Source organism: Henckelia pumila, chromosome 4 (genome assembly GCF_033568475.1).
Source record: "Henckelia pumila isolate YLH828 chromosome 4, ASM3356847v2, whole genome shotgun sequence".
In the NCBI taxonomy this organism is placed as follows: domain Eukaryota; kingdom Viridiplantae; phylum Streptophyta; class Magnoliopsida; order Lamiales; family Gesneriaceae; genus Henckelia; species Henckelia pumila.
This window is the reverse complement of record NC_133123.1, coordinates 61,436,237-61,558,132: the sequence shown is the minus strand read 5'-3', so window position 1 is coordinate 61,558,132 and position 121,896 is coordinate 61,436,237. Positions and strand designations below refer to the sequence as shown.

General features: G+C 38.1%; 4 protein-coding genes, 1 long non-coding RNA gene, 21 other non-coding genes and 5 pseudogenes across 27 annotated transcripts; 26 read left to right on the top strand and 5 right to left on the bottom strand.

Annotated features, from left to right (window-relative positions):
• Window positions 1-10,951: 10,951 nt before the first annotated feature.
• Window positions 10,952-11,070, bottom strand: LOC140869275 (5S ribosomal RNA). The gene has a single exon (XR_012146657.1). It is a non-coding gene; the product is annotated as a 5S ribosomal RNA (ribosomal RNA).
• Window positions 11,071-19,236: 8,166 nt separating this feature from the next.
• LOC140868940 (5S ribosomal RNA) lies at window positions 19,237-19,355 on the top strand. Its single transcript, XR_012146336.1, has one exon. It is a non-coding gene; the product is annotated as a 5S ribosomal RNA (ribosomal RNA).
• A 401-nt stretch (window positions 19,356-19,756) lies between these two features.
• Window positions 19,757-19,875, top strand: LOC140869585 (5S ribosomal RNA; annotated as a pseudogene).
• Window positions 19,876-20,272: 397 nt separating this feature from the next.
• LOC140868072 (5S ribosomal RNA) lies at window positions 20,273-20,391 on the top strand. Its single transcript, XR_012145507.1, has one exon. It is a non-coding gene; the product is annotated as a 5S ribosomal RNA (ribosomal RNA).
• Window positions 20,392-20,791: 400 nt separating this feature from the next.
• LOC140869771 (5S ribosomal RNA) lies at window positions 20,792-20,910 on the top strand. The gene has a single exon (XR_012146808.1). It is a non-coding gene; the product is annotated as a 5S ribosomal RNA (ribosomal RNA).
• Window positions 20,911-21,309: 399 nt separating this feature from the next.
• Window positions 21,310-21,428, top strand: LOC140869067 (5S ribosomal RNA). Its single transcript, XR_012146459.1, has one exon. It is a non-coding gene; the product is annotated as a 5S ribosomal RNA (ribosomal RNA).
• A 400-nt stretch (window positions 21,429-21,828) lies between these two features.
• Window positions 21,829-21,947, top strand: LOC140868658 (5S ribosomal RNA). The gene has a single exon (XR_012146065.1). It is a non-coding gene; the product is annotated as a 5S ribosomal RNA (ribosomal RNA).
• Window positions 21,948-22,348: 401 nt separating this feature from the next.
• On the top strand, window positions 22,349-22,467 carry LOC140868694 (5S ribosomal RNA). Its single transcript, XR_012146099.1, has one exon. It is a non-coding gene; the product is annotated as a 5S ribosomal RNA (ribosomal RNA).
• Window positions 22,468-22,867: 400 nt separating this feature from the next.
• LOC140869688 (5S ribosomal RNA) lies at window positions 22,868-22,986 on the top strand (annotated as a pseudogene).
• Window positions 22,987-23,387: 401 nt separating this feature from the next.
• On the top strand, window positions 23,388-23,506 carry LOC140869708 (5S ribosomal RNA; annotated as a pseudogene).
• A 400-nt stretch (window positions 23,507-23,906) lies between these two features.
• LOC140869684 (5S ribosomal RNA) lies at window positions 23,907-24,025 on the top strand (annotated as a pseudogene).
• A 399-nt stretch (window positions 24,026-24,424) lies between these two features.
• LOC140869082 (5S ribosomal RNA) lies at window positions 24,425-24,542 on the top strand. The gene has a single exon (XR_012146474.1). It is a non-coding gene; the product is annotated as a 5S ribosomal RNA (ribosomal RNA).
• A 401-nt stretch (window positions 24,543-24,943) lies between these two features.
• Window positions 24,944-25,062, top strand: LOC140868798 (5S ribosomal RNA). Its single transcript, XR_012146199.1, has one exon. It is a non-coding gene; the product is annotated as a 5S ribosomal RNA (ribosomal RNA).
• A 399-nt stretch (window positions 25,063-25,461) lies between these two features.
• Window positions 25,462-25,580, top strand: LOC140868495 (5S ribosomal RNA). Its single transcript, XR_012145910.1, has one exon. It is a non-coding gene; the product is annotated as a 5S ribosomal RNA (ribosomal RNA).
• Window positions 25,581-25,981: 401 nt separating this feature from the next.
• Window positions 25,982-26,100, top strand: LOC140869561 (5S ribosomal RNA). Its single transcript, XR_012146788.1, has one exon. It is a non-coding gene; the product is annotated as a 5S ribosomal RNA (ribosomal RNA).
• A 400-nt stretch (window positions 26,101-26,500) lies between these two features.
• Window positions 26,501-26,619, top strand: LOC140870281 (5S ribosomal RNA). The gene has a single exon (XR_012147250.1). It is a non-coding gene; the product is annotated as a 5S ribosomal RNA (ribosomal RNA).
• A 20,454-nt stretch (window positions 26,620-47,073) lies between these two features.
• Window positions 47,074-47,192, top strand: LOC140869620 (5S ribosomal RNA; annotated as a pseudogene).
• A 398-nt stretch (window positions 47,193-47,590) lies between these two features.
• On the top strand, window positions 47,591-47,709 carry LOC140869311 (5S ribosomal RNA). Its single transcript, XR_012146690.1, has one exon. It is a non-coding gene; the product is annotated as a 5S ribosomal RNA (ribosomal RNA).
• Window positions 47,710-48,094: 385 nt separating this feature from the next.
• On the top strand, window positions 48,095-48,213 carry LOC140868340 (5S ribosomal RNA). The gene has a single exon (XR_012145763.1). It is a non-coding gene; the product is annotated as a 5S ribosomal RNA (ribosomal RNA).
• A 398-nt stretch (window positions 48,214-48,611) lies between these two features.
• Window positions 48,612-48,730, top strand: LOC140868077 (5S ribosomal RNA). Its single transcript, XR_012145511.1, has one exon. It is a non-coding gene; the product is annotated as a 5S ribosomal RNA (ribosomal RNA).
• Window positions 48,731-49,131: 401 nt separating this feature from the next.
• On the top strand, window positions 49,132-49,250 carry LOC140869110 (5S ribosomal RNA). Its single transcript, XR_012146500.1, has one exon. It is a non-coding gene; the product is annotated as a 5S ribosomal RNA (ribosomal RNA).
• A 390-nt stretch (window positions 49,251-49,640) lies between these two features.
• On the top strand, window positions 49,641-49,759 carry LOC140869342 (5S ribosomal RNA). The gene has a single exon (XR_012146721.1). It is a non-coding gene; the product is annotated as a 5S ribosomal RNA (ribosomal RNA).
• Window positions 49,760-50,161: 402 nt separating this feature from the next.
• LOC140869223 (5S ribosomal RNA) lies at window positions 50,162-50,280 on the top strand. The gene has a single exon (XR_012146608.1). It is a non-coding gene; the product is annotated as a 5S ribosomal RNA (ribosomal RNA).
• Window positions 50,281-50,681: 401 nt separating this feature from the next.
• LOC140868269 (5S ribosomal RNA) lies at window positions 50,682-50,800 on the top strand. Its single transcript, XR_012145694.1, has one exon. It is a non-coding gene; the product is annotated as a 5S ribosomal RNA (ribosomal RNA).
• A 401-nt stretch (window positions 50,801-51,201) lies between these two features.
• LOC140869111 (5S ribosomal RNA) lies at window positions 51,202-51,320 on the top strand. Its single transcript, XR_012146501.1, has one exon. It is a non-coding gene; the product is annotated as a 5S ribosomal RNA (ribosomal RNA).
• A 401-nt stretch (window positions 51,321-51,721) lies between these two features.
• On the top strand, window positions 51,722-51,840 carry LOC140869048 (5S ribosomal RNA). Its single transcript, XR_012146441.1, has one exon. It is a non-coding gene; the product is annotated as a 5S ribosomal RNA (ribosomal RNA).
• A 4,222-nt stretch (window positions 51,841-56,062) lies between these two features.
• LOC140864253 (squalene epoxidase 3-like) lies at window positions 56,063-58,909 on the bottom strand. Its single transcript, XM_073268305.1, has 8 exons — window positions 58,596-58,909; window positions 58,226-58,337; window positions 57,941-58,115; window positions 57,678-57,846; window positions 57,374-57,598; window positions 56,986-57,261; window positions 56,627-56,905; window positions 56,063-56,484 (listed from the first exon to the last, which is right to left on the bottom strand). Exons 1-8 carry the CDS (start codon window positions 58,854-58,856, stop codon window positions 56,350-56,352), a joined length of 1,632 nt encoding a protein of 543 aa, XP_073124406.1. The 5' UTR covers window positions 58,857-58,909; the 3' UTR covers window positions 56,063-56,349.
• Window positions 58,910-59,904: 995 nt separating this feature from the next.
• Window positions 59,905-63,333, top strand: LOC140860345 (WD-40 repeat-containing protein MSI2-like). Of its 2 annotated transcripts, none has more exons than XM_073263318.1 (6): window positions 59,905-60,258; window positions 60,776-61,099; window positions 61,209-61,352; window positions 61,450-61,574; window positions 62,189-62,284; window positions 62,378-63,333. In XM_073263318.1, the coding sequence occupies exons 1-6, from the start codon at window positions 59,977-59,979 to the stop codon at window positions 62,589-62,591; spliced, it is 1,185 nt and encodes a 394-aa protein (XP_073119419.1). In that variant the 5' UTR covers window positions 59,905-59,976; the 3' UTR covers window positions 62,592-63,333. The 2 variants fall into 2 exon arrangements, with proteins under 2 accessions (XP_073119419.1, XP_073119420.1); XM_073263319.1 differs by having other exon boundaries at window positions 59,905-60,262; window positions 60,780-61,099.
• On the bottom strand, window positions 63,016-65,141 carry LOC140860346 (basic leucine zipper 23-like). The gene is made up of 3 exons (XM_073263320.1): window positions 65,004-65,141; window positions 63,605-64,456; window positions 63,016-63,338 (listed from the first exon to the last, which is right to left on the bottom strand). The coding sequence occupies exons 2-3, from the start codon at window positions 64,428-64,430 to the stop codon at window positions 63,313-63,315; spliced, it is 852 nt and encodes a 283-aa protein (XP_073119421.1). The 5' UTR covers window positions 64,431-64,456; window positions 65,004-65,141; the 3' UTR covers window positions 63,016-63,312.
• Window positions 65,142-70,346: 5,205 nt separating this feature from the next.
• On the bottom strand, window positions 70,347-72,756 carry LOC140865833 (uncharacterized). The gene is made up of 2 exons (XR_012144727.1): window positions 72,432-72,756; window positions 70,347-70,589 (listed from the first exon to the last, which is right to left on the bottom strand). It is a non-coding gene; the product is annotated as an uncharacterized lncRNA (long non-coding RNA).
• A 6,266-nt stretch (window positions 72,757-79,022) lies between these two features.
• On the bottom strand, window positions 79,023-82,602 carry LOC140864911 (protein kinase STUNTED-like). The gene is made up of 10 exons (XM_073269324.1): window positions 81,903-82,602; window positions 81,749-81,822; window positions 81,506-81,624; window positions 81,273-81,388; window positions 80,746-81,192; window positions 80,399-80,650; window positions 80,155-80,321; window positions 79,837-80,064; window positions 79,594-79,743; window positions 79,023-79,460 (listed from the first exon to the last, which is right to left on the bottom strand). The coding sequence occupies exons 1-10, from the start codon at window positions 82,042-82,044 to the stop codon at window positions 79,221-79,223; spliced, it is 1,935 nt and encodes a 644-aa protein (XP_073125425.1). The 5' UTR covers window positions 82,045-82,602; the 3' UTR covers window positions 79,023-79,220.
• Window positions 82,603-121,896: the final 39,294 nt, after the last annotated feature.

Sequence of the window (121,896 nt, the reverse complement as noted above, 5' to 3'; positions counted from 1 at the left end):
TTGACTTCTGCGCCAGTTTTGGCATTACCGTCAGGATCTGGAGGGTATGTGGTGTACACTGATGCTTTTCTTCAGGGGTTAGGTTGTGTCCTGACTCAGAATGGTCATGTGATCGCATACGCTTCTAGACAGCTGAAGCTTCACGAGGACAACTACCCATGTAGTAGCCCGTACCCTAATTGAGTAATTCAAGGATTAATGCTAATTAATTGAATTGGGTATTGGACGGATCGGAAGCTCCGAAGGCACGATCGGAAGCTCCGAACAGGATCGGAAGCTCCGATGAGCGATCGGAGGCATCGATGTTATTACGTCAGGCATGACGTGTGGTTGGATCGGAAGCTCCGATCAGGACCGGAGGCTCCGATCACCCCTATCCGGAGTCAACAAGTGATATTTTGACACGTGGCAGATCAGGATCTTCAGAAGCTTCGATGGCAGGATCAGACGTTCCGATCGAGGTTCGGACGTTCCGATCAAGGATCGGATGTTCCGATCGTTGTCTATAAATAGAAGGCCGAGACTTCACTTTCATTTGCCAATTCCGAGTTCTCCTTTCCCTTCTAGTCCTTTTGGAGCTATTCTAGTCTTCTTAGGCTTGGTCCGGAGGTCGGCGAGGCATTCGGTAGTCGTAGCGGAGTTGTGCCCAAGTTCTGGAGGCATCGACATCAAAGGGCTAACGACGGACGAAGGTATAGCTTTTGCTTCCTATAAATATTTAGGAGTATGCAATAGCTTAGTTAAGGCTTTTAGAGCACTTTAATGATAGTAGTATCATTTGGCAGTGTAGAGCAGACTATAGGCATGGACCTAGAGTTGGTAGAGCTTGCACTGTATTGAGGTACGAAAGTACTGTTCGAGATATCCTGACTGAGTATGCATGTATTATGTGACTGCATGATTTATATGCCATGATATTATGCTGCATTCATTTGTATCTTGCTGTATCTCTTTCGAGATGTCTGTTAGTAAGGTTGTACCCTATCCTATTAATGGATGGACTTCCATCGATTTGGGTCCGGCATATCCACAGTTATCTCGGTATGGGAGCCACCTCCTGAAGCGACGGCACAGCGTGCTACATACCAGGGCCCGGTCTGTCTCTGTTATCTAATCCTTGACCTCGAGTCTATAGGGAGTTCACTTTGCATGCATGTATACTCATACTCTCGCACTGAGCGTTTTATGCTCACGTCTCGTACTCTGTATTTTCTGGACACCCTATTCCATGGGGCAGTTTTGCGATTGGACGAGGAGGGTGGATCCAGGAGGGGCTAGTCAGTGGTTGGCCAGCTGGAGTTTCGCTTAGGTTTTATTACTGTTATTTGGGTTATACAGCTATTCGATTTGGTTGTATATTATTGGATAAATTACAGATTCCTTTACTTGGGATTGTATAATTTTTATGGTTTCCGCAGTTTTATTCTGATATCTGTTTAATTAAGTTAATTGCATGCCTAAGTTCTGTTTAGTAGGTGATCCGAGTAAGGGTCACTACAAGTCCATGATTTGGAGTTAGCAGCCATTTTGTTCCCTTTGAAGATCTGGCGTCATTATCTGTATGGCAAAAAATTTGAGATCTTCACCGACCATAAGAGTCTCAAGTATTTGTTCACTCAGGCGGAGTTGAACATGAGGCAGAGACGTTGGATAGACTTGCTTAAGGACTATGATTGCGAGATTAAGTACCATCCGGGAGCTGCTAATCTCACTGCTGATGCTTTGAGTCGCAAGGTGCGACTATCTGCACTTCAAACTTGTTCGATGTCTAGTGCGATCAGTGACTGTTGTACTTCAGGATATACCTTCAAGCATAAGAAAGGTATGCAGAGTATCCAGATGTTTGCGATATTATCTGAGCCAGCTTTGTATTCATGGATTCGAGATGCTCAGATGTCTGATTCAAAGACCCAGCATTTAGCCCGTCTAGTTAACGAGGGTAGCTCATCTGGATTTCATTATCAGTTAGATGGCTTTCTGTGTTTGTCTGGTAGGCTTGTGATTCCGCAGGATGAAGAGTTGCTAGAGGAGATTTTGTCTCAGACGCATCGCACTAAGTTGAGTATTCATCCTGGGAGCAACAAGATGTACAAGGATCTACGTACTAGTTTCTGGTGGAAGGGAATGAAACGTAGTGTTTATCAGTTTGTTTCGAGATGTTTGGTGTGTCAACAGGTCAAGGCAGAGCACCGACGACCTGGAGGATTGCTTCACAGTCTGCCTATTCTTGAATGGAAATGGGAGTTTATCACAATGGACTTTGTGACCCATTTTCCGGTATCCCCGAGGAACTGTGATGCTATCTGGGTTGTGGTGGACCGACTCACCAAGTCAGCGCATTTCATTGCAAATATCCGGGAGTACAATGTGGATCGTATGGTTTGGTTGTACATTCAGGAGATCGTTCGAGTTCATGGAGTGTCTGTGAGCATTGTCAGCGATCGAGACCCCAGGTTTACTTCTAGATTATGGGGGAGTGTTTAGCGTGCGATGGGTACTACTCTCAGTTTGAGTACTGCCTATCATCCGGAGACTAATGGTCAGTCAGAGCGCACTATCCGTACTTTGGAGGATATGCTTAGATTGTGCGTCATGGATTTTGGTTCAGCCTGGCAGGATCATTTGCCATTGATTGAGTTCGCGTACAAAAACAACTATCATACTAGTATTGGGATGCTACCTTTTGAGGCATTGTACGGGCAACGTTGTCGTACTCCACTCTTCTGGAAAGAAGTGGGGGAGAGACAGGCTGAGGGACCGGAGTTTATCCAACAGGCGATAGACATTGTTGATCAGATCAAGAAACGGATTAAGACTGCATAGGATCGTCAGGCCAGCTATGCTAGCATTAAGCATAGGCCTTTGCAGTTCGATGTCGGGGAGAAAGTGTTTTTGAGAGTGTCACCTTTCCGCAAGATTCTCAGATTTGGCCTTAAGGGCAAGTTGTCTCCCAAGTTTATCGGTCCGTTTGAGATCTTTGAGAGCATTGGCGATTTGGCTTATCGACTAGCTTTGCCACCGCATCTTTCCAGTATTCGCGACGTGTTCCACGTATCTCTATTGCGACGGTATGTGGCGGATGAGTCTCATATTTTGCAGCGGTCTGAGGTTCAGGTAAGCAAGGATTTGACTTATGTTGAGAAACCTATTCGTATCCTGGATTATAAGGATAAGGTTTTGCGGAACAAAGTCATTCCTCTGGTTTTAGTTCAGTGGCAACGCCGAGGCACAGAGGAAGCTACTTGGAAGCTTGAGGATAGGATGCGTGAAGACCATCCTGAGTTTTTTTGATTTCATTCTTAAGTTGTATTCAGTTGTAAACTCTGTAAGCATTTAACTAGAATAAAGAATGTATCTGATTTCTGTATTACATTCAGTACTTAAGATCTGATTTCGATGGCAAAATATCTTAAGTGGGGGAGAATGTAGTAGCCCGTAACCAAAATCAATAATTAAGGAATTAATCATTATTCTTGGGAAGAGTTCAAAAGCTCCGAAGGTGAGTTCGGAAGCTCCGAACAGGATCGGAAGCTCCAATCACCCCTATCCGAAGTCAACAAGTCATTATATGTATGGAAAAAAATTTGAGATCTTCACCGACCATAAGAGTCTCAAGTGTTTGTTCACTCAGGCGGAGTTGAACATGAGGCAGAGACGTTGGATGGACTTGCTTAAGGACTATGATTGCGAGATTAAGTACCATCCGGGAGCTGCTAATATCACTGCTGATGCTTTGAGTCGCAAGGTGCGACTATCCGCACTTCAGACTTGTTCGATGTCTAGTGCGATCAGTGACTGTTGTACTTCAGGATATACCTTCAAGCATAAGAAAGGTATGCAGAGTATCGAGATGTTTGCGATATTATCTGAGCCAGCTTTGTATTCACTGATTCGAGATGCTCAGATGTCTGATTCAAAGACCCAGCGTTTAGCTCATCTAGCTAACGAGGGTAGCTCGTTTGGATTTCATTATCAGTTAGATGGCTTTCTGTGTTTGTCTGGTAGGCTTGTGATTCCGCAGGATGAAGAGTTGCGAGAGGAGATTTTGTCTCAGGCGCATCGCACTAAGTTGAGTATTCATCCTGGGAGCAACAAGATGTACAAGGATCTACGTACTCGTTTCTGGTGGAAGGGAATGAAACGTAGTGTTTATCAGTTTGTTTCGAGATGTTTGGTCTGTCAACAGGTCAAGGAAGAGCACCGAAGACCTGTAGGATTGCTTCACAGTCTGCCTATTCCTGAATGGAAATGGGAGTTTATCACAATGGACTTTGTGACCCATTTGCCGGTATCCCCGAGGAACTGTGATGCTATCTGGGTTGTGGTGGACCAACTCACCAAGTCAGTGCATTTCATTGCCTATAGCCGGGAGTACAATGTGGATCGTATGGCTCGATTGTACATTCAGGAGATCGTTCGACTTCATGGAGTGCTTGTGAGCATTGTCAGCGATCGAAACCCCAGGTTTACTTCTAGATTATGGGGGAGTGTTCAGCGTGCGATGGGTACTACTCTCAGTTTGAGTACTGCCTATCATCCGGAGACTGATGGTCAGTCAGAGCGCACTATCCGTACTTTGGAGGATATGCTTAGAGTGTGCGTCATGGATTTTGGTTCATCCTGGCAGGATCATTTGTCATTGATTGAGTTCGCGTACAACAACAGCTATCGTACTAGTATTGGGATGGAACCTTTTGAGGCATTGTACGGGCGACGTTGTCTTACTCCACTCTTCTGGGAAGAAGTGGGGGAGAGACAGGCTGAGGGACCGGAGTTTATCCAACAGGCTATAGACATTGTTGATCAGATCAAGAAACGGATTAAGACTGCACAGGATCGTCAGGCTAGCTATGCTAACACTAAGCATAGGCCTTTGCAGTTCGATGTCGGGGAGAAAGTGTTTTTGAGAGTGTCACCTTTTCGCAAGATTCTCAGATTTGGCCTTAAGGGCAAGTTGTCTCCCTGGTTTATCGGTCCGTTTGAGATCTTTGAGAGTATTGGCGATTTGGCTTATCGACTAGCTTTGCCACCGCATCTTTCCAGTATTCACGACGTGTTCCACGTATCTCTGTTGCGACGGTATGTGGCGAATGAGTCTCATATTCTACAGCGGTTTGAGGTTCAGGTAAGCAAGGATTTGACTTATGTTGAGAAACCTAATTGTATCCTGGATTATAAGGATAAGGTTTTGCGGAACAAAGTCATTTCTCTGGTTTTAGTTCAGTGGCAACGCCGAGGCACTGAGGAAGCTACTTGGGAGCTTGAGGACAGGATGCGTGAAGACCATCCTGAGTTGTTTTGATTTCATTCTTAAGTTGTATTCAGTTGTAAACTCTGTAAGCGTTTAACTGGAATAAAGAATGTATCTGATTTTTGTATTACATTCAGTACTTAAGATCTGATTTCGAGGGAAAAATATCTTAAGTGGGGGAGAATGTAGTAGCCCGTAAACAAAATCAGTAATTAAGGAATTAATCATTATTCTTGGGAAGAGTTCAAAAACTCCGAAGGTGAGTTCGGAAGCTCCGAACAGGATCGGAAGCTCCGATCAGGATCGGAAGCTCCAATCACCCCTATCCGAAGTCAACAAGTCATTATCTGTATGGCAAAAAATTTGAGATCTTCACCGACCATAAGAGTCTCAAGTATTTGTTCACTCAGGCGGAGTTGAACATGAGGCAGAGACGTTGGATGGACTTGCTTAAGGACTATGATTGCGAGATTAAGTACCATCCGGGAGCTGCTAATCTCACTGCTGATGCTTTGAGTTGCAAGGTGCGACTATCCGCACTTCAGACTTGTTCGATGTCTAGTGCGATCAGTTACTATTGTACTTTAGGATATACCTTCAAGCATAAGAAAGGTATGCAGAGTATCCAGATGTTTGCGATATTATCTGAGCCAGCTTTGTATTCACGGATTCGAGATGCTCAGATGTCTGATTCAAAGACCCAGCATTTAGCTCATCTAGCTAACAAGGGTAGCTCGTCTGGATTTCATTATCAGTTAGATGGCTTTCTGTGTTTGTCTGGTAGGCTTGTGATTTCGCAGGATGAAGCGTTGCGAGAGGAGATTTTGTCTCAGGCGCATCGCACTAATTTGAGTATTCATCCTGGGAGCAACAAGATGTACAAGGATCTACGTACTCATTTCTGGTGGAAGGAAATGAAACGTAGTGTTTATCAATTTGTTTCGAGATGTTTGGTGTGTCAACAGGTCAAGGCATAGCACCGACGACCTGGAGGATTGCTTCACAGTCTGCCTATTCCTGAATGGAAATGGGAGTTTATCACAATAGACTTTGTGACCCATTTGCCGGTATCCCCAATGAACTGTGATGCTATCTGGGTTGTGGTGGACCGACTCACCAAGTCAGCGCATTTCATTGCCTATAGCCGGGAGTACAATGTGGATCGTATGGCTCGGTTGTACATTCAGGAGATCGTTCGACTTCATGGAGTGCCTGTGAGCATTGTCAGCGATCGAGACCCCAGGTTTACTTCTAGATTATGGGGGAGTGTTCAGCGTGCGATGGGTACTACTCTCAGTTTGAGTACTGCCTATCATCGGGAGACTGATGGTCAGTCAGAGCGCACTATCCGTACTTTGGAGGATATTCTTAGAGCGTGCGTCATGGATTTTGGTTCAGCCTGGCCGGATCATTTTCCATTGATTGAGTTCGCGTACAACAACAGCTATCATACTAGTATTGGGATGGCACCTTTTGAGGCGTTGTACGGGCGATGTTGTCGTACTCCACTCTTCTGGGAAGAAGTGGGGGAGATACAGGCTGAGGGACCGGAGTTTATCCAACAGGCGATAGACATTGTTGATTAGATCAAGAAACGGATTAATACTGCACAGGATCGTCAGGCCAGCTATGCTAACACTAAGCGTAGGCCTTTGCAGTTCGATGTCGGGGAGAAAGTGTTTTTGAGAGTGTCACCTTTCCGCAAGATTCTCAGATTTGGCCTTAAGGGCAAGTTGTCTTCCAGGTTTATCGGTCCGTTTGAGATCTTTGAGAGCATTGGCGATTTGGCTTATCGACTAGCTTTGCCACCGCATCTTTCCAGTATTCACGACGTGTTCCACGTATCTCTGTTGCGACGGTATGTGGCGGATGAGTCTCATATTCTGCAGCGGTCTGAGGTTCAGGTAAGCAAGGATTTGACTTATGTTGAGAAACCTATTCATATCCTGGATTATAAGGATAAGGTTTTGCGGAACAAAGTCATTCCTCTGGTTTTAGTTCAGTGGCAACGCCGAGGCACTGAGGAAGCTACTTGGGATCTTGAGGACAGGATGCGTGAAGACCATCCTGAGTTGTTTCGATTTTATTCTTAAGTTGTATTCAGTTGTAAACTCTGTAAGCATTTAACTGGAATAAAGAATGTATCTAATTTCTGTATTACATTCAGTACTTAAGATCTGATTTCGAGGGCAAAATATCTTAAGTGGGGGAGAATTTAGTAGCTCATAAACAAAATCAGTAATTAAGGAATTAATCATTATTCTTGGGAAGAGTTCAAAAGCTCCGAAGGTGAGTTCGGAATCTCCGAACAGGATCGGAAGCTCCGATGCAGGATCGTAAGCTCTGATCAGGATCAGAAGCTCCAATCACCCCTATCCAAATTCAACAAGTCATTATCTGTATGGCAAAAAATTTGAGATCTTCACCGACCATAAGAGTCTCAAGTATTTGTTCACTCAGGCGGAGTTGAACATGAGGCAGAGACGTTGAATGGACTTGCTTAAGGACTATGATTGCGAGATTAAGTACCATCCGGGAGCTGCTAATCTCACTGCTGATGCTTTTAGTCGCAAGGTGCGACTATCCGCACTTCAGACTTGTTCGATGTCTAGTGCGATCAGTGACTGTTGTACTTCAGGATATACCTTTAAGCATAAGAAAGGTATGCAGAGTATCCAGATGTTTGCGATATTATCTGAGCCAGCTTTGTATTCACGGATTCGAGATGCTCAGATGTCTGATTCAAAGACCCAGCATTTAGCTCATCTAGCTAACGAGGGTAGCTCGTCTGGATTTCATTATCAGTTAGATGGCTTTCTATGTTTGTCTGGTAGGCTTGTGATTCCGCAGGATGAAGAGTTGCGAGAGGAGATTTTGTCTCAGGCGCATTGCACTAAGTTGAGTATTCATCCTGGGAGCAACAAGATGTACAAGGATCTACGTACTCGTTTTTGGTAGAAGGAAATGAAACGTAGTGTTTATCAATTTGTTTCGAGATGTTTGGTGTGTCAACAGGTCAAGGCATAGCACCGACGACCTGGAGGATTGCTTCACAGTCTGCCTATTCTTGAATGGAAATGGGAGTTTATCACAATGGACTTTGTGACCCATTTGCCGGTATCCCCGAGGAACTGTGATGCTATCTGGGTTGTGGTGGACCGACTCACCAAGTCAGCGCATTTCATTGCCTATAGCCGGGAGTACAATGTGGATCGTATGGCTCGTTTGTATATTTAGGAGATCCTTCGACTTCATGGAGTGCCTGTGAGCATTGTCAGCGATCGAGACCCCAGGTTTACTTCTAGATTATGGGGGAGTGTTCAGTGTGCGATGGGTACTACTCTCAGTTTGAGTACTGCCTATCATCTGGAGATTGATGGTCAGTCAGAGCGCACTATCCGTACTTTGGAGGATATGCTTAGAGCGTGCGTCATGGATTTTGGTTCAGCCTGGCAGGATCATTTGCCATTGATTGAGTTCGCGTACAACAACAGCTATCATACTAGTATTGGGATGACACCTTTTGAGGCGTTGTACGGGCAACGTTTTCGTACTCCACTCTTCTGGAAAGAAGTGGGGGAGAGACAGGCTGAGGGACCGGAGTTTATCCAACAGGCGATAGACATTGTTGATCAGATCAAGAAACGGATTAAGACTGCATAGGATCGTCAGGCCAGCTATGCTAACACTAAGCGTAGGCCTTTGCAGTTCGATGTCGGGGAGAAAGTGTTTTTGAGAGTGTCACCTTTCCGCAAGATTCTCAGATTTGGCCTTAAGGGCAAGTTGTCTCCCAGGTTTATCGGTCCGTTTGAGATCTTTGAGAGCATTGGCGATTTGGCTTATCGACTAGCTTTGCCACCGCATCTTTCCAGTATTCACGACGTGTTCCACGTATCTCTGTTGAGACGGTATGTGGCGGATGAGTCTCATATTCTGCAGCGGTCTGAGGTTCAGGTAAGCAAGGATTTGACTTATGTTGAGAAACCTATTCGTATCCTGGATTATAAGGATAAGGTTTTGCGTAACAAAGTCATTCCTCTGGTTTTAGTTCAGTGGCAACGCCGAGGCACTGAGGAAGCTACTTGGGAGCTTGAGGACAGGATGCGTGAAGACCATCCTGAGTTGTTTTGATTTCATTCTTAAGTTGTATTCAGTTGTAAACTCTGTAAGCATTTAACTGGAATAAAGAATGTATCTGATTTCTTTATTACATTCAGTACTTAAGATCTGATTTCGAGGGTGAAATATCTTAAGTGGGGGAGAATGTAGTAGCCCGTAACCAAAATCAGTAATTAAGGAATTAATCATTATTCTTGGGAAGAGTTCAGAAGCTCCGAACAGGATCGGAAGCTCCGATCACCCCTATCCGAAGTCAACAAGTGATATTTTGACGCGTGGCAAATTAGGATCTTCGGAAGCCTCGATGGCAGGATCGGATGGTCCGATCGATGTTCGAACGTTCCGATCGTTGTCTATAAATAGAAGGCCAAGAATTCACTTTCAATTGCCAATTCCGGATTTCCTCTCTACTCTAGTCGTATTCGAGTTGTTCTAGCCTTCCTAGGCTTGACACGGGAGTCGTCGAGGCGTTTGATAGTCGTAGCGGAGTTGTGCCCAAGTTTTGGAGGCATCGACATCAAAGGGCTAACGACGGACGAAGGTATAGCTTTTTCTTCCTATAAATATTTAGGAGTATGCAATAGCTTAGTTAAGGCTTTTAGAGCGCTATAATGATAGTAATATCATTTGGCAGTGTAGAGCAGACTATAGGCGTGGACCTAGAGTTGGTAGAGCTTGCACCGATTTGAGGTACGGAAGTACTGTTCGAGATATCTTGACTGAGTATGCATGTATTATGTGACTGCATGGTTTATATATCATTGATTTATGCTGCATTCATTTGCATACTGAGCTATCTCCTTCGAGATGTCTGTTAGTAGGGTTTTTCCCTATCCTGTTAGTGGTTGGACTTCCATCGATTTGGGTCCGGTATATCCACTGGTATTATGGTATGGGAGCCACCTCCTGAAGCGACGGCACAGCGTGCTACATACCAGGGCCCGGTCTGTCTCTGTTATCTGATCCTTGACCTCGAGTTTATAGGGAGTTCACTTTGCATGCATGTATACTCATACTCTCGTGCTGAGCATTTTATGCTCACGTCTCGTACTCTGTGTTTTTGGACACCCTATTTCATGGGTCAGGTTTGCGATTGGATGAGGCGGGTGGATACAAGAGGGGCTAGGCAGTGGTTAGTCAGCTGGAGCTTCGCCTAGGTTTATTTCTGTTGTAATTTGGATTGATACAGCTGTTCGATATGGTTGTATAATATTTGGGTATTTACAGATTCCTTTACTTGGGATTGTATTTTGTATTTGGTTTCCGCATTTTTATTCTGATATCCGTTTAATTAAGTTAATTGCATGCCTAAGTTCTGTTTAGTAGGTGATCCAGGTAAGGGTCACCACACGAAGATGCACAAATTTCAACCCATAGATTGTCTTTCGGGTCATTTTTCCCGTAGGGCGCGCTGGGACCCACCGAAGCGGCCCGCGTCACCCACATCGCACGTTCACATCGTATGATTCAGTCTATTGCATATTTTCTATCCGCGGATTGGACTGAAAGAGTCGGGAATAGGACGGCGAGGAATCGGAGGAACAATAAGTATGAGTAATAAAAAAAGAAATTAATGAAAAAGGGGTGCAACACGAGGACTTCCCAGGGGGTCACCCATCCTAGTACTGCTCTCTCCCAATCACGCTTAAATTCGGAGTTCTGATGGGATCCGATGCATTAGTGCTGGTATGAACGCACCTAACGGTGAATGAATTCTCTTTTGTTTTGTCTCTCGAATTGCGGATAGGGGGAACAGGCGCTGCCCTTTCAAACACGAAGCTCGTCTTGATACCTACAATGCGCATCTCAGTCTAAGAGACGGAGAAGCTTAAATTCCAACCCGAAGATGGTTTTTTGGGTCGTTTTTCCCGTAGGGCACGCTGGGAACCACCGAAGCGGTCCGCGTCACCCAGATCGCACGTCCACGTCGTGTGATTCAGTCTATTGCATCTTTTCTATCCGTGGATTGGACAGAAAGAGTCAGAATAAGACGGCGAGGAATCGTAGGAACAAGAAGTACGAGTAATAAAAAAAGAAATTAATGAAAAAGGGGTGCAACACGAGGACTTTGTTAGAGTAGGTTCCCGTCGAGCCAATGTGTCGGCCGATGGTCCTTGAGAGAACTCTTATATGACAATCTTTATTTTAATAATATTTGACATTATTTAATTTGGCAAATCTTTATCTGTATACCCATGCAAGCTGCATAGATAAAGCCCTTGAATATACAAATAGTAGAAAGAATATGAGATGGTCATGTGATGACTATCATGAAACTCATATTTGGAATACTGTATATTCTAAAATGTTCCTAGTCGATTCAGCCACCATAAAGAAGGATAAAGGCCGCTCGAGCTTGAGACTAGTATTTGCGATGTGAGTACCATGTTTCATTGGTAGGGGACATGGAGATGTCCAAGCATGCAAATAGGTGCTCCTTGTAGAGTGCACTGAACAACCCTTCCTAAAGGATTTTCCAAGTGGTTCTCAGTTATCGAGTGGAGAAGTCCTAGTTTATGGTTGTACACCATTAGTCCTTATGACCCGGGACAACATGGAGACTCTATATGCTAGTTCTTCACTTTGACTTGTTTACCGACTCATCTGGGGTCATCAGGTGGCACTGTTGGGTGTTGTGACGAGACATATAGGATTCAATGCATTGTAGTCGGGGATTCAGAGCTTACCTACGAATATGGATATCCTATGTAATCTCATGCATACGTAGCTTGAAATCTCTGATCAGAGTAGGTGGTAATTAAGAAAGGGGTTTCTTGAATTACACCTTCGATGCAACTACGGCATGACACATAGTTATCGATTCAATGACAACTCTCGATAAACCAATGGTTGTCGAATTGGTCGTGATATATGAGTTGAAAGGACCGTACTGTACGCTAACCATAATTGATTGGTTCTTGCAGGCACTATCATTTGATACTGTAAGGCCCGAAAATATTAAGTTCTTAATTACGGGATTTAAGATTTAAATTTCGAATAAAAGTGAAAAGATGAATTTAAGAATATGGAAATTAGAGATTTCAATTTCGGGTCAGAAATATTTAATTTGAGAATTTTCGGATTTTAAGATCTTAAAGTAAAAGATTAAAAATATTTGAATTGATATTTATGGAATTTAAGATGTGAATTCCAAGATGATAAATATCAAATATTGAATTTGAGGATGAAATCCGAGCAAGGACCCATTTGCAAATATTGAATTTCAAGGACTAAAATGCGATAAGTTCCGAAATGATTTAATTTTAATTCAAGAATATTTAATTTGAGAATATTTAGAGTTTAGAATTAAATTCTATTATTCTTAAATTATTTAGGAATGAAATTGAATTAAATTTCTTGTCCGGGGACTAATTTGCAATTATGCCAAAGTTCAGGGACCAAAATGCAATTCTCCTTGCAACTTGATATTGAAAACGTGTAAAGACAAGAAAGTGATCAGAAACCCAGCAATAAACCGAGAGAGGAAGAGAAAAGGGTTCCAAGCCAATTTTGAGATTTCCAACTCCGATATCTTTTGATCCGCCCAGTAGAATTTCCGATTGAACATATATTTGCGATCACAGCTCCGAGTGCTAAGTTTTGACATTTGAAGTGAAGATTATCGAAGTTTAATCGACGAGTTCAAGTTCGAATGACTTGAAGTGTTTGAAGTTGAATCAAGAATACCTTCAAGTAGCACTGATTGAAATGAGCAGCATTGTATGACTGATTTGGCTAGCTTTGAGATACTCAGCATTGGCAAAATATTCAAGATGTTTGAATCGCGATGAAAGGTATGATTCGACATTATCCTCGCCAGGTAGAACAACTCAAGAACGTGGTGGTTTTTGAGTTTTCCTAAAATCACATACTTATTTGTCTAAGTGTGTTAAGTGATATATTTCTTATTATTGCCTTGCATGATGTTTGAATTGTGTGTTCAAGATATGTTAGCTTATTTAATGCATACAGATTATGTTTCATTCATCTTGAACCCTACCTTGAATAGCACAGAGGGCAGAATGTCCTAGAGTGCATATGACGTTTGGAGAACTGTAGTTGAGTGGCATGGAATGTAGATTTACTTCCAGAGTCAGATGACTCATGGCACGGAATATAGATTTATATCCAGAGCTAGATGACTCACTATAGTTGCACCAAAGTCAGGGGAATTGAGATATTTAACACCACCTCGATTGGGAGAGTCGGTGGTTAGTTAAAGATTTTATTCCCCGGGATCCCAAGAACTAAGCTTATTGGTATCAGATTTGATAGCCTATTCTTTGGCACATGCATTGCATTTATGCATTAACCTAGAGTTTTCTATGGTTTAGAATATGAAGTTATCAATGCTAGCATGTTGTGATATGCCATTCTAGATATGAATGTTTTATTATGCTTTATATGCTATTGCTTTAGATGAATCGTTATGTGTAAGAATTTAAGAGTCGATGATGATTCTATGATCTACATGTTATTACATGTTTTATGATTTTAGAGTTTTATGGCATATAGATTCCATATGCTTTAATGATGTATATGCATGTCTTTCATACTGAGATTTATTCTCACCGGAGTTATCCGGCTGTTGCTTTGTTTGTATGTGTGCATTGCATCAGGTTGGGGCATGAGCCAGTTAGAGTGGACTTGGATTGCACGAAAATGAAAGATTAGAAGTGGAGATTCGGGTTTTAAGCAGATGACATGTATTTATGATTTGATAAACATGTTAGAAAGCAAGAACCTTTGTATATGTTGTTTTTGCCAAGTATTGATTTATACTTGAGAATTCATGTATTCTAGATCACTTGATATTAGTTTGAATGCATGTAAATTATCTAGAATCATGTTGAGAAGTTTATATGAAGTTGGTATGAGATTTGGAATCAAATTGTACAGCAAAGTTACATTGTTATTTTCTGAATAGGGTGCCCGCTCGATCGGGTGAACTTCACCGATCGAGCGAGGCCTGTATTTTGCAAGCAGAGAAATCCATTTTTCTTGGCCGCTCGATCGGTAGAAGTTCACCGATCGAGCGAGACCAATATGGATTCAGACCCGAGAGCTGGACTTTCTTGCCCGCTCGATCGGGTGAATTTACCCGATCGAGCGAGGTGCTCAGTTTTTTTAAAAAATAATAATAAAAAAAATTTAGCTCTTGGTTTGAATATTCTTTTATTGTTCGATTAATTGTTTATTAATCGTTAATTGCCCTAAGATGAGATTAGCAACCCAGGTCCCCACAGATACCTAGGGAGTCATGTAAGTGATGCTGCTAGATGCTTAAAATGACTGGTTGGGTACTATCAGACTTGAGTTTTCTGACGTTCTTATTATAAAGGAGTTGATCAATAAGAATGGAGCTATATGGGGTATGCTCACATAGGGGACTTGTTGATCCCGAATCACATGGAGATGTGAACCCACTGCTAGTTGTATCAGTGAACCATTGAGTGTCACACAAGTACTAGCTTTCTAGATCCCGTTGAGATTAAAATTAGTTCAATGTGTTGAACAACTTATAAAGGAGTTTATAAGTAAAATAAATTAGAAGTTTGACTTCTAAATTGGAGATTAAATGAAAAGTAAATTTTAATTTGTGAATGTGTTCCAAGATTAAAAGTTGACTTAAAATAATTAGTTTGTGAAAATGTTGATTTTCTAATCTATTATTTTGAACTTAATTAATTAATTCTAGAGTTGAATTAATTTAACACTAGTAGACTTTGTAATGTACAAATAATTAAATTAATTCAAGTGTTGAATTAATTAAACACTATTGAGTCTAGTAGAGCTCAAATTAATATAGTGTTGAATAATTATATACTAGTGGACTTGAATGAGTTCAAGTTAGATTTAATTAATTATTTAAACTTAATTGGGATTAAGTTAAATGTTTAATTAAATTAAATAAGTTCAAAATCATGTTTATATATTATATATATATATTCGAAATATATATATATATTCATGTTATATATATGTATGATGGAATTTGAAGGGTTGGAAGAAGGGTTGCAATTTTTCATGCAAGTCTTGCACTTTTCTTATGCATGGTTTAATTGTATCCATTTAATCCTTTACCTTTAATATATTATTATGAATAATATACACACATTATTCATTCCAATTTGGAGGAGAAGTGGCCGAACACTTCTTGACAATATTCTCCAAGTTTTCTTTCAATTTTTGAGGAAGAAGAAAAGGAAAATCTCAATGCAAAATTCTCTAAATATTCTAGTGCATATTTAGAGCGGATCTAGATCGTCTAGTCTTGGACCCAATTCGAAGGCTTGAAGTGTTGAATCCATTTTGAGCAAGGTGTGCTTTGGAAGCTTGTAGATAGTATCTACCACTTCAAGAGCCTAGTTGTTTATCAACTTGGTTGGAGCCATAAATCAATCTTTGAGATTGATAGGTAAAACTTCTAAACACCTTATGGTTATTTTATTTTGAATGCTACACAAGTGCTCGGATCTCTTTTGTTAAAAATTTTAATATTTCCACTGCGTTTCCGGGCACGAGTTAACTGATCACCTACAGTGGTATCAAAGCCTAAGTTACTCTTTTGTGTAGCATTTGTTTGATATTATGTTGAGGTCAATTTCTAACCGCATGAGAAAATCAAGATCTATCAATTTGGGGCTGTTTTTTGGAAAAATCTTTTTATAAAATGTTGCTGCCCATTTCGGGCAGCAGGGGCAGCTCACTTTTAATAAAAAAAATATTTTTTTTGGGTTGGCCGGAATCCGGCGACGGTGCTCCGGCAACGACTATGACGAATTTGGTTTCCAAAAGGTGTTTTGTGATATCCAAGTGTCATAAGCCCTAAGTTGTTGAGATTGTAAAAGTTGATATTTTTATGAAAAATTGAAATTTTAAAAATTGTGTATTTTCTCATAAAATAAATAATTAAAGTGGGACTTTGATTATTTATAGTAAATGGTGATTTACAAAAAATTCGATTATAAATAAATTAATTAGAAAGTAAATAAAGGTGTTTGTTTATTTTGTTAATTTAATTTATAATTGTGGTGGTTAGTGATTGAACCAAGAAATATAATATTTAATCAATTGATTATTTTGATAATTAATTGATGGTGTATGATATGTGATATTATGCATGAAGGATGATCAAAAGCCCAAGACCAATTTGCTAGGTGTATGCTAAGATATTTTGTGTTGAATGGTTGTAATAATTATCAAATTATAAAGTGGGCTTGGTTTATGGCTCGTTCCCACCCCATGAGATGTATCCCTATTTGCCATGGATATTTTAATGTAAAATATTTGATAGTGGAAGCTCAGGATTGGAAGATGGTGGGCCATGATGAATTATGAAGATCCAAGACATGTAAATATTGGAAGCTTATGTAATTGTTGCATTTGCATCCCATTCATTCCCTAAGAATTGGACCTAGACCCGGGTTTGGCTCACACGGGCCGAATATTTTTGGGGCGATTGATCATCCTTGTTAATTTACTGTTTATAATATATGCATGATATATTATAAATAATGAGTATGTGCGTTATTATTTTATAATAACAAAGTAGCATGAATCCGGCAAACATACGATCAAACATGGCGAGTTTTTAAAATTAACAATGAGACCATTTCAAAATTAAAAACCCTCATTTTGAATTAGATTCAAAATTTATATCAAGCCCGAAAAGGGGAATTATAAATTTGTTTATAATTTTCATGTCTTCCATCGACAATGGATGCATGATGAACGCTATCCGTATTCAATGCTCGGCTCATATTATTGGGGGCGCTTGGATGTTGGAAAGCTGTGACATCTATTGACATGGTGATGTGAACTACGTGGAACTCCCATGACTTCGTCTCATATTATTGGGGGAACTCATGGCGACCGTCCATTAAGGTTCGATATCGATGGGTAAGGCTTGACACGTAAAGATGAACGACGTTATATTATTGGGTCCTAATCAAGCGTGAGACAAAAGTTTACGTAAGGGTTGCATGGAGATGCAATTGGAAACTACTTTTTAAAAATTATGATTGGCTGATATTATTTGGGATCATGATTGGCTAATTGGACCTTATGTACCTAATGAGGAAAGGAGTTTCCCGTTTTCACTAGAGGGTAGTGAAAATATCAAAAACAGTGGGAGTAAAAATTTATAAAGTTAAAGTCCATACTTTATATCTTATTAAATATTTTAAAATAGTCATTGACATTTATCTGTTATTATTTTTCAGTACAAAGTTTTTGACAATGTCATCAATTCGCAATCCGTTATCTGCAATACTCGACAAACATATACTGACTGGTCCAAATTACCTCGATTGGCTAAGAAATCTGAAAATTGTCTTAAACTCGGAAAAGATTTCATATGCACTTGAAAAGTCGCCCCCTGCTAAGGCTCCGACTGGATGTAGCCCTGTTGAGCTACAGATTTACAAGGATTGGTGTGACCATGACTTGAAAACTAAGTGTTATATGTTGGGTTCTATGTCCAATAAACTGCAGAGGCGTTTTGAGGATGCTAAGAATGCTGCTGACATTCATTTGCATCTCAAAGAGCTCTTTGATGAGCAAGCACTCCTGCTTCGGCATGTACATTATATGTGTAGCTGCAAGAAATATCTCGACCAGAATGGTTCTGGAAATGATACGTTCTACATTGAAGTGAACATTTCACTTAACTCTTCTTCTTGGGTATTGGATACCGGCTGTGGCTCACATCTTTGTAATGATTTATAGTTGATGGCAAGAAGTAGGAGACTCAGGGATGGTGAGACCTTCTTGAGGATGGGCAATGGGGCAAGAGTTGCTGCCAAAGCTATTGGAGATGTTTACTTATTGTTGGACAATGATTTTAAGTTAATTTTGAGAGATGTTTGGTTTGTACCAGATTTGGTGAAAAACATTGTTTCCATTTCTATGCTTGATAAAGATGGATATTCTTGTTTATTTGGCAAAGGTGTTTGCAATATTTACAAGAATGAATGTTTAATTGGTACAGGACAATTGGAAAACGATCTCTATAATTTAAAATTGAAAGATATTCCTATGTATAATGTCCAAGAGATATCAACAACATCCAAAAGAAAACAAGATACTCTAAATCCGGCACACTTATGGCATGCTCGATTAGGTCATATATCTTTAAGAATGATGAACAAGCTAGTGGGAGAAGGCATGTTTGATATGTCTGATATTAATTCTCTTACTACTTGTGAACCCTTTCTAAAAGGAAAGATGACCAAAATTCCCCTTAAGGGCCATGTGGAGCGGGCCAAAGGACTGTTAGATTTGATCCATACAGATGTGTGTGGTCCACTTAGCATCACCACTAAGCACGGACATTCCAACTTCATCATCTTTACCAATGATTTCTCTAGGTATGGATATGTGTATTTAATGAAATACAAATCTGAAGCTTTTGAAAGGTTCAAAGAATTCAGAAATTAAGTGGAGAAACAATTGGGACGAAGCATCAAGGCACTTCGATCGGATCGAGGAGGTGAGTACGTGAGTGCTTAATTCCAAGAGTATCTTAGGGAGAATGAGATTCTCTCACAGTGGACTCCTCCTGGTACACCTCAGTTGAATGGTGTTTCAGAACGTCGTAACCGGACTTTGATGGACATGGTTCGGTCTATGATGGGGTTCACGGAGTTGCCGCCATCCTTTTGGGGATATGCGATTGAATTTGAGCTTCTCCATCTCTTAGACCGAGATACGCGCTGTAGGTATCGAGAAGAGCTTCGCGTGAGCAGGCTGAAGCTTCCGTAACTCTAAGCAGATCGAAAGTTATGTCCGTTTGAAACTGCAGCTCCTGTTCCTCCGATCCGCAATTCAAAAGACAAAAAAAAATAAAGAATTCCTTCACTATTGGGTGCGATCATACAAGCACTAATGCACCGGATCTCATCAGAACTCCAAAGTTAAGCGTGCTGGGGCGAGAGCAGTATTAGGATGGGTGAACCCCTGGGAAGTCCTCGTGTTGCACCCCTTTTTCATTAATTTCTTTTTTTCTTACTCGTACTTCTTGTTTTTCCAATTCCTCGCCGTCCTATTTCTGACTCTTTTAGTCCAATCCGCGGATAGAAAAGATGCAATTAGACTTAATCACACGACGTGAACATGCGATCTGGGTGACGCAGGCCGCTTCGGTGGGTCCCAGCGTGCCCTAAGGGAAAAACGCCCCAAAAGACCATCTCCGGGTTGTAATTTGAGCGTCTCCGTCTCTTAGACCGAGATACTTGCTGTTGGTATCGAGAGGAGCTTCGCGTGAGCAGGCTGAAGCTCCCGTAACTCTTAGCCGATCGAAAGTTATGTCTGTTTGAAATTGAAGCTCCTGTTCCTCCGATCCGCAATTCGAGAGACAAAACAATAAAGAATTCATTCACTATTAGGTGCGATCATACCAGCACTAATGCACCGGATCCGATCATAACTCCGAAGTTAAGCGCGCTTGGGTGAGAGCAGTATTAGGATGGCTGGCCCCCTGGGAAGTCCTCGTGTTGCACCCCTTTTTTTATTAATTTCTTTTTTTCTTACTAGTACTTCTTGTTCTTTCGATTCCTCGCCGTCCTATTTCCGACTCTTTCAGTCCAATCCACGGATAGAAAAGATGCAATAGACTGAATCATACGATGTGAACGTGCGATCTGGGTGACGCGGGCCGCTTCGGTGGGTCCCAGCACGACATACGGCAAAAATGCCCCAAAAGACCATCTCCATTTTGGAATTTGAGCGTTTATGTCTCTTTAAACGAGATATGATAGGTATCGAGTGGAGCTTCGCGTGAGCAGGCTGAAACTCCAGTAACTCTCAGCCGATCGAAAGTTATGTCCGTTTGAAACTGCAGCTCCTGTTCCTTCGATCCGCAATTCGAGAGACAAAAAAATAAAGAATTCATTCACTGTTGGGTGCGATCATACCAGCACTAATGCACCGGATCCCATCAAAACTCCGAAGTTATGCGTGCTTGGGCAAGAGCAGTACTAAGATGGGTGACCCCCTGGGAAGTTCTCGTGTTGCACCCCTTTTTTTATTAGTTTTTTTTTTCTTATTCGTACATCTTGTTCTTCCGATTCCTCTTCGTCCTATTTCCGACTCTTTCAGTCCAATCCGCGGATAGAAAAGATGCAATAGACTAAATCAAACGACGTGAACGTGCGATCTGGGTGACGCGGGCCACTTCGATGGGTCCCAGCGTGCTCTACGGGAAAAATGCCCCCAAAGACTATCTCCGGTTTTGAATTTGAGCTTCTCTGTCTCTTTGACCGAGATACGCGCGGTAGGTATTGAGAATAGCTTCGCGTGAGTAGGCTGAAGCTCCCGTAACTCTCAGCAGATCGAAAGTTATGTCTGTTTGAAACTACAGCTCCTGTTCCTCCGATCCGCAATTCGAGAGACAAAACAATAAAGAATTCATTTACTGTTGGGTGCGATCATACCAGCACTTATGCACCGGATCCCATCAGATCTCCGAAGTTAAGCGTGCTTGGGCGAGAGCAGTACTAGGATGGTTGACCCCCTGGGAAGTCCTCGTGTTGCAACCCTTTTTCATTAATTTCTTTTTTTCTTACTCGTACTTCTTGTTTTTCCGATTCCTCGCAGTCCTATTTCCGACTCTTTCAGTCAAATCCGCGGATAGAAAATATGCAATAGACTTAATCACACGACGTGAACGTGCGATCTAGGTGACGCGGGCCGCTTCGGTGGGTCCCTGCGCGCCCTACGAGAAAAACGCCCCGGAAGACCATCTTCGGGTTGTAATTTGAGCGTCTCCGTCTCTTAGACTGAGATACATGCTGTAGGTATCGAGAGAAGCTTCGCGTGAGCAGGCTGAAGCTCTCATAACTCTTAGCCGATCGAAAGTTATATCCGTTTGAAACTGCAGCTCCTGTTCCTCCGATCCGCAATTCGAGAGAAAAATAATAAAAAATTCATTCACTTTTGGTTGCGATCATACCAGCACTAATGCACCAGATCCCATCAGAACTCCGAAGTTAAGCGTGCTCGGGCGAGAGCAGTACAAGGATGGAAAACCAACTGGGAAGTCCTCGTGGTGCACCCATTTTTTCATTAATTTCTTTTTTTCTTACTCGTACTTCTAGTTCTTTCGATTCCTTACCGTCCTATTTCTGAATCTATCAGTCCAATCCGCGGATAGAAAAGATGCAATAGACTGAATCATACGATGGAACATGCGATCTGGGTGACGCGGGCCGCTTCGGTGGGTCCCAGCGCGACATACGAGAAAAATGCCCCGAAAGACCATCTCCGTTTTGGAATTTGAGCATCTCCGTCTCTTTAACCGAGATACGCACTATAGCTATCGAGTGGAGCTTCGCGTGAGCAGGCTGAAGCCCCAGTAACTCTCAGCCGATCGATAGTTATGTCTGTTTGAAACTGCAGCTTCTGTTCCTCCGATGCGCAATTCGAGAGACAAAAAAATAAAGAATTCATTCACTGTTGGATGCGATCATACCATCACTAATGCACCGGATCCCATCTGAACTCCGAAGTTATGCGTGCTAGGGCAAGAGCAGTACTAGGATGGGTGACCCCCCGGGAAGTCCTCGTGTTGCACCCCTTTTTTTATTAGTTTCTTTTTTTCTTACTCGTACATCTTGTTCTTCCGATTCCTCTCCGTCATATTTCCGACTCTTTCAGTCCAATCCGCAGATAGAAAAGATGCAATAGACTAAATCACACGATGTGAACGTGCGATCTGGGTGACGCGGGCCACTTCGGTGGGTCCCAGCGCAACCTACGGGAAAAATGCCCCCAAAGACAATCTCCGGGTTTTAATTTGAGCTACTCCATCTCTTAGACCGAGATACGCACTGTAGGTATCGAGAAGAGCTTCGCGTGAGCAGGCTGAAGCTCCCGTAACTCTCAGCAGATCGAAAGTTATGTCCGTTTGAAACTGCAGCTCCTGTTCCTCCGATCCGCAATTCGAGAGACAAAACAATAAAGAATTCATTCGCTGTTGGGTGCGATCATACCAGCACTAATGCACCGGATCCCATCAGAACTCCGAAGTTAAGCGTGCTTGGGAGAGAGCAGTTCTAGGATGGTTGACCCTTTGGGAAGTCCTCGTATTACACCCCTTTTTCATTAATTTCTTTTTTTTTTACTCGTACTTCTTGTTTTTCCGATTCCTCGCTGTCCTATTTCCGACTCTTTCAGTCCAATCCGCGGATAGAAAAGATGCAATAGACTTAAACACATGACGTGAACGTGCGATCTGGGTGACGTGGGCCGCTTCGATGGGTCCCAGCGCACCCTACGGGAAAAATGCCCCGAAAGACCATCTCCGGGTTGTACTTTGAGCGTCTCCGTCTCTTAGATCGAGATACATTCTGTAGGTATCGAGAGGAGCTTCGTGTGAGCAAGCTAAAGCTCCCGTAACTCTTAGCCGATCAAAAGTTATGTCCGTTTGAAACTGCAGCTCCTATTCCTCCGATCCGCAATTCGAGAGACAAAACAATAAAGAATTTATTCACTGTTGGGTGCGATCATACCATCACTAATGCACCAGATCCCATCAGAACTCCGAATTTAAGCGTGCCTGGGCGAGAGCAGTACTAGGAGGGCTGACCCCCTGGGAAGTCCTCTTGTTACACACCTTTTTTCATTAATTTCTTTTTTTTCTTACTCGTACTTCTTGTTCTTTCGATTCCTCGCCGTCCTATTTCCGATTCTTGCAGTCCAATCCGCGGATAGAAAAGATGCAATAAACAGAATCATACGATGTGAACATGCGATCTGGGTGACACGGGCCGCTTCAGTGGGTCCCAGCGCGACATACGGGAAAATTCCCCGAAAGACCATCTCCATTTTGGAATTTGAGCGTCTTCATCTCTTTAACCGAGACACGCAATATAGGTATCGAGTGGAGCTTCGCGTGAGCAGGCTGAAGCTCCAGTAACTCTCAGCCGATCGAAAGTTATGTCCGTTTGAAACTGCAGCTCCTGTTCTTGCGATCCGCAATTCGAGAGACAAAACAATAAAGAATTCATTCATTGTTGGGTGCGATCATAGCAACACTAATGCACCGGATCCCTTGACAACTCCGAAGTTATGCGTGCTTGGGTAAGAGCAGTACTAGGATGGGTGACCCCCTGGGAAGTCCTCGTGTTGCACCCCTTTTTTTATTAGTTTCTTTTTTTCTTACACGTACATCTTGTTCTTCCGATTCCTCTCCGTTCTATTTTCGACTATTTCAGTCCAATCCACGGATAGAAAAGATGCAATAGACTGAATCACACGACGTGAACGTGCGATCTGGGTGACGCGGGCCACTTTGCTGAGTCCCAGCGCGCCCTACGGGAAAAATTCCCCCAAAGACCATCTTCGGGTTTGAATTTGAGCTTCTCCGTCTCTTAGACTGAGATACGCGCTGTGGGTATCGAGACGAGCTTCACGTGAGCAGGATGAAGCTTCCGTAACTCTCAGCAGATCGAAAGTTATGTCCGTTTGAAACTGCAGCTCTTGTTCCTCCGATCTGCAATTCGAGAGACAAAACAATAAAGTATTCATTCACTAATTGTGCGATCATACCATCACTAATGCACCGGATCACATCAGAACTCCGAAGTTAAGCGTGCTTGGGCGAGAGTAGAATTAGAATGGGTGACCCCCTGGGAAGTCCTTGTCTTGAACCCCTTTTTCATTAATTTTTTTTTTCTTACTCGTACTTCTTGTTTTTCCGAATCCTCGCCGTCCTATTTCCGACTCTTTCAGTCCAATCCGCGGATAGAAAAGATGCAATTAGACTTAATCACACGACGTGAACGTGCGATCTGGGTGACGCGGGCCGCTTCGGTGGGTCCCAGCGCGCCATACGAGAACAACGCCCCGAAAGACCATCTCCGGGTAGTAATTTGATCATCTCCGTCTCTTAGACCGAGATACTTGCTGTAGGTTTTGAGAGGAGCTTCGCGTGAGCAGGCTGAAGCTCCCATAACTCTTAGCCGATCGAAAGTTATGTCCGTTTGAACTGCAGCTCCTGTTCCACCGATCCGCAATTTGAGAGACAAAACAATAAAGAATTCATTTACTGTTGGGTGGATCATACCAGCACTAATGCACCGGATCCCGTCAGAACTCCGAAGTTAAGCATGCTTGGGCTAGAGCAGTACTAGGATGGGTGATCCCCTGGGAAGTCCTCGTGTTGCACCCCTTTTTTTATTAATTTATTTTTTTCTTACTCGTACTTCTTGTTCTTTCGATTCCTCGCCGTCCTATTTCCGACTCTTTCAGTCCAATCCGCAGATAGAAAAGATGCAATAGACTGAATCATACGATGTGAACGTGCGATCTGGGTGACGCAGGCCGCTTCGGTGGGTCCCAGCGTGACATACGGGAAAATTGCCCCGAAAGAACATCTCCATTTTGTAATTTGAGTGTCTCTGTCTCTTTAACCGAGATACGCACTATAGGTATCGAGTGGAATTTCGCATGAGAAGGATGAAGCTCCAGTAACTCTCAGCCGCTCGAAAGTTATGTCCGTTTGAAATTGCAACTCCTGTTCCTCCGATCCGCAATTCGAGAGACAAAAAAATAAAGAATTCATTTATTGTTGGATGCGATCATACCAGCACTAATGCACCAGATCCCATTAGAACTCCGAAGTTATGCGTGCTTGGGCAAGAGCAATACTAGGATGGGTGACCCCCTGGGAAGTCCTCGTGTTGCACCCTTTTTTTTATAGTTTCTTTTTTTCTTACTCGTACATCTTGTTCTTCCGATTCCTCTCCGTCCTATTTTCGAATGTTTCAGTTCAATCCGCGGATAGAAAAGATGCAATAGACTGAATCACACGACGTGAACGTGCGATCTGGGTGACGCGGGCCGCTTCGGTGGGTCCCAGCGCGACATACGGGAAAAATGCCCCGAAAGACCATATCCATTTTGGAATTTGAGCGTCTCCATCTCTTTAACCAAGATACGCACTATAGGTATCGAGTGGAGCTTCGCGTGAGCAGGCTGAAGCTCCAGTAACTCTGAGCCGATCGAAAGTTAAGTCCATTTGAAACTGCAGCTCCTGTTCCTCCGATCCACAATTTGAGAGAAAAAAAATAAAGAATTCATTCACTGTTGGGTGCGATCATACCAGCACTAATGCACCGAATCCCATCAGAACTCCGAAGTTATGCGTGCTTGGGCAAGAGCAGTACTAGGATGGGTGACCCCCTGGGAAGTCCTCGTCTTGCACCCCTTTTTTTATTAGTTTCTTTTTCTCTTACTCGTACATCTTGTTCTTCCGATTCCTCTTCATCCTATTTCCGACTCTTTCAGTCCAATCCACGGATAGAAAAGATGCAATAGAATAAATCGCACGACGTGAACGTGTGATCTGGGTGACGCGGGCCATTTCGGTGGGTCCCAGCACGCCCTACGGGAAAAATGCTCCCAAAGACCATATCCGGCTTTGAATTTGATCTTCTCCATCTCTTAGACCGAGATACGCGCTGTAGGTATCGAGAGGAGCTTCGCGTGAGCAGGCTGAAGCTCCTGTGACTCTCAGCAGATCGAAAGTTATGTCCGTTTGAAACTGCAGCTCCTGTTCCTCCGATCCGCAATTCGAGAGACAAAACAATAAAGAATTCATTCACTGTTGGGTGCGATCATACCAGTACTAATGCACCGGATCCCAACAGAACTCCGAAGTTAAGCGTGCTTGGGCGAGAGCAGTACTAGGATGGGTGTCCCCCTGGGAAGTCCTCGTGTTGCACCCCTTTTTCATTAATTTCTTTTTTTCTTACTCGTACTTCTTGTTTTTCCGATTCCTCGCCGTCCTATTTCCGACTCTTTCAGTCCAATCCGCGGATAGAAACGATGCAATAGACTTAATCACACTACGTGAACGTGCGATCTGGGTGACGCGGGCCGCTTTGGGGGGTCCCAGTGCGCCCTATCGGAAAAACACCCCAAAAGTCCATCTCTGGGTTGTAATTTGAGCGTCTCCGTCTCTTAGACCGAGATACTTGTTGTAGGTATCGAGAGGAGCTTTGTGTGAGTAGGCTGAAGCTCCCGTAACTCTTAGCCGATCGAAAGTTATGTCCGTTTAAAACTGAAGCTCATGTTCCTCCAATCCACAATTCGAGAGACAAAACAATAAAGAATTCATTCACTATTGGGTGCGATCATACCAGCACTAATGCACCGGATCCCTTCAGAACTCCGAAGTGAAGCGTGCTTGGGCGAGAGCAGTACTAGGATGGGTGACTCTCTGGGAAGTCCTCGTGTTGCACCCCTTTTTTTATTAATTTCTTTTTTTCTTACTCGTACTTCTTGTTCTTTCGATTCCTCGCCGTCCTATTTCCGACTCTTGCAGTCCAATCCGCGGATAGAAAAGATGCAATAAACTGAATCATACGATGTGAACGTGCGATCTGGGTGACACGGGCCGCCTCGGTGGTTCCCAGCGCGACATACGGGAAAAATGCCCCGAACGACCATCTCCATTGGAATTTGAGCGTCTCCATCTCTATAACTGAGATACGCACTATAGGTATCGAGTGGAGCTTCGCGTGAGCAGGCTGAAGCTCCAGTTACTCTCAGCCGATCAAAAGTTATGTCCGTTTGAAACTGCAGCTCCTGTTCCTCTGATCCGCAATTCGAGAGACAAAAAAATAAAGAATTCATTCACTGTTGGGTGCGATCATAGCAGCACTAATACACCTGTAACGCCCCAAAATTAGCATAACCGAGATTTTAAGAAATAAATATTGATAATTGGAAATTAAGAAATTTGAGGACTTAATTGATACTTGATTAGGGTTTGAATTGCAATTATTGGAGAAGTTTGGGGACCAAAGTGCAAAATGGAATATATATATATATATATATATATATATATATATAATGTTGGAGTTAGTGGGTTGACTAATCAACACCCATTCATTTTCTTCCTCTCCCTCTCCCAACAAGAACCGAGAACCCCAACCTCCATAGCCGCCCATCTCCAAGCTTTCTCCATCGATTTTGTGCTCGATCCGACCGGTAGATTTTTATTTCGAAGGTGGTTTCGCGATCCCGGCAACAAGGGCTTCATTTTAACGTAAGTATTTCTTTGATTGGACATACTTTATTTTTCGGATGTTGTTGGAATCGAATGATTTTTGGATATGTTGTTCTTGGGCTAGCATAGATCGTGTATTCGAAGTCGGTTTGGAAAAAGAACGAAGTTTGGATTTATTATGAATTTTTGAAGGTTAATTCGAAAATGGGTATTTTGAGATTGGTTGGGATTGAGTTTAATTGGAGGAATGATTGTTTTTATGAGTTGTTTGGATGGATATATTGATTATTGTATTTCCGGATATTCGAATTTATAGCCGTTATGCCGCCGGTTCGAGTTTTGAATATTGTCTCATTTGAATTGATCGATTTGGGTTTTGTTTGAATAGAGAAGTTGATAACGGGCCTATATTAATCTTCATTTCAGATTTGGTTGAAGTTAGTTGGGCTTGAACAAGAATTGAAGGTTGATTCATTGGAAGTTGAAGAACGGTTTGTATTGAATTTTATTTCGAAGATTGATTGACTTGAATAGTTGAATGAATATTGATTGAGAAATTATTATTGGTGTTGAATTCAAGATTTGGAGCACCAATCGGATCGAAGAAAAGGTAAATGACGACATCGAGTTCAAAGGGATGATGTAGTGACCCTTACCCAGATCACCTACTAAACAGAACTTAGGCATGCAATTAACTTAAGAAAACAGATATCAGAATAAAACTGCGGAAACCAATAACATTATACAATCCCAAGAAAAGGAATCTGTAATTATCCAATAATATACAACCAAATCGAATAGCTGTATAAACCCAAACAACAGTAATAAAGCCTAGACGAAGCTCCAGCTGGCCAACCACTGACTAGCCCCTCCTGGATCCACCCTCCTCGTCCAATCGCAAACCTGCCCCATGGAATAGGGTGTCCAGAAAATACAGAGTACGAGACGTGAGCATAAAACGCTCAGTGCGAGAGTATGAGTATACATGCATGCAAAGTGAACTCCCTATAGACTCGAGGTCAAGGATCAGATAACAGAGACAGACCGGGCCCTGGTATGTAGCACGCTGTGCCGTCGCTTCAGGAGGTGGCTCCCATACCGAGATAACTGTGGATACGCCGGACCCAAATCGATGGAAGTCCATCCACTAACAGGATAGGGTACAACCCTACTACAGACATCTCGAAGGAGATACAGCAAGATGCAAATGAATGCAGCATAATATCATGGCATATAAATCATGCGGTCACATAATACATGCATACTCAGTCAGGATATCTCGAACAGTACTTTCGTACCTCAAATACCAGGTAGGCACTACCAGCTCTAAGTCCAAGCCTAAAGTCCGCCTACACAGCGAAATGATACTACTATCATCAAAGTGCTCTAAAAGCCTTAACTAAGCTATTGCATACTCCTAAATATTTATAGGAAGCAAAAGCTATACCTTCGTCCGTCGTTAGCCCTTTGATGTCGATGCCTCCAGAACTTGGGCACAACTCCGCTACGACTATCGAACGCCTCTCCGACCTCCGGACCAAGCCTAAGAAGACTAGAACAGCTCAAATATGACTAGAAATAGAGAGGAAATCCGGAATTGGCAAGGAGAAATGAAGTCTCGGCCTTTTATTTATAGACAACGATCGGAGCCTCCGATCCTCGATCGGAACGTCCGAACCTGGATCGGAACATCCGATCCTGCCATCGGAGCTTCCGAAGATCCTGATCTGCCACGTGTCAAAATATCACTTGATGACTCCGGATAGGGGTGATCGGAGCCTCCGGTCCTGATCGGAGCTTCCGATCCAGCCACACGTCATGGATGACGTAATATCATCGGTGCCTCCAATCCTCATCGGAGCTTCTGATCCCGATCGGAGCTTCCGATCCGTCCAATCCCCAATTTATTTAATTAGCATTAATCCTTTAATTACTCAATTAGGGTTCGGGCTACTACAGATGAATACTCGAGTTTTTGATTAACTCTCGAGTCCCTAAAATCACATACATGCATGTTTAATTGTTTTGATTGATTGCGTACTTGAATTGAATGGTATGAATGTATTCCGATTTCCATATGCATTCATATTGAGCCTCTTTTGATTCGAGAATTGAATGGCTAAGTTGCCAGTTTTTGATTAGATGATTTGGGGGCTATAATTGAGTGGCATTGGTCGAGTTATCCAATGGCTGCGATTTTAAAATAACTCTTTATAGTGCTCCAAAGTCTAGAGGCACAAGATGTACTACATTCACCTCGAAAGGGAGGGTCGGTGAGTTGTGGTGATATCTTGGCCTCAGGATCCCAATCGACGATTCGAAAACGAAATTCCTTTGAGTATCCGATTTAAACAATCTTAAACCCCGATGACATGCATTGCATTTTAATGCATTTTGAATTGTATGGTTATTATATTCATGTTGTTGAATTACTACATGAATTGCATGTCTAGTTGATTTCATTTCATATTTGAGTTATTAGTTGCTGCTGCCTGTTTGTCTCTTTTACTAGGAATATTATTCTCACCGGAGTTATCCGGCTGTTGTCTTGTTTGTATGTGTGCTTGATAACAGGTTATGAAGGTTCGAGTCACAGGAAGCATGACTAGATCGAGTTGGGGAATGATAGAGTGAGGGCTTGGTTTAGAATGTCTAAATTTGATTTCAATCTCGTTGTACTTGTTGTATTTTGGTTTGTAGAACTTAGGTTGATGTATGTTCTACTAGATTGGTTTTTGTACAACCTTAGAACTATCATGTACTGAATTTATGCATGTTTTATGTTGATATTTATGATTTGAGGTGGAGTTGGATTGCATGTTCTGCTGTTGAAGTTTTATTTTTCTGGAAAATAGCAGGGCACGGACCCCGTGCTTAGGTCCTGGTAAGGGTCCGTATACCTTCGCATTTTTTTAGTGTTCCGGAATTGTTCATGCACAGACCCCGTGCCTAGATCCGTGTATGGGTCCGTGTGGGTTCGTTCCAAGACAGAAAATTATTGATTTGTTATGTTGGGTACGGACCCGGGCACGGAGGCTGCACAGAGTCCGTGCATTATTTATGCAGAAGTTGGTTTTGTGCAGTTTAATGCACGGACCCAGGCACAGAAGGTGTCCGGGGTCCGTGCATGCCCTTTTAAAAAAAAATAATTTTTTTTTTTTTTTTGGCTTTAAGCCTTAGTTTGTTGTGGATGATTGATAGCTTCATTTTGATTAGATGATTAGAATCCGGGTCCTCACATTAAGTAGTATCAGAGAGATAAGATCTTGAATTGAATTAGAGTGAGCGGGGTAGATCGAGTCCGCATGAATTGAATTCTCGCATGTGATTGACTTATTGAATTGATTAATTGAATTCTATGCGAGCATGATTTTTCAATTCTCGAGTTAATTTAATTACACGAGTTGTGATTTAATTTTCGAAGCATGATTATTTGATTTAATTGAAAGCATGCTTTATTATTTATGAGTTACTTGAATTACATGATTATGTGATTTTAATTGAAAAGAATGAATTGCTTGAGATATGAACTGTAATTAAATTCCGATTGAATCCGAGTTCTCTTGAGCTGGAATGAGTTAATCGAACAGAGATTGATGGACACCGAACTGTGAATTGAGTTTATGAGATATTATGTGTCCTAATTCTCATGAATATGAGATATGACTTTCGTTGATTATTGAATAAAAATGTACCAGCCCGAATCCCGATTGAATAGAATAGTACTGCGACTGATTTGATGGATATTACTCTGACACCGATGGAATCTTACTGATAAGGTTTCAATTATTTAATATGCCGACTCTGAAGAGTGCTGAGAATTTCTTAGAATGTGAAAGCTGGTTAGAAGAGATCAATCAGATGTTTGATTCCTTGGATGACACCAATGACCACCGAATTCGACTAGTGATGTATCAGATTTGAAAGTCCGATCCAGCAATCGACCAGATATCGAAGTAACATCACAAGAGATCATCTACAACCGAAGGGAAAACAATTCAAGGAACCGGGGAATGGTTCTTCTAGTTCCAGTGATTAGAAAACAGATCGGCTTAGGACAGAATTCAGGATATTCAGATGTGACTTGCAGTAGTTTTGGAGGTCGACAACCCAGTGAACAGTTCCATGGTATTCGAGGAAGCTGGCATACCTGTCATCATCCCAGAAACTATGTTAGGATTGTCCTCAACGTGGTTTCGAGCGACCTCAAAATGTTCATTCTCTTAAACCACCACAACAGAACCCATTGGAATTATTCAGAATTTGAATCAATGTCCGAGGAAACATTACGTAGTCCTCTCTCTTTTCAAAAAACAGACTCAGGCTGCAATTGATGATGACATAGCATGTAACCGTCGATTATGAGTTTTTCTTTTCTTTCGAATTGATAAATATTGATGAGCTCCTCACCTTCTTATTGAGGAATTTATTATGATGCAACTATGTCTTCCAAGCTTTTGATTATTGTTGTTGCTATCATTTGTTTTTGAGATGATGAATGGTTTTCTTCGAGGTTAGTCCAAAAATTTTGAACTTCGATTTGATGAGAACTTGATTGAACTGAGCAGTATTGTATTAAGTTATCATAATTTGATTATATTTCCTGTATAGATGTTTAACTGAGTATAGGGCAATCGAGGAGTTGATTTCAGATAACAATCAAGATCCGATTCGAACTAGTATCTGAATGGAAACCTTTCGGTAAGGATTCTCGATTCAAAGTTTCCTTTGATATTTGTTCTATTGATGACCGTTTGTTATAGAAATTGCGAAGGAGTTATCGATAATGGCAGTTGATGTTCTAAAAATTCAGCCCGAATTGGTTGTTATACCAGAGGAGTTTGCTGATGTTATTCCGAATGAGATTCTCGAAATGCCTCTGAATTATTCCGATTGAATTCAGCTCTGATTAGAGACAAGGATATCATCAGCTGAGAAATTGAAAAGAAAGATGTCCAGAGACCGAATTCAGAACAAGGTATGACCACTTTGAATTTTGCCACGCTGTTTGAATTGATAGGTGTTACTGCAGCATTTATGAATCTTACGAACCGAATCCTCCAGATGTGACTAGCTGAGTTCATGATTATTTCGACCGATGATTTTCTTATTTATTCAAAGAGTAGCACCGATATTTCAGAGTATTTGAGAATTGTTTACATATTTTGCGAGCCGAGCAGTATTTGATATTTTGTCGAAGTACGAATCTTGACAGGATCGAGATGTCCTGACGATTATTTTATCTCTGGAGACGAGATTTCTGCTGATCACCGAAAAATCGAAGCTGTTATGATTTGGGCCGAGATCTAGATCAATGAATGATATTTGAATATTTACGAGTCTATCGAGTTCCAATAGCAGATTTATCGAGGAATTCTTATCGTTTGTGAAGCCGATTGCTTAGTTAACCGAATGAAGCGTCTTTTTTTCGTCTGAACCGAATCTTATGAGATAAGTATTATTTGTTCTTTCTATATTGATGATCTTCAGTACATCATATTTCTTATCGAGATTTGGAATCTATTCCTATTTAGAGGAAGCATGTGATGGCTTATACTTTGAGGCAACCAAAGACGTTTGAGACTCAATGTCTGATTCTGGAATTTGAACTCGTAGCGATCTTATTGATTGAAATATTGTGACGACCCGAGTTCTAATCTCTCATTAATCAAATCATTGTAATTAATAGACAAAGAATCAAAGTCTAAACAAAGTTAAAAAAAAAAAAAATTTAAAATGAGCACCTCGCTCGATCGGTGAAAAGCTACCGATCGAGCGAGCCCTGCAGCTCAATCTCTCGGTTGTGTTCTAGTTTTGGCCTTGCTCGATCCGTGACATTTCACCGATCGAGCGAGCCAAATATGCTCAACTTTCTATTTCCAAATCCAGAGCCTCGCTCGATCCGTGACATTGCACCGATCGAGCGAGCTCATTTCCAAGAAAATAACAGGAGAAACTTTTGCTGTCAAGAATGAGTTCCTTCATGCATTTACATCTAGCTTCAGTTCACACATGATCTAATCAATATCAACAACTAACATGCATTCCAACATGTTATACAATTGATGGAACTAGATCATAACAAGGCCTTACAATCATAATAATAAAGGCTCACAAACATGCAAGAAGCATTGTTATACAATAAAGATTAAGCTACATCATGTTGTCTTAAGGATTTACAACATCATTTCCAATCCTATATACATCAGCAAGACAACAACTTGATAACCAACAAGTCCTGGTACAAGTAGCTATAACATACTCATGTTTTTGGACTCAACTCTAACATTGACAGCTCACACAAATATCTAAACTCGGATCATCACGCTATTCTCTCATCCCTTGTTCTTCAAGATCTCCTTTGCCCTGTTCCACTCCCGCCTATTGCCATGACACATACAACATAACAATAGCCAGATAACTCCGGTGAGAAATATATTTCCCAGTAAAAGCAACTAAACATGCATATAAACATATATCAAGCTCATGATATAAATAAAAACAATGCATATTTTAAAACAAGGTTCATCTCTTATCTCGTCGGTTGGGATCCCGAGAAGAAGATATCATAGCTAACCACCGACTCTCCCAATCGAGGTGGGGCTACTTATCTTACTTCTCTAGACTTTGAAGCCACTACATATGCATTTCAGACGCTAGGCTACGTCAACCACCCAGGTCATACATATATAATCCCTCAAATCGTCTATTCGAACGTTTTCGTTCATTTCAAAATCAAAGAATAAGTCTTTCAAGATGAATGCAATATATATCATCACAAGAGCATTCATTAACATCTAATACTCATTCAATAAATCATAGAAGAGCATAGAAAAGCAATTAAGCAAATAAGTATGTGATTTAGGGAACTCGATATAAACCATCTCGAGTTATAATCTCATTCAAGTAGTAGTCCACTTTTACCTTCGTATTCTTCTGTTCTGAATTCTTCAAATCTGAACTGCAACCTCAAAACATTCACATCAAGCTTCGTTCAATTCATTCATTTCAGAATCGAGTCAAAATCATCAACACAGATTCAATCAAATTCATTTCAAACCTCAAGCGAACTTTCTCGGTTCACAATCCGACCTCTTGAGTTGATTGAGCTCGTATCACGTCTGAAATGTAAAGATTACCATGTAACAAAATCAGTATACAATCCCAAGATCATTGGCTCAATCGTAGACTATCAGTATGGTTTCAAAACATAACCGAGCATCGTAGATATTGACAATCGGGAATCGTTACGATATTGAATTCATTTCTAATTTCAACTCCATTAATACAGATTTTCATATCCGTTCATTATCATTCAACTCTTCATACCAACATCTATAATCATCAACATATCAAAGAACATCTCATCTCGATAATCAGCTATCAAACTAGTCTCAAAACACGAATCGACAGCGTAGCGATTAAAAATCGATAACCGACAAAATATCGAAACCATTTTCAACTTCAATTATGGCTTCTAATCAACATATCAGCAACATAACATCATATTCGCAGCATATCAGAAGTATACATTCGAGATACATGCTGTAAAAACTCATTGGAATTCATACAACATCAAATAACCGATTCGACATCGATACGGAACTACATAAACCATTGAAAACCAATATTCATGCTCAACATCTGATCTTTCCAATATAATGATTTAAAAATCTATCAAAAACCTCACAATACTTACATCAAATCGAAGTCCTCGTCGCAAGGATTCCAGAACATCTTTCGGAATCGAAATCGGACGATCGGATCAATAGTTACGGGGTTTTGAAAATTGGAAAGAAAAAGGAATCGAAGGTCTCGGCTTTCTCAACTCTCAATTCTGAATTCATTTTAACATATGCACGTGTACATGCTGAGAAATCTGATTAAATCGGATAGATATTGAATAAATTTCAAGTTAGTCCCTCAAGTCTTCAGTAATTTCAATTCAGTCCTCGACCTTCTTTTTAATTCAATTTCAATCCTAAATAATTTAAGAATATTAGAATTTAAATCAAAACTCTAAATATTCCCAAATTAAATATTCTCGAATTAAAATTAAATAAATTCGGATTAATTAAATAATTCCGGCCTTTTGCATTCGAGCCCTTCAACTTTGATATTTGCAAATCAGTCCTTGATCGAGTTGTATTGTCAAAATTAATCTTCTTTAATTCCCGAAACATGGAATTTAATCTTAAATTCCATAAATATTCAAATCGAATATTTATTCTCTTAATTTAAGAATTCTCGGAATTTAATTCTCAAAATCCGTAAATTCTCAAATTAAATATTTTCGGCTCCGAAATTAAATTTATCATTTTCATAACTTCTCAAATCAATATTATCCCATAATATGGAATTTAATTCTCAAATCCCATAATTAATAATTTAATATTTTTGGGCCTTACAATTCCTCCCTTTTAAGAAATTATTTCGTCCTCGAAATCGTAGTCGAACCAAATATCAAGTCTGAGAGACTAAATGATTATCTGAAGTTATTCTCACTTCAATAATCTAACTCTAATCTGTTCAGTTGTATTCTAAGTATTGAAAAGAATTCTCTCTGAGTTGTTTCTATTCTAAATCAAGAATCTGTCGAATATTCGACTTACCTCAGAATCTTTTCATTATTCCTCTTGTCTGATTCAAGTACACATAAAGAATCTATCAATACTTCCTTACTTTAGATACGTGAAACAATTCAGATTCATTGTATCAAGCTGAAAAGAATAAATATTTCCCATCTTCAATTCCATCTGACATCTTATTCAATGAAGTTCAGTATTTGTGTCGACTTGTTTCTTTCTGAATATCATTCAATGTTCTGTATAGAACATATCAAGTCTACGCTATCATTCATTTCGTTGCTTCAATATCCGTATTCAACTTCATATTCTAAATTTGTAAAACAACTCTGTTCTTTCTCAATTCTGAATTGAATGATGTTTCAAAAATAACTCTTTCGCTTAACGAATCAGTTTCAGCTTCAAAATTATAACTATCATTCAATTATTTACTCTGACTCGTCTTCATTATTCTCGTTTCATACAGATTCCTATTTATCATCTTTGTGTTCCCAAATCAAATCTGATTGGATATCGACAAATCATATCTGATCTGATGTCATATACTTCAGTAGTATCATTTCAACATAACGAAATCAGATTTCTTTCCATCATATCAGCATAGCATTATTTCAAAATCGGCTCAATAGCTGTTACAGGAATTATAATCATTAAGTGGCAACACATCAAGTCCAGTAATATTGAATCAGGTATTAAAGTTCTGAGAATATTCTCAATATCTGGAAAATCGACTCAGATAATCCATCAATTGAAGAATGGTATAATGCAATCACATATAACCAATTCTCAGAACATCAATCAATCAATCGATGCCACATTCTATCGAATAAATCTGAAGTCTTAATTCTGACAATAGATTTTAATCATTCCTGTACTTTCATCATATCTCTATCTTCTTCACAGATCTGAATAGATAGCTGTTATGCACATCTCATACAATGTATCTGCAAAATCTGATTAGTCTATTCGGACTATCTATAAATTAAAGTATAATATGCTATAGTCACAGATGTCAAAGTATCCAGAGCTGTTGATAATCGGTATTATATCAAATAAAAAAAAATTCATTCTCCAAAATTCAATTCATCTTCTTCGACTATTCTTCCAATTCAAGGATAATATACTGTACCTTTACCTCAACAAGTACTCAAAGTCTTCGGATCATCTGTATTACAATTTAATAGTAAATCCAATGTTTCAATCTGAAACATTATTTCTTGGCTTACTGTTCATCTTGCAACGAATCTAATCACAATTAAGTGATTTGATCATACAGACAGATCATCGTATACAGTACTGTCAAACAATTTGTTCATAATTACCACCTGTTTACCCCATCTATACTGTTTCATCATGGTAGTTTCACAAAATATTCTTTCAAATTATAATCTCGTTTCAAGTTTTGGAGTTTCCAAACTATCACTGAACTCATCTGGTGAACGATCTTCAAATTCATCGGAAACTCTCGGTACATTTAACTTCAAAAATGTACTAATTCTGTTACTTCTATTTGCTTTATCTTCTGATAAAACAATTATCGAATGAATATTGAATTCATTGTTATGCAATTCTTTAAGTTCTGATATATTTTTTCGGAAATATCAGACACAATCAAATAATCAATCATAATAGAATTCATTCATTCGGATCTGAGGCTTCAATTCATATCTCAATCTGGCATTCTTTACTGAATTCTCATCACTTCAGTTTACTTTCTGTGTTTCTTTCATCTTCTGAACAGTTTTGGCTTACTTCTAATCAAAATCATTCTGATTGGTGATATATTCGCCTGAATATACTCAAACCAAAATACACAGAAATCTAAAATCAATCGATCAATGACTATTTCATTTCTCACTTCTTTTCCAAATACCGAAAATTCATATCATCTAACCAAAAAAATCATGGATCATATTCAAATTCTTCTATCAGTTACGAGCTAACAATCTTAAAATACGCTGAAATATCATCAAAGGATCAATAATTCTCAAAATCAAAAGAAATAAATCAAGATTGGGAAAATCCCTCAATCAAGGTCATCCAAAAATCAAATCTTCTGGATAACAAACTCTGCAAAGTGAAAACAACTCACTTGCATCACATAACTCAGAATGAGTAAATCACTCAGGCTCTATGAACAAAACAAGGAGAGCCACTCGAAATCAAATATTTCAAGAATTATATGTCCAATTGATGTATTCGATTCAGCATAATCAAAGAAAAGACTCATCTGTAACTGATTTCATATCATCATTTATCTTCTAAACCTCAAGATTAATATTCAGTTCATAATCTCATCAAGTCGGTAATTCATAAATTCATCAATTCATCAATTCACTATTGAATTCCAGTTCACAACTTAAACTAAAGTCAAAAATCTTACTGGAACATATATGTTATCTCTATGCATTGCATACCTAACAGTGCTGATTTAGATCTTGAACATATCTCGTGCATCGAATCTACTGATTCCGGAATATTTTTGTAATCATATATCATATATCAAACCGAAATCACGGAATCTTAATTCGAGATTCTATATCAGATTATCATATTCATATGCACTTTATGTTCTTGCTGATCTAATTTTATCGCTTCTTATCATCAATTCTTTTGCTAATCTGTATTCGATTATCGTATCATAATCTCCCATGCAACATAAACAGATATTTCAATATGAACAAAATCATGTTCAGTTTCAGTTCATCGAAACAATAGTTCCATTCTTCAGTTCAATTCACAAAATCTCTTTTCTGATACAGAGGTAATCATATAATAAGACTTCAGTTATCATATATTTATTGCACCTACAACATAAACATGTTACCTATAAGTCTGTCAGGTGCAATGTTATTCTGATCCTCTGTATACTTCTGCTATTTGTTCTTCATTCGAATCTTCTTAGAATCTATATTTCTTCGAACAGATTCTAACACATATACCTAAATCTTCTTTATACTGCTTGATCGTATATCTTCCTCCACAATTATTGTAATAATTTCTAATATACTCTGCATTCAGAATCAGACTAATCCATCTCGATTCGCTAGAGTTAAAGATTTATTTTCATATTATGCACTTCATATCTGTTCTAGAATAAAAAATTGTAGATAAAGTTGTGAGTATCTCATATACTCTTGCATGTCTACAATTTCATTCTCTTAAATCATTATTCAGCTTCAACAGGGTATATTTTTCTTTCTCATCCTTTCTATATGTTGTGGCAAAGAACTATAAACAAAATTCTGTTCTAGGCACTTACCAACAATCAACATACCTCTGCCTTTTCATCATTTCTTTATCACAATCCACCAGCTGATTGCTAGGTTTCGAAGTTGGTATTCAATTAATCTGATCCGATATTCATCTGAATCTTTCAGATATTTGAACAACTAGCCAAGTTCTTCAAGCCAACCGTTACCTACAACATCATCTATTCATTTGCTGATATTATGTTCTTTTCAATCAGAGATACTTCATTCAGCTGAGCAATACCATTCTGTTCTGTTCAGTCTAACCATACCATTCTGTTCAATCTAGGGTGCTTACATCACCCAAAGAACACTGTTCTATTCAATTATGGGTGCTTACATCACCCGATAAAAATCGTATAATCAAAACGGTAAAAAAAAATTCCAAAAATTTACAAATCAGTAATTCAGGCAGTTGAATTTCGAATATAGATCATGCTCACATGCAATTTATCAAATCATCATCTCATAAAATCGTGTAAGGCATAATCATGCTATACTATAAATGCATGTGACTCAATCTACCCCGCTCAGCTTCTATCTCAGTCCAAGAACTTACGCTCTGATACCACCTGTTGTGACGACCCGAGTTCTAATCTCTCATTAATCAAATCATTGTAATTAATAGACAAAGAATCAAAGTCTAAACAAAGTAAAAAAAAAAAATTTAAAATGAGCACCTCGCTCGATCGGTGAAAAGCTACCGATCGAACGAGCCCTACAGCTCAATCTCTCGGGTGTGTTCTAGTTTTGGCCTCGCTCGATCCGTGACATTTCACCGATCGAGCGAGCCAAATATGCTCAACTTTCTGTTTCCAAATCCAGAGCCTCGCTCGATCCGTGACATTGCACCAATCGAGCGAGCTCATTTCCAGGAAAATAACAGGAGAAACTTTTGCTGTCAAGAATGAGTTCCTTCATGCATTTACATCTAGCTTCAGTTCACACATGATCTAATCAATATCAACAACTAACATGCATTCCAACATGCTATACAATTGATGGAACTAGATCATAACAAGGCCTTAAAATCATAATAATAAAGGCTCACAAACATGCAAGAAGCATTGCTACATCATGTTGTCTTAAGGATTTACAACATCATTTCCAATCCTATATACATCAGCAAGACAACAACTTGATAAACAACAAGTCTTGGTACAAGTAGCTATAACATACTCATGTTTTTGGACTCAACTCTAACATTGACAGCTCACACAAACATCTAAACTCAGATCATCACGCTATTCTCTCATCCCTTGTTCTTCAAGATCTCCTTTGCCCTATTCCACTCCCGCCTATTGCCTCATCCCTTGTTCTTCAAGATCTCCTTTGCCCTGTTCCACTCCCGCCTATTGCCATGACACATACAACATAACAATAGCCGGATAACTCCGGTGAGAAATATATTTCCCAGTAAAAGCAACTAAACATGCATATAAACATATATCAAGCTCATGATATAAATAAAAACAATGCATGTTTTAAAACAAGGTTTATCTCTTATCTCGTCGGTTGGGATCCCGAGAAGAAGATATCATAGCTAACCATCGACTCTCCCAATCGAGGTGGGGCTACTTATCTTACTTCTCTAGACTTTGAAGCCACTACATATGCATTTCAGACGCTAGGCTACGTCAACCACCCAGTCCATACATATATAATCCCTCAAATCGTCTATTCGAACGTTTTCGTTCATTTCAAAATCAAAGAATAAGTCTTTCAAGATGAATGCAATATATATCATCACAAGAGCATTCATTTACATCTAATACTCATTCAATAAATCATAGAAGAGCATAGAAAAGCAATTAAGCAAATAAGTATGTGATTTAGGGAACTCGATACAAACCATCTCGAGTTATAATCCCATTCAAGTAGTAGTCCACTTTTACCTTCGTATTCTTCTGTTCTGAATTCTTCAAATCTGAACTGCAACCTCAAAACATTCACATCAAGCTTCGTTCAATTCATTCATTTCAGAATCGAGTCAAAATCATCAACACAGCTTCAATCAAATTCATTTCAAACCTCAAGCAAACTTCCTCGGTTCACAATCCGACCTCTTGAGTTGATTGAGCTCGTAGCACGTCTGAAATGTAAAGATTACCATGTAACAAAATCCGTATACAATCCCAAGATCATTGGCTCAATCGTAGACTATCAGTATGGTTTCAAAACATAACCGAGCATCATAGAGATTGACAATCGGGAATCGTTACGATATTGAATTCATTTCTAATTTCAACTCCATTAATACAGATTTTCATATCCGTTCATTATCATTCAACTCTTCATACCAACATCTATAATCATCAACATATCAAAGAACATCTCATCTTGATAATCAGCTATCAAACTAGTCTCTAAACATGAATCGACGGCGTAGCGATTAAAAATCGGCAACCGACAAAATATCGAAACCATTTTCAACTTCAATTATGGCTTCTAATAAACATATCAGCAACATAACATCATATTCGCAGCATATCAGAAGTATACATTCGAGATACATGCTTTAAAAACTCATTGGAATTCATACGACATCAAATAACCGATTCGACATCGATACGGAACTACATAAACCATTGAAAACCAATATTCATGCTCAACATCTGATCTGTCAAATGTAATGATTTAAAAATCTATCAGAAACCTCACAATACTTGCATCAAATTGAAGTCCTCGTCTCAAGGATTCCAGAACATCTTTCGGAATCGAAATCGGACGATCGGATCAATAGTTACGGGATTTTGAAAATTGGAAAGAAAAAGGAATCGAAGGTCTCGGCTTTCTCAACTCTCAATTCTGAATTCATTTTAACATATGAACGTGTACATGTTGAGAAATCTGATTAAATCGGATAGATATTGAATAAATTGCAAGTTAGTCCCTCAAGTCTTCAGTAATTGCAATTTAGTCCTCGGCCTTCTTTTTAATTCAATTTCAATCCTAAATAATTTAAGAATATTAGAATTTAAATCAAAACTCTAAATATTCTCAAATTAAATATTCTCGGATTAAAATTAAATAAATTCGGATTAATCAAATAATCCCGGCCTTTTGCATTCGAGCCCTTCAACTTTGATATTTACAAATCAGTCCTTGATCGAGTTGTATTGTCAAAATTAATCTTCTTTAATTCCCGAAACATGGAATTTAATCTTAAATTCCATAAATATTCAAATCTAATATTTATTCTCTTAATTTAAGAATTCTCGGAATTTAATTCTCAAAATCCGTAAATTCTCAAATTAAATATTTTCGGCTCGGAAATTAAATTTATCATTTTCATAACTTCTCAAATCAATATTAGCCCATAATATGGAATTTAATTCTCAAATTCCATAATTAATAATTTAATATTTTTGGGCCTTACAAATATCTAGTGTCATTTTCTTATGAGGATATTTCCATAATCCTTTCTGATATTAGAATTGAAGTATTGGTTTAGCGATGTGAACTGATTATGTGATAGAAGAGATGATTTATTCTGTTGAATGATTTTGACTATGAAAGCCGATTCGATCCGGGATAAATTGAATGCAGCAACAAATGTGTTGAGCCAAAAGATCTGTTCGTATTTTATCTACTATCAGTAATTCTATTTTGATCGATGATTTCTGAACTTTTAATTTAAAAGTCGAAGCCAATAGGAGGTCTATCAGAATCTTTGTTCCGAACAGAATCCGAATTGATTGAGAAAGACCTAGGACGTATAGAATCTGATTCGATTTTTTTTGGAGTTCGATGAAGAAAGTCAGATCTGGGCACCGTTTGAGTTTCAATTCAGTGTTGATGCCTTATTCGAGAGTAATCATTTTGGTTCTGCCACATATTTTTGATTGAGACAACAATTCTTGAGATTGGCATGTTGAAGTCTATACAGTATTCAGTCAGATGACCGAAAGATGCTGAGGATTTGAAGAATCGGATTCAGGAACACAGATCAGGAATGACGTTCGAAGTATATGTTTCGATGTTCTTAACTTTCAGCAGTCGAAAGTAGATAGAATGACCCGATGGGCTATTGTACAATTTATTCTGATTCAGAATGGAATATGATTACGTTTCGACACATTTTGTTTCGAAGCTACCGATAAGTCTGAGTTTGAGATTCGAGTTGATTATCGTTTGATCGAGTGATGAAAACTGCTATTGTATCCGCACAGAATTACTCCCAGACAGAATCAGATTATAGATACTCCGTCAGATATTTTGTCAGATTGTTTGGATATCCGAATTTGGTCATTTCAGACCAAGATCCTTGATAAATTGCTTATATTGGGCATAGATTTTGAAGAAGTTTTCGTTATTGAATGCATCCAAGTACATCTATTATCCTCAGAACGACTGATAATCAGAATAGATGATTCTGATTTTAGAGATTATGATGCGAGCCGTAGTGCTTGACTTAGCACTAGTTGGCAGAATCCTTGAATTTTGTGAAGAATTAGTACGACAATTAACTATTAAACGAATATTTTGATAGTATCATTCGACGAATTATTCTATAGGAAATGAAAATCTCACTTGAATTGAGATGATTTTCTGAGTCACCTGAGTTGGGACCAGATTTGATTCGAATTTTGAATGAGCAGACGAAGTTTATTCTGACAAGAATGAAGGTGACTTTTGTTAGTCAAATGAGAATAACGACAACTCAGAATAGATATGCGAAGCATTTGGAATTCATATGCAGATATTTATATTTGGATCAGAGGAACCGGCTAATTCAGTAGAATTCTTCTTTCAGAACCTTGTCTAAAATGAGAAAATAGAGGAGTTGACTCCGAGATCGATTTATCCTTAAGAAATTATGAAGAGATATTTGTTATGTTCTTCGACTTACGAGATTGAATATTATGAGACGTCGAGTTGCTTTGGCCGATTCTGATTTACGACCAAACTGTGAAGCCAATCCGAAACAAACCGATTCAGTTGTGACAGTGTGGTTGAGCCGATATGAATTTGAAGAAGAGATTTGGGAAACAGAGTCCGATTGAAAGCATCAACTACCGGAATTAATTTCGCGATGAGAATTATTTACAGTTTTGGAATTATCTTTTGAGATTGAATCGTGTTCGATTTCGAGGACGAAATCAATTCTTAGAGAGGGAGAATTGTAACGCCCTAGCATAACCGAGATTTTAAGAAATAAATATTGATAATTGGAAATTAAGAAATTTGAGGACTTAATTGATACTTGATTAGGGTTTGAATTGCAATTATTGGAGAAGTTTGGGGACCAAAGTGCAAAATGGAATATATATATATATATATATATATATATATAATGTTGGAGTTAGTGGGTTGACTAGTCAACACCCATTCATTTTCTTCCTCTCCCTCTCCCAACAAGAACCGAGAACCCCAACCTCCATAGCCGCCCATCTCCAAGCTTTCTCCATCGATTTTGTGCTCGATCCGACCGGTAGATTTTTATTTCGAAGGTGGTTTCGCGATCCCGACAACAAGGGCTTCATTTTAACGTAAGTATTTCTTCGATCGGACATAATTTATTTTTCGGATGTTGTTGGAATCGAATGATTTTTGGATATGTTGTTCTTGGGCTAGCATAGATCGTGTATTCGAAGTCGGTTTGGAAAAAGAACGAAGTTTGGATTTATTATGAATTTTTTAAGGTTAATTCAAAAATTGGTGTTTTGAGATTGGTTGGGATTGAGTTTAATTGGAGGAATGATTGTTTTTATGAGTTGTTTTGATGGATATATTGATTATTGTATTTCCGGATATTCGAATTTATAGCCGTTATGCCGCCAGTTTGAGTTTTGAATATCGTCTCATTTGAATTGATCGATTTGGGTTTTGTTTGAATAGAGAAGTTGATAACGGGCCTATATTAATATTCATTTCAGATTTGGTTGAAGTTAGTTGGGCTTGAACAAGAATTGAAGGTTGATTCATTGGAAGTTGAAGAACGGTTTGTAATGAAATTTATTTCGAAGATTGATTGACTTGAATAGTTGAATGAATATTGATTGAGAAATTATTATTGGTGTTGAATTCCAGATTTGGAGCACCAATCGAATCGAAGAAAAGGTAAATGACGACATCGAGTTCAAAGGGATGAATACTCGAGTTTTTGATTAACTCTCGAGTCCCTAAAATCACATACATGCATGTTTAATTGTTTTGATTGACTGCGTACTTGAATTGAATGGTGTAAATGTATTCCGATTTCCATATGCATTCATATTGAGCCTCTTTTGATTCGAGAATTGAATGACTAAGTTGCCAGTTTTTGATTAGACGATTTGGGGGCTATAATTGAGTAGCATTGGTCGAGTTATCCAATGGCTGCGATTTTAAAATAACTCTTTATAGTGCTCCAAAGTCTAGAGGCACAAGATGTACTACATTCACCTCGAAAGGGAGAGTCGGTGAGTTGTGGTGATATCTTGGCCTCGGGATCCCAATCGACGATTCGAAAACGAAATTCCTTTGAGTATCCGATTTAAACAATCTTAAACCCCGATGACATGCATTGCATTTTAATGCATTTTGAATTGTATGGTTATTATATTCATGTTGTTGAATTACTACATGAATTGCATGTCTAGTTGATTTCATTTCATATTTGAGTTATTAGTTGCTGCTGCCTGTTTGTCTCTTTTACTGGGAATATTATTCTCACCGGAGTTATCCGGCTTTTGTCTTGTTTTTATGTGTGCTTGATAACAGGTTATGAAGGTTCGAGTCACAGGAAGCATGACTAGATCGAGTTGGGGAATGATAGAGTGAGGGCTTGGTTTAGAATGTCTAAATTTGATTTCAATCTCGTTGTACTTGTATTTTGGTTTGTAGAACTTAGGTTGATGTATGTTCTACTAGATTGGTTTTTGTACAACCTTAGAACTATCATGTATATGCATGTTTTATGTTGATATTTATGATTTGAGGTGGAGTTGGATTGCATGTTCTGCTGTTGAAGTTTTATTTTTCTGGAAAATAGCAGGGCACGAACCCCGTGCTTAGGTCCGGGTAAGGGTCCGTATACCTTCGCATTTTTTTAGTGTTCCGGAATTGTTCATGCACGGACCCCGTGCCTAGATTCGTGGGTTCGTTCCAAGAAAGAAAATTGTTGATTTTGTTATGTTGGGCACGAATTCGGGCACGGAGGCTGCACGGAGTCCGTGCATTATTTATGCAGAAGTTGGTTTTGTGCAGTTTAATGCACGGACCCAGACACAGAAGGTGTCCGGGGTCCGTGCATGCCCTTTTAAAAAAAAGATAAAATAATTTTATTTTATTTTTTTTTGGCTTTAAGCCTTGGCTTGTTGTGGATGATTGATAGCTTCATTTTGATTAGATGATTAGAATCCGGGTCCTCACAGCACCGGATCCCATCAGAACTCCAAATTTATGCATGCTTGGGTAAGAGCAGTACTAGGATGGGTGACCCCCTTGAAGTCCTCGTGTTGCACCCTTTTTTTATTTGTTTCTTTTTTTCTTACTCGTACATCTTGTTCTTCCGATTCCTCTCCGTCCTATTTCTGACTCTTTCAGTCCAATAAGCGGATAGAAAATATGCAATAGACTGAATCACACGACGTAAACATGCGATCTGGGTGATGCGGGCCACTTCGGTGGGTCCTAGCATGCCCTACGGGAAAAATGCCCCCAAAGACCATCTCCGGGTTTGAATTTGAGCTTCCCTGTCTCTTAGACCGAGATACGCGATGTGGGTATCGAGAAGAGCTTCACATGAGCAGGCTGAAGCTCCCGTAACTCTCAGCAAATCGAAAGTTATGTCCGTTTGAAACTGCAGCTCCTGTTCCTCCGATCCGCAATTCGAGAGACAAAACAATAAAGAATTCATTTATTGTTGGGTGCGATCATATAAACACTAATGCACTGGATCCCATCAGAACTACGAATTTAAGCGTGCTTGGGCGAGAGCAGTACTAGGATGGGTGACCCCCTGGTAAGACCTCGTGTTGCACCCCTTTTTCATTAATTTTTTTTTCTTACTCGTACTTCTTGTTTTTCCGATTCCTCGCCGTCCTATTTCCGGCTCTTTCAGCCCAATCCGCGTATAGAAAAGATGCAATTAGACTTAATCACACGACGTGAACGTGCGATTTGGGTGACGCGGGCCACTTCGGTGGGTCCCAGCGCGCCCTACGGGAAAAACGACCCAAAATACCATCTCCGGGTTGTAATTTGAGCGTCTCCATCTCTTAGATCGAGATACTTGCTGTAGGTATCGAGAGAAGCTTCGGGTGAGCAGGCTGAAGCTCCCGTAACTCTTAGCCGATCGAAAGTTATGTCCGTTTGAACTGTAGCTCCTGTTCCTCCGATCCGCAATTCGAGAGACAAAACAGTAAAGAATTCATTCACTGTTAGGTGCGATCATACCATCACTAATGCACCGGATGCCATCCGAACTCCGAAGTCAAGCGTGCTTGGGTTAGAGAAGTACTAGGATGGGTGACCCCCTGGGAAGTCCTCTTGTTGCACCCCTTTTTTCATTAATTTTTTTTTCTTACTCGTACTTCTTGTTCTTTCGATTCCTCTCCGTCCTATTTCCGACTCTTTCAGTCCAATCCGTGGATAGAAAAGATGCAATAGACTGAACGTGCGATCTGGGTGACGCGGGCCGCTTCGGTGGGTCCCAGCGCAACATACGGGAAAAATTCCCCGAAAGACCATCTTTGTTTTGGAATTTGACCGTCTCCGTCTCTTTAACCGAGATACGCACTATAGGTATCGAGTGGAGTTTCGCGTGAGCAGGCTGAAACTCCAGTAACTCTCAGCCGATCGAAAGTTAAGTCCGTTTGAAACTGCAGCTCCTGTTCCTCCGATCCACAATTCGAGAGACAAAAAAATAAAGAATTCATTCACTGTTGGGTGCGATCATACCAGCACTAATGCACCGGATCCCATCAAAACTCCGAAGTTATGCGTGCTTGGGCAAGAGCAGTACTAGGATGGGTGACCCCCTGGGAAGTTCTCGTGTTGTACCCCTTTTTTTATTAGTTTATTTTTGTATTACTCGTACATCTTGTTCTTACGATTCCTCTCCGTCCTATTTCCGACTCTTTCAGTCCAATCCACGGATAGAAAAGATGCAATAAACTGAATCACACGACGTGAATGTGCGATCTGGCGCGGGCCACTTCGGTGGGGTTCCAGCGCGCCCTACGGAAAAAATGCCCCCAAAGACCATATCCGGGTTTGAATTTGAGCTTCTCCATCTCTTAGGCCGAGATACGCGCTGTAGGTATCGAGAAGAGCTTCGTGTGAGCAGGCTGAAGCTCCCGTGACTCTCAGAAGATCGAAAGTTATGTCCGTTTGAAACTGCAGCTCCTTTTCCTTCGATCCGCAATTCGAGAGACAAAAAAATAAAGAATTCATTCACTCTTGGGTGCGATCATACCAGTACTAATGCACCGGATCCCATCAAAACTCTGAAGTGAAGAGTGCTTGGGCGAGAGCAGTACTAGGATGGGTGATCCCCTGGGAAGTCCTCGTGTTGCACCCCTTTTTTTCATTAATTTCTTTTTTTCTTAGTCGTACTTCTTGTTCTTTCGATTCCTCGCCGTCCTATTTCCGACTCTTGCAGTCCAATCCACGGATAGAAAAGATGCAATAAACTGAATCATACGATGTGAACGTGCGATCTGGGTGACACGGGCCGCCTCAGTGGGTCCCAGCGCGACATACGGGAAAAATGCCCCGAACGACCATCTCCATTTGGAATTTCAGCGTCTCCATCTCTTTAACCGAGATACGCACTATAGGTATTGAGTGGAGCTTCGCGTGAGCAGGCTGAAAATCCAGTAATTCTCAGCCGATCGAAAGTTATGTCCATTTGAAACTGCAGCTCCTGTTCCTCCGATCCGCAATTCGAGAGACAAAAAAATAAAGAATTCATTCAATGTTGGGTGCGATCATAGCAGCACTAATGCACCGGATCCCATCAGAACTCCGAAGTTATGCGTGCTTGGGTAAGAGCAGTACTAGGATGGGTGAACCCCTGGGAAGTCCTCGTGTTGCACCCTTTTTTTATTAATTTCTTTTTTTCTTACACATCTTGTTCTTCCGATTCCTATTATTTCCGACTCTTTCAGTCCAATACGCGGATAGAAAATATGCAATAAACTGAATCACATGACGTGAACGTGCGATCTGGGTGACGCGGGCCACTTTGGTGGGTCCCATCGCGCCCTACGGTAAAAATGCCCCCAAAGACCATCTCCGGGTTTGAATTTGAGCTTCTCCGTCTCTTAAACCGAGATACGCGCTGTGGGTATCGAGAAGAGCTTCACGTGAGCAGGCTGAAGCTCCCGTAACTCTCAGCAGATCGAAAGTTATGTCCGTTTGAATTTGCAGCACCTATTTCTCCGATCCGCAATTCAAGAGACAAAACAATAAAGAATTCATTCATTGTTGGGTGCGATCATAGCAACACTAATGCACCAGATTCCATCAGAACTCCGAATTTAAGCGTGCTTGGGCGAGAGCAGTACTAGGATGGGTGACCCCCTGGGATGTCCTCGTGTTGCACCCCTTTTTTCATTAATTTCTTTTTTTCTTACTCGTACTTCTTGTTCTTTCGATTCCTCGCCGTCCTATTTTCGACTCTTTCAGTCCAATCCGCGGATAGAAAAGATGCAATAGACTGAATCATACGATGTGAACGTGCGATCTGGGTGACGCGGGCCGCTTCGATGGGTCCCTGCGCGACATATGGGAAAAATGCCCCGAAAGACCATCTCCGTTTTGAAATTTGAGTGTCTCCGTCTCTTTAACCAAGATACACACTATAGGTATCGAGTGAAGCTTCGCGTGAGCAGGCTGAAGCTCCAGTAACTCTCAACCGATCGAAAGTTATGTCCGTTTGAAACTGCAGCTCCTGTTCCTCCGATCCGCAATTCGAGAGACAAAAAAAATAAAGAATTCATATACTGTTGGGTGCGATCATACTAGCACTAATGCACCAGATCCCATCAGAACTCTGAATTTATGCGTGCTTGGGCAAGAGCAGCACTAGGATGGGTGACCCCCCGGGAAGTCCTCGTGTTGCACCCCTTTTATTATTAGTTTCTTTTTTTCTTACTCGTACATCTTGTTCTTCCGATTCCTCTCCGTCCTATTTTCAACTTTTTCAATCCAATCCGTGGATAGAAAAGATGCAATAGACTGAATCACATGACGTGAACGTGCGATCTGGGTGACGCGGGCCACTTCGGTGGGTCCCAGCGCGCCCTACGGGAAAAATGCCCCCAAAGACAATCTTCGGGTTTGAATTTGAGTTTCTCCATCTCTTAGACCGAGATATGGGCTGTAGGTATCGAGAAGAGCTTCGCGTGAGCAGGCTGAAGCTCCCGTAAATCTCAGCAGATCGAAAGTTATGTCCGTTTGAAACTACAGCTCCTGTTCCTCCGATCCGCAATTCGAGAGACAAAACAATAAAGAATTCATTCATTGTTTGGTGCGATCATACCAGCACTAATGCACCGGATCCCTTCAGAACTCCAAAATTAAGCGTGCTTGGACGAGAGCAGTACTAGGATGGGTGACCCCCTGGGAAGTCCTCGTGTTGCACCCTTTTTTTCATTAATTACTTTTTTTCTTACTCGTACTTCTAGTTATTTCGATTCCTCTCCGTCCTATTTCCGACTCTTTCAGTCCAATCCGCGGATAGAAAAGATGGAATATACTGAATCATACGATGTGAACGTGCGATCTGGGTGATGCGGGCTGCTTCGGTGGGTTCCAGTGCGACATACGAGAAAAATACCCCGAAAGACCATCTCCATTTTGGAATTTGAGCGTCTCCATCTCTTTAACCGAGATACACACTATAGGTATCGAGTGGAGCTTCGCGTGAGCAGGCTAAAGCTCCAGTAACTCTCAGCCGATCGAAAGTTATGTCCGTTTGAAACTGCAGCTCCTGTTCCTCCGATCCGCAATTCGAGAGACAAAAAAATAAAAAATTCATTCACTATTGTGTGCGATCATACCAGCACTAATGCACCGGATCCCATCATAACTCCGAAGTTATGCGTGCTTGGGCAATAGCAGTACTAGGATGGGTGACCCCCTGGGAAGTCCTCGTGTTGCACCCCTTTTTTTATTAGTTTCTTTTTTTCTTACTCGTACATCTTGTTCTTCCGATTCCTCTCCATCCTATTTCCGACTCTTTCAGTCCAATCCGCGGATAGAAAAGATGCAATAGACTTAATCACACGACGTGAACGTACAATCTGGGTGATGCGGGCCGCTTCGGTAGGTCCCAGCGCGCCCTACGGGAAAAACTTCCCAAAAGACCATCTCCGGGTTGTAATTTTAGCGTCTCCGTCTCTTAGACCGAGATACTTTCTGTAGGTATCAAGAGGAGCTTCATGTGAGCAGGCTGAAGCTCTCGTATCTCTTAGCCGCTCGAAAGTTATGTCCGTTTGAAACTGCAGCTCCTGTTCCTCCGATCCGCAATTCGAGAGACAAAACAATAAAGAATTCATTCACTGTTGGTTGCGATCATACCAGCACTAATGTACCAGATTCCATTAGAACTCTGAAGTTAAGCGTGCTTGGACGAGAGCAGTACTAGGATGTGTGACCCCCTGGGAAGTATTCGTGTTGCACCCCTTTTTCATTAATTTCTTTTTCTCTTTCTCGTACTTCATGTTTTTCCGATTCCTCGCCGTCCTATTTCCGACTCTTTCAGTCCAATCCGCGGATATAAAAGATGCAATAGACTTAATCACATGACGTGAGCATGCGATCTGGGTGACGCGGGCCGCTTCAGTAGGTCCCAGCGCGCCCTATGGGATAAACGCCCCAAAAGACCATATCCGAGTTGTAATTTGAGTGTCTCTGTCTTTTAGACCGAGATACTTGTTGTAGGTATCGAGAGAAGCTTCGTGTGAGCAGGCTGAAGCTCCCGTATGTAGCGACCCTACCCGGATCCGCTACCTAATCAGAGTTAGGAGCATAATTAAACATGCATTAAATAAATCGCTGCGGAAAACTTAAATAAAAATAGACCGGAAGAATACAACCGTTTAAACCAATTCGATTTATACAACCAAATCGAATAAATAGCCTAAAGGCAAAACCTACAGCTAATCCTGCTGTTTTTACTGGTCACTGGCTACTCCAAGCTCCTGGTGCTCAATCCTGCACCTACACCTGCCCCGTAAAATGGGGGGTCCAGATACACAGAAAAGACTGGACATGAGCTCTAAGCTCAATACGAAAGCACTGGGTAAAACATACAAATATGATGCATGCAAATGATAGGGTATCCATATCTGGGATAACTGTATACAACTGCTCAGTAAAGGCGCCTTGGACATGAGTGTACAACCCGGGGATCAAATCCTATGTACACTGCTCATTCCTATAGGACGTGGACCGTGTCCCCAGATGCTAATCACCCATGACCCGTCAGTCACTGGTCACTAGACATCACCCATCCAGACAGGGCTGAGCGGCCCTACATGGCTCATCTCACAAGATGGACAGGCACAATATTATATGCACATGCTGCATAATAATATGACACACAAATGCAACATATAAGCATGCAAAACCCGCTGGCTATCTCAGTCAGTACTTACGTACCTTACTACAGGCAGTCCTAGCAGTCTCACTCTAGGTTCCAAGCCTATATCAGCTCTACGATGCAAATACCCATGCATCAATAATTAAGCTCTAAAAGCCTTAATTAAACTATTGTATACTCCTAAATAATTTAAGGAGACCATAGCTATACCTGCGTCCGTTGTCAGCCCGCTGATGACAATTGCCTCAAAACTAGGCCACAGCTCCGCTACGACGCCTGGATCGCTATGCCACTTCTGGATTCCCAATAGGATGCCTAGAACTCCCTAGATCTGAGTTAGAAGGCCTAGGAATTGAGAGAGGAAAAGGAGAGGTGCGAGTTGAAAATGAAATCTCGGCCCCCTATTTATAGACGAAGTTCGGAGCCTCCGAACCCGAAACGTCCGAACACGATCGGAACCTCCGATCCCATCTTCAGAGCGTCCGATTGCCCAATATTACGTCAGCCATGATGTCACTTTGCTAACGTCAGCAATGACACGTGCCCTGGTCCCGATCGGAACGTCCGATCTCACCGACGGAGCTTCCGATCCACTTCGGAGCCTCCGATCCTAAGTTCTGATCCTCCGATCCAGTTCGGAGCCTCCTGACTTGGTTCGGAGCTTCCGAACCATCCGAACCCTCGGAACCTTCTTGGCTATTTTAAGTGTCCTGAATCCATTTCTGGACTCCGTTAACCCATTTGGAATTTCCTTATTCATGTTTTACTTAATCTTAAACATGATTACATGATTAATTACTCATTGCTTCTCCCACATTTTTGGGTAATCATAGCTTTTCGAATTATAAGCATTAAAATTTAGAAATCCAAACTCAAAATTTTATATCTTGTCAAATTTGGATTTAAGCATGATTGCGTAAAGAATTCAAAGATCATACATTGTCACCAAATTTGATAATATTGTATTCTCCAATTTATCACTTTACTTGTTATAGAATTGGTTTCAAACTTTCAAGTTTTCCAAATTTGACAATATGTATTCTCCAATTTATCACTTCACTAGTTATAGGATTGGTTTCAAACTTTCATATTTTCCAAATTTAAGCGCTATAGCTTAAAACTCTAAATTCAAGATTTTATGTCTTGTAAATTTAGATTAAGAGGGTGTTTGGCTAAGCTTATTTAAAAAATCTTATAAGCTCCTAGAGCTTAAAAGTTGTTTTACAAGCTTATAAGCTATTAGGATTTATTTTAAAAATAAGTTGTTAAAATGTTTGTGTAAAATTATTTTAAACAACTTAAAGATATTGATATGTTTGGTATTATAAGATTTTTTTATTATCAAAATTATCAAAATGAGTATAATTCTATGAAAATAATGCTTCGAGTTATACATATACGAAAATAGTTTTAGAATAAACCTATATTAAAAAATAATACTATTTTAATATTTTAATTTAGAAAATTTATGTGATTTGGAATTTTTTTAAAAAATAATATCCAATATTTAATGAGTGGAGGATATGATGGAGATTTATGAAAATATTCAAGGATATTTTAGAGAGATAGAATCTTAAAATAAGATCTTTTGAAAAAAGTACATTCCCCCTTAATTTTTTAAAAACAGCTTATAAGCTGTCATACAGCTTATTTTGACAGTTTATAAGCTATTTTTGAGAGCTTATAAGCTCAGCCAAATACTCTCTAAGCATGATGACATCATATCGAACATGGCACAACCAGATCATATACCTTGATCAGATTTAATCTCATGCGTCCATTTCAAATTGGACGATCCAGATTGCCCCTCTTTGGATTAATCACACCCTTTGGATGTAACCCTTGATGCATCAAATCACAATCGTCCAATCCAATGGCTCAGATTCAATCTCCTTGATCTAGATTAATCTAGCCATCCAACGGTCTGGATTTTTTCTAACCACCAAACCATCACAACCCTTCATCTTGTCCCTTCGATCTAACGGCCATAAACCGTCGCCATGTCACTAGTGGTGCACACTCGATCGCCACATCATCAAATCAGTGCCACGTGTACACTGACTGTACCACATGCCACGTCATCGAGACCATTTCCAAGTAGCATAAATAAAAGCTCTCGCAGCGATGGGTGCGTGTTGGTTGGCTTGACTTGTTTGACTTGAATTTAATTAATCTATTGGCATACACAATATTATATATTTTTTCAATGTGGAACAACTCTCATTTTCTCTACTACACAATTAATTAGACTTTATACATCAATATTAAATAATTAATTTCTCATTCACCCCAAATTAGTTTTGAGCAAATTAATATTCCAAAAACATCTATTCGAAATGTAGATTTCAATTATCAAGTCAATTTTGAATTTCATAAGACGAATCATCCTCGATTAATTATCGAAGTCTAATGGTCCTCAAAATTCAAAACTCATTTCTCCAACAATTTGGACCTTAGAAGGTAGCTTCACCCTTGACCACCGAGCTAAGATAGGAATTAGCCCAATAACAAACACAAACAGCCTTTTGTCTCAAATCATTATGACCCCAAGAAGCAACTTATCAGACACCAATTTAACAATATATATCACACTTAAACTTCACAAGTCTTTTGAGCTGATATATTATGTTGAGATATTACAAGTCTCTTAATTAATCAACAAAATTATACTATTTTAAAAAATATCAGAAGACCACTACCTAATAATTATATTAAAAACTCAATTTATTACATCATCATCTTTATCTTCTCATATTATAATCTTTTATTTTGAAAAAAAAAATGTTTATCTTAATTATGATATGATATATTAAACTTTGGTGGGTTTTCTGTGATATGATATAATGTGTTTATTTATGAGACGGTTCGACCCGATCGATATACAAACCGAAAGTAATATTGTTTGACAAAAGTGGTATTTTAATGTGGAGTAACACTCTTGTGAAACGGTCTCATTCGTGAGACGGGTCAACCTATCCATATTTATAATAATAAATAATATTTTTGACATAAAATGTAATACTTTTTAATGGATAACCCATATAAAAGATCCGTCACACGAATACGACCTGTGCAACGGTTGCATACAAGTGTTTGCCTTTAATGTGTATAGTCAAAAAAAATATCATTATCATAAAATTAACCTTTTGAACTAGCTCACAATACGTTTTGTGATTAAACTTTCATGTTTTAAGAGTACCAATAATTTATTGGAGCCGTCTTGGGCCGTAGCTCAAAGCATTTACATTATCTAACATCTCTTATTTGGGCCTAGTTTGTATTTAAGAGAGAGAGAGACTCATATAATATAATGAATTCCTTGTGCAATTATATAATATAATGAATTCCTGTGCAATTAATATACTTTTTTTTTTTGACAACTACTTTTTTATTATTACAAACTATTCTCAACTTTGTACTATCTAGAATTGAATATTCTATACTAAGAAAACGAAATTTTGTCTCGGAAAAACAAAAGATTTTATATGTTTAAAAAATAGAAGTGTAGAGTAAAAATAAAGAATGCCTCTTCATGTTTGGTCTTGCTTCATCCCCAACACTAAGATTTCTTATGCAAAAATCTCATATTATCATGCCATCATATCGAACATGGCACTCTTCATTACAACTGAGGCGCCTCTGTTATATGCCGGAATGGTGATAGGGAAGAACATTTGCCTTACTCCTTCAGATTTCACTATAGGAAATATGATCCCGTATGCACTCTGCGCAAAGAAACATAAACAACCTTGGTCAAACATGACGAATTCGGATTTCAGGGGTGTCATGGGGATGCAAACTTAGATATGATGAAATACTACTAGTCAAATTTTAAACTGTTTTCTAGGTGAAGTAAAGAAAACTCACAGAAAGTAATCTGACTCCAAGCATAAGGCGTTTAGGCGAAGGAAACGGTAGCAACAATCGTCCCACGCCGTATAAGGCCACAGCAAAGAAGTGCGCAACCAAGCTCATAGGCTTTGGATTCAAACCAGACAGCAGTGCTATTGGCCCTTGTGAATACATCCCTCCCAGACTCAAATAATCGAAGCAAGCCTCACGCATTTCCTTGCTGGCTTGATCTGGTGCAGGGCAGAATACCTTGTAAAGGGCTCCTGCTAATGTGTTTATTGTGGATGCCACTGGCTGCAAAACAAAAGGAACAAACTTATGTTGGTGCCTGAAGTTCACTCGTTTTGTTTTAGACAACGCTGCGATATTTTTACCTTTCTGAGGGTGTAAAAGGATTCAAGATGTTTGGTGAGGGCAGCTGCATCGCTGAAATCTTCGACAGGTCGTAGGAGATCTCGGAGGACAGCCACATCCGAAAGGGCGACCGTCATTCCTCCACCGGTCAACGGATGGCGCATGTTGAATGCATCACCTAGCAAGATTGCACCAGGAGTGGGCAGAGGAGAGGCTGGCATGCTTCTGTTTGGCATTGATCTTATGTCTCCTGTCTCGATTCTTTCGACGAATGCATCACGAAGCTCGGTTGGAAGCTGCAAAATTAATCCAACAGAGTCCAAGAAAATTTCATCAGACTTTATAAGAACTCAAAGGATGAGGAACTAGCTAGCAATAATTCTGAATATTTGTGATTAATTAGTATACCTGAGGAGCCACTTTGGTTTTCAAGTACTTGGCCATATCTCCATTGGAGATTGAAGGCAACTTTTGCCCCGGAACATCCACTAAGCATCTGACCTCGGTGCTGCTAACCGGATAGAACAAGATCGGTGACGGATTCGCCAAGATAACATGTCCATGGTTTGGTTGAGGAAGGTTGCTGTTCTCTAAGTTCAGTACCATACCAACAAAGTGTGACACAATATCTACCTGCAAAATGATGATAAAAAATGTTAAAATCTGGAATCTTTTCTTGTAAAAGAAGCTAGTTTTGATACTCAGACTTTACCTTGGGTACGCAGAGATTTTTCCTCAAGTTGGAAAAACATCCATCACAGACAATAGTCAGAGGAGCATATGCCTTGACATCTTGCCCATCTTTGTTCTTGTACTTGACTCCTTTAACGGTCCCCTTCTCTTCGATTAAAGACGTGACAGTTCCTTGTTCCATTCTCACACTATAAAGATACAAAATGATCATGTTATAAGAATTAAATTTACAGAGAATTAATATTGACATTGAAAGTGTTTGTAGCCAAAAACAAGCCATACTTGGGAAGGGATGCAGCCTTGTGGCGCAGCCTTTGGATGAACCGGCCGTGGTGAAAACTTCGTCCCGAGACATCTGAACTGAATTCTTGCAACGGGTAGGTTAATTTGGCATATTTTCCTTCTTTGTAAAGCACATAGCCATATACTTGCTGAGAGTCGATCCCGCTCACACATTCTATATATAATCAAAAGGACACATTAATTAATTAAAACAATTGTGTGTTTGTTCAAGAAAAGATGAATGTATTTCAAAGTTATGAGGATATCAGATCATATATATCTTACCCTCCATTCCCAGTTCCACTAATTTGAGATAGCCTCCTGGTTGCAATAGCTCGCCTACTATTCTGTCAGGTTGGCTTAGATCCCTCTCGATCACTTGAACCTTTCGCCCATCCTGTGAATCGATCACCACAAAAACGACACGTTAAAATGTATCTAACTCCACAAAAGTGTATGTTTAGTAAGCATGAAAATCAGATCATATCTTAAATCCAACTTCAGATTCTTGAAGTAGCTAGCAGATTTGAAAAATGTGGCCACTAACTATATATATATATAGACCTCGCATTCACTAGAACTTGCATGCATGAATTGTATTATATCATATATATATAAAAATAGAATGAAATTAGTATTAATTCCTTGTACGTACCTTAGCCAAACTATAAGCAAGTGCAGAACCAGCGACACCGGCGCCAACTATGACAACATCTGGTGGGCCGTCAGTCCGGCACTTGGCAATGTTTTCCGATCTTTTCTTGAACCCCGCGGAATCTTCACGCTTGTCCATCTTAGTAATTTTACCCTTATCAGCTTCATGCAACGAGTAGAACCAAATCAACCCCAAAACTAATGCAATGAACCCTCCAACTCTGTATAATTCCATTGAATTTTGCATGAGATCAATTTCCATTGTATATATATATTCACTTGTTAAATGTGATGACTTATTTTGTCACAGGATGCTACTTGATGTCTGGTTTGAGATTAATATTGAACCTCCCTTTATATATAGATCAATGATCATGGTAAAGTGAAGGCACTTAGTGAGTTCTCCAAGTTGGACTTAATTTGTTGGTCAAACAAAGTCGGTTAATTTTACATACAAATTGGTAAAGCCACGTTTCTTGAGCAAAACCGTGGGAAATTAACAAACCAAGGGGTGGAATTATAATTATATTTTGATTCACACGACTTTTATTTGTTTAAGTTTACCTAAGTGTTGGCATAGAGATAATCAGACAGCACGAGTAGGGTCCAAATCTTAGAATAATTTTCCGGACCGGAGAATTGTTCCCATCGTTGTAAAGCTAATGAACAAATGTTGGAATACTTGTGAAATTCAATACTCACTCAACATGGTCATATCATATATATATATATTTGTTTGACCAAGATTTTGAGATATAATATAGTCATAATAAAGATATCAAAGATATATCGATAATATAGAGATATACATATTAAAATAATTAGAAAAAAAAATAATTTCAAGGCACTACCATTTATCACTAATTGACTAGTTGAAATAAATAAATTAGATCGATCTAATTACTGAGTTGAAAATTGAAATAAAAATAAAATTAAAATTAAAATGCCACATTGTAAAAGTAGGTGGGCATTTTGACTTCAATGGACGATTAAAGTAGAAAATTGACTCACGAGTATTAACTGTCAAAAAACTAATAAAATTCCTTCTACTTGTGTTAGTAGTGATTTGGTCAAAACATTTCAATATAGAAATAGTAAATACTAAGCATGTAACACGGTTGCATTTTATTCTATTCTAATCTTAAAAAAAAAAACACGTTGCATTTCATTAAAATAATATAACTCCACTAATTAACTTTTAGGCCCAAATACAAAAACCCATATATTAGTACCGATAGAAAATTCGGCCCAGCCCATATTCTACCCTTCTTCTTCTTGATATTCCCGCGTATCCGATCATTTTGGCGGGAACAAGGGAGTGGATCCCTACCCTTTCCGCTTCTTCTGTGCGTGTGAAAACACCGCTACTGCGTGGATTTGAGATGGAGGAGGTGGTGGAGGAGGAGTTCTCGGTGTGGAAGAAGAACACGCCGCTGTTGTACGACCTAGTTATCTGCCACTCCCTCGAGTGGCCGTCGCTCACGGTTCAGTGGTTGCCGTCGCCGCCGCAGTCCGGAGGCGGTGATCTGTCCGTTCATAAGTTTATCCTGGGGACGCACACTTCAGATGACGTCCCCAACTTCCTCATGGTCGCTCATGCTTACCTTCCCCGGGAACCCACCTCTGCGATCGAAGTCGACCCCCATAATTCCATTATTCCGAAGGCCGGTGATGTTTGAATGATAGATCTATTATTGCAATTGAGTACATTGCATGCACGGAAGCTTTTTCTGCACGTGTATTTGTTTGTTTCTCTGGTTCTACTTGTATATTTGTGTTTTTATAAGCGCCAACTGTTTGATTGAATGCGTGGCTGATTTATTTAGTCTGGTAATGACAAGGGCTTATTTGAGTTTACATTCTTCACTGGACAAGATGAAATTTGATTTATGACAGTTTAGTTTTCAATATTAGTACGTGCATTTGTTGTATGCATTTTCTGTTCAATTTGTTGTTTTATCGCTTGAAATATTTTTTCATTGTCTTTGTTTTCATTTATCGAACCTTTTCAGTGGCAGATTTTGGGTTTATGGTACCATCTGTCTGAGTTACCAAATTTTCTTCTTGGTGGTAAAGCACAGTCCATAACGTTCCAAATGTTGTGCTTTTAATCTACCCAAAGTGTTGAAGTAGATGATCTAGTTGCAAGTTACTGACTCCAAAATATATTTCTAACTGTAGGTAGAGATAGTTCAAAAGATACAAGTTGATGGAGAAGTGAACAAGGCTCGCTGTATGCCTCAAAATGATGCTATAGTTGCCTCAAAGACAAATGGTACTGAAGTATATGTGTTCGACTGTACTAAGCAATTGTTGAATACCAGAAATGCCTGTAGTGATCCTGACTTGAGATTGACGGGACATGAAAAAGAAGGATATGGTTTATCATTTAGCCCTTCTAAAGAAGGGTATCTTTTGAGTGGTTCAAATGATTGCAAAATCTGTTTGTGGGATATTTCTGCAATGCCTCAAGATAAAGTACTTGAAGCTAAATATATCTACGAGGTAACTGTTGTCTTACTATCTTTGAGAAGTATATTTCTCTCTCTCAAACTTTCAGTCTCACGCTGTAAAATTGGCTTTCAACTCCTACTTTTTATTATCATTGATCTAGGGCCACGATAATGTGGTTGACGATGTGTCATGGCATCCCAAGAATGAAAATTTATTTGGGTCTGTGGGAGATGATTGCAAGCTAATGATTTGGGACTTGCGCACAAACAAGTTCCAACACTCTGTTGTTGTACACGAGAAAGAGGTGAAAGATTCTTTGCTGCATTTTTCTTATGCAATTTGAGCTTATTCCTAATTTATCTACCTTCTAACACGCCTCCTTATACCCATCAAATTTTCAGGTGAACTATTTATCTTTCAATCCATTTAACGAGTGGGTTTTGGCCACTGCTTCCTCTGACACTACTGTTGGTCTGTTCGACATCCGGAACTTGAGTTCTCCATTGCATGCTCTCAGCAGTCATACGTATGTTCTTTTCTTCCGATTCTTTCGATTGTTACAGAAATAAATCATGCTCCAGCTTCTCCCACATGGTAATTTTTTTCAAGTTTAGTGCTTCTCTTCAATTTTAATATCTTGATTTAAAGATGTCTCGAAAGTATCAGTACATACTTCGGTTCCTCCTAATGTAAAGGCAATTTCTAATGATGAGGTTATTTTGCATACTGCATGTGGTTTCTATTTTGTTGGCCACGAAAGACAATTCTTGCTTGAAATCAACAATATTTACAGTCATTGTCTAGTGAAAAAATAGGATCAACTGAGTAAGAGAGGAAAAAAAAGTTAATTAGTTCACACCCTTCACGAACACAGACTAGACCTATTTAATAACAACACGCTAACGGGTAAAAAAAAAACACACTAATATACGATTGTTACAGGAGTTATGAGTAGTATACAATCATTACAGTTGTTGGTCCTATAGAACTACTGTCTGGTTCCAATCTCCCTCCCCTAAGTTGATTGCATTCAACCAGTTATGATATTTTACCCGTGAAAATAAACCCACTCTGTTACTTCCCTAGGGTAGAAAGACTTGTAGTTAATGGCTGACCGTATATTTTACATTTCATGCACAGGGAGGAGGTATTTCAGGTAGAATGGGATCCTAACCATGAAACTGTTCTTGCATCTTCTGCTGATGACAGGAGATTGATGGTTTGGGACATTAACAGGTACACTTTATTAAGCATTTTACATCATCAACTCTGTTGTTTATGTCTCTCATACTTCTTATTACTCACTTTTCTGGGGTCTTGTGTGTTCAGAGTGGGAGATGAGCAATTGGAAGGTGAAGCGGAAGATGGTCCTCCTGAGCTCCTCTTTTCTCATGGCGGTCACAAAGCGAAGATTTCCGACTTTTCGTGGAACAAGAACCAGGCATGGGTCATTTCGAGTGTAGCAGAGGACAATACTGCTCAGGTGTGGCAAATGGCAGAGAGCATCTACCGAGATGAGGACGACATACAAACTGCCGATTGATCGCCTCGCCCACATTTAGTTTGGGAGAAAAAGTTTGTTGTAATATTTGTATAATCGAAACCCATGATCCAGATCACATGACGATAGAAAATAGAAGAGCGGGCAGATTTGTTCTTCTCTTGGATAAAAAAGAGAGTTTTAAAACTTTTGGCAGATTACCTTTGAAACTGAAAGAGACGTGGTGATAAACCTCCAGAGGATGAGTATGCCTTGTAGGATTTCATTAATTTTAATGCATAAATAAGACCTTGTCTGATGTCTCGTGAAATGTATTTTTCGAAGTCAAGTATCTTCGTACCCAAATTTACACAAGGGCAAATACAAAACAATGATCACCATTTTATGAACTCTAAATTAATCTTGTACATAGCTGGACGAGATTATAAAAAATATGATGTAAAAGAAATATGTGAGAAGGAAACAATGATAAAATTACTGTCTTGAAATACCAAGAGAAAAACAGAGCTTTCAAAAACCCAAAATCTTGGTATCATCTTCTTATGTCCCCAATCTACAATCTGATCAACCAACTTCACAATGAAATGCAAGTAAGACACGAATATATAGACAGGAAATGCCTCGGACCCCTAATTAGGACTCTAAATAAAGCTCGTTGTGTAGCTTAATATAAGAGAATCAAGCTAAGGGCTGATTTCAAAAATTGAAGTGATGAAATTAAAACTTATTCTCAGCAATAAAATGCATCCATCCACTTGAATCTTCAACTAGCCTTCGCACTGCGTCCCCCTGACGAATAAACAAGTGAAAAGAGATTAATTCACAAGCACACAAGAGTGTCTTAGAGATCGAAACCACAAGTGCAACACCAGTAAATATATGATAATGATAGCGACACAACTGGTGGTTTGCTTGTAAGAGTTGTTAAAGCTCGATTACTCTACCATTTTTTATTAAGTAATGACGACGACTGCTCAAGCAACATGACACAGGATAATTGCCATGGCATGCCTCAATACAATAAAAATGAAATGAAGAATAAAAATAAAAATCACCTCTTCTCCTTTTGTTGGTGGATGCATTACCAATAGAAACACCATTAACATTCCCGAATGCGAACTCGGAGACCATGTTCTGACCAGAATTGTGAGTGCCCGAAGACTGAAGGCTGTCAGATACACAACCATCAAGATCATTACTATTTAAAACATCCAATTTGGGTCCGGGGCCAGGACAATAGATCTGATCATTACACTGCATTTTACAAGGAGCCATCATATTCGTACTCAAAAGATTAGAATTAGAAATGTTTTGATAGATGTCTTGACTCTTGGTGGTCTTCTTGTAAGGGAAAGATCCAATTTCTCCTTCGATCCTCCCTCGAATATCCACAAGCAAACACTTGAGCCTCGCAATCTCAGCCTCCAATGAATCTTGAACCTGCAGCCTCTTCATTAGCTGTTGATTCAAATCCCTCAATGTAACAACTTCATCCTCCAAAAACGCTATCCGAGCCTTCTTCTTTTCCCGATACTTTCGTACAGCTTCACGATTACCTGAAGGGCATTTTTGAGCCTTGTCCACCCACTCTGCATTGTCACTGCTAGGCGCCTGAACATCACTAGCGGTTGGCATGATTTGAGTATGGACATGAATACAAGTGTGCGTGTGGGATTTATCAGGGCCAGATGGGTGGCACGCGTGAGCATGTGTGCAGGCTTGTGTTCGACCAAAAACATCAGTGCAGGCCTCTGTCCATCCAAGAGCCTCATCGCAAGACGGTGTCGGACCAAGAAACTCGTCTATATCAAATGAGCAACCGCTCATGTCCAAGCACGGCGAAAATTGTTCGCTTGGGAACTCAAACTTCTCATCATCCATTTCTTTCCACAAAATTCTTCTTTAAGCTAAAACAACAATAGAAATATTACAACAAATTTCACTGTGGCTTGAGTCAAAATGTGGAATCTTATATCTCATTGGCTTTGGTACCCATTACTCGTTATATAAACTCAACAAAACCCTAATAAAGCACAATCAGCCATAATCATCTAGTGAAATAGCAGCAATGAAATAATCAACTCCAAGTCAAAAACAATGGATTTCAAGTTTTTAAAAAAAAAAAATGCAAAACATTGAGAAATGATAAATTTTGAGGCAAAGCCCGAGTAATAAATTCTTGATTCAGGGGAAAAAAAAAAAGGATTAAACGTACATACTTCAATTCAAACAACATTTAACCTCGCTCAGACCATATAAAAATCCTAATAACCCTGAAACACATAAATTAATAACCCAAAAAACAAATTCGTTCCACGGAAGTAGTTTTCATTTTGATCACACATCTGCAAACATGCGTAGACAAAATAATTACATCTGAATTTCAAAATTGGCACGAACAAAAAGGTTATCGAGAATAACTGGAAAAAATTCAAGAAAGAAAGAGAAACTCACCTTCAAATGATTAGTAGTAGCTGATTGAGCAATAGAATTTCCAATGATTGAATCTTGAAACCGCAAAATAAGGCGGCGGGCATTTGGAGATTGAATTCTTCGACAGCGCTGTTGAGTTTTTTCATGGAAGATTATTCCAAGCATTCTTTATAGTAAATTTATTTAAAATGTTTCTCAGCGAAAATTAATGGAATTTCTTTTACACTTTTATCCTTATATATAAAAATCAAATTTTTTTTTTGGAACTATCAATTTTATCCTTAAAAGACAATTTTACACTCATTAAATTTTTGGATTTGAGAGATGATTTTAAATTAATGGATTTGAAAACCATTGATTTGAATTTTTTTTTCCCATAGGAGTATAGACGAATTGGTAAGGCATGAGGTAACGTGGAAAGAGATTTTCCAGCGTTGCGGGTTCGATCCTCGTGTGAAGCATATTCCATGCTGAAATATTGTGCGGTATGCTCTGGGGATTGGTCATGTTTGCTCCCTCCTTCAGGTCTCTGCCGCTCGTGCACATCCCTCGATTTAACTTCCGCATGAACCAATGGGCTTCTGACTCATGTGGAATGAGGTCCCTTCGGGTCAACCATTTTTTTAGAAATTTAAGGGTTGAGATTTATCAATACATGTGGGTCTGCTATTTTTTCAATTGACCTTATAAATATTGATAAATCTACACCCTTAAATACATCATTGGGGTAATGCCCGTAAAGGTAAAATAATATTATCCGAATTTGCTAATTAAACTTTCTAAACATTATCACTCAATATATTATAGTTATACTTTACTACTTATATATGTCAATATTTTTTTAATACATAATAAAAAAATAATAAAAATTATTGATTAAAACAACCATTAATTGTTATGTTATGTTTTTTATTCGAAACAATAATATTTCATTCTTATGTTTTTCATAATTTATTTCATACTTAATATATGTTAATTTTCATTATAACTTTAAAAGTCAAACTTTTAATTTAATTATAATGTCTTATGAAAATTCGAAGTTAATATATATTTGTATAATAAACATGCTTCTAAACAAAAAATAAAATATTTTCAAAAAAAAACAAAAAATAAAATAAGTAACGATAATTTGATTTTAGAACTTAGCATAAAATTATATATTAAATTATAGAATTTATAGTTCAACTATATCTTTATATCCTTGTAACTTTTCCCTTAATCAATTATTATATGTTTTCCAAAATTATTGTAAAAGAATAAAATATCTTCTTATTTTTAATCGTAATTTTTAATATATTTAAATTTAAATCTTTTCGTAAACAATTTAACATAATTTTGGTAAATCAAAATTTTGTAACTCATCAGTTTTATGTATTTTATATAAAAAAAAAATTGAATTTTTCAATAATAGGAATATTATTAAGATTTAAGATTAAGAGAATATTTTTTTTTTTTTGGTTATTTTGTAATTTATTTGCATACGAAAAAACAATAACACGTTATGAGTTTTTTTATAATTAATTTAAAAATTAAAAAAATTAAAAATAGTTTTGAAACCGAGGATGCCGCAATTAATTGCAGCCGAGCCTTCAGTGGACCTTGCAGCATTTTTTTTTTTAATTTTTGTTTTTTATTTGTTATTTTTTAATTTAAACATTTTTCATCAGTTGCATCGGATAAGAGATCCGTCTATCAGATCATTAGAGTTTTTGTGATTTAAAAATAATTGTTAACAGGAAATATTTTTTAAAAAAAAATATTTAAAAATATTAGTTGATTTATCATGTATTAGTTGATTTTAAAAAAATTAATATTTTTCATGAGTTGGATCGAATAAGAGATCCGTCTATCAAATGTATGAGATAGTATCTGGATTTTTTGTGATTTTGAAAATAATCTTTAACGGGAACCATTTGTTTTAAAAAATTTCTTTATTTTAAAAATATTAGTTGATTTATCAGATATTAATTGATTTAAAAAATAACTAATATTTTTCATAGGTTGGGTAGAATAGGAGATCCGCATATCAGATAAATGAGATCATATCTGGATTTTTTGTGATTTTGAAAATAATCGTTAATCAGATAACCATTTGTTTTAAAAAATTACTTTATTTTAAAAATATTAGTTGATTTTGAAAAAAAATTTAAAGATAAATCAACTAATATTTTTTTTTTAAAAATGGTTATCCGAATAAGAATCATTTTTAAAATCACAAAAACTCCAATGATATTGTCTCACATATTTGATAGATGAATCTTTTAATTAATATTATTACTAAAATAATATTTATTTATTATTATTCTTTTAATATAAAATTTATTTAAATGAATATAATTATGATTGCGACTAATATTTCTATTTTAATAACAGTAACTAATAATTATCGTAATACATGATTATCGAAATCATTGTTATTATATTATAAATATTTGCGTTACTAAATAATATATTAAATATTAATTATTATACTGATTATAACTATAATTATATAAATAATAACTATTATTGTATTTCATAGTGAAGACACGACCCTTACCAAACCAGACTGGAGTTGTATTTCATCTCTTGTTACGGAGGAGGAGAATGGTCTTTTGATGAGAGATGTTACGGAACAGGAGCTTTTCGATTGTATTAAATTTTTGAATGCAGACAGTGTGGCTGGTCCTGATGGGTTTTCAGCGGGATTTTTTCAATATTGTTGGGATATTATTAAGGTGGATTTGTTGGAGGCTATTCAAGAATTCATGCATGGAGCGCCAATGCTGAGGGCGTTCACGGCCACGACTATTATTCTAATTCGAAGGTGGCTCACGCACAAACTTGGTCTGATTTCAGACCAATTAGTTTGCGATGTGATAAATAAAATTATCACAAAGCTTCTGGCTATTCGTATGAGAAAGATTTTAGCCAAAATTATCTCTCTTTCTCAGAGTGGTTTTTTTTCTGGTAAACTCATTTTTGACAACATCATTTGGCTAAAGAATTGGTTAACCATATTAATGTCAAAGCAAGGGGTGGGAACATCATTCTAAAGCTAGATATGATTAAGGCTTATGACAGAGTTCGATGGGATTTTCTGGAAGAGATATTGAGAGCATTTGGTTTCTCACCTGGTGTTTGTGATATGTTTATGTGTTGTGTTTCTAATTGTTGGTTCTCGGTTTGTATAAATGGTTCCCTCTCTGGTTTCTTTCAATCTCATCGAGGACTTTGTCAAGGAGATCCGCTATCCCCTCTTTTGTTTGTTATTGCAGCAGATTCTAGGGGTTTGGATAGCATGTTTGTTAGATACCCTTTGATGAAATATCATACAGGTCGTGTCTTCGGTGTTTCACATCTTGCTTATGCGGATGACATCATGATATTCTCTAATGGTGCTATTCAGAATATTCAAAGATTGCGGAAGTTTTTATATCATTATGAAGAATGTTCTGGACAGCTGATCAGCAATGGTAAAAGTGTGGTGATTTCTTCTAAGTCTTGTAGTGAGACTAAGAAAGGGAAATTTTATTCTATCATAGGGTTTGGTGAGGGGAGTTTCCACGTTCGTTATCTAGGTGCTCCGGGTCAGAAAGAGTATTTATTTTCAGAGCATCATCGCCAATGCTAACAGGAAATTACAGGGGTGGAATTTGGCCTTGTTATCTTTTGGGAGCCGTCTCCTTCTGATTAAGAGTGTTTTATGCTCCTTACCTGTTTATTTATTTCATGTCTTACAAACCCCAGGCACGGTGATTCATCGGTTTGAAATGTTGTGTGCCAAATTCTTATGGGGATCGAAACAAGATGCTCTGAAAACTCATTGGATAGCATGGGACAAGGCGTGTTTACCAGTGTCAGAAGGGGGTCGTGGCATTAGAAGACTCAAAGATTCTGTCACAGATTTCTCTATTAAATTGTGGTATCGGTTTAGGACAATGGATACCATTTGGAGCAGATACCTTCATGCAAGATATTGTGGAACAGCTTTGCCGATGGCGGTGAATTTGAAGCAATTTGTTTCTTTTACTTGGCGGCGTATGTTGAAAGTTAGGGCGATTGCGGAAAGTGGTATTGGTTGGAGAGTGGGATCTGGTGAGTTGAGTTTTTGGTTTGATTCTTGGATCCCGAAAGGACCTCTAGCTTCCATTGTTGATCCTCGTGGTACTCCAAATGCATCTGTCAGGTGCTTTATCAAGAATGGAAGCTGGAATGAGGCTCGTTTATTATCTGTGGTTCCTCCGAATGTTGTTGATAAAATTTTGAATATTGGCATTCATCATTTGGCTCGAGATAGAACAGTTTTGAAGCACACCACTAACTGTATTTTCACATCTAAATCGGCCTGGGAGTTGGTTCCTCTTTCTGCAGTTCCTCATATTCGGCCACCTTAGCTGTCATTTCATAGAAATCACGAAACTCAATTCCTTGAAAATTCTTCCTTAATTCGAAATACAAACCCCTCTAGGCCAGCTTAACAAACTTCGATTCTGGTAAAAACACTTTGCACTTGCTCTTCAATCTCTTGAATCTGTCAACAAAGCCACATGTTGTTTCCCCAGTTTTTTGAATCAAATGTGGCAAATCTGCAATGGACGTTCTGGCTCAGTTCGATATAATTGCGTGTGGAACAATTTCTCCATCTCTTGCCAAGAATAAATAGAATTTCTTGGCAATTGAGCATACCAAGTAAAAGCAGTACCTGTCAAGGTATTCGTGAACAATCTCAACTTGAAACAAAGGAAATTCTCATAATTAGCCAATTGACCATGACGAATGGTAAACCGTGCAACGTGTTCAGTAGTTGATTGATTGTCATCTCCCAAAAACAAAGCAAAGTCCGGCACCTTAAATCCTTTGGGATACGGGTTATTAATATCAATAATTTCAGGGTATGGCTTAACAAACTCCGGTCTTGTCATGGGTCGAATACCCGGGCCATACAAATCCTGGACCATCTCCCGCAACACCTCTTGATCCACTGCATGAGACCCAGAGACTGGAAACTGATAACCAAGTGCCCCCGAGCATTTGCACCAAGAAATGGTCGAGAGTCTTGTTCGTCATACCAACCTGGTTGAGTTCCCGGATTAGTTACAGCGAATTGAGGCCATACTGGAGCCTTCCCACTCGCTCTGTGAATTGGATGAACTCTTCCACCTAACTCTTATTCCTGGCGATGAGGAGGAGTACAACTGAAACGACCCGTCTCAACATAAGCAATAATTAAATAAAATGCGGATTTTTCAGAAAATTTTATAAAAATTTCGGCATGACCTATTTGTTTAAGTGAGAACCCGCCTATCTCAAACAGCAAACAAAATGAAATGAAAGAAATAAACAACCGACGACGCAAGTAAACTAAACCGAGAAAAGAACGAGAACCCAAGGAAGAGAGTCGACATAACAAATATCCAAAGATGTTTAAAAATCTAATGTTTACATGCTCAAAACAATTCTAACTAAACATTACATACATTTGACAAATAAGCAAAATAAATGCTTCATAACATATAAATTCTAGTAACTATGCGAAAGACGAGCATAGGTCGGAGAGATGTGTTGTGTCCGCGTCGCAGTCCACTCGATAGTCTTGCCCCTCGATCTAAATGAAATACTCCTCACCTGAAGACAATAAGTGTAGTGAGTCTAAAAGACTCATCAAGAATATGGGGGAGATAACGAGTACTACGTAGATACAAGCACACGCAGATTAAAAATAACATGATAATAAAAATATTTTGTGCCCTTAACTTAAATGAATGAATTTTAAATGAAAGGAGTGAACATGAATGAAACATATGCATGGCTAAGTCGAACATAAATAACTGAATAACTGAACTGAAACATAGTCATAAATATTTGAACTGTAACTGTGAACTTAGATCCTTGAATTGTGACTCTGTGATTTCGATCATGATCATGGCTGCAGTGCACTATGCCGCAAGGAAGTCAGGATAACACCCAACTCGTCTTGCCCATACTTGGTAAGGGAAGCCAGGATTTCTCCCAACTCGTCCAAACCCATAAATTTTGTAAGGGAAGTCAGAACGTCTCCCAACTCGTCCAAACTCATACTTTCTATAGTCACAATCATCTCACTTTGTTCCTAAAAATATTTTTCTTTCGTTCTTGAATATGGGACTTAACATGCATATGTAAATATCTTTGTTCCTAAAAATATTTTTCTTTCGTTCTTGAATATGGGACTTAACATGCATATGTAAATATGATGTACATGTAAATGTTGAGCGATAATCATGCATATGACTCACACAAAAATGACCGGGATGGTGATTTAGGAACTAAACCAAAGGATGAAAGATTTAACCCATAAATTGCACTTACGACTATTTTAAGCGGTTAGCCCGTAAAATTTATAACTTGCTCGTTTCTTAACCAAAAAGGATTCCGCTTAAAACCACGACTCCACGACACTTAGAACTAAGTAGAAAAGTCATCCTCGGAATTTATTTCCTAAGCGATCATTTTTCAAAAGGACGATTTCCGGGCAGCAGCCTCTTTGTTCAACACAATTCTGCACCTTAACATTTAAAAATTTAAAACTCGCCCCAAACTTAACCGAATTGATTCCCGCTTCGACCAACATATTCCCAACATCCTAGACTAATTCCAGACCCGAGCCCTTGGCCAAAACCCGAGTTTAACCCCTGTTTAAAAATCGATTTCTGGACAGTAGTCCCTTAGCTTCAAAAATCTGCACATGATCTTCCCTCTAGGATCCTCTTCAAGGCCTTCAACCCAAGCTCCTACAAATTTCCAGCCTACAAGCTAACCTCACGACCACTCCATAGACCTACTCGAACCACGAAACGGCTCCTCAAACCAGGTCCTATCTCGATCCCAACAGTAACTTCACTCCCAAACTCGATCCCATATGTAACCGATTGAGCAGCCCCCTTCTATCCAATCAAACCTACAAGCCAACTACAAGCCAACCTAGAAACTACCATGTGAAATCCATATCACCCATGGTAGTCCCTCAATCACCATCCAAATCAACACAATTAAAAACACCACATTATTCGAACCCATGCTTCATATAAGTTTCTGAAAAATTTCGACATTCACAAGGCATATCAAATCTGAAAATTCCGGATAAATATAAAGCAGGGCACCTACGTATATCTATATATGTTTGAAAGCTCCTAAAATGCAACACACAATATTTCAAACCATAAGCTAGGAAAAATCTGAAATTTTCGAACTCAACATGGTAATTATTTTCTGAAAATTTCGAATGCTCATGGGATACATATTTCTGGAAATTTCGAAGCCACAATCACCAACATCCCAAGTCCAATATTCATTCCAAAACATTATAACTCAAGCTTGAATCATGGAAGAAAAAAAAAAGAAACATCTCGGCCAATCACTAAAACCGAACAGGGCATGTATATGTTATGTATTTCAAAAGCTTCATGAGATGTAATGCACACAACATACACGTATACATGATGAAGGGAAGAAGAAGAAGCCATAATCTTTCATATCTACCCAAAACCGAAGGCAAGAGCTCAAAAAGAGCTAAAAATCGCAGCAAGGAGAATGGGCTGCTCGATCTGGAAACCGAGCTCAAGGAAGAAGAAGGAGCTCCGACCAGCTCGCCCAGGAGGTGTCTAGCCGGAGAAGAAGCTGCGGCGGCGACGAGAAGAGCTGGAGAAGGTGAAAATGCCGATGGATTGTGTTGGAGAAGAAGAGAAGATGTCGTGAGTTTGTGTGTGTGTGAGGCGTGAGAAATGAGTGGGTAATTTGGGGGCTAGGGTTATGTATTAAGTTTGAGTGTGTAGGTGTGTGTAAGTATAGATGTATGCATATAAATTTGAGTGTGTGAGTGAAATGGAAAAAAAATGCTACTCACCTTTAAAAAGTGCTACTCAAACTTGCAACTTTGGGTCTGAATATTTAATTGCACTAATAAAATACACAAGGTAGAAAATCGAGGAATTAAACACTATAAATATTCTGATGTCACGGCAATAAGTAAAATATTTAAATAACAAGCTGAGCGATTTAAAATAATTTAAACAAATAAGCTACATAGTTAAAATCATTTACAAGAATAAACTAAACAATTAAAATCATTTTAAAAAATAAACTAAAAAATTAATTAAAATCATTTAAATATGCAAGCTTAAACCTTTAAACTATTAAAACAATTAAATTGCATAATAAAAATCATTTTAACAAATAAACTTAAACAATAAAAAAAACATTAATTAAATAGTTAATACAATAAAACCATTGAATAAATAATAAAAATATTTTATTAGCACATAATTCAAATAAAAAATTTAAATCAATTAAACCTAAAAGTAATAATCCTAATATTTATTAAATTTAATACATGTGATTTAGTAATTTGGATTTTAGGTGCTACAATAACGATCAAAGTTGTTTCCGATTCCCTTGTTCCCCAAGCGGCAGAGATCGCCAGCGTGAGAATTTTCAAGAGAACTACTACCTTCCTCAAAAACTTTCTTCGGAGTAAGAACACAATCCTTGGGTTTATCAGGAGGTTTACTAACATGGACCCCACTGTTAGCAAGCTTACATATCTCACTCTGCATATACCCCATAGCGGTTATCAACAACTTGTGGGCTTCTTCCATTCGTCACATCGTATTTGCCATCATGAGATCCATTTCGGCAAACTTTTTCGATAGCAAATAATCAATATGATCATGAGGAAACATTTCCACCTCCAAAATGTGGAGGAGATCCTCCAATTGGTTGTTCTCCCACTGCCGGTTCATTCAAGTCATGTTCAACAGTAGGATCTTGAGATTCCTTCAGTAAGTTTGTCATCATGTGAAGGATGTCTTCCATCACCTTTTTCAACATTATTTCGATGTTTAGGTGGCATAGCTCATACCACCGAGCGTGTCAAAATATATTTATTAACAAATAATGACAAGCTAATAACTTAAGGGCGTGCCAATCACTAAAAATGCTATTGAGGAATTCTGACATCTTCCAGGCAATTGTATGTTACGAATTCACCTTTGGTAGCAGCTTCAAATGACTATACCATTAAAGAGGAATAATAAAGTAATTAAATTGAACAAAGGAACTAGAACTCGACTCAAAGTAGCAACTAATTCATATATGATCGTTGATTTGAGAATTTCAATACATAAACATTACTAAGAACATATTTGCAAGTGGAAATACAATGAAATACGAAGAACATTAATTATGAAAATAAGCTTTTTCACAGGACGATTTTTGCTGTAATTTTTTTAGAGAGACTCAACTTTTGCATCTTGTCCCTTATTCATACTTCCCTCGTTGCAATTCCTTAGCCACGATCTCCCATTCTTTAGCCCATGTTCTTTTCCACTCTTTTGCCATTACTTTTTATTTGTGCTTCCCTCTGCAGCCTCTTTGTTTTTAATTCTTTCCACGGTATTGGACTCACTATATGGGCTTTGACAATGGGCCAAACAATGAATAAAACCTATAATGAGCTCTCCATATGTACCTTCCACTTAAAAAAAGAGAACAAAAAAGGAGAGAAAAATGAGAAATTTGCTCATCCTTTTATTTTTATAACAAATGTGCTCATTTTCTTATCTATTATATATATAAAAGTGGCACTTTAGTTGTGAATTTACATTTTTATCCTCATTACAATTCATTTAATGATTAATTTTTTTGTATTTTTCCAAGACTTTTTGAAGTTTTTTATGTCATTCTATAGATTTATTCAATGCATATTTAATTTGTCACTATTTATTTATTCTAGGTAAAATTAATTGTTAATATTTAATTCATGTCCTAAAATTAAAGTTTAGTTGTTAATTTACATTTTTATCATCATTTTAATTCATTAAATAGTTAATTTTTTGTCATTTCCAAAACTTTTTGAGGTTTTTGAGGTCATTCTATAAATTTATTCAATGCGTATTTAATTTGCATGTCACTATTTATTTATTCTAATTCATGTCCTAAAATTAAAGTTTTATTTTTATTCTCAATTTATTTCATTTAATGGTTAATTTTTTTTGTCATTCCAAATACTTTTTGAATTTTTTTATGTCATTTTGTAGTTTTATTCAATGAGTATTTAAATATGACTATTTATTTATTATAGGTAAAATTTAATTTCTAATATTTAATTCACATCCTAAAATTATTTTTTATTTATATCCTCAATTTTATTTCATTTAATTCTCAAGGTGTTTTGAGGTTTTTTTTGTCATTTTGTAGTTTTATTTAGTGAGTATTTAATTTGTATCTATTTATTTATTCTAAGTAAACATAATTGCTAATATTTAACCTATGTCCTAAAATTAAAGTTTTATTAATTGAAAGCTATATTAAATTTTTTTTTCTCTACATCAAAGAAATTTATTAATTTTGTGAAATTATTTTCAACATTTATCTTCAACGCTATGCTTTTAGTCTTCATTCTTCTAACATAATATTTTGATTATTAAACTTTTAAACAAATAACAAATTAAATCAAATCATTAATTTTAATCATCTGATTCAAAACAACTAGAATCATATCATAATCATAAATCGATATTCTATTCTACTTATATAGGAAACGTATCTCATACTTTATTCAATCAATTCGTTTATTTTTTTGGAATTTCGTAATTTAACTAAAATTTCTTGTATTCCTATTTTTAGGAAGAATAACTATAAAATTAACAATGATTCCTAACTAAGTAATATCTTAGAAAACTTTAAGGACAAAAAATATTTCAGTGATAAACTAAAAATGTAATCAACAACATTTATACTTTTTACCGAATCGAAGGTAAAAGTAACACTTTATTTATGAATTTAATAATTAGTTTTGTCATTTTTAAGGTTTTTGAAGTTTTTTATTCATTATATAGTTTTAATCATTGAGTATTTAATTTGTATATATCTATGTATTTATTGTAGATAAAATTAATTTCTAATATTTAATTCATGTTCGAAAAAAAAAGTTTTATCAATTGAAAGCAATATTTTTAATTTGTCTATAAATCTAAAAAATTTATTAATTTTTTTACCTTACTTTCAAGTTTTATCTTCATCGCTATGTTTTTAGTCTTTTCAATTTTTAACATAATTTAGTATTAAACTTTTAGAAAACAAAAAATTTCAATCGAGTTATTAACTTTTATCGACTTGTTAAAAATAAATAAAATTATATCATAAATTGAGATTTTATTTCACTTGTATTAGAAATGTATTACCCTCTTTTATTCAATCAATTAGTTTATTTTTTGCATTTGGTAAGCTAACAAAAATATTTGAAATTCCATTTTTTAATAAGGGGGACTACAAAAATAATGATGATAACTAACTATGTAATCCTTTAAAAAAAATTTGGGATTAAAAATATTTTAGTGTTGAACTAAAAGTGTAATCAACACTGATATTTTTTTGTCTAAATTAAAAAATATATAATTATAACCAACTTTCATGTTGATGTTTGAACTACATTATAATATAATATTTATTTATATAAAAGTGGTTATTTAGTTATGAATTTACAGTTTTGTATTTATTTTATTTCATTTAATGAATAACTTTTTGTCATTTTCAAGGTTATTTTATGTCATTTTGTAGCTTTTTCAATGAGTATTTAATTTATGTCTATTTATTTATTTATGTGAATTAATTATTAATATTTAATTCATGTTCTAAAGTTAAAGTTTTATTAATTAAAAAATATTTTAATCTAAAATATATATATTAATTTTACAACTTACTTTCAACCTTTATCATCATCGCTATGTTTTAGTCTTCTAAACTTTTTAACATAATATTTCGGTCATTAATATATTTTCGCGAAAAAAAATGAATAGAATCATTAATTTAGTCATCTGGTTCAAGACAAATAAATCAGATTATAAATAATTGAGACTATATTTCACATATAAATGAAAGATATTCTCATATTTTATCCAATCAATTCGTTTTAATTCGTTTATTTTTTTTTAATTTAGTAATCTAACTAAAATTTTTGGTATTCTAGATTGTAAAAATAATATTATAAAACTAATGGTGATGACTATGTAATCTAACTATGATAGTTCACTGAAAAAAAATATTACAAGATTTGAAGAAATAAAAAAAGTTTACCTTGATTATTGCATATTATATGTATATGCTTTTTCAGAAAAAGGAAAAAAAAAAGACATTTACATATTAATATTTTTGATTTTAAAATAAGATTATGACAAAATTATGAAACAATTATGTTTATCATTAATTAAATAAATAATTGTTCGACTAAATTAATTTTTTGGCATAAATTTGTTAATACTTTAACATAAGAGTTTATGTTAGAAAAATTTATTTTGTATTGTATTTTTGTTAGGACATTAATTATTTTATATGCTAAATATTATTCAATGTATATTAAATTTGATTTTCAAAGCTAACGAAACAAAGTTATTCAATACGCTAGAAAATATACACAAAATTATGAATGTATTATGCATGAGCAAAAAACTTGAAAATCAAAGCAAGTCATATAGACATCATGTTTTATCAGACGTAAAAAATATATATGATTTATATACACTTTATTCATAGAAGATCAAATTTTATCTTCAACTAAAACTTTTAAATTAAAAAATTATTATTATTTTTCACCAACTTCTTAAATTTTAGGTTTTGGTCACTAAGTTTTCAAAATTTATTTTTTGTATACTAAATTTTATTTTAATCTATTTATACCTAATTGTTGTGGTGACATTGGAAAATGCTTTATTTTGCATCGAAAAATACTGACATGTGCATTATAATAATGATGCAACTTAAAATTTTTTTGACTTATTAGATGTCACATCAACAATTGGATTAAAAATAGTCAAAATTAAAAGTTAGTGTATTAAAACTTAAATTTGACAAATCATATTTCTTTGCTTCTTTCACCAAAATTTTCCTGATTGAATTACCTTTAACTACCTCATAACACAGAGAAACCTGATACATAATCAAAAGGAACATAAAAAGCACCGAATCAGTGTCGGCCCTTTTGCTCAATCCTCCCAAAAGAGTCGCCAGTATCCAATAAATGTGCTGCAAACACTAAAAAACAGAAACTAACCTGCCTTCTGTCGCACAGACCTCGATAGTCTTCCAAATAACCATCCACCACAGCTTTCTGCTTCGAAATGCAATCTGAAACCAAGAATTTGGTTTTAGTTATCCTATACTGTACTGAAACACAAAAAAATGCTATTTAGCTCCACTGTTATTACCAGAATTTCTGCAAACATGAACTGTTACATATATTAAAATATTTGAATTGCACAATTATATATCAACTATATATAGCTTTTAATAAAATGCAAACGCTCAGTCTTACGGTTTATAAAAAATCAATGTATTTTTTTACATTTCTCGACAAATATATAACATATGTTATTGTTTTACAGTCATTAATTAAAAAAATAAATTAAATCCAAGTTGTAAAACATAAAAGCATCGATTAGATACCACAAATCGATCGTAAAGAGAAAAAATTAAAGACATAATGTTTCCACTTTAATAACTAATTAAAAATCAAATCATTATAACCAAAGTTTAAAATTGATAGTAAAATATATAACACTTAGTTAAAAAAGCTAAGCAATCAATTAATAAAATTATTATAACGTGTCACGTGCGTTGCACGTGTAATTTTCTAGTTAATATAAAATTGAAAAAAATAATAATAATCAAATTGAAATATATATATATATATATATATATATATATATATATATATATATATATATATATATATTATCTAACGTTGCACTTGGTTTGATGGTTAGTAATATTGTTTATAATGAAATGATATATTAAATTTTAAATTTATATTTTAATTTTTTATATATTCGAGCATATATAAAATAAAATGCATTTCAAAATTAAAAAATGACATTATTATCGGGTAAACTTGAAATCAATTTTAATTAACGTGAAATAATATAAAACATGTAAGAGATAAATTTGAAGTTCATAGACTTATTTCTTTGAACAAAAAAAATAATTTGAATATATTTGAAATCAATGGAAAATAAATTCATGGTTTTCGAATGCTACATTCTTACTAGAAAATGCAAACCTTAAATAGTCCTTACATATATAGGGACTCTTCCTAAAACATTGCCGTAAAAATCCCCTTGTGATTGATTACAGATGAAACCACCTCATTCTTGGGTGCAATCTTATTTATATTTTCACTCATATATACAAATAAATACCAAAAAAATAATTGAAAAAAAGTAAAGGCTACTCTAAACTTGATGATCTACTCCATCTTTTCTTCAAATATTCACCAAGTGAATGAGGACTGCTTTGATCCAGACTGCTGAATGAAGTTGAGTAGTCATTTACATCAAGAAATGCAAGGCTTAAATGGGATTCTGCACTTGAATCTGGATAAACTTCATCATCTTCGTGATTTTCTGAATCATCGTGCGGTTTTAGTCCATTCATACATTCTTCTTCTCCTTTGAGGATCTTTAGTATCTGAAACATTCAACAAAGAATAAGGGCAATAATCTAAAAACTGAGATGACGAATAATACACGGTAACCAACAGCGGCTGCCCTCCGATGGATCTGGACGTGGTGGTAGAGATACCAAAGAGAACCATATATACCTGGCTCATTTTGGGACGCAGGCGTGCTGCTTGAATTAGGCATAAGGTTGCTGCTAGAGCCATTCTTTTCATTTGAGTCTCATCAATATTGCCATCCAAATTTGGGTCCAATATGCTCTTAAAATCACCAGTTTCTAGTTTGGGTTTCGCCTAAAACCGAAAAGCAATTCAGTGAAATGATCAGGAAAACTTAAAAACAGAGCAAATTTCATTAACATATGCATGCATATTCTTGGTTCTTACCCAGATCACTAAGCTTTCTTGATCCTTTGTCAACTCAAGTCCAATAGGTTTCCTTCCTGATAACAATTCTAGTAGAACGACACCGAAAGCATACACATCAATCTTGTCGCTTACTTTACCGTACATAAAATACTCCGGAGCAAGATATCCAAATGTTCCGACTACATCACTATCTGTCAAGAAAGATGCCTTTGTAGGTCCCCAGATGGCCAATCCAAAGTCACTCAACTATTGGAAGAAAACAAAATACAGGCACTAATTAACTTTTGTATTACTTGTGAAAACGAAAAGTTTTCGCACCAAGTTATGATGGAGTACCTGTGGTTCTAATACATCGTTGAGAAGAATATTTGATGATTTAACATCTCTGTGGATAACGGGCCTTCGACATTCGTTGTGCAAGTAATTTAGTGCTTCAGCAATCCCAAAAGCTATTTTAAATCTCACTGTCCATGAGAGTACTGAACCTGTTGTTCTATCACTACCTGATCCGAATCTTAGATATTAGTTGGAGTTCATGCAAATTTTTAAGAATTAAGTTAGCCATGCACGTTTAACTTACCATGTAGATTCTCTTCCAAATTCCCTTTGGACAAAAGATCATAAACAGATACGAGATTGCTACTGCTTTCTACGCATATACCAAGCAAAGGTGTGATTCTATCGTGCTTCACCGTGGTCATTATGTCAAACTCCAGTGTAAAATCCTTCCACGCCGCTTCCGAAGATTGCAATGCCTTTATTGCAACAGGTTTCCCTTCAGGAAGAACCCCTTTATAGACACTGTTACTTCCTCCTTTACCAATCAAATTTTCTGCATTTATCCATGCAAACAGAGAAAAAGTTAGCCCAAAATGCAAAAGACATTAAAAGAAGAAAAAGAACTACTTGCTTTAAAAAAGAAACTACCTAAGGCGAATCCAGAAGTGGATTTCTTGATAAAATCATAACTGAAAACTTTGCAGGACGCTGAATTTTCGTCGAGTATAAGTTCTAAATCTTTCGGCAGCTCTTGCTGATGGGTTAATTGGTCCAGAGATCGGTGCGGTAAGTTCATTACCCATTGCACTACTGACATTTCTCTTGCTTCAAGTGCAGGTTGAGTTACTGAACTAGCTGTTTGGAGCAGAGGCCAACCAGGCCTTTGTTTCGTAAAATCCTCCACTGGCAAAGAAATTAAACTCAAAGAGCTTCTGCTTAGTTTTGAAACAGAGCTAACAACATCATCCTCTCTTCCATCAAAACTAAGCCTGCTCGTTTCCGACATCTCGGATTCTCCAAACTCAGACAGGTAATCTTGGAATGTATGGGAGCTTTTCTTTAAATAAAAACTCGGCTTTGGATCGTCGCCAAGACCTGGAAAACAATTACAATATGTTCAGATTCCTGTTTAAATCCAAACTGAATTCCATTCTATTCTGAAGAAAACTACAGACCTTCAAGGTGACTCCTCGAACACCTGCTGAACATAACTTTACCATTGTGTATTGCCATAACCTCTGTGCTTTGAGGCAGCCGTTTTGCACAGTATTTAGCAATCGAATTCCATCCCCTTTCAAAAAGACAAAAAGGGGAAAAAAGAAACAGATATACATCAACACAGAATTCACATGGAAAATACAAAAAAATAAACAAGAAAGAAACATAACAAAAACCCAAAACTGCTCACCCCAAACCATTGTGCTTAGTTATCCCCACTATTACAGCAGTCGCATCATATTTCTTTGCTTCTTTCACCAAAATTTTCCTGATTGAATTACCTTTAACTACCTCAGAACACAGAGAAACCTGATACAGAATCAAAAGGAACATAAAAAACACCGAATCAGTGTCGGCCCTTTTGCTCAATCCTCCCAAAAGAAGTCGCAGTATCCAATAAATGTGCTGCAAACACTAAAAAACAGAAACTAACCTGCCTTCTGTCGCACAGACCTCGATAGTCTTCCAAATAACCATCCACCACAGCTTTCTGCTTCGAAATGCAATCTGAAACCAAGAATTTGGTTTTAGTTATCCTATACTGTACTGAAACACAAAAAAATGCTATTTAGCTCCACTGTTATTACCAGAATTTCTGCAAACATGAACAGCTACAACGTTATCCCCCGAATCAGCCACTTTCACAACTGCCCAATCCAGCAATTCTTGAGTATGTTCATCGAATCGAATCCCCACAACCACATTCTTCCTCCCCAAATTCAACCTCATTTCTCCCTCAGTTTCTTGATCAAATAATACTACTAAAAAGACATCCCCAAGCACGTTCCCTCATTCAAACATAAACAAACATTGAATACTTTAGGCCTTCTTTGAATGGCACACACTCCAGCCGACAGAGTACAGAAAAGGTATTGCTTTTCAAGTTAATATAGCTCTAATATCTTGAATTGAAGCCTACCCGTCATTTTAAATCACCCCCAAGAAAACAAATAACATAATCCAAAACTCCACTTCTAAAGCTAAACTAAAAAACCCAGCAAAGAAACCCACCCGCCCTTTTAAAATACGAGTTGAATTTTCGCAAAAACCAAGAAAAACCCGACAAGAGAAGCTTACCTAAAAACTTGAAACATATCATTCAAAGCCATCATCAAATCACATTTAAAATCAAGAAAATACCGCCAAGTATCAAAGGGTAGACCTACTTTTAACTAACAAACAATTTAAAATTCAACGGTGGCCGATTAGGTAGTAAGAAAATATTAAATAATCTTCCTAAACACGTAAAAAATTAACGTATGATGATCGCTGAAAATTTATTAAGTAAAAAAAATGAAGGCCATTTGAAATGAGATACGAAGGATCCTGCGGGGTTTATGTCCGTATAATATTAAATTCGTTTCGATTTGCGGGAAACCCATGATATCCGGTCACATGTAACCACCGACAACTGAAGCGGAGAACTATGAACCGGCTATTGCGGGTCGACGGTTGCTTCACATCAACGACCAACGACGCTTTTTTAATTTCATTTCATTCATCATCAAAAAAAAGCGTGAAAAAAAGCGTGAAAAATGAGATTTGTTTTGTGTTTGTGAAAAGACGGAATTGCCACCACTTATTCCTTATATTGACATAACAGCCCTTGGTGCAAAGTCCATTACGCAAAGTGGTACTATTTTGGGGTAAAAATATATGGGCGACTTTTAACTAGTTAAAAATAAATAAATTCTTTGGTCTTTGGTCAAAATTGTCAATAATACTACACAATTTGACGCCCTCCATGATAGTTCTCGCACTATTTATGAAAACTATATAAAAATTTTTCGCTAATTGAATGAATTTAAAGAATAATTTTGGATTAAATAAAAAAATATTGAGAATAATCACTTTTTTAATGATTATAAACACTCTCCTGTATTTAGGTTCTGTCAATGTTAGCACATGAGCAGGTTCTGTCGATGCTATCACATACTCAGTTGCTAGATCCGACCGCTCTTCTTTTAGCAAAAAAATTGAACCGTTGGATTCCTATTTAAGTGAATAGGGTAGGATCGACAGATCTATTATTTTGATAAATCTTCTGCAATCACTGCTGAAAGATGGAATTGCTGCTGAAAGAAGGATCAGGATATATCGCTAAAACACGAGATTTTCGTAGTTGTTCCCTTTATTTTGAATTTTTAAATTTGATGTAAATCAAATGGAATTTGAATTGTGGATCCGTTATCAATTGTAGTATATTTTTTAAATATGGGGAAAAAAATTAAATTTCACGTGTAATTTTATATTTATATAGATGTTGTGGAAGTAATTACTAACACCACTTGTACATGTCATGGAACGAATAAATAGTATTTTGTTTCTTAAAGCAATTTTAAGCCGCCTCGATGGAGAAAAGTCTATATAGAATTCTTCATTCGACGGAAATTAAAATAACTTTCCTTTTGTTTTCGAAATACCATGCACAAAAGGATATTTTAATATGAGGACTCGAAGTTGACACAACAATTGACCAAATTTTAAACGATACGATCATTGATTGCATGCACGTAATATATAATTCCGTAATCATAAAACTTATGTGACGGTCGTCTCGTGGGTCATGGATTTTATGAAAATAATATCTCGTTCATTCGATTCAACGCATGAAAAATTATTATTTTTATGCGAAAAAACTTTAAACGATATGATAATTGATTTGCATGCACATAATAATTCCGTAATCATAAAAAATTTATGAGAAAGTCTCGGGAGTCATTAATTTTATGAAACAAATCTATTAATTATTCGATCCAACACATGAAAAAATATTACTATTTTTTATAAAAAAAAATTATTATTCATTGATACGAGTCTTATCGACCCGCTTGCACCTATAGATATGAGATCGAGATTCTCCCACAAAAGACTTACCTATTTGGTGACGAGGCTTGTTTAATTTTTGCTTTATATTTAATTCTTATTTGGCTCTGAATTGATTGTTTACGGAAGTTTGGCCCGCAGAAACAGTGACTGATGCTTCTTTTTTGCCACATATTTCTTCATCAATCACCCTTTCAATCTTCATCCACCACCGACGGTTTGGAGGGATATGGTTTCGCGACAAACTTCATGCCATTTTGGAATCTTGTGGTCTTCTTCAGTAAAATCATGAAAAATGAACTGTATATATATATATGTTTGAAACAATATCTAGCTACCAAGTTCGATAAATAACTTACATTTAATTATGAAGAATCACTTCATATAAATTAAATGATATTAGCTAGGTAAACAAGCTTCATTTCTTTGTGGCTAATCCGTAGACCACACTGCATATATATATATGGTAAAATTATCATTAGCTAGTCCACATATATAGTCGATTAAGAACCAACTGTGCACATAATTGTGATCAAAATATGACGCGCGGCTATTTTCACAATAATGAAACCAAGAGAACGAATTTTTTTTTACAAGAAGATATCTTATTTTTGTCACTCTCTATATCTCTGTATATAAATATTAATTTAATGATGCTAATTAGAGTAATGTTACATGTACACTTTAGTTTACATCTTTACTTATTAATTATAAAAATTTTCTTCACCAACGAAATATTTATTTTTTACCATGAGTAGTTTTGTATTTAATGAGGGAAATTATAAATTGATTAATTTAAGTCAATGTGCACAATACAAAATATACATATATAGTATTTTGCATATTATTATAGGCATCGCATATTATTATAGCTACTACTACATATAGCCACAACTTGGAAGAATTAATAATTATGGTGGATTTGATAATATTTGTGTTTTGGAGCCATATATGCAAATAGACATATATTCTCTGTATAGATTATAGAATATCTGATATCAGCTGGCCACCACCACACCATTTAACCATAAAAATCCAATTTCTCATAATAGATTTGTCTCGAAAGATATTTGTAGCAAATATGAAATTTTTATAGAAAAAAAATTGATTATTTAGTCACAAATGAGAATAAAATTTAACCCATTTATATTTTTTCACATGCTGCACTTTACAAACTTTTTTTTCTGCACTTTACATTTTAAGACTAATTAAGCGTCTGATCATAACATGACACTAAATTCATATATATTTGTCATTTATATATGCATATTAGTAGGATGGACGCATTGTTTTCTTTGTATAATATATTTTAATGAAAAACAAAAAAATTAAATGATGAAATAAAAAATACAAAAATAAAGTTCCGTATATAAATATCCAATTATCCACCAAATGGCAAAAAACAAAAAAAAAAGAGACATTTTTGTAATTAAAAAGCTATCAAAGAACAAAAAGTATAGGACATGATACCAATGTACCAAAAGTCTAATTCATGCTTAATATGGTATGTTAAATTAAATTATGGTAACTTTGACATTACGAATATGACAGACCACGAAACTAAAATGTATCGAGTTGAATGATATAGTATGACATAGATAGTATAGATGGTATAGATAGATTGTGTGCAGGTTTCCCTAATTTAATTGGCCGGTTTATTATCAGGTTTTTGGTTGTCCTTTATTGGATATTATTGTGATGTTTTATGTATATATAATATTTTAAAGAGTAGGTATTGTGTGAAACGGCCTCACAAATAGGATATCCGTCTTATAAAATTGACTTGTGAGACCGTCTCACAAGAATTTTTGTCTATTTTAAATATATCATAATAAAAAAAAATTAGATACATAATACACATAATATAACCAAATATTCTCTCAGTGGTGGTCCTTGAAGAATCACTAATTAATTTCAAAAGTTTAAAGTGCTCACCTACGACCGCAAAAGGTACAAAACATTGTTTGTGAGATTTGTTGAAGAGACTTATTTGTAGATCGAGCTAGAAATCCAACAAGTATGTATCTTATTTTCGGTCTTGTCTATGCTATATACCTCATTCGAATAGTGCTCGAATGGGGATCCAACGGCCAAATTTTTTTTGCATTTGAGATGTTCACGCAAACATCTCAAATGCAAAAAAAATTGACCGTTGGATGCAGCACATGTGCTAGCATAAACAAACCCCTTATTTCCCTTGAAAAGATACACACATACACAAATCACAATGTATTGCTTTTAGACATTAAATAAATTTTGCTTTTGGACATTAAATAAATTCCAACACGGTTAAATTTACAAACCTTTAGGTATTGTTTGGTTTGATGTATTATTAATCTATGTATAACTTATCCCAATTAATTTCGCCTTATTTTCGTCATATTATTTATCTATTTATTAATTAATAATTTTACATCAATTAAATCAAATAAATTATAATCTATCAATCAAATCAAATAATGTATTAATTATTTTTTCTTATTTATTTTTAATTTACATTATATTACTTATCTATGAATTACTTATCCTATCACTCAAACCAAAAATGTCTAAAAGAATTAATGAGGATATTACATATATATCAGCACTCAATTAATGTAGTCCTGTCACGAATTGGACAAATGCCTGTTTGTTTATTGCATGTGCAGCAGCATCTAACCTCATTTATTTACGATTTAAACAGAGCTCCTAGCTCTTTTCAATGTAGCATGCAGTGATTTCTTGCAAAACCTTTTTATGCATTAAATGTCATGAAAACTTATTTTCTTACATAAATAAATTTGTATGTAGAGATTTTATTTTTTTTATATTATTCTTGATAAATAATAAAGATATTACGAGAAATGAGTTTTTTAATTGGAGCAAAATTATTAAATATGTTTTGGTGATCAAAATAATTAGTAAATATAAAAGTGTAATCTAATAGGGAAAAGTTGCAAAAAAAAATTGACCACTAAAATGACTAAAAATTGAAAGAAAAAAAAAAATTCGAACCATACCAGAGTTGGATTCAATTTTGACAAAAAGGATAAATAAATTTACAAACGAACAAATCAAACATTCAAACGTAGTAATATTGCCATTTTATCATCTCATAATAACATAAATGAATGAAGAATTTTTCTTACTAGTTTTCCTCGAGACTTCAAATTATTGGCCTTTCCGATTATTGTTGGATGAATTATTGTATGATTTATATGATATGTATGCATTGTTTGTTGAAATTACGTCGGTGCCGAATTCAGAAACTATACATGAAATTTTTTTTTTTGGGCATATCTTCATACATTTATTCGGATGCTTTTTTTCATCTTGCTATTATTTGAAAATCATACAAACTCACACCCTGTCAAATGAAAATAACCTTAGAATCCGGTTAAATGTCAATTTTAATCAGGTATATATATTGCAGTATAATATTCTTAATCATGTAGTGTTATAACTATGTTCCGATCGATACGCAAAAATTACATGCAGAACAAATTCTTATCAAAATCTAATCGTATAATTAAATTACTAATTTCTTTTTATGATTATACCAATACATAGTCAATTCATACCCAAGTACTGATCATATATATGTTAATGGACTCAGACGTACAAGCACAATGTGCACGAACTGATATGTTCACAAGCCAAATGTAACACTATGTTTACAATAAGATGAGAAGCAAATAAGTTTACTACATTACATATATATATCACAGAATTAAACTCAGATACATCCCACCATGATAATTAATCAAGATTCAAACTTCCAGTTCGATTAAGTGAGTCAAAAATAAATTTCATGAACAACGCCAACCGACCCGATAGAGATAGACAACACAGCAAGTTTTGGACAAGAAAAATATTTTCGATCTGTTAGTTGATGATAACAGTAGAGCACTGGATCGATCTAGCTAGTGATTATATTTTCACATCTCATGTGGTTGGCTGCCTTTTTGTTAATTCGATCCACGATTACGTCTAGGAATTAAAACACTTTGAATCGATGCAACACGGATTTTCGTGGGTCTTGTATATCACAAGGTCATAATTTTTGTTGTCCACTTTGCATATGATATATTGGAAACAAACACAGCTAGCTACTGTATATTATTTATTTGTTTTGTAGTAAACTATATATATTACACAATGATTACTTAATTAATTCATGAAATTTGTGGTGAATCTTCAAGTTTTCATCCCGAATCGAGAATTTCAGCCTGGTCTAGAAGAAGAACATCTTCGATCAAGGCAATGGTCCTTTTGATATTATATTTGAGGAAAGAAATCATATATTTCATCAGATCGAGTATTGATGGATATATATATATTTCTCAAACACATTCAAATTACCATCACAGTAACACAGAGTATTGATGGATATATATATATATTTTCAAACACATTCAAATTATATTGATGGATATATATATCGATCAGAACCAAGAATTTTCTTAAAGAACAGTAACCGTGGTTGGTTCTATAATTTATATGAACTTTGAAATTATTCAATTTCCGAGCTGAAGTTTTGTTGGATCTATCAATTAAGAAAATAGTTTTTATGTAATTTATAATCTACACACAATTTTATGTTTTAGAAATTGTAAGGGAAAAAGGGTTGCACATAAACAGTTTGAGGTGTTGTCACAAGGTGTTGACAACACCTACAATAACACATTGAGTAATTTGCAGCGAAATATAAATAAAGCGTAAATAAAATAAACAAGCAACCATATAAATAGACTCAATGATTTAAGCAAGAGTATAAAATACTCTTGCAGCGCCTCAGGGCAAAACTTCACTAGAAAACTTCCAAAGAGTTTTACAAACTCTAACACTAGTGATAATTGTAAAATTCAATTTCTCAAACCAAGTAAGAAAATAAATAGTAAACGTTCTCCTAAAAACATTCTATATGAAATAGAATAACGAAAACACAGTAAGGAGAAAAACAATGTTGAAGCCAAAATCACACGAGCAGCACTCTTCTTGATCTCCAATCTTCAAGTGTTCTACACGGCTTCAAGTTGTCACAGCTTCAACTAAGCTTCAGAGAGATCTTCAGCTTTCACACAATGTACGTACTTAGGTTCTCACGTTTTTCTCTCTATTATTCTCTCTACCTTGTGTACGCATATCTCAAAATAAATAGACCAAGAATCCTTGTAGCGACCCAACCCGGATCCACTACCTAATCAGAGTTAAGAGCATAATATAGCATGCATTAAAATAAATTGTTGCGGAAGACTTAAATAAAAGCAGACCGGCAGAATACAACCGGTTAAACAAATTCGATTTATACAACCCAATCGAATAAATAAGCCTAAAGGGCAAAACCTACAGCTAACCCTGCTATCTTCACTGATCACTGGCTACTCCAAGCTCCTGGTGCTCAATCCTGTACCTACACTTGCCCCAGCGAATGGGGTGTTCAGATACATAGAAAAGACTGGACGTGAGCTCTAAGCTCAATACGAAAGCATGGGTAAAACATACAAATATGATGCATGCAAATGACATGATATCCATATCTGGGATAACTGTATACAACTGCTCAGTAATGGCGCCTAGGACATGAGTGGTACAACCCGGGGAGCAAACCCTGCGTACACTGCTCATTCCTAACGGACGTAGACCATGTCTTACAGATGCCAGTGCCGGCTAGCCCGTTGGTCGTGGGGCGCTCGACATCAACCGTTCAAACAGGGCTGAGCGACCCTACATGGCTCATCTCAAAAGATGGACAGACACAATATGATATGCACATGATGCATAATAATATGACACACAAATGCAACATATAAGCATGCAAAACCCGCTGGCTATCTCAGTCAGTACTTACGTACCTTATTACAGGCAGTCCTAGCAGTCCCACTCTAGGTTCCAAGCCTATCATCAACTCTACAATGCAATTACCCATGCATCATTAATTAAGCTCTAAAAGCCTTAACTAAACTATTGCATACTCCTAAATAATTTAAGGAGACCATAGTTATACCTGCGTCCGTCGTCAGCCCTCTGATGGAGACTATCCTGCAACTAGGGGCACACCCCTGCTGCATCTCCACAGCCTCGAGCACGGCTCCACTACACGAGCACTGCTCCGTTACTATGTCAGACAGTGTCTGACTATGCTAAAATATTTTCCCTACTCCAACTCTAAAATAAGAGTACCCAAAGCCCTAAAATAGAGCCACGTGGGCGAAGGAGAGGAAGTTGGTGCGAGTCTCAAATGAGCTCCTCGGCTCTCTATATATAAGCGAGGGTTCGGGTCGTCCGTTCATGCCTTCGGAGTGTTCGAACTGCTTCGGGCCGTCCGATCGTCTCATCGGATCGTCCGATCTCCGCCACATGTCAATCCAATCGCATGCAACCATGCACCTGTTCCGAACACTGTTCGGATGGTCCGAAATCACCCCTATGACATCACCGATGACATAATATTTTGGGACAACTGGCTGGGCTATAGTTCGAATCGTCCGAACCCACTTCGGATCGTCCGAAGTCTTCAGGGCCTCCGAAGCCTGGCTCCGTCCATGTTCGGATCCTCCGAACTCAGGTTCGGAGCGTCCGAACCCTTCGAACCTTATCCACCATTTCCGGGTGTCCTGAATCCATTTTTGGACTCCATTAATCCATTTGAAATTTTCTTAATCATGTTTTACTTAATCTAAACATGATTACACAATTAATTACACATTAATCGTTAATTTCGGATACGGGTTACTACATTCTCTCCCCTTTAAAATATTTCGTCCTCGAAATCTAGGGTATAACCTCGAGAACGTATTAAAAACAATTGCCTGAGTGTCTGGTCAAAATAGCTTCCGACAAACTCAGACTCTTGTCAAATTCCTTGCAAGCCCCATTAATGCTGAACCGCATTAACATCCTCCCAACTGAAAATTACTGCGCTGCTGGTTGACATTCAACTTCCTTGGCACTAATGTATCACAACACTGATACGTCTTCCATACTGACCACGATCTCACTGCCCACTAAGGATACAAACACCCGCTTGATCGAGATCATCATCCCAAGTTAAATCTTAAACTGTCGAAGACTAAGTCATCACCTGACCGGCTTAAGACATTCGTCGAATCACTAATCGAAACTCGATCTAACCATCTAATGGTTCCAAAACTTTTCAGTGCTCAACACCTCTAGTCAGAAAACACCAATCCCAACACTGTGCTGACACAACAAAGCCATAATTCTTTCCCAAGAGAATCTAGTTGACCCAAAGCTATACTCCACATAACCGCTTAACATGATTCCAAACTGGTCATCCATCCCCTGCTCCATCGAAGTGAACGAGCTTCCCAAGCAATTATTGGGAACTCAGACCATCCAGTCTAGTACCAATCACAGTTCATGTTTCTTAGTATAACTCAACACTGTGCCCTGATGAAAACCATGACTCAGCTGCCACGAATAACTATTTCCAAACACTTGGAATACCCAAATTGCTCTGGTTTCAACACGCCCATAATTGATAATCCATACAATAGCTATTAGTAGCCTATCGACACAATCTCGTGTCTTACTACTGACAGCTGCCTCGTACACTGAACTTAATCAACCTAACTCCGACAGAGTTAGCCAATAACCACTAGTAGTCACTAGCACAGATCCCGTGCCACCTTAGCACTACCAATCGTTGTCTTGTTCACCCAAGGTAAACATCAAGATAAACTAAGCCCATTTCCATCCCATGGAAAATCCTACGCTCAATCTCTGAAAATATCAGACAGTACTTAGCGCAAACACTGCACTAACTATCCTTGCTTCGTTCATACAGAATGAACACCACAGCTCGTCAAGTCCTAAAATAATAACTAACGAATCCCAAAGATTCTCACAATCTCCGGACACGCTCTTGATTATATCCCTTGCTAAGACTGTACAACAATTTAAGACTGAGGTAGCCTACCACGATGTCCCACCTGGAATCACGACCAAGTGTACACTGGCATAAATCACGCTTCCCTCCCTCCTCAATTAGTCTTATACAATCCTTAGCATCGGACATAATCCTATTACAGATGAAATTATTCATCATGGAATAGTCCTCATATTCGAGTCGAAGTCTCGAAACAGCATCCCATCCAGTACCTCGGATGATTCCTATCACGGGGAAACTCTAACCACAACTCTGATGACAACCTCTAGTCATCGCTGGTAGAAATCCGTCCACCTACTAGATCTACACGTCTAGCAGTAACCCAAAGGTTAAAACCTATCTGCTCAGAGTACACACTTGTCAAGGAAATCCCTCCATGACTGGTTCCCATAGCAGAACACTCAAACTATATCTCTGGCACACCAGACGATATCGAACCATCGATATCAAACCTGATATCTTAATCCAAGGTCATACCATGTCGTGACTGCTACCAAATCCCTAGACTGAGTAGCCTTCCCACCGCCAATCCCGAAGCACGAAGGCTTCCAGGTACCCTCTGAAGTACAAGGACTCCCAGAGTAACACTGGCATAGGGTCGCGCTCCATCACGTCTAGTCATGGTCATAGCCCACAACTCTCGGCATATACTGGACCTGGAATTTTGATGAAAACCCATCATCACAAGTCTCAACCTAATGAAGGTCAAATAGCTTTACTGTTCTAAGAAAACAACCTAGAACAAAGCCCAATGTTCTAAACCGAACAATAATCTTAATGCCTCTAGATGAGTCCACTCATTGCTGGCACTATCTTAGCCTTCTGACTAACTAGGTCAATCATAGAAAAACACCTAGACTAACCACAAGTCAAACAGTCACAGTCGGCCCTACTCAATCCCATGAGCTACAATAGTTGAACACTAATCAACTAAAACCAAACCAACCTTCCGCATAATCATGCAATCATTCACGAATTGCCGGATAAAAAGTACATGTATCACTTATTTCAAGTTATGTACAATTCTCTTTATTACAATCTCATGTAATACAGACAGTATTCAAAATACAATGAAATGTACAATCGAACTTGAAATGATACAACCAAATTATGATGATTCATTACAACTGAAATACTGTTTACAAATTACATCAATACAGTATTTAAAATCATCGTACAAGTCTTCGTTCCTTGAGCATGAAGCTTCTAATCGACACACGCATCGATACAAGCATACTCCCGACCAATCCTCTCGATATCCCGTCCTGCCAAGACTTCCAGAGAATTAACTCGAGCTCGCTAACCAGCTATGCTCTGCGTCAGTGCATGTCAGTCTACCTCTTCTGCTCACGATCTACCGTCAGCCTTCTTCTTGTAACCAATTCATGCTTTTGAACATGAAGTTTCCCGTGTGCCTACCGAACGCATCAATACAAGCATACCGGCAAAACTATGTTCTGCATGAGTTTAAAGACCTTACGCTCGAAAACTGTCATGCCTTAGGCATTCGAGGCATTCCCTAGTAAAGGTCTATCTGACAATCTCTCCAACTACGACTGGAGAACCTTCAGAGTAGTGTCATCATGGTAATGACTGTACAGATGCAAGCATCAAGTAAGTCCCCACCAATTCTCTGCCATTGCCTCTGGCATCTGATACTCGATCCAAAGCTAGGATCCACATGAGTAGAAATCTCGAACGCTCGGACACGATCCATCACTCCTGTCCGCACTTGCTGGTATTCCATAATCGAAATCTTCAGAATTCCTGCCGATGATGATAATCTTCGGGCAATCGTCGCATCATCACCTCTTCGAAGGTCTTATCAATCTTATAAGGATAACCCAAAGTATCATTACTATATCCCAAGCCTCTTGCATGCATGCGCTCTGATGCCAATAAATGTAGCGACCCAACCCGGATCCACTACCTAATCAGAGTTAAGAGCATAATATAGCATGCATTAAAATAAATCGCTGCGGAAGACTTAAATAAAAGCAGACCGGCAGAACACAGCCGGTTAAACAAATTTGATTTATACAACCCAATCGAATAAATAAGCCTAAAGGGCAAAACATACAGCTAACCCTGCTGTCTTCACTGATCACTGGCTACTCCAAGCTCCTTGTGCTCAATCATGTACCTACACTTGCCCCGTCGAATGAGGTGTCCAGATACACAGAAAAGACTGGACGTGAGCTCTAAGCTCAATACGAAATCACGGGTAAAACATACAAATATGATGCATGCAAATGACAGGGTATCCATATCTGGGATAACTGTATACAACTGCTCAGTAATGGCGCCTAGGACATGAGTGGTACAACCCGGGGAGCAAACCCTGCATACACTGCTCATTCCTAACGGACGTAGACCATGTCTTATAGATGCCAGTGCCGGCTAACTCGTCGATCGTGGGGCGCTCGACATCAACCATCCAAATAGGGCTGAGCGACCCTACATGGCTTATCTCAAAAGATGGACATGCACAATATGATATGCACATGATGCATAATAATATGACACACAAATGCAACATATAAGCATGCAAAACCCGCTGGCTATCTGAGTCAGTACTTACGTACCTTATTACAGGCAGTCCTATCAGTCCCACTCTAGGTTCCAAGCCTATCATCAACTCTACAATGCAATTACCCATGCATCATTAATTAAGCTCTAAAAGCCTTAACTAAGCTATTGCATACTTCTAAATAATTTAAGGAGACCATAGCTATACCTGCATCCGTCGTCAGCCCTCTGATGGAGACTATCCTGCAACTAGGGGCACACCCCTGCTGCAGCTCCACAGCCTCAAGCACGGCTCCACTACACGAGCACTGTTCCGCTACTATGTCAGACACTGTCTGACTATGCTAGAATATTTTTCCTACTCCAACTCTAAAATAAGAGTACCCAAAGACCTAAAATAGAGACACGTGGGCGAAGGAGAGGAAGTTGGTGCGAGTCTCAAATGAGCTCCTCGGCTCTCTATATATAAGAGAGGGTTCGGGTCGTCCGTTCACGCCTTCGGAGCGTCCGAACTGCTTCAGGCCGTTCGATCGTCTCATCAGATCGTCCGATCTCTGCCACGTGTCAATCCAATCGCATGCAACCATGCACCTGTCCCGAACACTGTTCGGATGGTCCGAACTGCCTCTTCGGATCGTCCGAAGTCACCCCTATGATGTCACCGATGACATAATATTTTGGGACAGCTGGCTGGGCTATAGTTCGGATCGTCCGAACCCACTTCGGATCGTCCGAAGTCTTCAGGGCCTCCGAAGACTGGCTCCGTCCATGTTCGGATCCTCCGAACTCAGGTTCGGAGCGTACGAACCCTTCGAACCTTACCCACCATTTTCGGGTGTCCTGAATCCATTTCTGGACTCCATTAATCCATTTGGAATTTCCTTAATCATGTTTTACTTAATCTAAACATGATTACATGATTAATTATGCATTTATCGTTAATTTCGGATACGGGTTACTACAATCCTTCTCCAATATGTTTCCTTGTAGACATAGGATTCTAGATCTTGTTCCTTTTTTATCAAGTCAAATCTACATAGTAAAGAAATTAAATCATTAGAGATAAGATAATAAATATTATGATAAACTTAATCATATCTCAAATCAAGTTATTCAATGAAATAAATAACTTATATAAAATTATTTCATGTCCAAGAAAGGCAAAAGATATTAAATAAAATCTTTTTTAAAATAGGACGATTTTAAGGAATAAAATATTCCTTTCAATCTCCCCCTTTTTGCCTTTCTGGACAAAACACATTTAATTCATAAACAGATCAACTAATCTCCCCCTTAATCAAAACTCCCATGAATAGATTCTCCCCCTAAGTATATCCAGAGGTATTGTCGCAAGATGTTGGCAACATCTAGCTATGACACCTTAAATCAAAAACCATAAGAGCAAGGAGAAACACAAACAAAAAATCATATCAGAGTTAACACCAGAAAAATACAGTTTTGATTAGGATCAGAGAACAAAAACAATACTAAACAAATAAAAAAATTCAAACTAAACTAGCAAAACCAAAAAGAAAACTAAAAACTAAGATTAAAATTGATTTCTCTCGGATCCAGCTTCTTCTGTTTTATTTCCTTCTCCCCCTTTTTGTTCAGAAGGGTCATCTTCACTTAAAAGAGACTCATATTGAGCCTTTAACCCTTCGTAATAGGCTAGATCAGCCTTAGCCTGTGCAATCTTCTGCTCAGCATGCACCAATTGGGCTTGAACAAATTAGAATCAATGTTCTGCGCAGCAATGGGGGGTACAAAAATTTCAGTGGCAGAGGGGGTGTTGCCAACACCTGCCACAACACCTGCAGCAACACCTGATTCAGACCAAGGTAGGTCTAAATTTCTGTTGCCTCTGAGTAATGCAGGTGCTATCTTCAGCAGTTCTCCTGGTTCAATAAGAGCCTCATCATCATCTTTCTCAATCTCTTGAGACAACAACATAAAATAGATGAGAGAAGGATAAGGCAGCTTCAATGTTGGTTGTGCACAGTCTGCAAAGGCCATGACTGTGTCAAACACAAGTCGACCATAGTTGAAATTTCTTCCTGTGCCAATGGCGTACAAGACTGGAGCCTGATGCTTGGTAACAACAGTGGAATTCCCAGATGGAGTCCATGTCTTGACAACGGTCTTGTGTAAAACAGAGTAGAAGAAGGTGAGTTTGGCAGCCTGCAACTTCATAAGGTGTGAAGGAAAAACAGTGACTTGACCACCTGTAATGACAGAGTTCATCTCATCCATTGAAGGTAGTGCAGCATCATCACAGGTAAGAGTATGGAGGAATCGATTTATCATCGCAGGACTGAAGGCAAAAATCTATCCACGCACATACACCTTCCCATACTTTACATATCGCGGATCCTTCATAGATTCAGTCAAATTACATTAGAATTCTCGAATAATTTCCCTGCAATACGGACCAGCAGTAGAGACGGTGGCCAGCAGATTTCTCACCTCAAAGAATCTGACCAAATTTTGAGCTCCATAGCTCTCCACATCAATATTACGTTCCTCAAGGAACTCACGATCAGAATACTTATCCCAGCACTCAGCAATTTCCTTGGAATAAAAAGTAGATGAGTAGGATGAATTTACCCGATATTCTTCACCCAAGGTGTTGTCCAAGGTGTCGGCAACACCTTCCTCAACACATTCTTCTTCTTCTTCTTCATCAGAGTCATCAGAAATTGACTCTTCTTCCAATTATTTCTCAGCATCTGAACCTTCACTTGAATCAGAGCTGGAACTATCAGAGGGTTGTGGGCGGTTATCAGCGTATTCCTGAAGCATCTCTTCATCGGGTTCTTCATCCGATTCATTAGTAGGCATAGCTACTTTCTTTCCTTTTGACTTCTTCATCTTTGCCATGAACTGGGCTATCGACATCTCCTCATCATCGGACACAGCAGGAGGAGCAACAGGTGATGGTTTCTCAACAGTAGGAATTGATGCAGATGCATCTTTCTCTTCATCAGCAGCAACAGATTGAGTTTCTGGCTCTGTGGATTCATCCTCAGAAGACGAATCTTTCTTTGATGATTTTTCTTCTGATTCAAATGGAACAGGGATAGTTGGAACAGATGGTTCCATCGCACTGGCTTTCCCTCTTTTTTGATGCACCAACTTGAAATCTTCATCTGAGCTTTCATCTCCAGAAGTAAACTCAGTATCCACCAACGATGGTCTAGAGGATTGACCCTTTCCTCGAAATCTCTTCGATGCTGTATAATCAGGATTGTATTTAGCTTGCCTCTTGGATCGGAGAGTCAAGGGTTTCGTGGGAAACACCTTGTTTAGCATGGACATATCAGGCAAATTTTCCACATCGATCTCATTGCCTGGCTCTCCTGGAGCGATGTAATCCAGGGGCACTGGTTCTTCAGCAACAGGAATCAGGGCTTGTTCAACCACGGGGTGTGGTGACATAGGTGTTGGAACACCTTCCGCAACCTCCTCTGTATAGCCCATGTCCGATCGAATATCTTGTGGATCAAAATCCTTTCCTGCCATTATAATATGAAAGAATGAAGGACACAGAAATTTTGAGCAATTTTGAAAAACGGGAGAACAATGAATACTAGAGCAATACGAAACAAGGAAGTAGAATATTTCCTTAAACAGATAAGAACACAGATATATTAGGCACCAAATCTTTTCCTATTCTAGCTCGGATTCTGAGTAGGCCCCAACGGTAACAAAATCCCCAACGGTAACTCTTCAAAAACGGTAACAAATCCGATTTAAAATAGGCAATAAATCCCTTGATTTTCACCGATAATCTAGGCCCAAATATTTCACCAAATATTACCAAAATTAACTCCTCATCAGAATATAACACCACTGTAACAAAATCCAATCACTTTCAAATTCAAAAATTCAGATTATAGGGCAAAAATCAAAATTTTTATTTGATCAGAATTTGTAAACTTTCGGCCAAATATATTCACAAATATGCATGCCCTAATTATGTCTAAAAACAGAGTGTGACATAAAAATAAAATGCAATTTTATGCACAAATAAATGTTGACAAGTGAGGTGTTATTCACGATGTTGGCAACATCTCCCAGCAACACTTCAGGATTCAGAAAAATTATTATATCCAATTCATTATTTTTGCAGAAGTGGTAGCCTGCACACTAAAGGAACGATCTTCAAATGGACCCCTTTAGGTAAATTTTTCCATTTGCTTCTGATTATCAATCAAATTTGATGATTGATTCAATTCAAGCTTCATCATTTTTTGTTCTTTTTTTATTCTGAATTTATAAAGTCACTTTTCACTTGGGACAAGATCATGGAATACACGAACGTCCCTCCACTACTTCGTGACTTAGTCAGAACTCTTCTTCAATTAATCCAATTAAACTGAAAACTATTTTGCAAAGAATCCTGAGTGAAAATGTGAGACCCCGTTTCTAATCTACTAATCTCGATTAATCAAACAAAATCAATTCATGAAGAGTCGCGGAAAAATCGAATAATTTTTTTTTTTTAAGAATAGGGACGCGCGGGCGCGCATAGCGTCCTACCCGGGGCGCGGGCGCGCACAGCCTGCTGAAATCACTCCCAACAAGACTCCAAAAGTGCAAACTAACACCCAGAAAGCCTCCAACAAGATCCAATTATCAATTCTACAACAACGAGATATTCAAAATACAAAAAGAGAGTAGAACATGCAATAGTCTAAGTTCTTCCAAAATACAACAAGTCGAGTTCTATGAAGGAGTTCAAACGACTCAACAAAACTAGAACAGGTTCAACAGACTCGACCCTACAACGCGGTGTCTCACTTCTATCCTCTCATCCCGAGCTAACCCAACCGACTAGGTCCAGCTCCAGATCCTCCTGTTGCCAAGTACACATACAAACAAAGACAACAGCCGGATAAACCGGTTAGAAATATAATTTCTAAGTAAAAGAGACAGACATGCAATAACAGATAAACACCTCAGATTGAAATGCAACAATCAATAACAAATCAAAATGAGAATGAATGTGTGCATGACTTCAAAACTCGGGACTATCAAATCAGATAATCGGAATATCAATCGGTATTGGGTTGGGATCCCAGGGCCAAGTCTTCACAACAACTCACCGACTAACCCATTCGGGGTGGATGTCGTTCAACTCAACTCCTAGACTTTAGAGCAACTATAAGAAGTATTCTGGCACTTGGAAAAACTCGAAATCCAAAACCACTTCAATATAGCTCCCTAAATCGTCTAATTTCAAAACGAATCGAGAAATCGGTTTAATATGGATGCAAGTGTAAATAAAATGATCAGTAAAATTCACACAAGCAAATAAACATGCAGTATGTGATTTTTGGGGCTCAAGAATCAATCGAACTCGAGTACTCAACCCCATTCGAATCAATGTCATCTTTTACCTTTCGAGTCCGTTGAGGATTCAAATCTGAAAAATAACAACGAACTCAAATAAATAATCCATCGAATCACAACAATTCAAAACAAAGAAGCTCAATCAATATACCGTCTTCAACTCTCGATTCGATTCAACTCCCAAGTTCGATCCAACTCGAAACTCCAATCCAAGTCTGAAATAAAGAATATACGGATTCGGTTTCAATCCAACAACTCAAACAAACCCGGTAATGAACCGAACAAACCAACGATAATCTAAAACTCGATTTCAACGGCATAACGACTATAATCGTTCAAACCAAAAATCATCAACATCATCAAACCATCCATATCAACTTCTCAATCAACAAAACAATCCAGAATCAACCAAACTTCACCAAAATCCAACAACCCCATTTTCGAAAATAGGCTCCAAAATTCATATAAAATCCAAACTTCGTTCTTTTTCCAAACCGACTTCGAATAAATGATCTATGCTAGCTCAAGAACAACATACTCCAAGATTATCAATTTTTGACGACCAAAAAAAAATCAAAATTCGAAGATCGTAGCAAAACTTACGTCAGAACGAAGCCCTCGTTGCGGTGATCGTGAAACTCAACTCGAAACTAAAATCTAACGGTCGGATCGTGCGAATCAGACGAAAGAAAAGCTCAAAGAATCGTCTCCCATGGCATCCGGAGAGAGAGATCGAGAGATAGAGGGAGGGAGAAAGGAGAGTGATGGGTTGAAGTGATGGGGAGGAGGCAACTTGCATGATAATATATATAAAATCCATATTTTGCATTCCGGTCCCTGAAACTCCCAATTTAATTCGATTCAATCCCGGCTCAATAAATCTTCAAAATAAATAATAATCAATTCCAATAATCACGAAAAGTAATTTCAGGGCCTTACAATTCTCTCCCTCTAAGATTCGATTTCGTCCTTGAAATCTGACAGATCACAGACTGAACAAGAAAGAATCATACTGAAGACGAACTCACCTCAATCGAATAACTCTGGAAATCGCTGCCTCATATCAGATTCAGTCTCCCAAGTTGCTTCCTCAACTCCGTGACGAATCCACTGAATCTTCACCAACGGAATCGACTTTTTTCTGAGCTGCTTTTCTTTTCTGTCAAGAATCTGAATCGGTTGCTCGAAGTAACTCAGAGTCTCATCAAGTTCGGCCTCGTCTGGCTGAAGAACATGCAACAGATCAGGATGATATTTCCGCAACATCGAAACGTGAAACACATCGTGGATGCCTGAAAGAGACGGAGGAAGAGCAATCCTATAGGCAAGATCGCCTATCTTGTCCAAAATCTCATACGGACCAATGAATCTCGGCGACAACTTTCCTCTCTTTCCGAATCTAACAGTGCCTCTGAACGGAGAAATCTTCATAAACACATGGTCTCCCTGATCAAAAGACAGTGGTCTGCGTCTGACATTTACATACTTGGCCTGTCGATCTTGGGCTGTCTTCATCCTGATTCGAATCAACTTCACTTGCTCGACCATAACACGAATCATATCTGGACCCAACTCAGGTGACTCTGAAATCTCATCCCAAAATAACGGAGATCTGCACTTCTTCCCGTACAAAGCCTCGAAAGGTGCCATGCCAATACTCGCTTGGAAGCTGTTATTGTACGAAAACTCCACTAGAGGCAAAGAATCTTGCCAACATGAACCAAAATCAAGCACTACGGCTCGGAGCATATCCTCCAAAGTCTGGATCGTATGCTCGGACTGACCGTCGGTCTGAGGGTGATACGCTGTGCTCAAGTGCAAATGAGTACCCAATGCCCCCTTTAGACTGTGCCAAAAGTGAGAAGTGAACCTCGAATCTCTGTCTGATACTATCGACTTCGGCATGCCGTGCAATCTCACAACCTCTCTGACATACAACTCGACCATCTGATCGTGACGATATGTCATACGGTATGGAATGAAACAAGCAGATTTTGTCAACCGGTCAATCACTACCCAAATCGCATCACAACCTCTGACTGAACGCGGTAGCTTCGTGACAAAATACATAGAGATATGATCCCACTTCCATTCCGGGACTGGTAGACTGTGCAATAAGCCACCTGGTTTCTTCCTCTCGGCCTTCACCTGTTGACAATTCAGACAACAGGACACAAATCTTGTGACATCTCCCTTCAACTGCTTCCACCAAAACTGAGTCTTCAAGTCGTTATACATATTTCGGCCTCCTGGATGAACACTGAACCGACTGCAATGCGCCTCTCAAAGAATACGCTGTCTCAAATCAGAAACATCGGGCACAACAATACGGTTATTCACGAATAGAACATCATCCCTGACTTGAAACTCTGACTGATGACCTGATCGAACCTTTCCTATCAAACTCTGAATGCTCGGATATGAACTCTGTGCCTCTCTGATCAACTGAAACAACTCTGGCTCGATCTGAATTGCAAAAACTCTGATAGATCTCCTATCGATCTCAAACTCCAAACCAGAAGTACAACAGTCTTCAATCAACTGAGAAACACCAATCGTAGCAAGAGATAAGGAACAAAACTTCCGACTAAGAGCGTCTGCAGCTGCGTTCGACTTTCCAGGATAATACTTGATCTTACAGTCGAAGTTCTTAAGCAAATCCATCCATCTCCTCTGTCTCATGTTCAGCTCGGACTGGGAAAACAAGTATTTCAGGCTCTTATGGTCCGAAAATATCTCAAACGACTCGCCATAAAGATAATGGCACCAGGTCTTCAAAGCAAACACAATCGCTGCAAGCTCAAAGTCATGGATTGGATAACGAGTCTCATGCGGCTTCAACTGTCTTGAAGCATAAGCTATGTCATGCTTCCTCTGCATAAGAATGCATCCAAGACCACGGTGAGAAGCATCACAGTAAACGGAATAACCTCCCTTACCTGATGGAATATACAAGATCGGAGCGCTGGTCAATCTCTTCTTTAAATCAATAAAACTGGCCTCGCACTCCTTGGAACAAACAAACGGTGCATTCCTCTGGGTCAACTGGGTAATCGGCTTTGCAATGGAAGAGAATCCCTCGATAAATCGGCGATAATACCACACCAGACCCATGAAGCTTCGGATTTCTGGCACTGATGTCGGTCTCGACCAATTCATGACTGCCTTGATCTTACTGGGGTCAACAAAAATTCCATCTCCTGATACAATGTGGCCTAGAAAAACAACTCGGTCCAACCAAAACTCGCACTTTGATAGCTTAGCATATAACTGTTTGGCTCGCAAAGTTTGTAATACAATCCTTAGATGCTCGGCATGGTCAGAACGGTTCTTCAAATAGATCAGAATGTCATCAATGAAGATGATGACTAACTCATCCAAATACCGCTGAAAGATACGATTCATCAGATCCATAAAAACTGCTGGAGCATTTGTCAAACCAAACGGCATGACTACGAACTCAAAATGCCCATATCTGGTTCTGAAAGCTGTCTTACGCACATCCTCATCGCGAACTCTCAGCTGATGATACCCTGATCTCAGATCTATCTTTGAATACACTGAAGAACCCTGCAGTTGATCAAAAAGATCGTCGATCCTAGGTAGAGGATACTTGTTCTTGACCGTCGCTTGATTCAACTGGCGATAGTCTATGCAGAGTCGCATAGAACCGTCTTTCTTCCTCACAAAGAGCACTGGAGCACCCAAGGTGATACTCTAGGTCGGATGTATCCCTTGGCAATCAAATCTTCTAACTGCTCTTTCAACTCCTTCAATTCTAATGGAGCCATTCGATAAGGTGCTTTCGAAATGGGCTGAGTACCTGGTGTAAGTTCGATGTTGAATTCGATCTCTCGAATCGGCGGCAAACCAGGAATCTCATCTGGAAACACATCCGAAAACTTGCTAACCATCGGTATCTCAGTCAACTCAGGACTAGACCTCTGAACATCTACTGCATAAATCAGGAATCCTTCTGCTCCTCTCTGAAGCAAACGAGACATGGACAACGCAGAAATCAAAGGAACCCTGGATCGAGAACCCTTACCGAAAAACTTCCAATCATCTGCCATCTCAGGTCTGAAACGAACCACTTTTCGAAAGCAATCTACTGTCGCCCTATACTTGGTCAGAGCATCAATACCGACAATACAGTCAAAGTCAGATAATCCAAGTACAATGCAGTCAATCTCAATCGAATTCCCCTCGGATTCTAACACACAGTTACGGACCATTCTCACCGAAATAATTCCTCCACCCAAAGGTGAAGTAATCAAAACAACATCAGATAATGGCTCAGCAAATAAATCATGCATCACGACAAATCTTTCAGAAATAAAATAGTGAGAAGCACCCGTATCAATCAAAACAAATGCAGGATAGCCAAAGATCGAATAGTTACCTGCTATCACGTCATTCGGAGCTGCATTGGCCTGATCCTCTGTCAGGGCAAACACCCTTGCCTGCTGTCGAGGAGTTTGGTTCTGATTCTGGTTACCTCCTTGACGAGATTGCTGCTGGGGCTGAAAAGAATGGACTGCAGAAGCTGATCTCTCGGGCTGAGTTGGCGGTCGAGAAGAACTGCCGCTCTGAGCTCTATCGGATCCTCGCTAAGGACAGACTCTAGCAAAATGACCCGGCTGCTGGCAGATATTGCAACTACCAAACACGCCTCGACACTGATCACTTGGGTGGCGTCCTCCACACTTGCTACACGATGCTCCTGAAGATCCTAAATTCTGTCCAGAACTGAACTGTCTAGAGCCACCGGAGCTTGATGAACTGCTCCCAGACTTCTTGAACTGTTTCCCCTTCGGTCGATACTGATCTTGCCTGTTTCTGCCACTGTTTCCTCCCTCAACCCTCTGAGGCTGATTCGACTGCTGAGAAGGTTGGTACTGATACTAGGACTGCTGAGGCTGAAATTGAATAGGCTGGTTCTGAAAAGATCTCTGCTGCTGCTGATAAGCTACCTGATTTCCTCGTTGCATCAAAAGTCTCGCTTCGGCTCCCTTTTCCTGATCCATTGCATCTGCAAAGTTGTTGGGTCTCCCGGTATTGACCAGTGTAAAGATCTTAGGATTCAAGCCATTGATGAAATGGTCGGCTTTGGCTTCCTCGTGATCTGCAATGTGAGGTGCAAACCTCAAGAGACTGTCAAACTTACTCACGTACTCCTCGATACTCAGATTCCCTTGCTTCAGATTCGCAAATTCGGCACCCTTTTCCTTTCGATACGAGACCGAAAAGAACCGCTTGTAGAACTCGGTCTTGAACAAACTCCAAGTGATAACGGTGCCTCGATTCTCATTTGCCCTCTTGGTTGTGGTCCACCAATTCTTGGCAACACCCTGAAGCTGGTGAATGACTAACCTGATCCTGCGGTCATCGGTATAGTCGAGAGAATCAAAGAGCTGATCAATATCCTCTAGCCAACTCTCACAGTCAACGGAGTTCTCGATACCAGTCAAGGTAGGCGGTCGGAAAGATCTAAATCTCTTCAATAGAGTCTCCATCGGGGTCGCAGTTGCATCAAACTGATCCACTCCAGTACTATCCTAATCATTCGGAGGAGTTATAACTGGCGGCGGATTTTCAGTAGAAGGAGGAGTCAAAGGTGGTGGATTCCTTCTCAAAGATCGTCGAGGTGTCATCTGATATAAAAGGTTAGGACACAATATCTCAAACTCAAACTCAATCTCAACCTCAAAACCTCGGTGTCCAAAACTCTGCTCTGAGTACCCATGAATCTCAATGATATCCAATGACAGATAATAGCACATAATTCATGCTTTATAAATTAAATCACAACTCATGTAATTCAATTAATTCAAGAATCAATAAAGAATGCTCGCACGTATTTAAATCAATCATTTAAATAAATCAATCACATGCGAGAATTCAATTCATGCGAACTCGATCTTCCCCGCTCACTCTAGTTCAGATCCAAGAATCTTATCGCTTTGATACCACTTAATGTGAGACCCCGTTTCTAATCTACTAATCTCGATTAATGAAACAAAATCAATTCACGAAGAGCCGCGGAAAAATCGAATAATTTTTTTATTTTTTTTAAGAATAGGGACGCGCGGGCGCGCATAGCGTCCTGCCCGGGGAACGCGCGAGCGCGCATAGCGTCCTGCTCGGGGCGCGCGCGGGCGCCCCTCCCGAGGCGCAGGCGCGCACAGCCTGCTAAAATCACTCCCAACAAGGCTCCAAAAGTGCAAACTAACACCCGGAAAGGCTCCAACAAGATCCAACTATCAATTCTACAACAACGAGATACTCAAAATACAAAAAAAGAGTAGAACATGCAATAGTCTAAGTTCTTCCGAAATACAACAAGTCGAGTTCTATGAAGGAGTTCAAACGACTCAACAAAACTATAACAGGTTCAACAGACTCGACCCTAAAACGCGGTGTCTCACTTACATCCTCTCATCCCGAGCTAACCCAACCGACTAGGTCCAGCTCCTGATCCTCCTGTTGCCAAGTACACATACAAACAAAGACAACAGCCGGATAAACCGGTTAGAAATATAATTTCTAAGTAAAAAGAGACAGACATGCAATAACAGATAAACGCCTCAGATTTAAATGCAATAATCAATAACAAATCAAAATGAGAATGAATGTGTGCATGACTTCAAAAGTCGGGACTATCAAATCAGATAATCAGAATATCAATCGGTATTGGGTTGGGATCTCGGGGCCAAGTCTTCACAACAACTCGCCGACTCACCCATTCGGGGTGGATGTCGTTCAACTCAACCCCTAGACTTCAGAGCAACTATAAGAAGTATTCTGGCACTTGGAAAAACTCGAAATCCAAGACCACTTCAATATAGCTCCCTAAATCGTCTAATTTCAAGACGAATCGAGAAATCGGTTCAATATGGATGCAAGTGTAAATAAAATGATCAGTCAAATTCACACAAGCAAATAAACATGCAGTATGTGATTTTTGGGGCTCGAGAATCAATCGAACTCGAGTACTCAACCCCATTCGAATCAATGTCATCTTTTACCTTTTGAGTCTTTCGAGGATTCAAATCTGAAAAATAACAACGAACTCAAATAAATAATCCATCGAATCACAACAATTCAAACAAAGAAGCTCAATCAATATACCATCTTCAACTCTCGATTCGATTCAACTCCCAAGTTCGATCCAACTCGAAACTCCAATCCAAGTCTGAAATAAATAATATATGGATTCGGTGTCAATCCAACAACTCAAACAAACCCGGAAATGAACCGAACCAACCAACGATAATCTAAAACTCGATTTCGACGGCATAACGGCTATAATCGTTCAAACCAAAAATCATAAACATCATCAAACCATCCATATCAACTTCTCAATCAACAAAACAATCCAAAATCAACCAAACTTCACCAAAATCCAACAACCCCATTTTCAAAAATAGGCTCCAAAATTCATATAAAATCCAAACTTTGTTCTTTTTCCAAACCGACTTTGAATAAACGATCTATGCTAGCTCAAGAACAACATACTCCAAGATTATCAATTTTTGACGACGCAACAAAAATCAAAGTTCGAAGATCGTAGCAAAACTTACGTCAGAACGAAGCCCTCGTTGCGGTGATCGTGAAACTCAACTCGGAAATAAATCTAACGGTCGGATCGTGCGAATCAGACGGAAGAAAAGCTCAAAGAATCGTCTCCCATGGCTTCCGGAGAGAGAGATCGAGAGATAGAGGGAGGGAGAAAGGAGAGTGATGGGTTGAAGTGATGGGGAGGAGGCAACTTGCATGATAAAATATATAAAATCCACATTTTGCATTCCGGTCCCTGAAACTCCCAATTTAATTCGATTCAATCCCGGCTCAATAAGTCTCCAAAATAAATAATAATCAATTCCAATAATCACGAAAAGTAATTTCAGGACCTTACAGAAAACTAGTCAATGGTTACAAAGTATCAAACACATCACATAACAGAATGAATGCATGAATGCAGTATGCCTAGAATCTTAAAAATGTACATGCATGAAAAGGTGTTGTCACATGGTGTTGCCAACACTCCTGACAACATCTCGGTTCTGTCTATAATGCACACATACTGAGAGACTTCCTTAGACTGGAAAATCTCTCGAAATCCAAAGCTTTTGTGAATATATCAGCTAATTGGTTATTAGTTCCAACAAACTCAATTAAGATCATGTTTTTCTCGACCAAATCTCGAATGAAGTGATGTCTAATGTCAATGTGTTTGGTTCGAGAGTGTTGTACTGGATTTTTGGATATATCAATGGCACTAGAATTATCATAGTACACAATAGGAGTATCACTCTTAACACCATAATCATTTAGCATTTGATTCATCCAAAGGAGTTGTGAGCAACAACTACCAACCGCAACATACTCAGACTTGGCAATAGACAGTGAGACACAATTTTGTTTCTTACTATACCAAGATACTAAGTTATTCCCCAAGTAGAAACATCCTCCCGAAGTGCTCTTTCTCTCATCTAAATCCCCAGCCCAATCAGCATCACTAAACCCTACCAAATTCAAATTGGTTTCTTTAGTGTACCACAAACCCAAATTCAAAGTTCCAGCCACATATTTCAGTATACGTTTTACGGCCTTCAAGTGAGTAATTTTTGGGTTAGACTGGTATCTAGCACACAAACAAACACTATACATGATATCAGGTCTAGTAGCACTTAAATACAAAAGACTATCAATCATGCTTCTGTAGAGGGTGTTGTCAACACCTTCGGCAACATCCTCCCTAGACAATTTTTCATTAGACCCCATAGGTGTGTGCATGTGTTTAGTGTTGTCATTCAGAAACTTCTTTACAAGATTTTTAGCATACTTGCTTTGACACAAAAATATACGATCATGCATTTGTTTCACTTGCAAGCCCAAGAAATATGTTAACTCACCAACCATGCTCATCTCAAATGTAGAAAACATACACTTCACAAAATCATCAACAAGTTTATCATTTGAAGCACAAAAAATTATATCATCCACATAAATTTGGCAAATTAAGATATTACCTTGAGAATTTTGCACAAACAAAGTCTTGTCAACTTCACCTCTTTTGAAGCCAATATTGAGAAAGTACTCAGTAAGTCTCCCATACCATGCACGTAGTGCTTGCTTCAATCCATACAATGTCTTTTTTTAACTTATACACATAATCAATATGATTTGGATCCTCAAACCCTTTAGGTTGTTTCACATAGACTTATTCATTTAGGATCCCATTCAAAAAGGCACTCTTTACATCCATTTGAAAAAGTTTCATTCTCATGTTGCATGAAATAGCAAGCAAAAGTCGGACAGACTCAATGCAGGCTACATGAGCAAAGGTTTCATCAAAATCCACCCCTTCAACCTGTGTATACGCTTGAGCTACCAACCTAGCTTTATTTCTAATGATGTTTCCCGACTCATCAGTTTTATTCTTGAAAATCCACTTAGTTCCTATGACATTACCCAGGACACGGTACTAAGTACCAAACATCATTCCTAACAAATTGTTCTAATTCTTCATGCATAGCATTGACCCAAAACTCATCTTTTAAAGCCTCTTCAACCTTTTTGGGTTCAATGTTTGACACGAAACAAGAGAATCTTACCTGAGAATATGTAGAACTCATGCACAACAAACCTGCCATCTTTCGATAATCAACTTTCTCTTTCCTTGTAGTTTGCAAGTCTCCATGCACATCTCCAATGACCTGTGAGGTTGGGTGATTCTTCTGAATTTTGCTTGGAACATTCTTTCCAGCTTCATTTACCTCACTGTTCTCATCAATGTTCTCATCAGTAGGCTTTTCAACTTTTGATTCTGGATTTTTTGTAGGAGGTGTTGTCGAAGGTGTTGGCAACACTCCTTTGACAGCATCTAAATTTCCAAAATTATCCAGCAGATCATTAACTTCATCCTCAGCTATTTTCTTCTTTAGATCTCCAAAGATTTCAACATCCATTGGATCCATCAAGTACATATGTAAAATTTCAAGGCAGCGTGTTGTCACAGATGTTGGCAACACGTCGTGTGACACCCTAGTCTGCTTCCCTTTCTGACACGCTTCACACACAAATGAAATACCAGATTTTAAGTTAGGCATACCTCTTACAACATCTAACTTACTTAAGTTCTTTAATGTCTTGAAATTTGCATGACCCAATTTTTGATGCCATAGATCGAACTCATTAACTTTGGTGTGTCTACATGCCATCTCTTCTCTGAGTTGATAGCAGTTGTCAGATGACCTAGTACCTGTCATGACACAGATATTTGAATCATCAAAAACTTTGCATAATTTCTTATCAAATTTCACATGCAGATTATCATCACAAAGTTGGCTTATGCTTATTAGATTTGCGGTTAATTCTTCAACATGAAGCACATTGCGAAGCTTGGGCAGACCAGCAACATTCATAGTTCCCTTTCCAACAATGTTTCCTTTTGAACCTCTACCATAGGTTACTTTTCCACTTTTCTGTTCAACATAGTCAATGAGAAAATTTTTGGAACCTGTCATGTGACGAGAGCTACCGCTATCAAAGTACCATGAACCTGAAACATTAATTTTTAAAGCAGTATAAATCATATGACATTGAATATCAGTTTTTGGTACCCAAATCTTTCGTACATAAGATCTATTTCTAGGGATGTTGTGGGGAGGTGTTGGCAACACCTTCGATGCAGATCTATACCTGTAGTCTTCCTGCAGCTTTAAACAGTACGGTTTAATATGACCAGGTCTATGACAGTAGTGACATATGTACCTACGTTTCCTTCTAGACATTGAAGGAACAACAGGCTGAGGCTTTGGTTTTGGAGGATCAATAGGTAAGGCCTTTTTGCTTGAGCTTTCTGTATTGCTTCTTTCCTTGATAAACACAAGGCCTTTCGAACTTTCACCAACCTCAAATATGCTGTTTTCAAAACCTAAACCAGCCGTACCATCTCTTCCCATCATGACTAGCGAATCAAGCTTGGAAGTGCTTGAATTAAACTTGGCCAAAGTAGCATTTACTTTTTCGAGTTCTTTCTTCTCTTGGCTTAAATCCATGTCTTTCTTACTCAGCATGACTTCCAGTCTTGACACATCAGCCTTTAGATCAGAATTTTCCTTTGAAAGAATAGTATTCATCTTATTTCTTTCAACCCAATCAGTATGTAACTCTTCAAACATCATCCGAGCTTTTTCCATGGACATTGTCTCTTCACCTGTATCATTATCACACATATTATCAGTAATGGAGGAATTCAAACAAACTGACCTTTGGGAGATGTTGCGGCCAGGTGTGGCAACACCTAAAGGATTGACTTGAAACTTTTTCTTGCTCTTCAGTAGGGCAGATAAGGCAGTATGACTTTCTTCATCTTCTTGTTCTTCTTTTTCAGACTCTCCATCACTCAAGGACATGTTCATCCCTTTCCTAAGCGTGTTGGCACACTCATTTGCATAGTGTCCAAAACCTTGACAAGCATGACATTGAACAGTGTCCAACTTCTTTGACACAAACTTCTTCTTCCCTTCCAACATCAGTCGAGGCTTAGGAGTATCAACAGGTTTCCTTGGTGATTGTTCTGGTCCAGTAATCCTTAAAGGCTTGTTAGAGAACATTGGAGCCTTGAGTTTTTGAACCATCTTTCTTGACTCTTTCATCTTCTTCAGATAATCATTGAATTTTCTAGTCATAAGAGAGATCGAATCATCTTCCAAGTCAAATTGATGAACTTCTTGATGAAATTGAACATACTCCTCGTATGAGGGTTTCGAGGCTTGAAGGGCTATTGATTTTCCTTTATCCTTCTCTTGTTCTGAATTGTTCATCTCAAAAACTTGAAGGATGCTAATCAGTTCAGTCATCTTCATCTTTGAAGTGTCTTTAATTTCTTCAAGCGCCCAAATCTTCCCATTAAATCTTTTAGGCAAGGATCGAAGAACCTTGTTCACCATAGTTTCAATAGCAATAGGTCCTCCAAGAGCATGTGCCTCTGTAGCTATCTCCCTAAGTTTCTTATCATAATCAGCAATAGATTCATTCTCATCCATCCTGATATTCTCAAATCTTGCATTTAACAATCTCAATCTTGTTCTTCTCACGCTATCAGTTCCTTCACAGTGTTCTTGAAGAGCATCCCATGCATCCTTAGCAACAGTGCAATCAGCTATGATTCCATACATCCTCATATCAACAGTTGCAAAAATTGCATTGAGTGCTTTAGCATTATAGCTTGAAATTTGTGTTTCCTCGGCAGTCCAAGTTTCTTCTTGCTTGATGATGTAGTCTCCATCTTCATCTAGCATCTTTGGAGGAGTCCAACCAGTCAGAATACTTTGCCAAGCACGAACATCCATTGCTTTAATAGTATATCGCATCCTATTTTTCCATAGTGCGTAATTCGTGCCATCAAGGACCGTAGGTTTTAGGAACGAGTTCGCAACAGACGATGAGTCCATCTTATTCCCTGTAAAAAAATAAACAAACCAAGATCAGTTCTTAGTGTATCAAGAAGATGGCTCTGATACCACTTGTAAGGGAAAAAGGGTTGCACATAAATAGTTTGAGGTGCTGGCACAAGGTATTGACAATACCTACAATAACACCTTGAGTAATTTGCAGCGGAATATAAATAAAGCGTAAATAAAATAAACAAGCAACCATATAAATAGACTCAATGATTTAAGCAAGAATATAAAATACTCTTGCAGCGCCTCAGGGCAAAACTTCACTAGAAAACTTTCAAAGAGTTTTACAAACCCTAACACTAGTGATTATTGTAAAATTCAATTTCTCAAACCAAGTGAGAAAATAAATAGTAAACGTTCTCCTAAAAGCATTCTATATGAAATAGAATAACAAAAAAATAGTAAGGAGAAAAACAATGTTGAAGCCAAAATCACACGAGCAGCACTCTTCTTGATCTCCAATCTTCAAGTGTTTTACACGGCTTCAAGTTGTCACAGCTTCAACTAAGCTTCATAGAGATCTTCAGCTTTCACATAATGTACGTACTTAGGTTCTCACGTTTTTCTCTATATTATTCTCTCTACCTTGTTTATGCCTATCTCAAAATAAATAGACCAAGAATCCTTCTCCAATATGTTTCCTTGTAGACATAGGATTCTAGATCTTGTTCCTTTTTGATCAAGTCAAATCTACATAGTAAAGAAATTAAATCCTTAGAGATAAGATAATAAATATTATGATAAACTTAATCATATCTAAAATCAAGTTATTCAATGAAATAAATAACTTATATAAAATTATTTCATATCCAAGAAAGGCAAAAGATATTAAATATAATCTTTTTCAAAATAGGACGATTTTAAGGAATAAAATATTCCTTTCAGAAACCATATCTCAAAAAAAATTATTTTTCTTAATTCTCTTCTTTTTTTCCCCCCAATATGTATCTATTACTATTATAAAGAAAGAGCATGTATTTTGATTCTCTCCTAGGGTTTCTCTGAGACCCCTGTGAGAGTCATAGTCCTACGATTTGTAGGTGTTTCGCTTGATTAAGCCGGAGTTCCTGATCTGAGCGGTTATCTGAGGGTGTTTCAAAGGCCATTGTCATGGATCTAGAGGATATATCCAGGCTAGTACGGGAGATTAAGATCACAAACAAAGGAGACAAGAACATTACGATCAATGCTGCTGATCTAAAGAAGGGTGAGGAATGAGTCATGAAGTGTCTTGTGGCTCGGGTTATCTCGCCAAAATCTATCAACCGAGAAACGTTTTGAACGCGAATCCCTAGAATTCTTCAGTCACAGCGCAAAGTGGAGGTTGAATTTGTGGGAGAAAATACGTTTGTACTGGAATTCTCATCTCTGGAGGATATATAGGAGGAGGGTATTGGTGGAAGGGCCTTGGAGTTTTTTCCATGACCTGATCGTGATTGTGGAACCCAAAAGGATGGATGATCCTCGCTCCCTGTAGTTTAATAAGGTCGCGTTTTGGGTTCAGTGCCACAATGTTCCTATGGCTTTCTCGAGTAGGAATATATTGGAGAAAATTGGTGCAAATATTGGCGAGTTGGAAAAGGTTGATCTTGGCGATGGTGGCTCTTATTTGGGGAGTAATATCCGGATAAGGGTACGACTTGACATCAATAAACCACTGAAAATTTTTTTCTGTGTAGGGGTGGAAGATGAAGAGGATGTGATAGTTTTACTTACTTATGAAAGGCTTCCGGATTTCTGCTATCGATGTGGAGTTATAGGACATTCTTTTCGTACTTGTGGGGAGCAATCAGAGGAGACTCATGGGTTGAATTTTGGTGTCTGGATGCGAGCTAAAACTACGGGGAATAAGGGTAGGAGTTTTCATTCGCCCTCAAAAAATCCAAAACCTGGCCAACCAATCTCGGCGCTGGTTATTCGGGATCGGAGTCTTCGAGGGCCGATGCTCAAGAAAAGGAGGGATATACAGGGATTCGAGAGAAAGAGGATAGTGATGAGTTGGTGGAGAAGCAAGTTTTGCCGGTTGCTGATGAGAGCAGCAGTTTCATGATCCCCATGGGTTTTCATGAGGTTGCATGGAATGATAATATAGATATGGTTGAAGGTGACGGGACAAAATGAGAGCAGAATAAGATTGATTCAAAAGTATCTAACTTAAAGCGCAGTCCTATTAAATGGAAGTGTTTGGCTCATGATAAATCTAGTAAAAAGCCGATGAATTCCACGGAGAAGATCGTGGTTTTGGGTGCTAAAAGGGCAGGTTCAGAGAATGATTGAGGCGAGTTTGGTGACAATACTAGGGAAGGAAAGAGACAGGTAGTGGTGGTGTCTTTGGATGGGTTTACAAACTCTTTAATGGCGGAGGTTGCGTAGCAACCCCGCCAATCTTTATGAGTTGTATCATGTGGAATTTCTGAGGGCTTGGAAACCAACGGACATTTCGAGATTAAATCGGCTTATTGCCAAAAAGAAACCCTCTCTCTTGTTCTTGTGTGAAACTCGAAAGAGAGATATTAATAATACTAAGTGGTCGACTATGCTTGGTTTTAAGGGGTGTTTTTCAGTGGACAGTAGGGGTTATAGTGGTGGGTTATGCCTTTGCTGAAAAGATCCGATGGATGTTGCGATTAAATCTTATTCACAAGGCCACATTGATTGCTTAGTGAAGTAGGAGGGGAAGGTTTGGAGGTTTACAGGATTTTATGGAAATCCAAATTCTACCCAACGACACCTGTCTTGGTCTCTTATTGAGAAACTGGCAAGCTTGATTGAGTTCTCTGAGATTCCCTGGTTGATGGGAGGGGATTTCAATGAAATATGTTATGATAGTGAGAAGCTGGGTGGAAAGAGGAGATCCCCGGGGCAAACTGAGGCATTTCGAAATGTTTTTGACGACTGTAATTTACAAAGCTTACATTGTGATGGTGATATCTACACTTGGGTAAACCGTCGTCAAAAATAAAATTTGATTTTTGAGAGACTTGATAGATATATAAACTCTTTTGGATGGAGGATGCTCTTCCATGCTGCTAGATGTGTGTCATTGGATTTTTATCATCCCGATCACAGACCGATATATATGACACTTGGGTTGTCCGCTTCAGCAAATGTCTTAGTTGGTTCTCATTCCCGGAGGTTCAGATTCGAGGCTGCTTGGGCTCGCGACCCAGATTGCGAGGATATCATTATAAAAGGGTGGGCTGATCCTTACTGTTCGCAGATGGGGTTGGCCGAAAAAATTCATCATTGTTCGAGGACCCTTCGGCTTTGGGCTAGGGGTCGGTTTAGTGCCATTCCTCGGCAAATTAAGGAGAAACATGAAGCACTTGGAAAAAATTCAAAACTCTAATTATTGGCTTACTGAGTATGACCGAATAATGGATTTAGAAGGGGAGGTAGAGAGACTCAGTAGTCAGGAGGAGATTTATTGGAAACAACGTAGTCGAGCAGATTGGCTAGCTATGGGTGACAAGAATACAAAGTTTTTTCACAGGAGGGCAACCGTTCGGAAGTCGCAGAATCAGATCAGTGGACTTATCTCTAGTCATGGTGATCTTGTGCATGATCAGGGAGGTATGACATCTATTATTACGGATTATTTTGGCACTTTTTTTTTACTTCTGATTCTCCTACCCAGAATTTGTTGCAACCAGTGATTGATTGTGTGAAGTCTTCAGTGACTGGGCCCATGAATAATATTTTGTGAGCACCTTTCACGAGTTTGGAAATTAAAAAATCTCTTTTTGATATGATTCCAGATAAATCTCCTGGCCCGGATGGCATGTCTACAATGTTCTATTAGAAGTATTGGCATGTAGTGGGAGAGGATGCCACGAAATCAATTCTGGAAGTTCTTAATGATGATGCTCCTATGGACGACTGGAACAGTACTATCATTACTCTGATCCCTAAAGTTGCTAATCCTTTGCTGATGAAAGAATTCCGCCCTATTAGTTTATGTAATGTTTGTTATAAAATTTTGGCGAGGGCTTTAACTAATAGATTGCGGCCGATTATGGAGACAATTATTGATGAAACTTAGAGTGCTTTTGTTCCAGGTAGACTAATTACTGATAAAATTATGCTTGGGTTTGAGACGATGCACTGGATGCGAAACAGAAAGAATGGAAAACATGGGTATGTGGCCTTTAAACTGGACATGAGTAAAGCGTATGACAGAGTGAAGTGGAGTTTTCTAGAGGCACTCATGCTTAAGATGGGTTTCTGTGAAGAATGGGTTGGTAAAGTCATGAGATGTGTAATGAGTGTCAGCTATTCATTCTCACTGAATTCGCAGGTGGTGGGTAATTTGAAACCAAGTAGGGGAATACGACAGGGTGAACCTCTTTCTCCCTATCTCTTTACTTTTTGTGCTGAAGGATTATCATCAATGTTCACTATGATGTCGAGTAGTGGTGTAAATCTGGTCTCGCATCATGTTCCGACCTCTAAAAGCTGCCCTCTATGTTTTTTGTTTGAGGACTCAACGTGCCATGCAATATTTTTCTGTCCGGCGTTGAAGAGTTTCTGGAAGAATAATGAAGTTTGGGCTGATCTTAAGAAGTATCTGTACCTGGAAACTGAGGACGTTTGTATGAGGCTGATGTCATTCCCGGATCATGGCTTGACTAAGGAATTTGCTTGTCTAGCTTGGAAATTTTGGGGGGAGAGATGTCGTGTGTTGCATAGTAGAGAAAGGAGGGGGATGCGGGATGTATCTATGGAAAGTAAGGTTATGCTTAAGTATTATCAAAGGGCTTTGATTGAATTATCTATTCCTAATTCAGCAACGACCGTATCTTCTCCGCATATGTGGTCTTACCCACTAGCTGGACATATGCGATTAGACGTTGACGCAAGTTTTGATGAGGTGAATAACAGATGTGGAGTTGGAGGGATTGTTCGGGATGAGGAGGGACAACCAGTGGTGGTGTTTGGTCATAATGTGTTGTTTCCTGGATTTGTAGTCTTAGGGGAGATACTCTCTATAAAAGCAGGCATTGAAGTTTTAAGAGAACAAGATGTTAAACAAGTGGTGATAGCGTCTGACTCACTTTTGGCAGTGCAAGCAGTCACAGAGCCAAAAGGTGATTTGAGTTATGTGGGCATGTGCACTTCAGAAATTAATTCTCTTATGCTCGAGTTTGATAATGCGTCGCTCTTTCATGTTAGGAGATCGGCCAATTCTGTGGTCCGCTCTATAGCAAAATTTATTGTTTCGTCCCCTTCACCTTTTTATTGGGTGTATGGGCACTTCCCTCGTTGGTTGATTAAACTTGTAATCTCTGATATTTCTGGTTCTCAATAAAGTTACAAGTTTTTCTGTCAAAAAAAAAGAGAGCATGTTATAATAACTACCTTTGGTATTTTTAAGTGAACTTCCAAAAATAACCCTACACCTAATAAAGAAATTTTTAAAAATCAAATGTGCAAGTCAATGATTTCAATTATTTTCAGATTATTTTCAGATTTTGAAGGTAACTCTCACCGTGTATTAAATTGTTTGAGTTTGTTTTTTTTAAAATAATAATAATTTTTTTAAATTATAATAATAATAATAACTATTACATATATTTTATCTTCTAAAATAATAGTTTAAAAATACATATATTAACAAAACACACGCATTACGTGTGTAATTAGCTAGTTTTAATTATCCTTCTATATCTATCTATCTATCTATCTATCTAGCTATATATATTTAGAGAGAGAGAAAGAGAGAATTGTCTGTTACTCCCAACGTTTTGATTACATAGTCCTATTTTGTTTTTTCACACAAATTAAGAAAAATTTATTGAGAAAGCAAATTTTATATAAACTTTCTATTTTATCCCTATTTAATGTATTAAAAAATGATTGCACAATTTTCAAGGTATAGTTAATAGGGGTATATTAGTAAAAAAATGTTAAAAAATATTACTAAATATGATATATGACTATATATTTGGAAAAAACATGGACAATATAATTGAGACGAAAAGAGTATTTTAAGTATATTCCGGCCAAAATGTACTTACCACAACAAGAAATTGTGATGATTAGTGTTGTACAGTTAATAATTGTCCAATTTTTTCGATTGGGTGAATTGGTGTTCAGTCCCTAAATCCAAAAGCAAATTAAGAATCAGTCCCTTGTCAGAAAAAATTTGTTTGCACTCCCTGGGCCCACATTATTTTTCTCGGATAAAATTAAGTACAAAACATTGAAAATATGGTACAAATACAAGATATTTGAGCACTAATTGTTCAAGATCGAATACAAAAAATACAATTTTGAGTATAAAATCTAAACATCTTTATTAATGTGAACTTGCAACATGTGTTTGAGTACTCAAAAATCATATATTTGTACCAGATCTAACACATTGGGTACTCAAAAATCACATATGCGTACCATATTTTCAATGTTTTGTACCGATTTTCATTCAAATAAGATAAATGTGTTATTAATATCAATATTTTTTAGTACTCGAAAATCATATATTTATACTAGATCTAACACATTTGATACTTAAATATCATGTATTTGTACCATATTTTTCATGTTTTGTACCAAATTTCATCCGAAACAAAACATGTGGGCCCAGGAAGTTTAAACAAAGTTTTTTTCTGACAGAGACTGATTACCAATTTAAGTTTAGATCTAGGGATTGAATTATAAATTACCCTTTTCGATTTCAGATTGACGGCATTTTAGGTATGTCTTATCAAATTTATTTACTAAACAAGAACGATGATTAATGTTATATTTAATAATATTCCAAATTCGATTAAAGACAAATTAGTATGTCTTTTCAATTTATTGTTGAAAATGTCAAATTCCAAATTTGAATTTGAAAATCTTTCTTGAAAATAAAAAATCATTTTAAAGTCCACATACTATAAAATCTCTATTAATTAATAATATCGAGACCAAGAAATTTTATTAATTTAGTGAAGTATTAATTAATCGATAATTATTAATTTATTACTCGTATTTTTGTTTTTTAAGCTAACATAAATTTAATCACATAAAAAGTCATTGTGTTTCACAAATAATGCATCATATTATTTGAATTAATATATAAAAATTGATTATATATATGTGTATATATAATTTATACATAAAATTGATATTCAATATTTTTAATAATTAAATAATAACTATTGTCCTGACTAGTTAAATTAAATTCACCATATACACAAAAACAGTAAAAAAAATTAATGTAGTAGTCCGAATACTAATCAAGCTAATCTACTGTCTAAACATGATTAAGAGATTTTTATTTGAGTTTAAGGAGTTGATAATCAGATTTAGAACGATCAGAAGTTGTTACAAGGGCTTCAAGTGTTGGGACAGTTCGGAAGTTTCGAATAGTAGTTCGGAAGCCAGAGTTAGTGAACGGAAGTACCGAGCAGTTCCGAAGCACCGAATTGGAGATAGAAAGCTCCGATCTTGTGTCAGTCAGATAGAGTATGAGTTTTGATTAGGGTGATTGGACTTGAGAGAGTTCGGAAGTTCTGAATTAGAGTTTGGTATATCCGAACTATGTCGGCAGCAGTGTGTTGTCCAATCAGAGACACATGTTCGGATGAGGGAGTTCGGAAGGACGATCGGTAGTTCCGAAGTGCGTTCGAAAGCTCGAAACTTGAGATCAGACGTTCCGTTCTTGGTCTATAAATAGAGGCTCGAGGCAGCCATTTCTTTCACTCATTTCTTCAGCTTTACTCTCGTTTCTAGCTCAATTTTAGGGGCTCTGTTTCGAGGTCCAGTCGATAGCGAGGCGTTAAGGGATCGAAGCGTAGTTGTGCCTATATTTTGAGGCTATCGCCTTCAAAGGGCTGACTATGGACACATGTATAGTGCTAGACTTTGATTAGCTTCGACAAGAAGATAACTATTAATCTAGCTAAGGCTTTTAGTAGATGTTTAATGATACGATGATTGTCTGCTTATAGGTTTGGACTAGAGTGCCGTTATCTTTAGGTTGCTTATTCTGAGGTACGGATGTACTATCCAAGATACCCTGGTTGAGTATGCATGTTCTATCTTTGCATGGTTTATATGGCATGAATTATGTGCATTTATTATGTCACGATTATTATGTTGCATGCATTATCAAGTTGAGCCTATACCTTGATATTACTTGTATAGGGGTCGCTCATCCCCATGATACTTTTGGGGATAATTCCTAAATATATCCTTATATCCTTTTCATTTTCCCTTTTATATCTTTTTCACTTTTCTTGTTCCAAATATATCCTTGATTCATTAAATAATTTCTCGAATATGTCCTTAAAACTAAATAATGCCTATTCTACCCTTTATTTCCTCATTTATTATTTAATAGCTTAATCCCATCATGCTTCCGTAATAAATTAAAACAAATTACCTCTTTGACCAAAATGTCATCGGGTTATGTCCACCGGATTTTACTGGTTGTTCCTTACAACCGAACCACGCGATCGCAACCGATGGTTCCTGACGCAGACTCCTTCAACAGCACCTAACACAGCCTTATTTCGTTTACTACCTTAAGGCGTATAGTAAAAGCTTTAATTTTTTAATAAAACAAAATGAATGGGAAGAACCTCGGAAATTTATTCAGACAACATATTATTACATAAATCAACCTCCTTTGAAGAGGAGTAAATAACTTGTTTAGCTACACATAGTAGCATTTTTCTTGAAATACATAAACTTAAAACTTAATACAAAATTAGAAAGAGAAATATTACAATGTTTTTATTTGTAAGAAAACTGAAGGGAATGATCAATGTCTTCAGCTTTCTCAAATGCTTGTATTTATAGCTGAAGTTCCACTCGTTTCACCGAGAAACTTCAAGGAATCTTACATTTGTCTTGAATTTTTTATGTCATTATTGATGGCAACTTTTACTAGTAGAGGAGTCACATTCCTGTCACTTTCTTTTGGCTTTATTTTCCTCACATGCTTTCTTTAATTATGCCAGGGCATCTTTTTCTTTTGAAGTGGGCCCCTGTAAAAACGCGTCTTCAGTGGTCCTTGCCCACCTTTGCTTGTCTCGGAAAAATCCTTTCAATCCGTTCGGGGTCTGAAGGTTTTTTCAAATTCTGGCTCCTTCAGGTTTGGACATTTTGGGCAGATATTCTCTGACCATATTCCGATATGATCCATGTTGCAAAATTTTCGGCAAGTTTCTTTACTTGCCGGTAGCTTGTTGTTCCACAAAAGGTTCCTCTTCTTTTTGAAGAGTTCTTCCGCAGAAGCCGTAGTTTTTTCTGTCATTGTGTTTAACAGGAACGATCCATTCACAGAATTTTGATAAAATTTGAACGGAAACTTGACCTTGTCCATCTCGGTGTGACAGACCCAAATACCCCATGCCCTTTTGGTTGAGATTTCATTTTCTCCGAAAGTGGACACCAATGATATTTTTTCAGATATAGGATCCTTGATAAATCTTTGATTATTCATATCAGATCTCCTTAGATTGATTAAATGAAAGGACTCGTGTGATCCTTTTCATGTTGGTTCTGGAGCTGCAT

Coding starts and splice junctions, on each gene's coding strand:
- LOC140860346 (XM_073263320.1), bottom strand. CDS start 64,430: ATGGATGATGAGAAGTTTGAGTTCCCAAGCGAACAATTTTCGCCGTGC. Junction 63,339..63,604: donor CACCAACAAAAGGAGAAGAG/GTGATTTTTATT, acceptor TTTATTCGTCAG/GGGGACGCAGTGCGAAGGCT.
- LOC140864253 (XM_073268305.1), bottom strand. CDS start 58,856: ATGGAAATTGATCTCATGCAAAATTCAATGGAATTATACAGAGTTGGA. Junction 57,847..57,940: donor AAGGCTGCATCCCTTCCCAA/GTATGGCTTGTT, acceptor GTATCTTTATAG/TGTGAGAATGGAACAAGGAA. Junction 57,262..57,373: donor AAACCAAAGTGGCTCCTCAG/GTATACTAATTA, acceptor TTAATTTTGCAG/CTTCCAACCGAGCTTCGTGA.
- LOC140864911 (XM_073269324.1), bottom strand. CDS start 82,044: ATGAGGTTGAATTTGGGGAGGAAGAATGTGGTTGTGGGGATTCGATTC. Junction 81,625..81,748: donor GTCTGTGCGACAGAAGGCAG/GTTAGTTTCTGT, acceptor ATTCTGTATCAG/GTTTCTCTGTGTTCTGAGGT. Junction 80,651..80,745: donor CACTTCTGGATTCGCCTTAG/GTAGTTTCTTTT, acceptor GGATAAATGCAG/AAAATTTGATTGGTAAAGGA.
- LOC140860345 (XM_073263318.1), top strand. CDS start 59,977: ATGGAGGAGGTGGTGGAGGAGGAGTTCTCGGTGTGGAAGAAGAACACG. Junction 61,100..61,208: donor AAGCTAAATATATCTACGAG/GTAACTGTTGTC, acceptor TCATTGATCTAG/GGCCACGATAATGTGGTTGA. Junction 62,285..62,377: donor ATGGTTTGGGACATTAACAG/GTACACTTTATT, acceptor TTGTGTGTTCAG/AGTGGGAGATGAGCAATTGG.